Genomic DNA, 144,179 nt, shown 5'->3' with positions numbered 1-144,179 from the left:
TATTTTATTGTGAGCTCCTCCAGTGTTGGAAATCTGTAGAGAAAGTGCGTAAGTTCAATGATAATAACGTAACTGATATTCTTAATGAGCCACTGTTTATCAACCCACTCATCATACATCCCATACGAAATGAGCTATTTGCGCTCAGACATTTTGTTGACGCGGGAATAACCAAAGTATGTGATTTGGTATCAGAAACTAATAAAACTTGGTTGGAGGCCGCTGATATGTCGGATAAAATTAAAATCCATTCGGAGCGTATTCTCCATCTCAGTATCAAGGTCATTCACGATTCTATTCCTATGAAATGGAAAGATACTATCAACATCTACTTCAAAGGGAACGGGAAGTGTAATCAACCTCTTTCACATCATAGCTTTGAACTGCACTTTTCTGATGAACTAAATTTGCCACTATATAAGTTTGAAAAGGGCGCAATCTATAAATATCTGATACGTGTCCAGTCAATAACACAACACCCACAAAAACTTGACACTGTTTGGCGGGACATCCTTAGTCTGCCTGAAAGTGCTAAACCCAACTTCAAGGATTGCTATGAAACACCAGTCATTAACAAATATGGGGATCTGCAGTGGCGTATTGCCCATGGTGCCTTTCCAACGGGGAGGTTTCTGTTCAAAGCTCGTTTGAACAATTCTGATAAATGTCCTTTTTGTAATGAAGTTGACACACTTCAACACATTTTTTATGATTGTCCATCAAATAGCGCCTTACTCCATTATTTTAATAACATCATGTCGCGACTGCTTCAACCAGACTTTCGCATGCCTATTTGGTGGTTCACCATTTTACCACCCCATCGCCCAAAGCACTTTATGTCTCGCAAAGCACAAGGTATATTTTGTTTCTTAGCGTGCATGGCTAAGGTTGCAATTCATGTCAGCCGTCGTAATAAAAGGCAAAACAAAGGCTCGAGTGAGCCTCTGGAAATTGTTATTCAAAACATTAAGTCGAGGCTTGAAACAGAATATGAATGTTCCCGGATCGCGAACCAACTGCCTGAATTTGAGATTATGTGGACGGTAGAGGATGCACTATGTAAAATCGAGGATAACACACTTCGCATTCTACCGTAATTATGGCAGGTACGATCTATTTAAAACAGGAAGTTGCCTTGTCTTGTTGTTAAACATCGATACAAACGAACATCATTGTATTAGCAAACTTAGCACACGCACAGGAGCCAAGAGTTTTGTCCTCTTGGTGGGCTATCATTGCACACACTTACAGCAGCGCATATATAGTCCATCAGCTGGGTCTAAAAAAATGAGATTTTGTACTCATTTTGGGGGACCGGCTGGAATTGGTGTAAATGGCTTTTATAGGCCCTAAGCATGAACATTTTGTGCGATAGCCTTGTCCAAGTGGTAGCTTTGAGTTGTTGCCATGGAAACCAAGTCTGGCAATTAGTGTATACTACTCCATTCCTCATTCTTAAGCTTCTAAAATAAAGTTGCCACCAAAAATCATCGTGTAATATATTAAATAAAAGCTATTTGAATGTAGAATGCAGATCAGCAATCAAAATTAACATTAGTCATGTTCTTCTTTAATTATGTCAAATTTAATCATAAATATACGAGTTTTATGTATTTTTTTCGAAAAATTTGTTATGTTATGACGTCTAGAAAAAAAATAATCTCAAGTATTCTCATTACTACACGTATCAAAATTAAGGATGCACTATAGCAAATACAAATCTGCAATCAGATTTGCAATCAAGTTATATTTCATGGAATTATTGACATTTTAACAAAACATCACACGCTTTCCTTGCAGCATATGTTGTTGTTCTTAGTAATGATGTATGTATCTAGCTTCATGTTAATGTTCAAATGATTTAAACTAAAACATCTATACACCTGGGAATATTATATTATCACCAACATGAATAAATAAATAGTAGTTTCTATACTTGAGATGTTTTATGTTACTTGTTCTGTGTTTTAAATGTTTTGATTTTTCCTTGGAATTTGGCAGGGGGGGGGTGGTACCCCCTTAAGTGCGAACCGGTGTCACCGGCCTGCCTACGGGGTTCCAAGGTGTTTTTGTACTGTTACGTGATCGTCTTTTATTTTATTTTACCCGTGAACCAAAAAGCATAATATAATATAATATAATATAATATAATATAATATAATATAATCTATTCATGTCTATAATGTGTGGAAATATGGCTTTCAAACTAAACAGTATTTCAATATTGAAGCCTGCTGGTAAGGTAAATGTTTTTAACGAAACAGTTGGAACCCTATTCTGAGTCTATTCTTTATTATTACAGTTACAAGTGCAAGCTATATTTACTGTTTAACTTTACTTTATTCGTATTTAGGCCTCTGGCCCATGTACGCAAATATTAATAAATCATTACATTTCTGTCATAGGTTTGAAAATAAAGTATAAAAGATTTGAATTACATTTTCTCTTTAATTTTAAATACATGAAAACAAAATAAAGCAACACTTTCAATATCAGTCGTGTTGTCTGATGCCATTATCTTGTGAAAATCCTGCAAAGTGTTTGCTGCATGGTCCTGGAGAGACTGGGGAGAAATGTTTGCCTGAATGTGTTGAGTTTTGGGCATTTTAGAAGAAAATGTAACTCGTCTTCAATTTCAGACAAACATAGATCGCAAATTCTATACTCTCTGGCGATTCCCCTGTGTCTACCGACTTCTATAGCTAGGGGGTGATCTAAACACCTTAAACGGGCATATGCTCTACGAAGTTTTGTGTTGACTGAAAGCTTTAAGTACATTTCTCTGCCAAAGTTAAATTTAAATTGTCGATAATGATCTGTTTTCGCCGCCGTACATATATCAGAGTACCAAATTCGTTTGCCTTCATTTTGCGCACGGCTTTTGAACTGAAGTAGAAAATTGTCACTGTTTTTAACGCCTTGATTTTCCCAGACTGTGCCAAAACCTAAGTTGTCTAATAGGAGCATTATTTCAGTAGCCCAGGTGCGTTTGCCTTGATTGTGCATATTTAAAAGCATTTTATAAGCTTTATTTGGCAGACGCTCGTCCCCTAATCTGGTAACCCTAAGCCAGTATTTAATGCAGCGTGTTGAGTAATAGCAAAATAATGGAAGTCGTCCGCAATCTCCCAAAACCATACTTGAAGATGTGGTCCTTGCTAATCCTAAATATTTTTTACAATATTCTGTGTGGATACTTTCTAGGTGATCATATGTCTTGAAACCCAAAATTTCGCTGCCATATGTAATTAACGGAAAGATCATAACATCAAATAATTTGAAATATATATATCTACTGGCAGAGCTTCGATATGTTTGAAACATTTTCGGACGCAGATAATTTTTTTCTTGGCTTTTAGCGCCAATTGATTTGTTGTGACTTGCCAAGAGCACTTGCAGGACATAATTAATCCCAAATATTCATATGATCTTACGGTCTGAATAAGTTGGTTTCCAAAATACCACATTTCATGCTTAAGTGCCCACCATTTCGGTGAACCACTATTTTTGTCTTCGACAGGTTCACGGTCATTTTCCACTTAATGGTAAATTCATGCAGGACATTGATAATACGTTTTAAATTTATAACAGTATTTGCCATAAAAACAATATCGTCAGCGTACAAAAGATTAAACAGTTCAAACATGTCATTTGGCAACAACTGTATACCCCTGAGCCCTGAATCACATAAGCTTGATTCTATTTCATTTATAAACAAGCAGCCTCTCGGCTGAGATAGCTCCGCTGTTAGCAATGCACATTTCGATTAAAGAACAGAAGATATCATTAGAAAATGAACAATATGCATAGTATTAATGCAATGGGACTTGCTGTTTTAAACAAGAATTCAAAAATATCATTTTTGACCATAAATGATTGTGGTTTTTAACAAGAAGAAAATATCACTTTTTACCAAAAATGACAAAAATATTCATCAAAACTAGAGAATTGAAGATATCATCATGAAATGAACAAATTTGAGAGTGGTCCACATGTAGTACCTATATATGTAATATCAAAGCAATTGGACTTGCGGTTTCTAACAAGAAGTTGAAAATATCACTTTTTACCAAAAATGACAAAAATATTCACCAAAATTAGAAAATTAAAGATATCATTATGAATTGAACAAATTTGAGAGTGGTCCACATGTAGTACCTATATATGTAATATCAAAGCAATTGGACTTGTGGTTTTTAACAAGAAGTCGAAAGTATCACTTTTTACCAAAAATGACAAAAATATTCACCAAATTTAGAGAATTAAAGATATCATTACAAAGTGAACAAATCTGAGAGAGGTCCACATGTAGTACCTATATATGTAATATCAAAGCAGTTGGATTTGTCGTTTTTAACAAGAAGTCGAAAATATCACTTTTTACCAAAAATGACAAAAATATTCACCAAAACTAGAAAATTAAAGTTATCACTATGAAATGAACAAATTTGAGAGTGGTCCACATGTAGTACCTATATATGTAATATCAAAGCAATTGGACTTGTGGTTTTTAACAAGAAGTCGAAAGTATCACTTTTTACCAAAAATGACAAAAATATTCACCAAATTTAGAGAATTAAAGATATCATTACAAAATGAACAAATCTGAGAGAGGTCCACATGTAGTACCTATATATGTAATATCAAAGCAATTGGACTTGTGGTTTTTAACAATAAGTCGAAAGTATCACTTTTTACCAAAAATGACAAAAATATTCACCAAATTTAGAGAATTAAAGATATCGTTACAAAATGAACAAATCTGAGAGAGGTCCACATGTAGTACGTATATATGTAATATCAAAGCAATTGGACTTGCAGTTTTTAACAAGAAGTTGAAAATATCATTTTTACCAAAAATGACAAAAATATTCACCAAAATTAGAGAATTGAAGATATGATCATGAAATGAACAAATCTGAGAGAGGTCTACCCAAGGTACATATACACCAAGTATCAAAGCATTCAGACTTGTAGTTTTCAAGAAGAAGTCGAAAATGTAAAACATTGACACGGACGACGGACGATGGACACCGGACGACGGACGACGGACGACGACGGACATTCACTCATATTATAAGCTCCGCTCGACAAAGTCGACAGCGGAGCTAAAGAACGAAATCAAAATGGGACTAATTAGACACCCTTGTCGGACACCCCTCTCAAGTTGAAAGTAATCCGATGTAGACCCTCCAATCCTAACACAGGATTTAACATCGCTATATATACTTTGCAAAATATTGTACATTTTCCCATTGATACCGTCTAAACTCAGCCTATACATAAGGCAATTTCTTTCAACGGAGTCAAAGGCTTTTTGAAAGTCGACATATAAGCAATACAACTTCCCACCTCTTCGTGATAGGTACCTTTGAATAATTGCTGATAGAGTGAACACGTGATCAATAGTGCTGTACCCTTCCCTGAAACCCGCCTGTACCTCGGGAATTTTGTTATATTCATTTGCCCAAGTTTTTAGACGTTGATTTAGAATACCAGTGAATATTTTACTAAATACATTTAGGAGGATGATTGCTCTGTAATTGTTTGGGTCACGAGTGTTGTTCTTTTTGTAAACTGGAACTATAACACCTCTGGACCACCCCTGTGGAAAATGCCCAGTGTTAAATATACTATTGAAGAGAGTATGGATTAGAGGGACGGTTAAGTCACATGAATTTTTCAAAAATTCTGGAATAATCATATCAGGGCCAGCGGATTTGTTTTTCTTAAGATTATAAACAGCATTTAAGATTTCACTTTGTGAAATTGGAGCATTCAGTAATAAATTTGGATTATCATTATCATGTGGTTGCAAATCATCGTTGGTATCGCTAAACTTTGTTTTGTACAGATTTTTAAAGTAGTTTGCCCATTCACCAATCTCCAACTGATTTGGAGTGAAGGCGTGACGTTTTTGTTTTTTCATAACAGTCCAGAGACATTTTTCATCAGAATTTTTTCTCAATTCGTCTTGAATATAAATGTCGTAATTATTTTTCTTAAATTTGATGAGATTCTCATAATCTCGTTTTGTATCCTTGTACAATGCCAAATCATGATTTGTACCACTTTCTCGAAAGCGCCGAAGGCTAATCAATTTGCATCAATTTGCATAAACCAGGGTTTATTGCTGCGTTTTTGGTTGTGTATTTGATTTATTGTAGTAGAGTGGAGCATATCCTCCCCGGCCGAATTCAAAATTTCAGTAAAACTCAGTACAATTTTATTAATGTTGTCAATGCGAATTTCTTGGTTGGTTAGATTTCTTATGTCATCAGCTCTACACCAAATTTTTGCACGGAAAGTTTGGAACATATCGTCACTCCAAATATACTTATTAATAATTATCTTTTTATTATTAAATGCTTCCTTGCTTTTTAATGGTGCTGCATTTACCTCTACGGTGTAACACAATGTAAAATGGTCAGATTCTACCCGAACGGGGATTTCCAAATTATTCACCATTTCAAATAGATCTAGCGAGACAATGACATAATCAACCACACTTCTACCGTCGTTTGCAACACATGTAAAATCACCAACAGGCACATCTGTTCTGCCATTAATAGTGACTAGAGATAACACTTTACACATTGATAATAGTGACTAGAGATAACACTTTACACATTGATAATAGTGACTAGAGATAACACTTTACACATTGACTATAGTGACTAGAGATAACACTTTACACATTGATAATAGTGCCAAGCCAAAATTGTTAATTTTAGTGTCACGAGAAACACGTGGTATATCAAAATTTCATTCAGTATATGCTATATCGAGGCCAACGCCATGGCGTGTGTCATCGTATTGCAGTTAATCTGGGTCAGATGCAGTTCTAGCATTCAAGTCTCCGCTAATTATAATGTTTACTCTTACACTATAAAGGAGGGCTCTCTAGAAAACACAAATAACGCATTATCTACTGTAATGAAAGTTGGCACCACCCATTGGGTATGTGTACAGTCTTAATCATTGATTAGTCAAAGTGTAATGTCTCATTAACATTGTCGGTTTACTAAATATATACATATGATGCTTGCAAGTTATGTGCATTATCTGTAGCTAATACATATAAATACAATGGGTTTGTAGTAGTATTTAAACAACACGTGATCAAAAGTTGTATAAATACTTACTTTAGTGATGCTGCCAGCTATCTTCAATAAAACGCCATATTGTGCTTGTCTCTTTTCATCTAGTAAAAAATCGAATGCATAATATTATTAAATAAATACATTGCAACCTACTCCTCTGAACATCACACACTAAAAACCTTTGCCCTCATATACTTCACATTCAAGACAAACCAAATCAACTGGTTTCATTTGAAACAGACTCGCAAACTCATTTTCTCCACCACAGTTGTGTCGATATAAGGCACTTGAAACTCGGCTCGCGCCTTAAGAAAATAGTCCGGTGCATAAAAAGTGATTACGCTACCTGAGGTGCCTGTTACTCGGTGTTTCTATGGACTCAATAAATGTAGTGTAACATCAACTACGTAATATACAACTTTATGGCATGTTTCTTGAACACATATTTGATTTAAACAGTTTGAATGCATATACACACCAATACAGCCTACTTACGTTGACATCTGTCACCTTGATAGTCATTGGTACAGTCACAATTACAGTTAGATGCAACAAAGTTGCCGCCATTTTCACAACTCAGCTCTTCTTCACAGTCCTCTTCATCAATACCACTCGTTACTCTTTGATGACTGCTTCCGCCATTTGCAGAAGTTGTTTCTCTCTGAGGCGATGTCGTGGTAGCTAGAATGATATTAGGTGATTAATTCAAATATACAAAAAACAGATAACTCGTATATTGACACACACAAACAGTGTTCAGTAATGAGTTGGTATTACAAATATTTGATGTCAAATTTAATGCTGTACCGATCTAAGAAATTCTACATATTTGAAATGCACAAGATCAACTATTTTTGATTTTCACTTACCACATACAAAGTCGTCTGCTGGGGGAACTAAACCGACAAAAGAACAATAGTTTACCATTTAATAACTGAATACTGATCATATTATACATTCCATTACATGTAGTACAAATGCATTTACCTTGCCGTGTGTTCGGTATTATTTACTCAGTTAGAGCCCCACATGAGTGGCCAGAATGTATTACTTGCATGGATAATTTCGCAATAGCAGACATAATTCTAAATCATATGTACTCCCCGCACATAAGAGGACAGTTTTCATTGACCAATTTCACACATAAGAATACAGCCTTTTTTGGCTGCCTGGACAATTCAACAAAAGCTGAGAGAAAGTTTAACTTACCACAATCACCGCACATAAAAGGACAGTCTTCATTTACTTCCTGTACAATTCCACAATAGTTAGGTGGATATGTACTACCACATAGGTCTGAGTAATCTTCACATCGCACTGTGGAATTTATAAATAATATGTCCTATACTTTAGTTATTATTATTGTAGAGATGCAGTTTATTTGGCTTGCTTTTTAATTGAGTAATTAGACAATGAAGATGGTATTATATATCCAACATGTCATATATTTTCTGAAAGCTTATTATAAAAACTTTGTAAAACTTGTTTTTATTTTAAATATCCAGAATGCGTTTTTGATTTTGGGTCAAAAATATGCTTTTTTGGACAAAAGTGGTTTTAAAAAAATTAGCTTAAAAACTTCAAGTCCGTTTGTGGGTAAAATTACATCACTGGATACCTTGGTATACTACTAATTCAAATGCGTCCACTCATCTCTCTAATGGCTTTCAAAGTCGCACAGCATGACCTCAAAGTTCACTCTTTTCTATTTTTGCATAATTTATATATCCAAGTTAATTGCGGACTTGTTATTTTTGTTCCACTCGCCGTAATAAACTGTCCGGACGCATTTTGAAGAGGGAACACCTTGTCAATAATGTGTGACAATTTCGAGGCAAATGGCCAAAGCGTCTATCAGCTATTTTAATTTAAAACACAAGAATTCACCAAAAATAGAAGACGAGAAAAAGGCTAATTTGCATATTTGCGCGTTAAACCGGGAATTACTGTTTTGTTATACTTTGTCATACTTTCTAGACTATTGAAATTGAAAGTTAACGTATAGACATAGACATTTTATGTAAAATCGTTGGACCAGAACAACTGCTCTTGAATTTATAAATCAGAAACACGTCATTCATACCAGTGTTTTGATGGGGTCGGTAAAAACACGTGGCAATGCCCAGTAAATATGACGTAATCTCATGAATTATTAAACAGGGGGCGGTCCTAGGAAGGTGACCTTTTATCACGATCAAAACATCATGGCTTCTCTTCGATGTATTTTCAATAAAAAATCTACGAGTATTTCAGTTGTTACCGTAATGTATCAAGTTACCTCTTCTGTGATTTATTTTTCATTGAAATTATTTGGTTATTTTCTATTAATTTTAGCGTACCTCTGCAATTTATTTTAGCATTGTCAGTTGTTTGCTTCATTGAATTAAACGGAGTTCGTCCGGTTGCAAACAAAGCTGTCTCGCACCACCGAGCAAAACTTGCGAATGATCGAAGTACAGGTACCCATTGGACAAAAGATACACAAAAGTTTGTATCTCCCCGACCCAGTGCAATATATCCGGTTAGAATCAAAGCTCACGTGTCCCTTATTTGAGGGACCAGATTCTGCCGTAAATTCGGGATGAGATTTAGAAAAAAAAAGGGACTTTTAAGGTGTATTTTGGCGTCATTTTCGGACATTTCAATCATTTCTGATGCCTAAAATAGAGTCTAAGTTTTACCGTAGTCATTGACGCCTATTCAAGAGTATGATGTTTATTGTGACTAGCGTGAATGGGTAAGCTTCGTTTCGACAATGAGCAGTTATCACTGTAAACAATGTTAAATTATTCTTCACATGCTCAGTTTATTTTTTGAGAACAATTATTTAAAAATAAAATCTCTCAGTCAATCAGAAACTCGGATTCATGCCTTCAGGGAAAGCCATGTTTGGACGCTCACATCGATTTTGTTTTTCGTTCGGTGGGCTGATGCCTTCAGTGTAGCTTTTGCCTCTTCCGACATAGAAATCATCTGAATCTTCTTTCTACCTCTCTTTCTTTTCACACCACGCATAATGTATTGATAAAAATTAAGAAAAAACGCTGAGGAAATATAATGTTTGGTTTGCTAGCGAGCGAGAACTGATTTGAGAATAATTGCACATGCGCGTGAATTGAATGAACTATGACCCGTACAATTTCGATTTGCATATTGTCAATCAAAGGTCCTGTTATTTGGTTACTCATGCAAATTAGGCAATTGGACATAAACATTGCCACGTGTGAGTGTTTTTTTATTTTTAACCAGAAAATAAACAGCAATTTTAACGGTGTTCCAATAAGAATTCATTGGTCAAATTTTCACAGAATGTTCTTTAGATAAAAATCTATAAAAAAAACGAAAAAAACTATTTTTGATTGAAATTCACAAATAAACTGCATCTCTACCTTAAATGCGATTGTACATGTTTTTATATGAAGAATGGAGAGCAATATCTGAAGATGTATAATAACAATATTCAAATTTGTATTTGTGTTAGGCACTGTAATGTTTTCATAACCAACACAGTTTCAAATATTCTTATTCGACTTTTCCTGAAGCACTAGATTCAGATACCCCAAAAACTGGAATCCTATCTGGTGGGCTTGAAACATGTTTGTTATTTTTTAAACTGCACATTCGTTCTGTCCATGCAATCAACGGTAATCGTAATACAATTTAACATAGTCACGTGTTCCATAGTATCCAAAGGTGAACCATGAATGTGATACACACTTACTAGAGCAGTCAGCACCAGTGAATCCCGTATGACAACTACACGTACAATCTATGCTGTTGAAAGTTCCACAGTTCTGACAGTTCCCGTCTAATATACAGTCTTGAAGAAAGTAATATAATTTAATAGACTTATACTTTATATGTACGACTCGGATTTGTGCTGCTGCTTTAAATGTTATAAATGTACTATAAACGATGTATGTGTGTGTTATACGAGATTACACAATGCAGACAACAATAAACACTGTACCATCCACTGGCAGATATTATCAAGTGCCATATGTGGTTCGTTCCAATCAATCACACTCAGTGTCGCATACGACTTGTTTACCACTTCCCTGTCACTGAGAATGTTCTAGAACCGTACTGTGTCTGGGTATAATATTCTAGATTTTGTTTAGAAACTGGTTGAATAGGTAATAGAACACTGTATGAGGCAATAGAAGGTAATGGAACATTCTAGAAATTTGTAGTAAGTTCCAGACTCATTATGTATGCTGATGTAATGGTCTATTTATAGATAGTGTGGGTATATATAGGGGAGTTGTTCAGCACTGAGTTCAGATCGGAGATCTCGTTGAATTGTATTGGAGTTTATGTATCTAGTTATTGGAGTAGTGGAGTTTTACCGCGTTATTGTACTTGATGTTTGCAGAGTATAATAATACCAGTACCAGTTGAAACCTCATCTGTTGGCTCCGTGTTCGTGTTTTATCATCGCCGCCAGGGAAGTCTTTCTGTTACTGTTGCCATGTTGGTATTTGAACCATCACACCTGTACTACACCAATTAAGGTAATATTACGTTGCATGTGACACTCAGTTAGACTATATATTAATTAATAATTAAACTAGTTAATTCTATATTGCTCCATTGCTACTCACCACATGCCTCGTTGTGTTCTGAACACGGTCCTGTAAAAAAATACAATCAGTCACACAATTTCGTTATTACGGGATACTATAATGACAATTATATTACAATAAGCAACAACACTGTAACCCCCCCCCCCCCAACCTCCTAAATCGCATTATAGCTACACATGGCGAAAACAATCTAGGAAACATCATGGTTTGCTAGAAATGACGCTGGGCCACAACATGGAAATGTTATTGTAAAGAATGAGTACTCACTGCATTTGTTTTCATAGCATTCTCCACTTCCGGTTTCACACAGTGTACATGGGCTGCCGGTTGCATATGGTCTCTCGCCTATGAGGTTACCTCTGTATGAGTAAGTTAAAAACAATGTCAGCTGGAAAATGTATACATTAAACTTAATCATTGACTTTGGTTACTGTTTAACTACTCGTTTAACTGCTGTGTTACAGCTATGTCACCACCATGTTCTTGCACTATTATACACAGTTTTTAGATATAGCCTAATGATTTTTGTGTGCTAACACAAGAAGCAAACATGCTAATCAGGGGGGGGGGCAAGGGTTATTTTCGTTCAACGTAATTGCAATATTTTTTTGTTCGTACAACGTAAATAGAAAAAATAAATTCCGTAATTCTGTAATCACAGGCTAGACGTACAACGTAATCAATCAAATATTTTTTTCGTACACTGTAAAAATGTGTAATTTTTCTCGTACGTACAAAAATTCACATCCAAATAAAAAAATCGTAAAGAATAATCCAGGGAAACTACATTTTAGAAACTGTAAAACGACTAGATGACACAATTCACTACAAAATTGAATGTCAAGACGTAAAAGGCCCTCTAACCGAATGAAGAGCATTACGAAGGTAATATGCGCATGCGTCTCTTCACACGGCGCAGCAATGGTGGAGAATTTGAGTCGGAGAGCTCTTCGGACCATTCAATGTTCCATTTGTTAACACTGTAAACTGTAAAAACGTCTTTTTTTTCTTCGTAAATTGTGAAAAGCCCTTTTTATTTCCCGTAAAACCGTACCAGCTACCCCCCTTGCCTCCCCTCTAATCACGATACTACATCCCAGGTGAACCCCGGAGACAATTATGCTACCCACTGTACCACTGTGGCGAATAATTTATAACAGCCGAGAATGTGCAAACTTCATGAGTAATATTACACTTACCCTGGTCCATAGTTACAGGTGAGAATGAATGAGTCAGTAAAGTGACTCTGGTTCACAGCCGGACAATGCGTCAAACCACACCCAACGGCATACGAAGAGGCCCACACCACCTAGTAGTATGGATGGGTTGAAATATTAGCCAAAAAATATATGTAATACACTCTCATTTCGAGGCAGCATTTATTGATAATCGATTAAACATAGATGTTCGTAAGAACATCAAAATGTATGTTGTGATATGAAAGTTTTGGTCACATGATCAGTATGATGTATGCCAGGTACCACACGTGATGCAGAACATATTCTATTTGAGTCACAAGACATTGCTGCATGTACCATTAAACCTACTTTGACTATGTCCTTGTTATTGTTTGTCAGTCACTTGTTTTTCTTTAACTACATATTTGTGTATTGTTCATGTATGTACCTGAGTGTAATGGCCACACACTGACGAACACGTGTTCTCATCATAATTGTAGTAATCAACTTCGTTGTACCAGTCAGTAACTGCTGTGGCGAGGTCAAATGTCGCATCACTAGCGTAGGGTCCCGCCATCCATAGATTCTGACCAACCCAACTGAAACCCGATATATCATCGTGGTTGCCATGGAACCAGTTACAGGTATCTGACCAATCCTGTGCCATGGTTGCCAAGTTGTCATCCCAATCCTGAAAAAAATAAATGAATGGGAGATCAAAACCACTTGCAGATTTTCATATGTATCCATATGTGTCTCATAACCATCATTTATCATCATCGTTTGCATTCTGTGACACTAGCACTCAGAACAGTTGCCTAGCACATATAGTGATATGCTTTGCACTACTGCAGCATTATGGGATGCTACTGCAACTTCATTACTTCAGAAATGTTGACTAAAAATACAGCAAATATACAACAATTACAAACCATAAACATAAAAATCGCGATAAGTTGTGTGCGGACGTTGACAAATAACAATACAAAATACAAAATAACGTGACATACCCTCGATCATCATTGACATTGCCTTCATTGAATGCGGCAAAACTTAGTCAGTTTGGTCTTGCCTTAATTTAATGTGGCCGACCAACAGTCAGCCGGGTCTTGTCGTTATTGAATGTGGTCAAGTAATAGTCAGCCTCGACATGCATTGACTGCATGTGACCGACTGACTGTCTTGATTGTATGTGACACAATAACAGTCAGCCTGCTTTAGCTGTGATTGAATGTTGCCAACTAACATTCAGCATGGTGTTGTCTAGTCTTATCGTGATTAAATGTGGCTAGCTAACAATCAGCCTGGTCATGCCTTGATTGAATGTGGCCAACGAACATTCAGTCTGGCCTTACTGAGATTGAATGTGATAAATTTACAGTCAGGTTGGCCTTGCCATGATTGAATGTGGCCAACTAACATTGAGCCTTGTCTTACTGTGACTTAATTCAGCCTGGTCTTCCATTGATTCAGCCTGGTTGCGCTTTGATTGAATATGGCCAACTGATAGTCAGTCTGGTCTTGCATTGATTGAATGTGGCCAACAATTACGTAATAGTGACTGATTGTAGGCAACTAACAGTTATCCTAGTCTTGTCCAACAAACATTCAGCATGGTTGTTTCTACATTGAATGTGGCCACTTACCAGTCAGTCTTGTCTTACCGTGATTAAATGTGGCCAGCTAACATTAATCTTGCCTTGTCAATATTGAACGTGGCTAACTATCAATCATCCTGATCTGCATTGATTGATGTGAACTTATAGCTTGGCCTTGTCTTGACTAAATGTGACCAACTGACAGTCAGTCTGATCTTAAATTATTGTATGTGGCAAACTAACAGTCAGCCTGGCCTTGTCTTGTATTCAGACAACACCAACGACCCACAACGACGGCATCCAGTGAATGATTCCTATGGAAAGCCGTACGGGACCCTGCTGCGTCGATATAAATTGCATGGTAAAACATATAGCTTCAAAATTATGCTGCTTCTTCAACAAAAGTGCGATTTCCGATGTCTACGTTTACTAATTGTAGTAGTAGCAATCAGTGCAAAACTTATTCACTATCGTCGCTAATTAATTAGCAGTTGTCGCAAAGCGAGTTGTAGTAGTCGCGATTTAACGGGTGATGATTTGTAGAAGTCACTAACCCACTACAGCGTATTTGTCGCTGACGCGGTTCCTTAATTTCTAGATGACGACATTTCATTTTCCAAGTTGACGAAGCAAACAGTTCCCCCAAGTAGACGACGCAACTTGCACTTTTCAAGTTGTCGACGCAAAACGAGTCCCCCAAGTAGACTTTGCATTTTTCATTCCAAGTTGACGCAGACACACTTTTTTCTAGTAGACGACGACGCATATAGCATTCTTACCGGCAACTCGAGTCAACCCAACAAATTTTCAAGTGCGTTGAGTGAATGTGGTCATCTAACAGTGAGCCTGCCTAACTCCGCGAATAATATCAAAATGCCATGTTAACAAATCGGTATTCATCATGCTGTTTGATCAAAAAAACAAAAAGATCGCTTGGATACTTAATGAATGATTCACCAAAGTTGCATTTTTTAAATTACTCGTTCGGAGTGCTCAAAAATTTCAGAAAAAATTACAGTCTCTCAACTCCTTTCTGTAAATTACAAAGCGACCATATGAATCGTTCGTATCTAATAGTAGTGGCAGTATTAAATAAAGCGATTGATTTACTTGTGTTGACTTAGTAACTTCGGTATAATAAGACATCAAACAAACAAGAACTTGTTTACTACTGTTAAGTAACGATAGGTGGAAAACAAAAAATAAAAACATGTTTCACATAATTATTGATTGTATGCTCAGTGCATTGTGAACTTGAATGTCTAAAAACAATTGTGATATGATATGATATGAATTTTATTCAGTACAATGGCCTCAGGCCTATGGTACAATAAATCAAAAATAGAAAAATACATAGTGGGATTCCTTTAAATAATTGTTGAATCAACTAGTCACAACTGGTTAAGTAGATTGACTCTGTGTTTAGAAGTGTAGAATACAAATTTCGCAATTTTAAGTACAGAAAGGTTGTCAAACTGCATTAAACGAGGACATTTTTCGTAAGTCTGATTTGACAGATAAAATATAGGTAAATATTTTTTTTCTATGATTTACATAACGTGGACATACAAGGCAAAAATGGTATTCATCCTCAACCAACCCTAAATTACATAATTTACAGATTCTCATATTCCTCGGTATGTTTAATTTACGATCAGATTCAACCCGAAGGTTGTGGATGATGTTCTAAGCTGACATAGCGCAGGACGTAACTTGTTGTCTTTTATTAAATGCCAATATTTTTCACATCCAAAATGGATCTTAAAATTATCTATTCCCGGGTATTTATACTATAAATTTCATGTCAACAACATGAATGCTATTGTTGTTTGGTTTACAATATTGTGCTAAACAAATAACACGTATTCGCGTTCCGTGGACGTGGCTGCGGGGTGGCAAGATACAGCGTTCGATTGATAAAGTTGCGAGGTGTCGCTAGGCAACGTTCGATTGACGTAGTTGCGAGGGGGGTAGACAGTAGCTACCTTGAGTAAATATTGTTTTTGAGATTACATGTCTGAGAACAATAACAATAAGAAAACTGACTACTACGTTCTACATACGTTTCACTGGTGGTTGCCATTGATAACTTTATGACCAACTTGCATAATTCGTCCCATAACTTTGGTCTCATAACTTACAATAAAGCGATTGAATTGAGCTTATTAATAAATTCACAGTGGTTAGTATATTAATATTTATGATGTGTTTATGGCCTCGGTGATGAAGGCGCTAAAAATTTGAAATATAGTTAGTGAAAAGCAAAGGGTATGCAAGAAAAAGGACAGTTCGTCATGGTCGGTACATTTCAACGACTTCACATTTGCTAGACTTATATAACAACCTGCCTACAACGGTTACTATAATAACTATATGTATGTGTTAAGATCATTTATTTTAGTATGTGGATAAGTAAATGGTAAATGTATTTTTTCTAGATTTAATGACTAGAACAATAATGACCGGATAGCTATAAAAAAGGTATCAGAGTGGGACAAAAAGTTTAACCAATTGGTTTAAAACTGTATGCGGTTAATCAAATTGGAAATCGAATGCGGTGCATTTGTCTACACTTTCGCGCTAAATTTAATAATATTTCATTGGCAATATATATGCACGTCTTGTCTGTGTACTAGTATAGCATGGGGAAACTCTTGCTTGAGCTACTCTACGCAAATACAATACAATCATAATTAAAGTTACGTGTTTTGTCCGGCACGTTACGCGATTTAAATTCAATAATAATTTGCAAGGTAATATATATATATAGATATGTATTGATAGGCTAGATTCTCCTGAATCTTCTCTAACGAGTGTTATCTTAAAATATGTCCCAAGAAATATAATATTGGTTTATATTTAGTGTGTATATTCATTATATTTCTTGTGTGCAAGTAAATGTCGTTAACTTGGTGTTAATTTACGTTGTTCAGAAAGGGTGCAACTGAAACCTTGTTTTCAAGGTTGGTTACCCAACTTTCACCGAAGTATCCCTCCCGAGTCAGGGGCGTTTACTTATAAAGATCAACGCTGTTTTCTTATTAAATGTAATGAACATTTTACCAAAAATTTGACATTAGCTCCTGGCGGATCCAAAGTACCTCGCAGACTATTATGTGCGTCGAGGAGTGTGCTCATTTGCGAAGAGTCCAGTGATGTCGCACGTTTTTGACGTGGAAAATGGACACCGCCGAAATCTTCCACTCTGAACGATAAGTTCGATTTTGTCGTTCTTATCGGTTGGCTGCAGATTACATGGGTTCCCGCCAGTAGTACAAACAGTAGAAGAACCATCCCCATATTATAGCTTAGTAGCTGATGTATATGACAGTATGAGAGGCAATACCCGGCCTTTAAAACTTTTATTTTCACTTACTTAGGCGAGGACGAATCCAATCCGTTCAGTGGTACATCATTGCCTTTCAGAAAAAAACACCGATTCTAATACTGATTAACAGCCTTTGGATTAACGATTTATGGTTTTAAACAAATTAAAGTTTATAGATAATATAATTTATGCTTAAATATAAAATATGCTAACCCCCATGATCACAACATCCCCACATAGAATGGTATGGCCCAAATACGTCAAACAAAAGTGGTGGTTCTTTTCGGATCCACTTTGTATATCTTTTTTCGGCTTTGTAAACTACCGTTCCAATCTCTATATGCGGGGATTATGGTGTGATTAATGTTCCCATTCAATAGAATGATAAAATAATAAAAAAAGAAAGAATCCTTCAACTATATTTTCTGGCCCACGACACGGCATAGTACATTGCATTGTATGCAAGCGAACCGAGTACAATACAATGAGTGCAACACGTTTTGTCTCATTTCAAATGTAATAGAATAATCGTTATGTGTTTGCTGACTTTTCTCAAAGTACTTCGTGGATATACTTGTTTGTTATGGCCAGAATTTCCACTATTTTATTAATTTTCTATATAACATGATAATAACGCCCATCGATCGAATTGTCGCGCATTGCAGCTCTTAACTCGCACCTACCTGCCTGAAATGCTCAGGCTGTCTTTCCAGGGGACTGTCGCTAATTGTGTTCGCCTAATTAGGGGAGGGGGCTGTCGAAATCGTGAAAAAATTATACACTGTTACGATTGGGCAAAGACCTATATGTATTCAAGCTGACAGCGCTGTCTGTTAAGTTGTTTTCATTTGCAAACCGACGTCCAATTACTGCCATATATGGTTACGATCCCCTCTCTAATAGTGGTTGTTGATTTCTACAGTTACTCGTACGGTGTTTTCATAGTAACATTGTTTCGTGGGCATTATATTATATAGAGATGTATTCAAACGACACATATACAGACTGCGTTAGGAGACTTTGTTGTCACGATTGACACTGGTTAAGAAGGATTAAAATGATCTAATTAATGAGTAGACATGTTTTTATTCTATGCGTGGTGTACGTCAATCGTGATGATCGCATCTCTGAATGAATTGCCACAACTGTATTTTTCAAAAAAGAAGGCCAATCAGTATTACAATAAGCGCCAATAATTGTCTTCTATATAAAACATTTCACATACGTTTTGTAACTATTGTTGGGCGTCTAGACTTGTAATGTTGTTTTCAATATGATCCCGGCATGCATCATTGTATTCAGCAAACAGGTGACATGTTTGACCGATCATCGACATTTCGTTGATAGGTACTTTACAGGCATGATTTACTGGGCATGAGTTTGTATGCTTGTTGGGATGTAAACAAAATAACAATCGTGAAAATATTTAACCAAATAGTTGATTATGCTAGCTGGTCAGACTGTGTCGGGGGCATCTATTCTAACCCAAACTTGTTTGACATCCCTTCCCCGGTTACGTTAAGTGGTGGTTGTCGGGGCCACCGTGTATTATTTTTACAAGGTTTACGAAATAAATATCTTTATGACAGTGAATTGTGATTAATTTATTGTGGCAGGGGTGCTGTCAAACAACTTGTGCAACCATTGGTCGAGATTTTGATTGACATCAAGGCGTGGCCTATGATGTTGTTGTGATCGGTCCGACGAATAGTTTGAAACTCATTTCGTTAGCGCAAAACCAGACGAGACAAATAACGTCAACAATACATGATTTATTCATAAGTACTATTAGGCAAATACAGACAAAGTCACGATATGAAATCAACGGTGGTGTATATATATCCCGTGGAATTGACTAAATTCTAATCGACGGTGGTATATATATCCCGTGGAAAAGTGTCACACGCAACGTAATATTACCGTAATTGGTATAGTACAGGTGTGATGGTTCAAATACCAAAATGGCAACAATAACAGAAAGACTTCCCTGGCGGCGATGATAAAATACGAACACGGAGCCAACAGATGAGGTTTCAACTGGTATTATTATACTCTGCAAACATCAAGTACAATAACGCGGTAAAACTCCACTACTCCGATCTGAACTCAGTGCTGAACAACTCCCCTATGGATACCCCCACTGTCTATAAATAGACCATTACATCAGCATACATAATGAGTCTGGAACTTACTACAAATGTCTAGAATGTTCCATTACCTTCTATTGCCTCCTACAGTGTTCTATTACCTATTCAACCAGTTCCTAAAAAAAATCTAGAATATTCCACCCAGACACAGTACGGTTCTAGAACGATCTCAGTGACACGGAAGTGGTAAATAAGTCGTATGCGACATGCCTCCCCTCTCAAGAATATTATAACATATAATATTACATGACTAGCAACGACGTCAATAATAAGAATACGATAACAATTTCAAATAAAACAACAATACAATATCAAATCGAACTGAATAAAACTCTGAGTACATAAATTCGAAAATCACATACAGTAGAATATAATAAAATATGAAATATAATCATAAACGAATAACATTCTACTATACTGTTCAAAAGTTCCTCAGTCCATCAATCTACTCGGGTAGTCCGCTACCACACTGTCCCGTCCAGGAATATCCTCAACACGATAATTATATCCTTGCAGAGTCATCGCCCATCTCATCACTCGGTCATTTGCAAACTTGGCTTTATCCAGGTAAGACAATGAATGGTTTATGATCCGTCTGCAAAATGAACTCCACACCGGCTAAATATAGACGAAATTTATTCACGCCCCATACAATGGCTAAACGTTCTCTTTCTACAGTTGAATATTTCTTTTCTGCATCGGATAACATCTTACTTGCATACGCAACTGGATGAAGCTTCTCACCATGATTCTGCATAAGTACTGCTCCAATCCCTACCTGAGACGCGTCCGTCCGCAACACAAATGGTTTCTGTGGGTCTGGCAACTTAAAAATTGGTTTGCCCAATAAGTATTCCCGCAAAGTGTTATATGCTTTCTCCTGGGCCTCTCCCCAGGATCTTCATTGGGCCTCTAACCGTTCGACCATATAACAGCTCAAATGGGGAAAAACCAGTTGACTCCTGTGGTGCCTCTCTATATGCGAAGAGTAAAGCACCAATATACCGATGCCATTGCCTTGGTTGTTCATGGCACAACCGCTTTAACATTTTCTTCAAAGTGCCATTAAACTTTTCCACCAGTCCATTACAAATGGGGTGATAGGGCGTAGACGTCAGTCTCTTAATGCGGAGCAATCTTGATACTTTTTGCACGCGTGAATGGCATATCAATTAAAGGCATCTTACCTAATGGGGCCTTCACAGCTGATCCCTTTGAAACAGTCTTCTGGCACACATCACACGACCTACAAAAACTGGTAACATCTTGATGTAGCCCAGGCCAATAAAAGCTAGTCACACCAAATATTGAATCATGGGCAATCTCCATAACACGAGTCCTCAACAGTTTCGGCACAACCACTTGACGTACCGTCTTGCCTCCTGGAACTGAACGATCCCAATATACGATATAGCAAGCCTCCATATACCTGGAACTCAGTTGTATGGTGCCCTCTCACTTCTGGTTCTCTCTTATTATAATACTTCTTCAACGATGTGTCTGCTTGCTGCATCTCGACTAATTTGTCTTTTATTACATGTGCTCCAGTCTTTACATCACACACTTTGAGCAGCTTCACCTTACCAGATTTCATCGCTTGCGCTCTGGTTGTTACTGCTCCACTCACATTCCACACTGGATCCGGGTCATCTGGTGGTCTTGCTCCGGGCACATTCCCAACAATTAACTCATAGATTGGGTCCTGCACACATAATGCTTCAACCGTGCCTCTCAAATATGGTGTATCAATTTCCACCATGACGACTGGAACCCTTCTTACAGTACGATCAACCATCAATATATGACCCGTCTTTTTTGTATACTGGTCATCTGGTACCAAGCTCTTCTCGACTATAATGCCATTACACCCAGTGTCTCTCAACATGGTCACATCTGTGTCACCAACCTTCCCTTGATCCACAGGCAAAGTCCTGTCCTCCACAACACCACTTCGATCCATACACGCACCATTCACAACCTTTAACTACTCCCCGATGCCAACAACAAATGGTCTTTCTCAGTCATTTTAGGCACATCACTGTTAATTTGAACAGCACAGCTAGCACTGATATTAGACTTCTCTTTAACCACTGCAGCTGCACCAGTAAGTAGTGCTGGGTTTGACACTCTTTCTTTCTTGACCCCTGTGTTGTCCACTACGGCAGAACTTAGCCACATGTCCTATGGCACCACACTGAAGGCACTGTTCACCTTTGTCATGGTTGACATCAGTAACGCGGGATGGACATTGTGCTGCTCGATGACCAACACCCTGACATACAAAACACCAGATACTACTACCCTGTCCCACATCAGTATTTCTAATGGCAGTCTTATTATCATTACGCCTCACCTGGTCCTTCGTGGATAACTGTCGACTATGTGCCACTAGGTACTGCTTTGCTATTACTGCCAACTCATCTAAATCTTTGGGTGCTCTTTCTTTAAGATAAACTGCAAGATCTCTTGTACAGGCACCAATAAACTGCTCCTTCACCATCAAGTCGGTAACACCATCATATGTTGCTGCAGTGCCTGACAACTCAACCCATTTAGCAAAATAATTCTTAAGCCGCACAATTAACTGGTCAGGACTCTCGGAACTTTCAGGTTTAATTTCACGGAATCGCTTCCTGTACTCATCCTCTGTGAAATCGTATCTTGTCAACAACGCCACCTTCACACGATCATAGTTAACTGCATCAGCGTCGGACATCCTGGAATATACTTCCAGTGCTCTACCAGTCAACATCGCACTCAATTTTGTGGCCCATCCATCTCTATGCCAACTCGCATTCGTTGCAAACTTCACAAACCACAATAAATAACTATCAAGTTCGTCCTTACCATCAACAAATGCAGGCAACTTTGGTGACTGTGCATCACTGACCACATTTCGTTGACCGCCAAAATCAGCCTGTTGGAACCCCGGCATTGCTGCTTGCAGCTCTAATCTCAACTCAAATTCTCTTTCCTTTTCTTCCGCTTCCAGTCGTAACTTTTCCTTTCTTTCCTCAATCTCCATTTTCCTTACCTCTGCTTCCCTTTCCTTTTTTCACTGTTCTGCTTCCATTCGCAATTTCTCTCTTTCACCTTCTTCCGCCCGTAACTTTTCCTTTATCTCCATTTTCCTCACCTCTGCTTCTATTTCCATGTTTGCCTTTCTCTCTCCCCTCGCAGCTTGTCTGTCAGCCTGCTGAGAACTCAGTTGCTCCAAAATAAATTTCATTTTGTCTTCTCCAGTCATTCCCAGTTCATCCGCCCATTCCATCAACTCTTGTTTCGACATATCTTTCATCTCGCTGGCCATGTTGTCTTCCATATGTCTTCACTGCTCGCAGACGAGCCCCCAGATGTCACACGCAACGTAATATTACCGTAATTGGTATAGTACAGGTGTGATGGTTCAAATACCAAAATGGCAACAGTAACAGAAAGACTTCCCTGGCGGCGATGATAAAATACGAACACGGAGCCAACAGATGAGGTTTCAACTGGTACTGGTATCATTATACTCTGCAAACATCAAGTACAATAACGCGGTAAAACTCCACTACTCCAATGACTAGATACAATTCAACGAGATCTCCGATCTGAACTGAAGTGCTGAACAACTCCCCTATATATACCCCACTGTCTATAAATAGACCATTACATCAGCATACATAATGAGTCTGGAACTTACTACAAATTTCTAGAATGTTCCATTACCTTTTATTGCCTCCTACAGTGTTCTATTACCTATTCAACCAGTTCCTAAAAAAAATCTAGAATATTCCACCCAGACACAGTACGATTCAAGAACATTCTCAGTGACACGCAAGTGGTAAATAAGTCGTATGCGACAAAAAGACTTATTGACTCAACTCTAATCGACGGTGGTAAATATATCCCGTGGAAAAGACTCATTGACTCCACTCTAATCGACGGTGGTAAATATATCCCGTGGAAAAGACTCATTGACTCCACTCTAATACATTAAACAAAATTGAACAAAGAAGAACTAATTCAATGTTGTATTTAAGTTTATTCGTCCTTATGATGTATGTGATTTTTAGTAAATTGTCAGACAATACCATAGCGATAGCCTTGTTTTGGTTACCATCTATGGAGGACTCCGGTATGGGCATGTGGTGTACGCATTGGATAGGATCTTTCATTAATTCGAGTCACTTTGGTTGTTGTATTTTTTGCTTTGCACCTCAAAAAATAAACAGAAACCTTTAGTGTGCTGGACGAATGTGCTGGCATCGCTTTTACGTACAGATCGAATGTAAGTCATGCAATCATTGTCTGATAGGAGCTCCCGCTCACGTGACATGATAACTTACTTTTTGACGCAGACAACAATATATGTGACTAAAATAATCACCGAAAAGAAAGCCAGCACTGCAACAAGAATAAGAACCTCAACCAAAAGTAAATCAAGTATTATAGCGAAGACACTACCAACGTCGTCATCCTCGTCGTCGATAACAATATCTTTTTCAATCACTGCCCCTCTCTCTACTTCTCCTATATTGATTCCTGTCATAATCTCTATCCTATATAGTCCTTCTATGGCTTCGTAAAGAACATCTTGATCTAAATAAACCCCTGTCAATAACAAAACTGAACATGTTATCCAAAGCCGTCTTCAGAAAACCAGTTTCTTTGCTTATTCTGTGATTTAAAAATCATTTGAGAGAAACTAAAGTTTCTTAATTTACGATAGGTGGTATTACAACATGTAATTTGAGAATACTCACCGCTTCCAACGTCCCGTATGAGTTGCTCTAGCAACAGCGAGTCATTCCTACCGGGTCCGGCTTGATATAGGTCGTTGTCGGGTGGAGGGCGCACTACTAGCATAACCCAGTAGAAACTATCATCTTCATTGTCCAATTCCGGGTAACCCATGGCAACATCAACATGTGTTTCATTGACGAACGTATAAAGAGTTTGACTGAAATAATGACGATTGTTATTTATTATTGCGTAAATATATGTGCATTGTGAATGACGAACAACTGTCATCTGAGACAGTGTCCCGGATGTCAATACTTACCGGTACTGTGTTTTTGAACCTACATCGGGACAGCACATATCGAAGTTGTCATTACAGAATTCATTGAGAACCACTGACACTGCGCCAATAAAATTGTCTTCGAACTCAACCCACTAGCAAGTCAAACACGAAATAATCTTAGTGACAACAATGTTTACCGTGATCAGTGCAGACAATTACAGTTGTACACGGTGTTTTAAACGATTTTTCTACAGTTAAGCTTAGAAAGATTGTCACACCTCTCGCCTATTATCCGGTATTTGGTAGTTTAATCAAATGGCGATGGTTGTCGCACAGCGTGCGTTATAATTACGTATAAACAAACGATGTATTCACATGCTTATTGTATACATCACATGAGACACATAGCAATGAAAAATGAATAAAATAAAAAATATGTTACCGGTATTAGGAGGGTAATCATAACAGTGACTCACCTGATTTATATTGCCGTATATTATCACCATTACTCCATACTGTGCATGCGCTGTCTAATCTACCAGATAAAAGAGACATGTCATCGAATATAGGATAAATATAGAGTTCAACGAAGCAACGTTTCCATTATTTCATATTTGAAGTATTTGAATTATTGTGACAAGACAAAAGATGGTCTTCTGAATTTGAATACTTACGTTGGCAGGTTTCTCCTTGGTAGTCGTCTGGGCATGCGCATTCACACGTGGCTGTTAGAAACACTCCACCATTTTGACATTGAAGTATGGCGTCACAATCGATAAGAACTAAAAATAATTGAAGGAATTAAAATCGTTTGTTTAGATGGCATCGTATCAGGAGAAAAGTCTAGCTGCGCGATTAAAATAACTTACCAATTGTTAAGACATGTTTAGGATTTATAATCACCTGTATTATTCGTTTGGGTGACTGCACTTGAAATTGGTATGTTGTATGATGCGGTAACGAGGCTTGGTGAAGCTTGATGTACGGTATTTGTGGCTTCTCGGTAACGGTTGCTTCAATCACCGCACTGGCGCCCTCGTCTGAGTTTGACAAATGAAATAACACAGTTGAGTGATTGGCGAGTATGACTGATTATTACAACATTAATTGTAATGATTACAATTGTTTTGCCAGTTAGAACAAGGGTATAAATTTTATTGAAAATAATGATTTTTAGATTGATAAAATTGTATTATGGTTACTCAATGCAGTTTCATGAAAGTCTTTGAATTTTATATTTTGCGGAGTTAATATATGAAAATCTATTGAGAAAAGTAAAACACGACCCATTCAATCGAACATTTCCTTACGTGTTTTTTTTTTTCTGAACCTCAAGATAATTACATGTCATAATGATTATGTGTACTTACTGCATAAACCGCACATAACTGGACATAGTGCTGGGGCATAGTCAGCTAAACTACACGTACTTGCGTCATACCAGCCTGGATTGGTACCACAATACTTGTGTGTATTTTCACATGCAACTGAAACGATGCGAGAAAAACAGGGCTATTAGTCTTTGTTACTTTGTTTTTTTATGAGTACCCATCTAGTATATTCAAAATAGTCAAATCACGTTTGAATACCCCATCACAATTCACGATGTGAGCCCTGGGAAAGAAACTTGAATTAAAAATTTGGCACACATACTTCAACACAAAAATAAAGATGATGTCAACACCACCACATACATTATTTAAATGTCCAGCTCTAGTGGTCAACGTCTGTCGGACGTCGTGTAAACCGCGCTGTTCGATCGAGTGAGATTTACCGCTGCAGTCCGCACCCCACCATCCATCATGGCAACTACAAGTACAGTTCTTGTTTACCGTTCCGCAGTCCGCACTCCACCATCCATCAGGGCAACTACAAGTACAGTCCTCGTTTACCGTACCGCAGTCCGCACCCCACCATCCATCAGGGCAACTACAAGTACAGTCCTCGTTTACCGTACCGCAGTCCGCACCCCACCATCCATCAGGGCAACTACAAGTACAGTCCTCATTTACCGCCACAGTCCGCACCCCACCATTCATCAGGGCAACTACAAGTACAGTCCTCGTTTACCGTTCCGCAGTCCGCACCCCACCATCCATCAGGGCAACTACAAGTACAGTCCTCGTTTACCGCTACAGTCCGCACCCCACCATCCATCAGGGCAACTACAAGTACAGTCCTCATTTACCGTACCGCAGTCCGCACCCCACCATCCATCAGGGCAACTACAAGTACAGTCCTCGTTTACCGCTGCAGTATGCACCCCACCATCCATCAGGGCAACTACAAGTACAGTCCTCGTTTACCGCTGCAGTCCGCACCCCACCATCTATCAGGGCAACTACAAGTACAGTCCTCGTTTACTGTTCCACAGTCTGCACCCCACCATCCATCAGGGCAACTACAAGTACAGTCCTCGTTTACCACTGCAGTCCACACCCCACCATCCATCAGGGCAACTACAAGTACAGTCCTCGTTTACCGTTCCGCAGTCCGCACCCCACCATCCATCAGGGCAACTACAAGTACAGTCCTCATTTACCGCTGCAGTCCACACCCCACCATCCATCATGGAAACTACAAGTACAGTCCTCGTTTACCGCTACAGTCCGCACCCCACCATCCATCAGGGCAACTACAAGTACAGTCCTCGTTTACCGTACCGCAGTCCGCACCCCACCATCCATCAGGGCAACTACAAGTACAGTCCTAGTTTACTGCTGCAGTCCGCACCCCACCATTCATCAGGGCAACTACAAGTACAGTCCTCGTTTACCGCTGCAGTCCGCACCCCACCATCTATCAGGGCAACTACAAGTACAGTCCTCGTTTACCGTTCCGCAGTCTGCACCCCACCATCCATCAGTGCAACTACAAGTACAGTCCCCGTTTACCACTGCAGTCCGCACCCCACCATCCATCAGGGCAACTACAAGCACAGTCCTCGTTTACCGTTCCGCAGTCCGCAGTCCGCACCCCACCATCCATCAGGGCAACTACAAGTACAGTCCTCATTTACCGCTGCAGTCCGCACCCCATCATCCATCAGGGCAACTACAAGTACAGTCCTCGTTTACCGCTACAGTCCGCACCCCACCATCCATCAGGGCAACTACAAGTACCGTCCTCGTTTACCATTCCGCAGTCCGCACCCCACCATCCATCAGGGCAACTACAAGTACAGTCCTCGTTTACCGCTACAGTCCGCACCCCACCATCCATCAGGGCAACTACAAGTACAGTCCTCGTTTACCGCTACAGTCCGCACCCCACCATCCATCAGGGCAACTACAAGTACAGGCCTCGTTTACTGCTGCAGTCCGCACCCCACCATCCATCAGGGCAACTACAAGTACAGTCCTCGTTTACTGCTACAGTCCGAACCCCACCATCCATCAGGGCAACTACAAGTACAGTCCTCGTTTACCGCTACAGTCCGCACCCCACCATCCATCAGGGCAACTACAAGTACAGTCCTCGTTTACCTTCCGCAGTTGAGGCAGTCGGCTTTACATTCTGAAATTAGACAATAATCATCAAAATACTACTAGTATATGCGTTATGGGATGGCGCTGTTGTATATTAGAGAGAGTAGCACGCCATATAGCATATAGACTGGCAAAGTCGGGACCTCTTTTTTGTTTTACAAAAAGAAATAATTGTTTTAAGTCCTTTTAACGTGATCGCGAAAATTAACTTGACTGCGAAAGAAAAATCGCGGTCACGCTAGTTTTTGCGATCACGCTAAAAGGCATGCTATATAGCATACTATCCACGAATTACTATTATTACGCAGAGTACAATATAATAGCACTTACCACATATTTCGCTGTGTCCAGAACAAGCCCCTAAAAAAAGGACTTATAGCAAATTACATTGTTTACATGAAATACACTACACAACACGTGACGGCCATCAATTGCAGTAAATGATACTCACTACACAAATTACTGTAACACTCTCCGATTCCTGATGCGCACTTAGTACAAGCATGTCCTGTCTGGTACGGGGACTCATCTGGGAAATTACCTCTGCAAGAAAATAACAACACGTTAAGCTTTTAGCATCGAGCAACGCACATACCTCCAATCCTTTACCTGGTCTACTCCTAAGGCATTATAAAAACGCTTTGCCTGACAACTGCCCACTGAAAGCAACCCCCCACAGGTCACGCTTCCAACCACAATTTGTAGCAAAGATTTCGAACCGAGTTAAATAAACATCCATATCCTCCCCCTCCTTATAATCAGGCGGAGATTTAATTTTAAGAGGGTAAAATCATGTTCAGCTCTCACTTGCTGCGTGTCTCGTTTCAACTCAAATTCATGTTGTTCACGCAAACGCTCAATTTCCAGTTTACTACGTTCCTTATCTCTCTGGGCTGCCCTTTCTTCCCTTAAATCTTCTTGTTTTTGCTTAAACGCAGCACGAACATACTCTTCTAAAGACCCACCTTCATACCCAAGTTCTCCCCCCTCTGCCCTTAGCTCTCTGATAAAAGCAACAGTGTGAGGAGTTTCCTCCCTGGGAGTTTCTTTCTAGGGTGGCTAGTGAATTAACAAGGCCACGTGAAGGATTATTCAAATATTAATGAACCTGATTAACCCAATAATAAGAACTTCACTACATACAAGTGAAACAGATACCCATTAATGCAAAAACATACCAAAATAAAAATTCGAGATACAATAATATCCTGGATGTGTTAAATAAATTTCAACACATCCTACTTCTGACACCAAATGTCACGAGGTTGAATGAAATTCGGCACAAACAATCCTGTCCGTGAAGGATACCACCAAATACCCGTGATTGTGGGTTCTTTTATTTTACCCATAACAAACAGGGCCACATGGGACCTCTCGATAAATAACCAGATTGGAATCGTAAGATAGTAATTGCAGGGTATAACGTCACTCTTATGTAATGAAAACACAATATTGGTAAAATTAATAGATTTAATACACTTATGCAATAGCACGGACAATAAATAAGTGTCTCCAAACAATACAATCAATAATAATAATAATAATAATAATAATAATAATAATAATAATAATAATAACAATCAATACTACAGCCTCTGGAATTCCCTATATAATGTGAGTGTGTGTATGGGTTACTGGTAACAAATGGTCTTTGTAGTCAATCCGTGGTGGTATCAAATCGATGATTCCCTTGTCTTCAGTCAGCATGATATTCAGTGGCTTGGTATGTTCTCATCACTATTAGTGGCTTCCATTATCGGCCTAGTAGAGCTCTTTGGTCAGTCTTCATGCAGCATGGCCCAAATCTCTTCACAACTTGCAGGGAGAGACCATGACCACAATCTGCTCACACCTCGGTCACCAAGGGAAGACTGCCTCTACATGTGCTCCCCATTCCACTGGGGTTTCTCCTGGAGGAGTGCAGGATTGGGGACAAAGGTTATTTCTATCCTTTTGTTCTAGTAGTCAGGTCAGTGACCTCATGTCTCCAATCTGGCAGTAATTCAGTCAAGTTAGTTTCCTATACAATTTGGCAATGATTCACAATGTCCTTCAGCCAAGTCAGTGATACTGTTCGGTAGTAATTAATTCTCACGTTTTTGCAAATACGCTGTTTTCCATAAACACGCGTCTATAAACTACAATGTTCTGCCAGGAGCATGCCGAGGTGGCATCGTGATGTCCTGACCGCAAAGTGTACGTATGCACAAAAATCTTCTTACTTGGCTGTATTAAACACACTGTCTAGAGGATAGGACATGTATAGATAAACAAAACAGAACAATTGTGATAGATTTTCTGACGAACCCTGTGACATTGTCAATGTTTAGACAGTGTTGGCCACAGTGTTAAAATCGTGGTGCTGTGCCACAAATAAAAAGCACTATGGTATACACAATTGTTTATGTTTCAAAGTGGGCATTGTCTACGTTTGGGATAGGGTATTCAGTTGGTGAGAGGATTTCAAATTTAAATAGCTCCCGGAATTTGTATTAATTAGGTTTGGAATTTGCACTATATACACATATATAATTGGTGTGTCTATCGGGAAAAAGAACATTATGTTTTTGCTATAGACAATTATTCCAGGTGTTAAATGCTTGAGTATAGGCCCAATCACATGGCTAAAATCCTGTTCGACGACGAGAAAAAAAAACCCACTATCAATCAATCCCAGACGTCATTCTGTGGATAAACAAGATACCAACATATTGTTGACATTTCCATCGATTACTGTGGCAAACACAGCGACAAGAGCGTATGCAAACATTTGCATATAAATATAATCGAACGCCTGATTAACCAATCATTGGACCGAATTTTGATCAGGCCACTGCCCTTGTGCGCACTCAGTGGCTACTATTGTCTTGGTGATATTCGTAAGTTAAATAATTGCTGGAAGTCGTGCAAATTGGTTGTCAATTTATAAAAGCTGACTGAAAAGAAGTAAATATTAGACATAATGTCGTAAATCGTAGCTGAAAAAAGTTAATGCTGATTGAAAAATTGTGAAAAATATTTTGCAAAATGGTTAAATAAAAGACATGAATTGGATGTTAATTCAAACAAAAATTCGAAAGTCGATTATAAAGTAGTATATATTAGTCGTAAAAGCTCGGTGGGACATTGCTGGAAGTAGTAGTAGGGAAATTGTAAATGATGGCAGGAATGTACCCAACATTGGTCGGAATGTAGTAAATTATTTCCACAAATAAAAATCTTATTCCATTAATTAGTAAATTTTCGTATCTTTCACAGATTTTATAACACATTTTTGACACATTATTTTACTATTAATTTTGTTGTATTTAATACCGAAATAAACGTCAATATGAATTATGATTGTTATACAAGTAATTGTCTTTTTGTTTTACCCCTCTTCCACCACTCTTTCACCGAGCCGGGCTTAACTTTAAGAATACAAAGTATAATGTCTTTAGCAGAAAACGTCGCTACTCTTATCAGTCTGTACATGGATTACATCTGTATTTATTAGTATATTAAAACTACACAGAATATGAAATAATTAGCTGTCTGAGATATGAAAATGGCATAAAATTTGTACAACTTTTAAAACAAACGTCAAATACCTGAAAACCAAATGTTTATCTAACACACCAGTAATATTAGGTACTATTTTATTTTAACAACAAATTACAGAAATTGTAATCATATCACCAAACATATCATTATTACAATAACACGTACAATCAATAATCTTGTCAAATGTTACTAAAAATGTTCAACCCTGTTACTAGTATTATTATAATATAAAATTAATAGGTTTAAAATAAATCCAAAATAAGGCTTAGTCGGCAATCATGTATTGAATAATTATATCTTCATTTTTAACATCTTCTCATACATTGGCTTGGAGTCTTCAATAAACTGCATCAGTTCATCTGATAGTACTTCAACTGACAGGTCCTTGTGTTGCTGGAGCACTGAAGGTTTCGGATTCTACTGATTTTTTCCAAGCATGGGTATAGATCGGTGAATCTATGATTTTTTTAATGACCGAATTCATGTTCCCAGGCTTCCACTTTAACATATATTGGTTAAATGGAATTCCCACTTTTCCACAGTATTCCCGAAGAACATGCTCTGGGTTGTTAATTAGATTCAGACTCAACGATGATAGGATCCTGGCGCAGTTCTTCTTTTACGTATCTAGCAAGCTGTAACAATGGTTTGGTATTTCCAATAATTTTCGTAAAGTTGACTGGATTGCTAGGCAACAACCCATCTTTGTATCATTTAGTGTAGCGCTCGTAAAGAGAGGCGATAGCCCCTTCTGGTCGTCAAATTAGAAATGTATGGATAAATCCGCGGGGTAGATAAGTCATATCTCCATTCAGTGCAACAGGGAAATCTTTACAGATGACGTTTTCGTAACCATAGTAATCATCTTCCAAGTACTTCTGGATCTCTTCTCGTGTTGATCTCTCGATATTTGGTACACCCCATTTACTCTTTTCCTTCATAACCACATATTCAAGGGGAAATGGTTCATGGAACGCTTTCACGGTTGAACAGGATGTAAGTGACATTTCAAATATTGTTGATCTTGCCCTTGGGTGAGACCAGACCATTACTCTTTTATGTGTTGCCATGGTATATCTGCAAAATACTAATAGTGTAATGAGATTGATTTAATCAATTTTACGTTAGTAAATAATGATTGTAAATAATCTTTTGAAATGCGCTGCGATATATTTGGAGGCATGTACTAAATTCTGCTATTTGTTTGTTATCTTCACTAATTCCGGCTTTTTGAAACACGGTAAATTTCTATTCTAATTGATCGAAAGTTTTAGGATTCTATATCTCGAGTACTTTCAAGTTTGAACCTAAAAGTACAAACGGTTGCATGATGTTGACGACGTTTTCTTTTTGACTCCCATGTGCGAAGCACAAAATGGGAGTCTTTGCAGTTAGTGTGTCTGTATGTGTGTGTGTATGTGTGTATGTGTGTGTGTGTGTATGTGTGTCCGACTGTTCCACTGCTATCTCAAGAACCATACATCGGTTTTTGATGAAACTCGGTGCATAGATGCTCTGGGCCAATGCGCAGATTTGATTAGGTTTTGGTAAAAATCCATGCTCGTTAATTACCTAATTTGCATGATAATTAGCTAATTTTTAGCTGTTCTATGACTGTTCCACTGATATCTAAAGAACCACTCATTGGATTTTGATGAAACTTGGTACATAGATGCTCTGAACATATGCGCAGATTTGATTAATTTTTGGTAAAAATCCGTGCATATTAATTACCTAATTTGCATGATAATTAGCTATTTTTTAGTGGTTCCATGACTGTTCCACTGATATCTAAACAACCACTCATTGGATTTTGATGAAACTTGGTACATAGATGCTCTGAACTCATGCTAGGTTTTGATTAGTTTTTGGTAATAATCCGTGGATACTAATTACCTAATTTGCATAATGATTAGTCAATTTTCGGTTTTTCCACTGATATCTCAAGTACTAATCATCACATTTCAATGAAACTTGGTACATAGATGTCATACGACACTGCACAGACCTGATAGTTTTTATGGTAATATCAGTACATATTAATTACCTAATTTGCATAATTAATTAATTTTCAGCATTTGATATAAGTAGTTAGCATTACATTTCAATGAAACTTGGTACTTACATACTCAAGGACTATGCAGAGATTGATTGTTTTCGATAAATATTTGTGCATATTAATCACCTAATTTGCATAATTAGTTAATTTTCAGCTTTTCCACGGGTATCTCAAGTACTAATCATCGCATTTCAATGAAACTTGGTACATAGATCCTTTAGGACTATGCAGAGACCTGATTAGTTTTAGGGTAAATAATTGTGCATATTAATTACCTAATTTGCATAATTAATTTTCAGCTTTTCTACTGATATCTAAAGTACTAATCATCACATTTCAATGAATCTAGAATTATGCAGACCCAATTAGTTTCCCGTAAATATTTGTGCATATTAATCACCTAATTTGCATAATTAACCAACTTTCACACTGATATCTCAGGTACTATACATCACATATCAATGAATGTACATGGATGCTGTAGGACAATAGACAGACCTGAATAATTGTGGGTTAAAATCTGTACATATTAATTACCTAATTTGCATAATTAACCAATTTTAAGCTTTCACACTGATATCTAAAGTACCGTAAAAACTCCAAAATTTCGACCGGTTTTAAATAATTAGTGTTAGATATGTGACGTGTTTTTAGAGTCAAAATTAAGGTGCATTTTCGGACGGTCGAATTTTTCAGAATAGAAATCAGCAAATGAAAAAATGGGGATGATAGACAGTGTGCTTCATTAGTTTTTAAAAAATGCAATGTCCGTCAATTGACGTAAACTTCCTCATGTTTCACGGTAAAAGCAAAGGTCGTGGCCGAGTTGTAACTCAAAATCTAAACAAAGTCATCAATCAGTGAGTATTATGACAAGCAAAACAAAACATCAAGACGCGGAGAAGAGGTCAGCACAAAACTAATAGGTCAAAAGACAAAGCTGTCTCGCACTACCTAGAAAAACTTGCGAATGTTCGAAGTACAGGTACCCATTGGACAAAAGATGCATGGAAGTTTAGCAAACTATCTCCCCGACCCAGTGCAATGTATCCGGTTAGAATCAAAGCTCACGTGTCCGTTATTTGAGGGACCAAATTCTTCCGTAAATTCGCCCTTGGATTAAAAAATAAAATGGGACTTTTAAGGTGTATTTTGGCGTCATTTTTCGGACATTTCAATCAATCCTGCCGGCTAAAATAGAGTCTAAGTTTTACCGTAGTCATTGACGTTTGTCTATTCAAGAGTACACGTGTATGATTTTTATCGTGACTAGCGTGAGCGGGTAAGCTTCCTTTCGAGAATGAGCTGTTATCACTGTGAACAATGTTAAATTATTCTTCAGATGACCAGTTTATTTTTTAAAAACAACTAATTTTTTTATTTAAAAAAATCATGCCGTTTTCGCATCAAAATCCAAGCCAAAATATCGTACTACAACATCAATCTATTTAAATAAGCTATGGTAATTTGAACACGTTGGCATCATCCAGCTTCTTGATTGGTTAATTAGCGATTTGACCTATTTGACCTAAGAGAACATGGCGGATATCCTACAGCATCAAACGTTTATACGAGACCGGAATCATTCGCTTACGATGAAACTAAGTTGACTTTTATTTGTATTTCATAACCATTCAACAAATTTATTTTGTGTACATTATTATAATCACTACTGAGTACAGTAATAATCAACAATTCAGAAACGCAGCATGCCGAGATTTTTGTGTTCGTTTTTATTTGAAACTTCGTTTATTTAGAATATATTTTCGTTACCAATAAAATAAAAATCTCTCAGTCAATCAGAAACCCGGATTCATGCCTTCGAGGAAGGTCCCGTTTGAACGCTCACATCGTTTTTTTTTTCGTTTGGGGGAAAACTAAAACTGGTCGCAATTTTCGAATAAGAATGAGTCGGCAATTTTTAGTGGAGTCGAAAATTTGGAGGTAAATAAAACAACGAAACCCGGCAAATAAATAGGCGTTCGAATTTTTAGAGGGGTCGAAATTTTGGAGTTTTCACGGTAATAATTATTCCATTTCAATGAAACTTAGTACAAAGATGCTCTAGGACAATGTACAAACCTAATTAGTTTGGGGTAAAAATCTGTTCATATTAATTCCCTAATAAGCATAATAATTCATAATTTTTTGGATTTTTGGTTCTAATCACATTTCAATTAAACTTGGAGACATAGATTTTCTGTTACATTGCGCAGACCTCATTAGTTTTACACTCAAATCTGGTCATATTAATTTTCTGATTTGCATAATTAGTTTTCAGCTAAGTAATTTCAAATTATATTTAATGTGTCTCCAATACTCTCAGCACATGGGAGTTCTTTCTAAGCTTTCTTTGATTATGAGATATAACTGAAATTCTTCAAAAATCTTTTTCTCATGAAGGTTTTGGCCAAATTACACAATATTTGGTATGAAACTTCTGCATCGAAGAAAACGTCTTTTCCATAAGGAATGTGACTTTTGAAGTCATTTTTCATTAATTACAAACAGTAACCTTTCTCAGAAATATCTCAACCACATATGACCATGTATGCAACCAGTGCAATATTAAATCCATTGGACAAAAGTTATGACTAACTTAAGCCTTTGAGTAAGATATGTGACTAAATGATCAGATGCTCATGTATAGTCATGTGACCTCATTAATATGCTTAAATGTACCATCTCTAGTACTGTTGAAGACTGACATGTAACCAGTACTACAATGACGGTATTTGACAAAATATAAGTAACACATCAGATGACTATTGCAACCAGTGCAAGTAATATGCAAGGTAATATTAAAACCATTGGACAAGAGTAATGACTACCATAACATCTAATCATATATGGGCATGTGATCTTATTAATAATAATATCTCAAACATTGTGGCAATTAGGCAATGCAACTTGTGTAATATTAAAGCATTATTAAAACTGTCATATTTCAAGCACTGTTACAGATTGGAATATGTATCCACTGCAATATTGAAGCCATTGTAAAAGAATTTTGACTAATGTAACATCTCATGAAAGTCATGTGACCACATTAATATGCATACTTGTGATGACAATGTAACCAGCGCAAAAATAAAGCCTTTGGACAAGATGTGTGTCTAACTGATCGGATGAACGTGTATGGTAATGTGACCTCATTAATATGCATTGTGCTGAAAACAGGGGCGTGTAACCAGCGTAATAAAGACGGCATTTGACAAGAAATATAACCAATACATCAGACTATTTATGTGACTTCATTAGTATGTATAACTGCAATATATCCAGAACATGCAACTAATATTATAATGAAGGCTTAGAACAACAGATGTGTTTAAGGTATCAGATGACGATATATGTCCATGTGACCTCATTAAAATGTATATCTGTAATAACAGCAAGCACTGTTCCAGGCAACCAATGTTTTAATGAAGTAAGGAAACAAGTGATATGTCTGAAATATCAGATGGCCATATAGGATCACATGACCTTATTGATAGTGATGTGTGTATTGTAGTTTTCTGTATGTTAATGTTGCAGGTGTCAATATGACAATTAACACAAGGCAAACTTTACAAAGAAAAACGGGTTCTGTATTTCACAGAACGGAAGAGGAGATGTTGCTCCTTTACTGGCTTGGTACAATTTTTGAATCTCCTTACTAACTGTGAGTAAAGCATAGAGAGGTTTGGCAATCCTAGAAAAGTCCTTTATGTACCGGCGGTAGTTTCCCAGAAGTCCGAGGAGTTTTCTGAGTTCCCCAATTGTTTTGGGTGGGTTGTCCTTCAGTAACCTTACTGCAATTGTGTCCTCAGGATCAGGTCTGTATCCAAGTTCTGATACAATTTTACCTAAGTATCGAACTTGGCGTTTGAAAAGTGTACACTTCCTTGGCTTCAGCTTGATCCCATGCTGTTGAAGTCTTTGAAGGACTTTTCTAATATGTTCAACATGTTTTTCAAACGTTTTTGAGTGTACCAAGGCATCATCTAGATAGGGTTCACATAGTTGATGACTCAGCCCTTCCAAGCATTCTTCCATGTATTTCTGGTATTCTGTTTGTGCCGTCTTTAACCCAAATGGAATTCAAATCCATTCAAACTGGCCCCACGGTGTGACAAATGCTGTGAGTGGTTGACTTTCTTCGTCCATGAATCCTTGATAATATGCTTTTCCTGAAAACCAAGAACTGCCACCTAGACGGTCAAGGATGTCTTGTATTCGTGGTATAGGTTGCCTATCTGCACGTGTCTTCTTATTTAGTTGTCGATAATCTATACAGAGTCATAGACTACCATCTCGTTTTCTGACACATACTAATGGCGAGGAATAAGACGATCGTGATTTGGTGACCCATCCTTGCTTTATCAAGTCTTCTAGATACTGTTTGACTTCCACATACAATGGCTTAGGTAGAGACCTGTATCTCTGTTGTACTGGTATGGTGTCCTCTAAATGTATGTGTAGTTTTAAATCTTGGATACATCCTATGTCATCATCACTTTCTGCGAAAGCACTGGATTCGTCTCAGCATTTGAAGTGCCAACTCTTGTTGAGATTCTGTGAGGTGACTCAAATCAACAGGTGGATCCCAGTGGTTCTGGCAATTTTCTTTAGAAGTTGTTTGTATTTGTACGGCATCAACGTTGGCATTTATGTTGTTGTTGTCAGAACAATTGAATGGGGTGAAAGATTTAATCCATTTTAGTTCGCCGATTTCTCAGAAAGATGTCATGTCTTGTGGTGTTGTGAACTGGGATTAATGCTCTATGTGTAGATCCTTTAGATAATACCGTTAGTTGCTCATCAATCTCAAGTCCTTCAGGCCATGGACGTTCTATGTTTGGTTCAAACATCACAGGGCATTTCTGTCTGATAGGTCCAGTACGGATGATACATTCAACAAGTTGAGTTCTTTCTGCGGGAATCTTCACACCATGTCTTCCTATTTTGAGTACTGCAATAGTGTCATTGTCCTCATAATTTTGTTGAATTAAACTTACAACAGCCTTTGCTTTTTCCTGCTTCATGGATTGGAATGATGTGACTATGGTGTTGACTAGGACTTGAGGAATGTAGTTTTTCTGAACTTCTAGCTGTTGTTTACAGATCTGTTCTATCACATTGTAGCCTATAATTGGAGTTTCTGGTATGTCTTTTCCAGATTCACAAGTAGAGACTAACATGGGTACTGTTAAGAATATGTTTGAGTCATCTTCTGAAATCAGTTGAAAGTTGACTTCAACCCAACCATCATAAGAATTACTGTGCCATTCATTGCATTCAAATTGAACTCCATACCAACTCCCAGAAAGTCTTCAATAGACTTAAGTGATACATTTGGAATGTTCCTTGATTTCCATCCGTGCGAGATGACACATACCTGTGAGCCTGTATCCCATAGAGCTTGGCATCGTTTCCCCTGTATCTCACACAAAACCAAACATTTCTTCCCAACTAATCTTGTCAGTTTGTCATGTTTTGTTGGAGTCATGTGAGTATACTTCAGCCGTGTATTCTTCAAACCATCACCTTGAATTTTCCTTGAGGTTTTCCCCTGCTGTTGTATCATTTTACAGTCAACCTGATGTTTTTCCTCAATAATATTTTCATGGTAGTTGTTCGAAGAATTTCGCTTGGTGGAACAGGTTAAACAGAGTTGTGCATCTCCCATTGTCGTCTTCTGGCAGTAGTTACATTGCTGGGACAGTTCACTTTCACAGGTTAATCCCGGTCCCATTGGCGTTTCCCGATTTCTTTGATGATTGTTTGCAAGCGGCTTTAAAGTGATCATGGCTACCGCAACTGAAACAATGATTACAATCCAGTTTTCCTTCATTAACACACTTCCTGCAACCAAATGATCTTTTCTTGGGGATTGTTTTCCTGTTAGATTCTGGTTCTGTGTCTGATAATGTATTTTTGAATGATGCGAATCCTGCTGCCAATGTTGCTATTTTCTCTCCTAACATTTGAATTTGTTCATTCACACCATCAAGTTGTAAATTTACATGTTTATTTTCTACAGTCATTTCAGTAGTAGCCTGTGGACATTCTATGTCATAACCTATTGCATTTACTTTAGTTGTAGTACCACGCCCAGCCAAACGTTATTTCTGCTGTCTTTCTTCTTCACGTTTCACTGCCACATTAAGTCGTCCAAGTAATCTCTCGTCCTCGATATTACCAATTAGATAGGGTTCTAGTTCTGCTCGAATTGAATCATTGACGAGACCAGTTTTGATGGCTTCACAGGCAGTTTCATTGAGAGTAGTCATTTCATATTTCACAGTGGCATCTGAAGCGTGTGATGCAAACAGCACTTTTTGACGTAAACTCAGAACTCTGAATACTCTGAATGACTTCTCTTTATAATGAGTTCTCAATAAGGATCTAAGTAGTGGTAAGTCAATCTTGGTGGTACTTTCTAAATAACCTTGAATTTCCTCTTGCGGAGAAATTTACCTGATTACGGCCTGATCAATTATTACATTCTCTGGAACACCCCGGCTTATTCCACTTTCAATCTGATGTATGAGGCTAGGAAATGACAGTTTATCCCTTTGGTTTGGTTTTCCTATTTGCCCACTGATCTTGAAATCTTTCCCATAATAAGCCACATGCTCCCCCTGCATGTGAATGCAATGTTCTACAGCTATAGGATAATCACATTGCTTAGCAACAGCAGCCTCCTGAACTTTGACCTTTGTGCAGTTCATTTGTTCATTGTTTCTTTGGGCATCTTGGCTAATCCCCTCTTGGACCCCTGGTGGACTGCCATTTCCTTCTGTTGTAACTGGTCTGAGAAACTGAGCTATCATATCAGACAATTCCAATAAAGTAGACAAACCCTGGTCTTCTAATTCCTTAGCCCAGTTTCCCATCAGGTGTTGATTAATATCCTTAATCAAAGTATATTTTGTCTTGTCAACAGTTTCTCCACTAATTTTGAGGTGGTTATAAATTAATGGCAATTGATTCATATCAATGCTGAAAAATATTGATATAAAACGTATATACAAGAATACACAAATTAAAACACTACCAGGTCGCAAGATAAAAGACATAGATAAATATATTCAAAAGACAACTAATGAGAATATCCAGAACATTGTGATCCATGTAGGAACCAATAACATTTCCGATGGATGTACAATAGAATTGTGTATGGAGGAATACAGAAAACTGATTAACAACATGAAGCAAAAATATCCAACAGCCAAAATATGCGTATCATCAATAATACACAGAAGATATGATGTTAACATAAATAAGAATATAGATGTTCTCTTAATAAGAAGTTAAAAATAATGAGTAACACTGGTGATAACTATATCTACATAGACAATGATAACATCAGTTACATAACCCACCTATATGATACTGTGCACCTGAATAAACGTGGGACAGCTGTCTTTGTGAAAAATATGAAAGATGTGATTGGACCACTAATCGGTGTCACAAGACAAATAAACCAGCCAGGATACAGTAGCCAATGGAAAGAAAAGAAGAATAACAGAAGGTATACTCCTCATTACGAGACGGATGGTCACAGACCACAAACAACTTACTAATGGATCAACAAAAACACAGGAATATAAACAGTGCTCAAAAGCGAGCATTATCTATATCATATTGGAACATACAAGGAGTTAGTCACAAGCTAGAAGACAATGACTTTATAAAGAAAATTACAAATCATGACATTATTGGACTGGGTGAAACATGGTTAACCACAGATTCATAACACTTGCTTAACATTCCAGAATATTATACTTATTCAGTATTAAGAAAAAACAAATCTAGAGGAGGCATCTCTCTATTAATAAAACAACAACTGAGAAAAGGCATCAGAATTGAGCAGACGGAATTAGAAGATATGATATGATGCAAACTGGAAAAAGAAAAAGACATGTATATCTGTTTTGTATACCACCCACCATTCAACTCTAAACATTGTAAACCAGACTTTTTTGAACGGTTAGACAACCACATTACAAACTTTTCGTCCAATGGTACTATTGCCATTCTTGGGGACTTTAATAGCAGAGTAGGTTCGTTAGCTGACTATGAGGACAATGATGACATGGATAATTTCATTCCAGGGTCAAATTTATATACGTGTAAAGAAGACATCAATCCCCGTAATAGTAAAGATGAAACTGTCAATACACAAAGTAGAACTCTTATAGAATTGTGTAAAAATAATGATATACATTTACTTAATGGTAGATTACCTGGAGATACCAGTGGAAAACTAACTTGTTACCATTACAATGGTATCAGTGCAGTTGACTATGCTATTGCATCAACTGAATTAATAGAAAATATAAAATATTTCAGAGTGCATGACTTCACATGCAACTCAGATCACTGTCAAATCTCATTCTTAATTAAACTGAACAGAAACATCAGGTTAGACTATAATATTATCAATATCAATATATATCAATAATATAAAACACCTAAATAGTCTCCCCCACGGGTTGGGTCTGGGACAGTTTATCTGTATTCAATTACCAAGACAAATTAGCATCTAAAGAAATTCAAAATAATATTAATGAATTCCAAAACAATAACTATTCTAATGACAGTACAGGAATTAATAATGCAGTTAAGGATTTTAATACTATGATAGATAATGCGGCAGGCAATATTTTTAACAGGAAAACTAATAAGTGTGCAAAAATTAAACATAAACATAATAAGAGATGGTTTGACAAAGAATGTAAGTTATTGAAAAAAGATCTTTGTATTACATCAAGAATGATTAACAAATACCCATTTGACATTAAACTTAGAGAACTATTTTACGCTAAAAAGAAAAAATATAGTAAAAACAAAAAGAAAACAAGAACAGCACTTTATTGTAAATAAGCTAACACAGTTAAACAAAACTAACCCTAAACAATTTTGGCAAATTATAAGCAAGTTAAAGAATTCAGACAGAGATCAAGAAAACCCAATTTCACCTGATAAATGGATTGAATACTATAAACAATTGAATACTAAAGATGATTTAACAGACTTTCAGAAAAACATTGTGACTAAAACAGGAATAGTTGAAAATATGCAACAATCAAACAATTGCTTGAATGCTGAAATAACTGAAAAAGAAATTAAAATAGCAATTAACAAACTTAAATCCAAAAAATCAGCTGGATATGATGGGTTATGTGCAGAACTTATAAAAAACAGTAAAAACCATCTAATTAAACTATTCCATAAATTGTATAATTTAATATTCAATACAGGCATTTATCCTAACATCTGGAATACAAGTATAATTACTCATATTTTTAGAAAGGGGGATAAGGACGAACCAGGAAATTATAGGGGGTAGCAGTTTCCAGTTGTATAGGCAAAGTGTTCTGCAATTTAGTCAATAATAGGTTATGTGATTTTTCAGAGAAGCATAATATTATAAATAACAATCAGGCTGGGTTTAGAAAAGGTTATCAGACCACTGATCACATTTTTACTCTAAAAACAATAGTTAATAAATACCTGAAACAAAATGTCAAACTATATACATGCTTTGTAGATTTCCGCAAGGCTTTCGATACTGTTTGGAGGGATGGTTTATTTTATAAATTATTAAAGAACGGAATTGATGGGAAACTTTATCATTTAATTAAAAACATGTATAACAATACTAAAACATGTATTCGCTTTGGCAAAAAAATATCCCCAATATTTAATACAAATAAGGGTGTGAGACAGGGATGTACTATAAGCCCAATGCTTTTTAAGGTAGCGGGACTATTATTTGCATACTTGTTTTCATCTTCTAATTGTGACTAAATGACTATAAATAGACCCAGGAAAGTATATATTTTTAGAATCGCCAGACTTCAAGCTTTTCACAAGTGTATTTTGCATGCCCGTATCTGCATTCTACGACACGTTACTCAACCAAAAGTGAAAAATTACTTTTTCTGTAAAAAAAATAATTACGCATTTATGCTGGCGATAAGAAGTAATTTTTTTCACTTTTCCTCGTTGTTCAATAGTCTGGTAAATTGAATGTGTCTGGTCAGTTTTTTTCAAGCAACGCGTTTTAAAAAATAGTGCGCTGAATTTCAATTACTGTTTTAGTCGCATTGCCCCCAACTCAAACCACAACTCGTTGGTAAATAATCGATGAAATAGTTTGTCTGGACACATTCAAGTTCCTCTCACTGTCACCTTAAAGCTGTGAAAATTTGGTGTTAATCCGACGATAATAAGTATACGTTATTTTTTGTTAAAGACCTTGTATTTTGAAAAACATAAACTCCTAGAAAACGTCCATGAAGTAACAGCAAAGGTTTTCAAGCTTGTTTATCGGCACAATCAATTGGTTTTCCCATCAAGGTCTGTTTTAACATGTGTAGGGACATCCAAATGTGTAAGGCTATTGAAAACCAAAAAAATAAAGGACTGGGATAGCTATAACTGGATAAATTCGGCATATGAAAACACCAAAATCAATGATTTTTTTTAGTGGCTGTGTGACCTTGTGTCTGTGAAACAAATAGGGGCGGAGACAAACCACTCAAATGTTTGGAAACACTCATTGTGTGTCAGATAGCTACTGATAACACATCCTAACATTGCTTTGTCTTGAGTTTATCTTTGAAACTTATAGGCACACAGATTAAACCTGTGTTGTTGATTTTGGAAAACACTACTGAGGCTGCCTTGCTTCCCTTCAGAAAATCTACATTTTAACCAACTTACATGACATTCTATGTTATGTTGACTTTATCACATGAAAGTTTATAGTGCATTTCATCAATTAATAAATAAATGTGAAAATCGTAATTTTCAACACAAATAATAGTCTCACTACCTTAATCTTTATGTTAATGACTTGAATGACACATTAAAAGATTCAGTAAACCAGGTAACATTAAATAATTATAAAATTAACTCTCTATTTTATGCAGATGACCTAGTATTGATTTCAACAACACAATTAGGTTTGCAAAATGCATTAAATAAACTATCTGAATACTGCAGTGTTCTCCCCAGCATTCAATTTGTGTGCGGGGCCGCCACGCTACTTTCCCTGCCCGCCACTGTGGTCCCGAGCCGCCACAGTGCTTTTTTCATTGTTCATCCTGTGAACTGTATTACGAAACATAGAAAGAAATACGTAGCTATCAGGGATCTTGCCACGCTTCCGACCAGGACTATTGTCCGACGTACCGACCGACAGGCATCCTGCCAGTCGTGGATTATAATTTGCATGTTTGGAACTGCGCATGCTCGGGCCTCTGCTTCAAAATATCCGCGTAGATGGGTTGATTCATATTGCTCGGGTGTTTCGATTTTCACAGGATTTAACCCGTTTTAGTTCGAATAAAGGTAATGCAAGTCGATCGATAGTTTCTACCGATATCATGCTTGAGTTATGTGAAGCGGATCGAAATATAATTTGGAAAATCGTGTTATTTTCGGGAAGTTTCGATGTCATGGTGTCAACGCTTTCCTACCTTGTGTTATTACCAAACGCTTCAGCGTGGTATTAAGAGTTTGTTTTCAGGGGTGGGTGATACCAAGGTGGGAAATGGATGCACATATGGGGTTAATTCCTTGAATTGCAATATAGAGGGTTCAGGCTGAAATACAATATATAGTGTTTTCATGTTTCGTCTGATATTTCTGTGGTATTCTGCTGCTGTAAGTAATGCACGATTTGTTCCGAAATTCAGTATATTGTGTGTATTCCAGGGTTATTCGTTTTTTGCTGAAAACACCCCTATTTTTTAGTGGCAGAGTTTGAATAGTCTCACTCCCACTGGGAAATCTGCATTGTTGCTTGAATGTGAGTTAATTAAACACATTTTCCAGACCGGCGAAAGAGTATGCAACAGCCAATTTTAACAGCCTGTCACGTGATTTTAGTCTGAATGTCAACATGAACAGGCTAGTCCATTTTACGCAGGAGTAATTGGGAGTAGAATATGTGAGGGATAGTATCAACAGAGATGTGTATAGTGAAAAGTAATATCTATCCTTCATTTACATCTCTGAGCATTTCTGTTTTAGTATATTGGTTTGAAAATGTTGGACTTGCATGATTTGCAATGTGTTTTTTTAATGGGACTCCCCTATTGATCGAATCCCGGGTTTGAACGAGAACGGCACACCACGTGATTCGTTTGAATACAATGCTGATGGCAAACATGCCGTGTTACTGCGGTACTCCACTGACGGGATGACTTACTGCATGCTACAACTTCGCTTGTGATGTTGCTTGTTAGCCATGGATTACATGAATCTTGATTACCAGTCAAATGTTGCTCATTTGACGTTGGTAATCTTTATTTGGAACTGAGTAACTTCCTGGTACTTCGTACTATGATAAAAATCAGTCAACATACATCAAGTTCTCACAATCGTAGTATTCCATGTGATGTACACCTAATATGCCAAAAATGTTGCTGAACGATTTGAACTGAATAAAAATAGCAGACGAAAATTTGTTTACAAAATAAAAATACTTCGGTTGCCAATGAAAACCGGTAAAAAACAAGCAATATGTTTTCGGCTGTTATCATGGAAGGGACATGAACGTGAAGCTAACGTCTGTTTATAACTAAAACCGGGCACCTGATACGAGGTTTGCAAAATAACATGGCAGTCATTAGAAGTCACTTTATTTTATTGTTAGGACGTATTCAACCGTTAAATGTATAATTTCCAATCGTTTTGCGATAGTATTTTCTAGATTGGAAGCAGCATTTACATTTTATTCAAAGTTCAAAGCTGCGTTGGGATTCCGTTGACAGTGGTAACAATGTCGGCGCCGGTGATCTCTTACCAGTGCGCAACGTAGCCAAAATAAAAGGCATGATCATTTGGGCACTGCTATTACAAGACTTTGGCTGTTGCCATGGTAGCGGTGGGTCAGGATTGTTTTTCCAATTAGTGATGGTACGACCTGCCTGTCAAGTATGAACCGTGACAAAATCAGCCAAGCCAAAAAAAAATCACAGAAGAGTTAAAAAGCCATTCCTGCTGAACAGTTACTTTAACTTCGGGGTCAACTTTCTCATTAATGAAAAAAGATATCAAAAATTCAAATAGTAACTTTTTGCCCACACTCCAGCCGAGGACAATGAGCTATGTCTGAGGTGTTGTATCACAGGGAGTTGGACAAACTTGTGTATTTTAATAAATTATTGAATAATAAAATGTTATATAACTTTTCTTTTACCCCCCTCCCCTTCCTGGTATCTATTTCAAGTATTTTTGTCAGGTTCAAATCGTTCACCAGCATTTTTGGCATGTTAGATGTACATCACATAGAATACTAGGATTGGGAGAACTTAATGTTTGTTGACCACCTGGAATCTGAGTTTTATAAATCTTGAAGGGCTCTCGGAAGATCCACCCGCTGCCTGGACCCGCAGTAAAATCTCCGATTAATATGGAGCCGCAACCATCAACATCGATATACCATGAGGTTTCTGCTGGCGACGTTGCGGCGTTACTCAGTTCCAAATAAAGATTACCAACGCCAAATTAGCAAAATTTAACCGGTAACCAAGACTCAGTCTATCCACGACAAGCAAGCAACATCACAAACGAGGTTGTAGTGTGCAGCTCACGAGTCAGCGACGACCGGTTTCAACGAAAGTCATTCCGTCAGTGGAGTACCGCAGTTGCACGGCATGTTTGCCAATGTACAGATCTGTGGAGGAACTTTTAACTTCAACATCAACCGTGTATCGTAGTCGCCCAGTTTAAGTTCTGGTTCTGTCGTGGTCCCAACTAAAGGGCGACAGTCGTCGTGTCGCGTCCTGTTCGATATGGGACTCACAGCGACGTATACAACGCGTGTAAAATACATTGTTTATTTACATGAAATTCGAACACACGCTGTGCTACGACCACCGCGCTTAAACATCCACGAGTTATTTATTCGGACAATGACTTAAATTAGACGTCTGATTATTTTATTTTCACACGTACAGCGACACGCGTTCTACACTGACAAGCGTTGCTAGGTCGCAGCACTGTCTTGGAGCATATTAATGGGCAATTGGGTTCCCCGATCTAAATTTCTATCCCGGTTTGTTGCACGTTCTTTTTTTAATATGAAATAATCAAATATGGGACATGTGTATAATAACAGAACCCCACACCCTCCCCGTGGCTTCGCTCGTGAAAGTACGGCAGCAGGATACACCGCATCACTCGTGAAAATAACTTCCATACGCAATGAAAGCCACGGGGAGGGTATCTGTCATAATACTTCATTATCACTGAAAACATTTTTCCCCTGAAATAAATTCCAGTGAATATGCCATTTCCCTCATACTATATTGAGACACAGCGCAGTGAAAAATAGATTCACATGTAATGCTTGAAAACATGTCAGCAAAAATAAATTAAGTGAAATTCTACGTGACTTCATAATAGTTGGAAATGAACACATTACACCCGACCCTACCACTCCATATACAATGTAAACTACACCCCAAAACATCCTTTCACCCACAGTTACTACCGTGTTTCACCAGTGTATTCTATTTGACGTCAGAAGAAATTGAAATAAACAAATTAATTATAATTTCAGCCTCTAGTTGACCACTGATTAAATAAACTACCTCGTCTTTATGTCAACTTGCAGTTATTCGTTGCCTACATCAGTGACTTCAAAATATATGTTTCAATCCCAGGAATTTCACTCGCTGTTAATTGCATGGGAGTGGCAGTCTTTAATGAATTTCTATTGTCATGTCAATTTCTTGCGATTACTCGGAAAATGAACCACATACCGCCTAGGTGCTGTGACCAAATCCTGGTATAAGCACCGGTTAGGCAGTCTTGAACTATGCATGTGAAGCCAGCTGTGGGGTATATCCAATCCTATCGATCTTTCATTGTTTGGTAACTATTTGCTGCAAATGCAACAAAAATCAATATAAAAATATTACCCACACAGCATTCTACAGGTTACTTGTTTATTATATTGGTTAATGATATACCAAATGTGATAATGGCTGATTCAGAGTATCCATTGTGTGAAGAACCATTTGTTCGTTCCATGTTGATGACATCTTATCAAAAACAAACTCAGGATCACAGAATTCTTTTTGGCAGAATTAAGTATCAATATTAAAAACCAAAATTATGATTTTGAATAAAAAAAAACACAGATAAGTATTGGACAGGCAACTAAAAATTACATCCTAATTACTATATTTAAGAATTACTGTCAATACAAATTAAATTCAAATCTTGCATTAAATCTCTAAGCCCCAAAACGCTGCTATTCAATACATTAACAGTTTAATATTTATTCCAATACCTAATACCCTATATTATTTATTTGACACCATGGTGTAAGCCATTTTTATATGGTATACAGCATTAACAAACTAGAAGAGCAAGGAACTATAACATTAATTCTAAATGACAAACTGGAATATGGAAAACTGCTAAAATATTTTAGGTGTTCGCAAGGAAAGCACAAATATCACATCACGAGGTGAATTAGATCATTACCCAATACTCAATAACGTATTCTCATACTGAACAAAAATACAACATGGCAAAGTAAAAATACTAACCATGAAAAGGACATTCATAACATTTATTGAAAAGTGGCCGGAAACACTCGAATTCAACAACTTAAATTGTGCTATATTGTCGTCTATTTGATATAAATGGTAACGTCTGTGTGTAAATGCACAATTGGATGCAAACACTCATAACCGCTCTTTTTTTCAAAGAACAGATGAACGTTGAATGAAGACGTTTTACGATATAGAATAATGGGATTTAATAGTTTTTAATGGCTATCAACATCAGTGCAAGGTAATTATTAAAACTCATGAGACAGACATGATACAAAGTGGACAGTTTATTTGTGTGATTCCTTCCTTTATTCTGCCTATGACATTCATAATGCATTTCTAGCACGAAAATCATAATCAGCCATCTTGAATCAGATTCTGAAACCAATGCATGTGCAAATGTTACGTGTTACATGCAAAGTTTGAAACTGAACAGTCCAACCATGTTGGCAATATGACTCAATTCTTTAAAAACAAAATGGCCGTCAGTCAGCCATTTTGAATGAAATTTAGGGTAAGATGACATGCATCAAGAGCGCATTATGTTTAATGAACAAACTAAGTTTGAATAAAATCTATACATGTACTGCCTAGAGCTAGTTCCCGAATGACAGAAATGAATTTTTAGCTCTAATTTAGCTGACATTCGGCCATCTTGAATTGGACCATGAAACAAATAAAATGCATGTGTATATGTCTGATATGGTTAATGAGTGTGAAATTTGAATGAAATTAAGTACAGGGACGGATGGACAAACAAACACACTAATGTGAAATTGTAAGTCCCAGTTTTCTGACTACGTCTGAACGAGGACTATTAATGTTACCCATTATCTTTGTTTATGTTGGGAATTGTTGAGATTCTGAAACTGTGCAATACATGTATTAGTTCACCAATATTATATATTTTTCATAAACGTACTTTTCATGTACCTAAGAAATTTTAATTCATAAAGATAAATATTTGTAATATTCAAAATGGTTGTTTATTATCACAATGTTAGACTGTGTTCTTGACCAATAACCAAACACAGTTCTTGCTTTCAAAACATCCTTAACGACTTGTTGTAAGACTTTTAGGTTTATAACAACTTTTCTGATTTTGCAGGGAATTTTACTGTCTTCCTATTTTAAGAAATTTCTTTTTTTTTAACAACTACTTGTTCTTGACTATCCAAATGAAATTCCTGTCTTTGTGAACAACTTTCCCGCCATTGAAAGCTATTTTCCAGAATTTGAAGACAGTTTTACCACCTTTCAGTCAGCCTGACTTTGCTGGTGAATTTCTGTTTTTGAAAATTACTTTTCAAATGTTCATACAACTTTTCCCACTTTGTAGACGCTTTCATTTAAAAAACAAACTATTATTGGTCTTTCGAAATGACCTCACGGTGTTCAGGAACTTTAAACTTCCATTTTCTTTTTTGAGAAACCTTTTTTCGGCTTTTTAAACCAACCTTTTTGACTTCGCGATAGGCTTTCCCATCTATTTGGGGCTTTTTAGACATTATTGATGTTTTCAACCATACTGGATGAAAAGGCCCACTGGAAAACAATTACCTACCTGTAATAATCTGTGTATACATCTGTGTAAACTTGATCAAACTGATGTAAGAATGCTCATTCCATATAGGGTGAGAGTGGAAACTCTCCATTCCATATATGGTGAGAGTGGAGACTCACTATTCCATATATGGTGAGAGTGTAAACTCTCCATTCTGTGTTTGGTGAAAGTGGGTTCTTCACATTCTATATAGGGTGAACAATTGGAACACTACATTCTATATATGGTGAAAGTGCAGACTTCATTTCATATATGGTGAAAGTTTGAATTCACCATTCCATATATGGTGAAAGTTGGGACTCACCATTCCATATATGGTGAGAGTGGAAACTCTCCATTCCATATATGGTGAGGGTGGGGACTCACCTCACAATGTGAAAGGATTTTTTTTTAAACACAAACATTAGGAGAATAAAAAACTTAGTTATTATCAATGTTGTTATTTATTTCCTTAATTTTGTCATACACAAGTCATTTTTAAAAAAAACATCAGTGTGGCAAATTACTCAGACTGTTGACAAGTTAATAAAACTTTGAAATTATGGTTAAGTATAGTAACATTAAGCTATTAAAACATTGTTGGTGCTACAAAAATAAAATTGATAATAAATTGTTTCAAACTCAAAATATTGAAATAAAAAAATATTAGGTCAAACCAATAGGGAAGCTAGGTTGTTTTTAACAATTTGGGTGCACAATCCTACATACTGATTGGCTTACTGATGTCACATGTCAAATTTATTTATGAGAATCTTCCCTAAGCCAGTTAAAGCAACTATAAAAGAAGTTGTTAAATAATACTGAAAATAAAAAAAAATAGTGTTTGATAATAATATTAACATTTTAAACAATTTCTTTACAATTCAATTATTTACATTGATTACAATTTTTACAATAAAATTTAAAAAAAAATAAAATATAAGAGAAGTCACATTTGAATGTTAGAGTAGGAAAAATAATTTGTAGTATTTTGATGTGACCCCAATATCAAAGCAACCAACATATAAAGACAAATTAAACAAATAAATGGCAAGTATTTTATTTCAGACATTGTACAAAAACTTCATAAAAATACAAGAAATTTATAAAAATGAAACATCATCCTTTGTCTTTTGAGAAGACACCTGAGGATTGAACAAATGAATGGTAATAACTTACAATGGAGTCAGTGATTGGTCAGTGCAAGGATGCATGCAGCCAACTAGCCAATCAGATTGATACACAAGAAAATGTTTAAACTTGTAAGAGAATGCTTCATTGGCCAGTGAAGCAGTGGTGAATACAACTTGATTTGATAAAAAAAATACATAAAGCTGATCCAGATAAAACACAAGTTACTGACAAGTACAATATTGAGCAGTATAGCAAACATTATTTTGGTGAAAAACGTTACAGAAAGTATAATTTAAAGTGACAATTTGAATACACAGGAATTGAATGTCACAATAAAATGGTGGTAATAAAGTTTAAAATAAGAGACAGACGCTAGAAACGATGAATGTGATATATACAATGTAGTAGTTGGTAATTAGTGAAAACAATCAATTCTGAATAATTTACAAAGGTATACGATTACCAACTGCCACTATGTATATGAGCTTGTTTTTACATTACTCATAAAGAATCCTTGAATGAGTCAGGTGACTCCAATCGCATTAACAACCCACTACCATTTAGCAATTATGAGTTTGTAGATGTATTTGCTAAGCAACCTTCACCCACATAACCAAGAAGGAGAAAAACTCCACACATCTATAACTTTTTGATGTTTCAGGAATTGCATAACCAGATAAATTGACAGATGAATCATTATAAGTTACCAACTTGATGGTTAAAGTGTGGTGGTCGTCACGCTGCATCCTGTTTGATATGGGATAATATAGGATAAAATATGTAAAATATAGTTTGTTTTTTTATGAAATTCCAACATGCGCTGCGAGATGACCAGCGTATTTTAACTGACTGACGAGATTTACAACTGAGTGCAGGCAAGCCATGCAATAATCTACACTGTCAGTGACTGTGTAGAAACAATTTTATAAATCACAAGGTTATGGTGAACCATGTATAGATTGGGTTAACTCAATTTGCATTGATAATTCTCGTACTTTTTCTGACCAATATTCACTGCTTTGTTGAAGCTGTATGGAGAGCTCACCGACACGTTTAATCCAATAAGATTTATCTAGAACATTTGGATCGGTGACTCCTGCATCCTCAAAGGCCTTACTTGTTAGAGAAATATTCCCCTGAAACAAAGTAACATACATGTAAGATGTTATGGAACATTAGGCAAAGCCAGCAACAACCGTCTAAACAGTTGAAATATGAACATAATCAATATTTTATTACTGAGAGAGCAAAGCGTTAATGCTTATGCAAATGATTTGCATAATATAAATGAATATACTTATGATATGCCCAACATTACTAACAATGCATATCATTTGCATATCAATACTGATAACACATTATCTGCATATCATCACTGATAACACATACTATTTGCATATCATTACTGATCATGCATATCATTAACATATCATTACTGATCATGCATATCATTTGCATATCATTACTGATAACATACCATTACCAGATTGCATGCTAAAATTATTAAGAGCATACTAACCTACCTTGGATTTCAACACTCCTCTTTCCAAAGCTGAGGCATAGGCCGAGTCTGATAGCCCAAGTGACTCTATTTGCAGAGAAAGATCATTGTCCTTTTGTGGTGAATCTCTTTGGTGGTATCGTGATTCCAACTGTTAATAAATAACAACAAAAGAGTTCATGATAATGGAATCAATCTGACACATAACATCTCTGTAAATCACATTAACACACATTATTGATGTCAGCTTGTCATCACACTCACCCACCCTGCACTTACCTTGGTACATGTATAAACTGTAAATGCTAAACATCAGTCATTTTCTGAGTTCTAGTTTCTACATTCTCAAAATACACTGCTGTTTACCCTTTAACTGCGTTTTTAATTTCATAGCTATATTCCTATAATACACTGCTGTTTACCCCTTACATGGACTTTAATTTCATAGCTATATTCCTATAATACACTGCTGTTTACCCTATTACATGGGCTCTAATTTCATAGCTATATTCCCATAATACACTGCTGTTTACACCTTACATAGGCTTTAATTTCATAGCTATATTCCTATAATACACTGCTGTTTACCTCTTACATAGGCTTTAATTTCATAGCTATATTCCTATAATACACTGCTGTTTACCTCTTACATAGGCTTTAATTTCATAGCTATATTCCTATAATACACTGCTGTTTACCCCTTACATGGGCTTTAATTTCATAGCTATATTCCTATAATACACTGCTGTTTACCTCTTACATAGGCTTTAATTTCATAGCTATATTCCTATAATACACTGCTGTTTACCTTATACATAGGCTTTAATTTCATAGCTATAATCCTGTAATACACTGCTGTTTACCCCTTACATAGGCTTTAATTTCATAGCTATATTCCTGTAATACACTGCTGTTTACCCCTTACATGGACTTTAATTTCATAGCTATATTCCTATAATACACTGCTGTTTACCCCTTACATAGGCTTTAATTTCATAGCTATATTCCTATAATACACTGCTGTTTACTCCTTACATGGACTTTAATTTCATAGCTATATTCCTATATTACACTGCTGTTTACCCATTACATAGGCTTTAATTTCATAGCTACATTCCTATAATACACTGCTGTTTACCCCTTACATGGGCTTTAATTTCATAGCTATATTCCCATAATACACTGCTGTTTACCCCTTACATAGGCTTTAATTTCATAGCTATATTCCTATAATACACTGCTGTTTACCCCTTACATAGGCTTTAAGGTAGAGATGCAGGTTGGGAGACTATATTTCTAATTGCCTCTAATTACTGTAATTACATGAGTAAAATATACTTTTTACCAATCAAGTTATATATCATTTGAAAGAGTTTTATTTAAACTTTTGAGTTTTATGGTTTACAATAATGTACAATGATACCATATTAAGTGGTGTTGATTTTGGGTTAAAATCATGCATTTTAGGTGAAAGTGCACTTAAAACTATTTAACTTTTGAATGCATACCCTGATTTTAATTTAAGAACACTTATTTAAAACTTATGTTTACTAGGAACATAATGGCTTATTTATTAGTGCTTCCATTGAACAGTTTTTACACAGTGCTCTTTGAAACATTCACATTTTATAAATCGTCCACAGTTAACAGAGCCGCTAATTGGCAGCTCTATTGTTTCTGTTCCAGTAAAGACAGTGAAACCATACGAAGCCATTTACTTAGGATAGACCTGAATAATGACCCCTGAAAATTTCATCGAAAACAAATGAACCGTCTAGAAGTTAAATAGTTTTAAAGTTGAAATTTGGAGTAAAAAATGAAACTGAGATAATCGCCATTTTGTAAAAAAAAGTTTTAAAACGAATCATTTGCTTCATATGTGTAACAGAAACTCCTAGAAATACACCATACACCGTAATTTGCCGATGTTAAATCGTCAGGTAAAAAAATAAAATAAAAACATTTACAATTCGAGGGAAACTGACAAAAAATCGTCCGCGAAGTCTCAACCCTTTCAACCTAGCGTGAAAACTGTCACGGCGTCGTGTTATCAATTCCACTGAGGGAGGGACACAATGGATTACGTAAAGCCGATGAGATATTCATACAGTTATATAAACATAGCGATCGCCATTGAGTGAGTTGAGTTTAAATTTACCTTCCCTCAAACCTTTAAAAAATACTTTGTATGACGCATTTTTCGGTAATTTCCAGGGTATTTTTTTTATTTTTAATTAACCGAGCATTTTATGTTTGTGTATTTTGGCACTGAAAATGTAGTTATCGATGACAGCAACAGCAGTGTTGTTTGTCAATTGCATCACAATTCTATCAGCATGATAATCATTACATCGAAACGAAAAATGTTTACTTCAGTTTTAAAATGCCGTTGGAGTAAAAATGTGTACTTATGTGGAAACATTTTTTAGTTTCGCCCACAATGCAAAAAAGCTTGAAATCTACACCAAGAAAACAAGAAAAATTGTGGCCTTGTTTTGCGCGAAAATTAAATCGCCCTATCGACGCTACCTCCTACATGAAAATAAATGAAAAACCAATTTATCTAAGGGTGAAAAGTTTACTTATCAGTTACAAGTGTATGTTTTGTTTCATTCCGCTTGCATGCTGGAAGCGTCTACGTCTTGTCTGTTTTTTGTAGTTTGCTAGTTGATCGCGCTTGAGGTAAGTAAACAGAGAGCCAGGACAGGAAGTCGCACACCGGCTGCTCCGTAACTGGGGCCAGCAATCATTTTCATATAACATCAACAGTGACTTGTCAATCAAAGAGCAACGCAAACAAACTTTCGGGACTTTTAATCACATACGCGTGCCTAGGTTTCCTATGTTTTAAAATTGATTTTTGAGTATGTTCCAACAATGACAATGCTCTGAAATTTTAACACTATCTAGCCAAGACTGTCTGGGTGAGAAAAAAAAAAAAAAAAAAAATTCACGAAAAATGCCCACGAACCTGCATCTCTACCTTAATTTCATAGCTCTACAGTTTACCCTATTACATGGGCTTTAATTTCATAGCTATATTCCTATAATACACTGCTGTTTACCCTATTACATGGGCTTTAATTTCATAGCTATATTCCTATAATACACTGCTGTTTACCCTATTACATGGGCTTTAATTTCATAGCTATATTCCCATAATACACTGCTGTTTACCCCTTACATAGGCTTTAATTTCATAGCTATATTCCTATAATACACTGCTGTTTACCTCTTACATAGGCTTTAATTTTAAAGCTATATTCCTATAATACACTGCTGTTTACCCCTTACATGGGCTTTAATTTCATAGCTATATTCCTATAATACACTGCTGTTTACCCCTTACATAGGCTTTAATTTCATAGCTATATTCCTATAATACACTGCTGTTTACCTCTTACATAGGCTTTAATTTCATAGCTATATTCCTATAATACACTGCTGTTTACCTCTTACATAGGCTTTAATTTCATAGCTATATTCCTATAATACACTGCTGTTTACCCCTTACATAGGCTTTAATTTCATAGCTATATTCCTATAATACACTGCTGTTTACCTCTTACATAGGCTTTAATTTCATAGCTATATTCCCATAATACACTGCTGTTTACCCCTTACATGGGCTTTAATTTCATAGCTATATTCCTATAATACACTGCTGTTTACCTCTTACATAGGCTTTAATTTCATAGCTATATTCCTATAATACACTGCTGTTTACCCCTTACATAGGCTTTAATTTCATAGCTATATTCCTATAATACACTGCTGTTTACCTCTTACATAGGCTTTATTTTCATGGCTATATTCCCATAATACACTGCTGTTTACCCCTTACATGGGCTTTATTTTCATAGCTATATTCCTATAATACACTGCTGTTTACCTCTTACATAGGCTTTAATTTCATAGCTATATTCCCATAATACGCTGCTGTTTACCCTATACATGGGCTTTAATTTCATAGCTATATTCCCATAATACACTGCTGTTTACCCCTTACATAGGCTTTAATTTCATAGCTATATTCCCATAATACACTGCTGTTTACCCCTTACATAGGCTTTAATTTCATAGCTATATTCCTATAATACACTGCTGTTTACCCCTTACATAGGCTTTAATTTCATAGCTATATTCCTATAATACACTGCTGTTTACCCTATTACATGGGCTTTAATTTCATAGCTATATTCCTGTAATACACTGCTGTTTACCCCTTACATAGGCTTTAATTTCATAGCTATATTCCTGTAATACACTGCTGTTTACCTCTTACATAGGCTTTAATTTCATAGCTATATTCCCATAATACGCTGCTGTTTACCCTATACATGGGCTTTAATTTCATAGCTATATTCCCATAATACACTGCTGTTTACCCCTTACATAGGCTTTAATTTCATAGCTATATTCCTACAATACACTGCTGTTTACCCCTTACATAGGCTATAATTTCATAGCTATATTCCTATAATACACTGCTGTTTACCCCTTACATAGGCTTTAATTTCATAGCTATATTCCTATAATACACTGCTGTTTACCTCTTACATAGGCTTTAATTTCATAGCTATATTCCCATAATACGCTGCTGTTTACCCTATACATGGGCTTTAATTTCATAGCTATATTCCTATAATACACTGCTGTTTACCCCTTACATAGGCTTTAATTTCATAGCTATATTCCTATAATACACTGCTGTTTACCCCTTACATAGGCTATAATTTCATAGCTATATTCCCATAATACGCTGCTGTTTACCCCTTACATTGGCTTTAATTTCATAGCTATATTCCTATAATACACTGCTGTTTACCCCTTACATTGGCTTTAATTTCATAGCTATATTCCTATAATACACTGCTGTTTACCCTATACATGGGCTTTAATTTCATAGCTATATTCCTATAATACACTGCTGTTTACCCCTTACATAGGCTTTAATTTCATAGCTATATTCCTATAATACACTGCTGTTTACCCCTTACATTGGCTTTAATTTCATAGCTATATTCCTATAATACACTGCTGTTTACCCCTTACATAGGCTTTAATTTCATAGCTATATTCCTATAATACACTGCTGTTTACCCCTTACATAGGCTTTAATTTCATAGCTATATTCCCATAATACGCTGCTGTTTACCCCTTACATTGGCTTTAATTTCATAGCTATATTCCTATAATACACTGCTGTTTACCCCTTACATAGGCTTTAATTTCATAGCTATATTCCTATAATACACTGCTGTTTACCCCTTACATAGGCTTTAATTTCATAGCTATATTCCCATAATACGCTGCTGTTTACCCCTTACATTGGCTTTAATTTCATAGCTATATTCCTATAATACACTGCTGTTTACCCCTTACATAGGCTTTAATTTCATAGCTATATTCCCATAATACACTGCTGTTTACCCCTTACATAGGCTTTAATTTCATAGCTATATTCCCATAATACGCTGCTGTTTACCCCTTACATTGGCTTTAATTTCATAGCTATATTCCCATAATACACTGCTGTTTACCCCTTACATAGGCTATAATTTCATAGCTATATTCCTATAATACACTGCTGTTTACCCCTTACATAGGCTTTAATTTCATAGCTATATTCCTATAATACACTGCTGTTTACCCCTTACATAGGCTATAATTTCATAGCTATATTCCTATAATACACTGCTGTTTACCCCTTACATAGGCTTTAATTTCATAGCTATATTCCTATAATACACTGCTGTTTACCCCTTACATAGGCTTTAATTTCATAGCTATATTCCTATAATACACTGCTGTTTACCCCTTACATAGGCTTTAATTTCATAGCTATATTCCCATAATACGCTGCTGTTTACCCCTTACATGGGCTTTAATTTCATAGCTATATTCCTATAATACACTGCTGTTTACCCCTTACATAGGCTTTAATTTCATAACTATATTCCTATAATACACTGCTGTTTACCCCTTACATGGGCTTTAATTTCATAGCTATATTCCTGTAATACACTGCTGTTTACCCTATTACATGGGCTTTAATTTCATAGCTATATTCCTATAATACACTGCTGTTTACCCTATTACATGGGCTTTAATTTCATAGCTATATTTCTATAATACACTGCTGTTTACCCCTTACATAGGCTTTAATTTCATAGCTATATTCCTATAATACACTGCTGTTTACCTCTTACATAGGCTTTAATTTCATAGCTATATTCCCATAATACGCTGCTGTTTACCCCTTACATGGGCTTTAATTTCATAGCTATATTCCTATAATACACTGCTGTTTATCCCTTACATAGGCTTTAATTTCATAGCTATATTCCCATAATACACTGCTGTTTACCCCTTACATAGGCTTTAATTTCATAGCTATATTCCTATAATACACTGCTGTTTACCCCTTACATAGGCTTTAATTTCATAGCTATATTCCTATAATACACTGCTGTTTACCTCTTACATAGGCTTTAATTTCATAGCTATATTCCCATAATACGCTGCTGTTTACCCTATACATGGGCTTTAATTTCATAGCTATATTCCTATAATACACTGCTGTTTACCCCTTACATAGGCTTTAATTTCATAGCTATATTCCTATAATACACTGCTGTTTACCCCTTACATAGGCTATAATTTCATAGCTATATTCCCATAATACGCTGCTGTTTACCCCTTACATTGGCTTTAATTTCATAGCTATATTCCTATAATACACTGCTGTTTACCCCTTACATTGGCTTTAATTTCATAGCTATATTCCTATAATACACTGCTGTTTACCCTATACATGGGCTTTAATTTCATAGCTATATTCCTATAATACACTGCTGTTTACCCCTTACATAGGCTTTAATTTCATAGCTATATTCCTATAATACACTGCTGTTTACCCCTTACATTGGCTTTAATTTCATAGCTATATTCCTATAATACACTGCTGTTTACCCCTTACATAGGCTTTAATTTCATAGCTATATTCCTATAATACACTGCTGTTTACCCCTTACATAGGCTTTAATTTCATAGCTATATTCCCATAATACGCTGCTGTTTACCCCTTACATTGGCTTTAATTTCATAGCTATATTCCTATAATACACTGCTGTTTACCCCTTACATAGGCTTTAATTTCATAGCTATATTCCTATAATACACTGCTGTTTACCCCTTACATAGGCTTTAATTTCATAGCTATATTCCCATAATACGCTGCTGTTTACCCCTTACATTGGCTTTAATTTCATAGCTATATTCCTATAATACACTGCTGTTTACCCCTTACATAGGCTTTAATTTCATAGCTATATTCCCATAATACACTGCTGTTTACCCCTTACATAGGCTTTAATTTCATAGCTATATTCCCATAATACGCTGCTGTTTACCCCTTACATTGGCTTTAATTTCATAGCTATATTCCCATAATACACTGCTGTTTACCCCTTACATAGGCTATAATTTCATAGCTATATTCCTATAATACACTGCTGTTTACCCCTTACATAGGCTTTAATTTCATAGCTATATTCCTATAATACACTGCTGTTTACCCCTTACATAGGCTATAATTTCATAGCTATATTCCTATAATACACTGCTGTTTACCCCTTACATAGGCTTTAATTTCATAGCTATATTCCTATAATACACTGCTGTTTACCCCTTACATAGGCTTTAATTTCATAGCTATATTCCTATAATACACTGCTGTTTACCCCTTACATAGGCTTTAATTTCATAGCTATATTCCCATAATACGCTGCTGTTTACCCCTTACATGGGCTTTAATTTCATAGCTATATTCCTATAATACACTGCTGTTTACCCCTTACATAGGCTTTAATTTCATAACTATATTCCTATAATACACTGCTGTTTACCCCTTACATGGGCTTTAATTTCATAGCTATATTCCTGTAATACACTGCTGTTTACCCTATTACATGGGCTTTAATTTCATAGCTATATTCCTATAATACACTGCTGTTTACCCTATTACATGGGCTTTAATTTCATAGCTATATTTCTATAATACACTGCTGTTTACCCCTTACATAGGCTTTAATTTCATAGCTATATTCCTATAATACACTGCTGTTTACCTCTTACATAGGCTTTAATTTCATAGCTATATTCCCATAATACGCTGCTGTTTACCCCTTACATGGGCTTTAATTTCATAGCTATATTCCTATAATACACTGCTGTTTATCCCTTACATAGGCTTTAATTTCATAGCTATATTCCCATAATACACTGCTGTTTACCCCTTACATAGGCTTTAATTTCATAGCTATATTCCTATAATACACTGCTGTTTACCCCTTACATAGGCTTTAATTTCATAGCTATATTCCTATAATACACTGCTGTTTACCTCTTACATAGGCTTTAATTTCATAGCTATATTCCTATAATACACTGCTGTTTACCCCTTACATAGGCTTTAATTTCATAGCTATATTCCCATAATACACTGCTGTTTACCGCTTACATGGGCTTTAATTTTAAAGCTATATTCCTATAATACACTGCTGTTTACCTCTTACATAGGCTTTAATTTCATAGCTATATTCCCATAATACACTGCTGTTTACCCTATTACATAGGCTTTAATTTCATAGCTATATTCCTATAATACACTGCTGTTTACCTCTTACATAGGCTTTAATTTCATAGCTATATTCATATAATACACTGCTGTTTACCCCTTACATGGGCTTTAATTTCATAGCTATATTCCCATAATACGCTGCTGTTTACCCCTTACATGGGCTTTAATTTCATAGCTATATTCCTATAATACACTGCTGTTTATCCCTTACATAGGCTTTAATTTCATAGCTATATTCCCATAATACACTGCTGTTTACCCCTTACATAGGCTTTAATTTCATAGCTATATTCCTATAATACACTGCTGTTTACCCCTTACATAGGCTTTAATTTCATAGCTATATTCCTATAATACACTGCTGTTTACCCTATACATGGGCTTTAATTTCATAGCTATATTCCTATAATACACTGCTGTTTACCTCTTACATAGGCTTTAATTTCATAGCTATATTCCTATAATACACTGCTGTTTACCCTACACATGGGCTTTAATTTCATAGCTATATTCCTATAATACACTGCTGTTTACCCCTTACATAGGCTTTAATTTCATAGCTATATTCCCATAATACGCTGCTGTTTACCCCTTACATGGGCTTTAATTTCATAGCTATATTCCTATAATACACTGCTGTTTATCCCTTACATACCGGTAGGCTTTAATTTCATAGCTATATTCCCATAATACACTGCTGTTTACCCCTTACATAGGCTTTAATTTCATAGCTATATTCCTATAATACACTGCTGTTTACCCCTTACATAGGCTTTAATTTCATAGCTATATTCCTATAATACACTGCTGTTTACCTCTTACATAGGCTTTAATTTCATAGCTATATTCCTATAATACACTGCTGTTTACCCCTTACATAGGCTTTAATTTCATAGCTATATTCCCATAATACACTGCTGTTTACCTCTTACATAGGCTTTAATTTCATAGCTATATTCCTATAATACACTGCTGTTTACCCTATACATGGGCTTTAATTTCATAGCTATATTCCTATAATACACTGCTGTTTACCCCTTACATGGGCTTTAATTTCATAGCTATATTCCCATAATACACTGCTGTTTACCTCTTACATAGGCTTTAATTTCATAGCTATATTCCTATAATACACTGCTGTTTACCCCTTACATAGGCTTTAATTTCATAGCTATATTCCCATAATACACTGCTGTTTACCTCTTACATAGGCTTTAATTTCATAGCTATATTCCTATAATACACTGCTGTTTACCCCTTACATAGGCTTTAATTTCATAGCTATATTCCTATAATACACTGCTGTTTACCCCTTACATAGGCTTTAATTTCATAGCTATATTCCTATAATACACTGCTGTTTACCTCTTACATAGGCTTTAATTTCATAGCTATATTCCTATAATACACTGCTGTTTACCCTATACATGGGCTTTAATTTCATAGCTATATTCCTATAATACACTGCTGTTTACCTCTTACATAGGCTTTAATTTCATAGCTATATTCCTATAATACACTGCTGTTTACCCTATACATGGGCTTTAATTTCATAGCTATATTCCCATAATACACTGCTGTTTACCTCTTACATAGGCTTTAATTTCATAGCTATATTCCTATAATACACTGCTGTTTACCCCTTACATAGGCTTTAATTTCCTAGCTATATTCCTATAATACACTGCTGTTTACCCTATACATGGGCTTTAATTTCATAGCTATATTCCTATAATACACTGCTGTTTACCTCTTACATAGGCTTTAATTTCATAGCTATATTCCTATAATACACTGCTGTTTACCCTACACATGGGCTTTAATTTCATAGCTATATTCCTATAATACACTGCTGTTTACCTCTTACATAGGCTTTAATTTCATAGCTATATTCCTATAATACACTGCTGTTTACCCTATACATGGGCTTTAATTTCATAGCTATATTCCTATAATACACTGCTGTTTACCTCTTACATAGGCTTTAATTTCATAGCTATATTCCTATAATACACTGCTGTTTACCCTATACATGGGCTTTAATTTCATAGCTATATTCCCATAATACACTGCTGTTTACCTCTTACATAGGCTTTAATTTCATAGCTATATTCCTATAATACACTGCTGTTTACCCCTTACATAGGCTTTAATTTCATAGCTATATTCCTATAATACACTGCTGTTTACCCTATACATGGGCTTTAATTTCATAGCTATATTCCTACAATACACTGCTGTTTACCTCTTACATAGGCTTTAATTTCATAGCTATATTCCTATAATACACTGCTGTTTACCTCTTACATAGGCTTTAATTTCATAGCTATATTCCTATAATACACTGCTGTTTACCCTATACCAGTGTAGGAAATTCCTGCCTGTCCGCACGCCCGAGACGGCTAACTTTCGTATCGGACTGGTTGAATTTCAAACTTCCCTGTCCGGTGGTCAGGTAACATGTTACCACATTCTTCCGCCGAAATTAAAATAAAAACAAGCTACCATTCTTTATATGTGCTCTAAACATTTTAAACAGAAACGTGATCAGCCAAAACTATGAAAATATTGCATTGCCGTCTCACATCGCGACTTGCCGACACGCATTCTCAACCCACAACACGGAATCCATTGACTTATTAACATAATAATAGGTACGTGACCTCGGGTCAGGTCCTATCTCCCATGGTGCAGTGAGACTTCCGGTGACCCCTGACCAGTTCTATCGTTGCGTAGTTTGTTTACAAAGTTTTCATTTCGCGTACAACATATATCGTTTTTTGGAGATAGACCCTCCAACAAAGAAACAGAAGTCGAGCATCGATAGAATTGCGGCAAATAAGGAGTATGACCAGTCAAAACGTACTCGCAAAATAGTTCCAAGCTGGAAGACGGTGTTCAAAGAATGGCTGGTCACCGATGACACCGGTAATCATACGGTGTATTGCCGTATCTGCCGGGCTATTTACGGGCCGTTATCAAACCGCAAAATACTAGTACCAGACAAACTCCGTAAGTACGGAAAGGGATGTACCAACTTAAAACATGATGCCCTTACATGCCATGAAATGTCAATTGGTCATAAACGAGCCAAATCGATATTCGAAGCAAAGAATGCTCCACCACCAAAGCAACTTCCTGCTGATAGAATCATCGAAATGTTGAATGGTAAAAGTGTTGACAGGTTAGACAATCTATTCCGAGGCTGTAACAGATGGTAATGCTCATTTGGTAGCTGGATTAAATTCTGACTAGGGTTCAGATTTTTCTGATCTAGCCGAGAGCAACAGTGACACAGACATCTGATATATCATGTTCTGAATATGCATGTTCTCTACAGCTACTTTGTTATTAAAATAAACCGTGCATAGTATATTGTATACAACTTGTGTTTATTTGTGTGTGTGTGCGCGAAAATAATTGAAAAAAAATGTGCGGGACTGGTAACATTTTAGCAGGGCTTGTAACTTTTGAAAGTTACCAGCCCTGATGTCTGGTATGTAATCTGGACAAATTTCCTACACTGCCTATACATGGGCTTTAATTTCATAGCTATATTCCTATAATACACTGCTGTTTACCTCTTACATAGGCTTTAATTTCATAGCTATATTCCTATAATACACTGCTGTTTACCTCTTACACAGGCTTTAATTTCATAGCTATATTCCTATAATACACTGCTGTTTACCCCTTACATAGGCTTTAATTTCATAGCTATATTCCTATAATACACTGCTGTTTACCCTATACATGGGCTTTAATTTCATAGCTATATTCCTATAATACACTGCTGTTTACCTCTTACATAGGCTTTAATTTCATAGCTATATTCCTATAATACACTGCTGTTTACCCTATACATGGGCTTTAATTTCATAGCTATATTCCTATAATACACTGCTGTTTACCTCTTACATAGGCTTTAATTTCATAGCTATATTCCTATAATACACTGCTGTTTACCCTATACATGGGCTTTAATTTCATAGCTATATTCCTATAATACACTGCTGTTTACCTCTTACATAGGCTTTAATTTCATAGCTATATTCCTATAATACACTGCTGTTTACCTCTTACATAGGCTTTAATTTCATAGCTATATTCCTATAATACACTGCTGTTTACCCTATACATGGGCTTTAATTTCATAGCTATATTCCTATAATACACTGCTGTTTACCTCTTACATAGGCTTTAATTTCATAGCTATATTCCTATAATACACTGCTGTTTACCCTATACATGGGCTTTAATTTCATAGCTATATTCCTATAATACACTGCTGTTTACCCCTTACATGGGCTTTAATTTCATAGCTATATTCCCATAATACACTGCTGTTTACCCCTTACATGGGCTTTAATTTTATAGCTATATTCCCATAATACACTGCTGTTTACCTCTTACATAGGCTTTAATTTCATAACTATATTCCTATAATACACTGCTGTTTACCCTATTACATAGGCTTTAATTTCATAGCTATATTCCTGTAATACACTGCTGTTTACCCCTTACATGGGCTTTAATTTTATAGCTATATTCCTATAATACACTGCTGTTTACCTCTTACATAGGCTTTAATTTCATAGCTATATTCCTATAATACACTGCTGTTTACCTCTTACATGGACTTTAATTTCATAGCTATATTCCTATAATACACTGCTGTTTACCTCTTACATAGGCTTTAATTTCATAGCTATATTCCTATAATACACTGCTGTTTACCTCTTACATGGACTTTAATTTCATAGCTATATTCCTATAATACACTGCTGTTTACCCCTTACATAGGCTTTAATTTCATAGCTATATTCCTATAATACACTGCTGTTTACCCCTTACATAGGCTTTAATTTTATAGCTATATTCCTATAATACACTGCTGTTTACCCCTTACATAGGCTTTAATTTCATAGCTATATTCCTATAATACACTGCTGTTTACCCCTTACATAGGCTTTAATTTCATAGCTATATTCATATAATACACTGCTGTTTACCTCTTACATGGGCTTTAATTTCATAGCTATATTCCCATAATACACTGACAGCAACTATGAGTTTAAAAATTATTTCTCAGTACTTATTCACTGTTAAAATGCTGTACCATTACTTTCACCATCCTACTACAGCCAGATCTGAAGGCCTTTGCCGCATTCTGGCCATGCTGTGTGGCGCGTATCGCGTGGACGGGTTTCACGTTCTCTGCACGTAATAAGCTCGGTTATTAAGCATCCTTTTTTGGGGATGCCCGGTGGCCGAGGGGAAGACGTGTAGTGGCGTGAAGCTAGGCGATTAGGTGCCGTACGCGAGCGCCGGTTCGAGTCACGCATGCAGTACGTATTTACTATAATTAGACATAGTCTTTACCTTGCCGTTTATTCGGTGTTATTTGCTTACTTTACTTCCTATGTCGACAGCAACTATGAGTTTAAAAATTATTTCTCAGTACTTATTCACTGTTAAAATGCTGTACCATTACTTTCACCATCCTACTACAGCCAGATCTGAAGGCCTTTGCCGCATTCTGGCCATGCTGTGTGGCGCGTATCGCGTGGACGGGTTTCACGTTCTCTGCACGTAATAAGCTCGGTTATTAAGCATCCTTTTTTGGGGATGCCCGGTGGCCGAGGGGAAGACGTGTAGTGGCGTGAAGCTAGGCGATTAGGTGCCGTACGCGAGCGCCGGTTCGAGTCACGCACGCAGTACGTATTTACTATAATTAGACATAGTCTTTACCTTGCCGTTTATTCGGTGTTATTTGCTTACTTTACTTCCTATGTCGACAGCAACTATGAGTTTAAAAATTATTTCTCAGTACTTATTCACTGTTAAAATGCTGTACCATTACTTTCACCATCCTACTACAGCCAGATCTGAAGGCCTTTGCCGCATTCTGGCCATGCTGTGTGGCGCGTATCGCGTGGACGGGTTTCACGTTCTCTGCACGTAATAAGCTCGGTTATTAAGCATCCTTTTTTGGGGATGCCCGGTGGCCGAGGGGAAGACGTGTAGTGGCGTGAAGCTAGGAGATTAGGTACCGTACGCGAGCGCCGGTTCGAGTCACGCACGCAGTACGTATTTACTATAATTAGACATAGTCTTTACCTTGCCGTTTATTCGGTGTTATTTGCTTACTTTACTTCCTATGTCAACAGCAACTATGAGTTTAAAAATTATTTCTCAGTACTTATTCACTGTTAAAATGCTGTACCATTACTTTCACCATCCTACTACAGCCAGATCTGAAGGCCTTTGCCGCATTCTGGCCATGCTGTGTGGCGCGTATCGCGTGGACGGGTTTCACGTTCTCTGCACGTAATAAGCTCGGTTATTAAGCATCCTTTTTTGGGGATGCCCGGTGGCCGAGGGGAAGACGTGTAGTGGCGTGAAGCTAGGTGATTAGGTGCCGTACGCGAGCGCCGGTTCGAGTCACGCACGCAGTACGTATTTACTATAATTAGACATAGTCTTTACCTTGCCGTTTATTCGGTGTTATTTGCTTACTTTACTTCCTATGTCGACAGCAACTATGAGTTTAAAAATTATTTCTCAGTACTTATTCACTGTTAAAATGCTGTACCATTACTTTCACCATCCTACTACAGCCAGATCTGAAGGCCTTTGCCGCATTCTGGCCATGCTGTGTGGCGCGTATCGCGTGGACGGGTTTCACGTTCTCTGCACGTAATAAGCTCGGTTATTAAGCATCCTTTTTTGGGGATGCCCGGTGGCCGAGGGGAAGACGTGTAGTGGCGTGAAGCTAGGCGATTAGGTGCCGTACGCGAGCGCCGGTTCGAGTCACGCACGCAGTACGTATTTACTATAATTAGACATAGTCTTTACCTTGCCGTTTATTCGGTGTTATTTGCTTACTTTACTTCCTATGTCGACAGCAACTATGAGTTTAAAAATTATTTCTCAGTACTTATTCACTGTTAAAATGCTGTACCATTACTTTCACCATCCTACTACAGCCAGATCTGAAGGCCTTTGCCGCATTCTGGCCATGCTGTGTGGCGCGTATCGCGTGGACGGGTTTCACGTTCTCTGCACGTAATAAGCTCGGTTATTAAGCATCCTTTTTTGGGGATGCCCGGTGGCCGAGGGGAAGACGTGTAGTGGCGTGAAGCTAGGCGATTAGGTGCCGTACGCGAGCGCCGGTTCGAGTCACGCACGCAGTACGTATTTACTATAATTAGACATAGTCTTTACCTTGCCGTTTATTCGGTGTTATTTGCTTCCTATAATACACTGCTGTTTACCCCTTACATAGGCTTTAATTTCATAGCTATATTCCTATAATACACTGCTGTTTACCCCTTACATAGGCTTTAATTTCATAGCTATATTCCTATAATACACTGCTGTTTACCTCTTACATAGGCTTTAATTTCATAGCTATATTCCTATAATACACTGCTGTTTACCTCTTACATAGGCTTTAATTTCATAGCTATATTCCTATAATACACTGCTGTTTACCCTATTACATAGGCTTTAATTTCATAGCTATATTCCCATAATACACTGCTGTTTACCCCTTACATAGGCTTTAATTTCATAGCTATATTCCTATAATACACTGCTGTTTACCTCTTACATAGGCTTTAATTTCATAGCTATATTCCCATAATACACTGCTGTTTACCTCTTACATAGGCTTTAATTTCATAGCTATATTCCCATAATACACTGCTGTTTACCTCTTACATAGGCTTTAATTTCATAGCTATATTCCTATAATACACTGCTGTTTACCCCTTACATTGGCTTTAATTTCATAGCTATATTCCTATAATACACTGCTGTTTACCCCTTACATTGGCTTTAATTTCATAGCTATATTCCTATAATACACTGCTGTTTACCCCTTACATTGGCTTTAATTTCATAGTTATATTCCTATAATACACTGCTGTTTACCCTATACATGGGCTTTAATTTCATAGCTATATTCCTATAATACACTGCTGTTTACCTCTTACATAGGCTTTAATTTCATAGCTATATTCCTATAATACACTGCTGTTTACCTCTTACATAGGCTTTAATTTCATAGCTATATTCCTATAATACACTGCTGTTTACCTCTTACATAGGCTTTAATTTCATAGCTATATTCCTATAATACACTGCTGTTTACCCCTTACATTGGCTTTAATTTCATAGCTATATTCCTATAATACACTGCTGTTTACCTCTTACATAGGCTTTAATTTCATAGCTATATTCCTATAATACACTGCTGTTTACCCTATACATGGGCTTTAATTTCATAGCTATATTCCTATAATACACTGCTGTTTACCTCTTACATAGGCTTTAATTTCATAGCTATATTCCTATAATACACTGCTGTTTACCTCTTACATAGGCTTTAATTTCATAGCTATATTCCTATAATACACTGCTGTTTACCCTATACATGGGCTTTAATTTCATAGCTATATTCCTATAATACACTGCTGTTTACCTCTTACATAGGCTTTAATTTCATAGCTATATTCCTATAATACACTGCTGTTTACCCTATACATGGGCTTTAATTTCATAGCTATATTCCTATAATACACTGCTGTTTACCCCTTACATGGGCTTTAATTTCATAGCTATATTCCCATAATACACTGCTGTTTACCCCTTACATGGGCTTTAATTTTATAGCTATATTCCCATAATACACTGCTGTTTACCTCTTACATAGGCTTTAATTTCATAACTATATTCCTATAATACACTGCTGTTTACCCTATTACATAGGCTTTAATTTCATAGCTATATTCCTGTAATACACTGCTGTTTACCCCTTACATGGGCTTTAATTTTATAGCTATATTCCTATAATACACTGCTGTTTACCTCTTACATAGGCTTTAATTTCATAGCTATATTCCTATAATACACTGCTGTTTACCTCTTACATGGACTTTAATTTCATAGCTATATTCCTATAATACACTGCTGTTTACCTCTTACATAGGCTTTAATTTCATAGCTATATTCCTATAATACACTGCTGTTTACCTCTTACATGGACTTTAATTTCATAGCTATATTCCTATAATACACTGCTGTTTACCCCTTACATAGGCTTTAATTTCATAGCTATATTCCTATAATACACTGCTGTTTACCCCTTACATAGGCTTTAATTTTATAGCTATATTCCTATAATACACTGCTGTTTACCCCTTACATAGGCTTTAATTTCATAGCTATATTCCTATAATACACTGCTGTTTACCCCTTACATAGGCTTTAATTTCATAGCTATATTCATATAATACACTGCTGTTTACCTCTTACATGGGCTTTAATTTCATAGCTATATTCCCATAATACACTGACAGCAACTATGAGTTTAAAAATTATTTCTCAGTACTTATTCACTGTTAAAATGCTGTACCATTACTTTCACCATCCTACTACAGCCAGATCTGAAGGCCTTTGCCGCATTCTGGCCATGCTGTGTGGCGCGTATCGCGTGGACGGGTTTCACGTTCTCTGCACGTAATAAGCTCGGTTATTAAGCATCCTTTTTTGGGGATGCCCGGTGGCCGAGGGGAAGACGTGTAATGGCGTGAAGCTAGGCGATTAGGTGCCGTACGCGAGCGCCGGTTCGAGTCACGCATGCAGTACGTATTTACTATAATTAGACATAGTCTTTACCTTGCCGTTTATTCGGTGTTATTTGCTTACTTTACTTCCTATGTCGACAGCAACTATGAGTTTAAAAATTATTTCTCAGTACTTATTCACTGTTAAAATGCTGTACCATTACTTTCACCATCCTACTACAGCCAGATCTGAAGGCCTTTGCCGCATTCTGGCCATGCTGTGTGGCGCGTATCGCGTGGACGGGTTTCACGTTCTCTGCACGTAATAAGCTCGGTTATTAAGCATCCTTTTTTGGGGATGCCCGGTGGCCGAGGGGAAGACGTGTAGTGGCGTGAAGCTAGGCGATTAGGTGCCGTACGCGAGCGCCGGTTCGAGTCACGCACGCAGTACGTATTTACTATAATTAGACATAGTCTTTACCTTGCCGTTTATTCGGTGTTATTTGCTTACTTTACTTCCTATGTCGACAGCAACTATGAGTTTAAAAATTATTTCTCAGTACTTATTCACTGTTAAAATGCTGTACCATTACTTTCACCATCCTACTACAGCCAGATCTGAAGGCCTTTGCCGCATTCTGGCCATGCTGTGTGGCGCGTATCGCGTGGACGGGTTTCACGTTCTCTGCACGTAATAAGCTCGGTTATTAAGCATCCTTTTTTGGGGATGCCCGGTGGCCGAGGGGAAGACGTGTAGTGGCGTGAAGCTAGGCGATTAGGTGCCGTACGCGAGCGCCGGTTCGAGTCACGCACACAGTACGTATTTACTATAATTAGACATAGTCTTTACCTTGCCGTTTATTCGGTGTTATTTGCTTACTTTACTTCCTATGTCAACAGCAACTATGAGTTTAAAAATTATTTCTCAGTACTTATTCACTGTTAAAATGCTGTACCATTACTTTCACCATCCTACTACAGCCAGATCTGAAGGCCTTTGCCGCATTCTGGCCATGCTGTGTGGCGCGTATCGCGTGGACGGGTTTCACGTTCTCTGCACGTAATAAGCTCGGTTATTAAGCATCCTTTTTTGGGGATGCCCGGTGGCCGAGGGGAAGACGTGTAGTGGCGTGAAGCTAGGCGATTAGGTGCCGTACGCGAGCGCCGGTTCGAGTCACGCACGCAGTACGTATTTACTATAATTAGACATAGTCTTTACCTTGCCGTTTATTCGGTGTTATTTGCTTACTTTACTTCCTATGTCGACAGCAACTATGAGTTTAAAAATTATTTCTCAGTACTTATTCACTGTTAAAATGCTGTACCATTACTTTCACCATCCTACTACAGCCAGATCTGAAGGCCTTTGCCGCATTCTGGCCATGCTGTGTGGCGCGTATCGCGTGGACGGGTTTCACGTTCTCTGCACGTAATAAGCTCGGTTATTAAGCATCCTTTTTTGGGGATGCCCGGTGGCCGAGGGGAAGACGTGTAGTGGCGTGAAGCTAGGCGATTAGGTGCCGTACGCGAGCGCCGGTTCGAGTCACGCACGCAGTACGTATTTACTATAATTAGACATAGTCTTTACCTTGCCGTTTATTCGGTGTTATTTGCTTCCTATAATACACTGCTGTTTACCCCTTACATAGGCTTTAATTTCATAGCTATATTCCTATAATACACTGCTGTTTACCCCTTACATAGGCTTTAATTTCATAGCTATATTCCTATAATACACTGCTGTTTACCTCTTACATAGGCTTTAATTTCATAGCTATATTCCTATAATACACTGCTGTTTACCTCTTACATAGGCTTTAATTTCATAGCTATATTCCTATAATACACTGCTGTTTACCCTATTACATAGGCTTTAATTTCATAGCTATATTCCCATAATACACTGCTGTTTACCCCTTACATAGGCTTTAATTTCATAGCTATATTCCTATAATACACTGCTGTTTACCTCTTACATAGGCTTTAATTTCATAGCTATATTCCCATAATACACTGCTGTTTACCTCTTACATAGGCTTTAATTTCATAGCTATATTCCCATAATACACTGCTGTTTACCTCTTACATAGGCTTTAATTTCATAGCTATATTCCTATAATACACTGCTGTTTACCCCTTACATTGGCTTTAATTTCATAGCTATATTCCTATAATACACTGCTGTTTACCCCTTACATTGGCTTTAATTTCATAGCTATATTCCTATAATACACTGCTGTTTACCCCTTACATTGGCTTTAATTTCATAGTTATATTCCTATAATACACTGCTGTTTACCCTATACATGGGCTTTAATTTCATAGCTATATTCCTATAATACACTGCTGTTTACCTCTTACATAGGCTTTAATTTCATAGCTATATTCCTATAATACACTGCTGTTTACCTCTTACATAGGCTTTAATTTCATAGCTATATTCCTATAATACACTGCTGTTTACCTCTTACATAGGCTTTAATTTCATAGCTATATTCCTATAATACACTGCTGTTTACCCCTTACATTGGCTTTAATTTCATAGCTATATTCCTATAATACACTGCTGTTTACCCCTTACATAGGCTTTAATTTCATAGCTATATTCCCATAATACACTACTGTTTACCCCTTACATAGGCTTTAATTTCATAGCTACATTCCTATAATACACTGCTGTTTACCCCTTACATAGGCTTTAATTTCATAGCTATATTCCTATAATACACTGCTGTTTATTTCTTACATAGGCTTTAATTTCATAGCTATATTCCTATAATACACTGCTGTTTACCCTATTACATGGGCTTTAATTTCATAGCTATATTCCCATAATACACTGCTGTTTACCCTATTACATGGGCTTTAATTTCATAGCTATATTCCTATAATACACTGCTGTTTACCCCTTACATAGGCTTTAATTTCATAGCTATATTCCTATAATACACTGCTGTTTATTTCTTACATAGGCTTTAATTTCATAGCTATATTCCTATAATACACTGCTGTTTACCCTATTACATGGGCTTTAATTTCATAGCTATATTCCCATAATACACTGCTGTTTACCCTATACATGGGCTTTAATTTTATAGCTATATTCCTATAATACACTGCTGTTTACCCCTTACATGGGCTTTAATTTCATAGCTATATTCATATAATACACTGCTGTTTACCTCTTACATGGGCTTTAATTTCATAGCTATATTCCCATAATACACTGCTGTTTACCCCTTACATAGGCTTTAATTTCATAGCTATATTCCTATAATACACTGCTGTTTACCCCTTACATGGGCTTTAATTTCATAGCTATATTCCCATAATACACTGCTGTTTACCCCTTACCTGAGCTTTAATTCCCATAATGGCCTGTTCTTTACTTTCCAACTGCAACTGCAGACTTTGTCTAGCGGCTTTTTCCCTTTCAATGTCCTGTCTGAGTCTTAGATTTTCTCGATTCAGTATACTTAATTGTTCATTGAGTTGCTGGATAGAGTCTACATTGGCTTTCAGTCTACTATGGAGGTCTTCAATTGTGGCCACTTTATCTGCTACTTCTACATCCTGGTCTTGTCTGTACACAAACACAAACATGTATAATTACAACTGACACACAAGAAGGCAATGAGTTGATATAGACAAATAATTAACAAACTAAGAAATCATATGACGCAAAATGAAGAAAAAGAAATACACAATGTTTAGGGTCACAAATGACACAATCAATAAAACGTTTTGACCCAAAACATTGTATATTTCCCTCTTCTCATTCTGTGCCTTTTAATTACTTGGTTTCGTCATTATAGGTAGCTGTATTTGAGATTGTTGTACTCATAGCATAGTTTCAATATTCTGCCTTGGTCTGTCTAGACTGATTTTATTCAAACTGGATTTGAAAAAAAAAAATTAATGATATATGTAGATATACTAGTACCAATTTATTTTGGGTTTTGTTGTCATTTACCAACTAACAACCCTTTTTATCCCAACAAACAATAATTCAAAATGTTATCAATTATTTCCCATGCATGTCAACCACTTGTTTTTCATGAGACTCGTAAACAAGACAACTTAGGAATCACAAATTAAATTTAAATTTGAACAGGTACAGGACAAGAATCAGAGACAAGTGTTCAAGTGTCATGAAACTATAATAAGAGGTCTGGGAAGAATTTAAGCTTGAAGCTTGCAATGTCATAACTTACTCATGTTCTTCCAGTCGGGATCTCAGCTGATGTAGTAACATCTGTTGTTGAGCTGAATGATTTTGTAAAGCCTTGAATCGTTCTGATTCTATTCTATATTGGTCATGATCACATCTCAGCTGATGGCTATTATGCTGCAGCATTTCATTTTTTTCTAAGAGATGTCTGAATGAGAAAACAGAGATGGAAAAGAGTGTGTTAGGATTTATTATACAGCTACAGATCTGTACCTCCTTCAAAATAAAACCAGAAATATAAATTAAAAGTAAAAAATCTCCAGCCAGACACTGTGCTTTCATGGTTAAAACATCTGTGTAAAACACATTCAAGTGGTGTTGGCTGTGCATGTGACAATAATCTATCGATATTTGAGTGTGTTTTATCATGATTGAGGTACACATCAATAAAACTTGTGCCACTGTATTTGATTCTTTACCCTGCATTCATACTGGATCATCTAAGGCATTTACAATTCATCATTGTTATCATCACATATTGATTTGTGTGGATATCACTTGTACTTCTGGTATGTATTTTTTTTAAAAGCAACTTGAAACCATCATTGAGTTAAACTTACTCTTTCTCTGCTGTTAAGGCTCGGATAGCCTGGGCCTGTTCTCTGATTTTAGCACCAAGCTTCTCATTTGCTTGCCTGAAAAAAACAACAGAAAACAATCAGAATATGCCTAGTGATAATCAATAATGACATTTATATGCTATCCAAATAAAAACTAGGATATTAATTGACATAGATTATAAGATTATATACACAATGTACAGCACAGTACAGTCCTAACTTAACTTTCAGCCGGGATATCAGCTAACTTGGCTTTTTCAAAAATACTTGTAATTTCTAAAGCAATTTTTCATTGCCATCAATAACTTTAACTTATTCTTTGTAGTATTTACCAATCTCACTAATCGCACTGTGCAAAATTTAGATATGAGGCACTTTAGAAAACAAGCTAAGCTCAATTTAAGCCAGCTTAAAGATAGCTAATCCACATGAATATGTAAAATTTGAGTTATTCTTTCAATGGAAAATTCTTTGGATTTAAAATTACCCAATAAATGTGCTCAAAATATCCAAACAATGAATATAAATACCATTAAAATAAATTATTGCCAGATAGAAATCCCAAACTAAAGACAGCCCTCAATGGTACATCATTCACTTACTTTTGTTCTTGCACCCAAGTGTTGACATTGGCTACAACAAGTTCACTTTCTTTGTGTAGCCTATCACCATTAGATCTGGCTTCGGTCAATGACATTTTCAATCTTTCCGATTCTTCGTATACTTGCTGGTGTTTCTGTCTGGTCTCCATCAGCTCACATTTTAACCTATCATTCTGAGAAAAAAAAATGATTTTATACAGGTTTATGTTGCAATGCACTTGCAGTTTATCTCCACTGCATCACAGGCTGACATAAAAAGATTTTATCCCCTGCAAACAGCAACTCAGATAGGAGAGTATTACTGTAAAATATTTTATTTTAGCTGGAATTAATTTTTGCTGAAATGCCATTTTGGCTGTTTTTGAATTTACCAGGTAAAACAAAAGAAAACAAGCCCTTTCACTTGATTTTTGAAATAAAATAAAGTACTTTAAAATAATGCCTTTGAATACATACATTCAAGGGTGATTTGGATTGACATAACATTCTTTGAAGCAGAAAACAAACCCATATTAAATATATATGCTAAATAAAAAACAAGCAACCTGTCGGCAGAGATAGCTTTGCTGTTAGCAATGCACATTTCAATTAAAGAACTGAAGATATCATTAGAAAATGAACAAATCTGAGAGAGGTCCACATGTAGTACCTATATATATAATATCAAAGCAATCTGACTTTCAACAAGTAGTCAAAAGTATTACTTTTTACTAAAAATATTCATCAATATTAGAGAAGTGAAGTCTGCCCAAGGTACATATACACCAAGTATCAAAGCAATAAGGTTTGTAATTTTCAAGAAGTCAAAAAAGTGAAAAGTTGACTTGGATGACGATGGACAATCACTCATATGATAAGCTCCGCTCGACAAAGTCAACAGCAGAGCTAAAAAAAATGCATGTGGTGCAGGTTCAAACTGACTGGTGTGATGCAGAGATACAAAACCATTTTTTTGGATACAACATGTTAATTTTTTTTTTTTGTGCGAAAAAAACAGCCCACTGTGATAAATTTATCTTTTGTCAAAGCATTGTAGATTTACTCACCTCATCAATTTTATTTCTGAATTTTTCATGAATAGACGAAAGTTCAACTTTCATAACAACAACTTGTTCTTCTCTGATGGCAATCTCTTGTAAACTTTGTCTGTGTTTATCCTGTGTCTGTTGGACTTTAGTGTTCAGTTCTTGTAGCTTGTCTTCATAGTTCTGTAACTCTTCTTCACTTTGTCTGTTCAACTCCTGTACTTTTTGCAATTCAGATCTCAGTTTTCTCATCTTTTCTTCATAAATGGCGATCTACAACAAGAGAATGCAATCAATCAATTAATTAATGAATCAATAATATTGATAATCTACCGGTAATTAGCCTGATCAGCAACAAGACTGAACCCTAGAAAGCATTTAATATTAAAATATTGTTGAATGTATTGTTTTATACATACAGATAAAACAGTTAAAATTACAGAAACAAGTTGAATACGCTCAATTCAAACTTGGACAAGATAACCCACTTTGCAAAAACGTGGTCAAGAAAATTGAAACACAAATTTCAAAAGAATTATGAAGAGAATTCAAAACTTTTACTTGCTCACCTCTTGTGACAAGGTTTGTTTTTTCTGCTCAGATTTTGCAAGTTCCGTCCTGAATGTGGTAACCATAGATGTTTTATTTGTCAGCTGATCCATGGCTTCCTTATGTTTACCCTGGGCATCACCCAATCCCCTTATCAGATCCTGCATATTATGTTTCATGTTGATAAACTGTAATACAAACATTATGAAATTACACTAGAAATGGTAGAATTATGAAATTACACTAGAAATGGTAGAATTATGAGATTACACTAGAAATGGTAGAATTATGAGATTACACTAGAAATGATAGAATTATGAAATTACACTAGAAATGGTAGAATTATGAAATTACACTAGAAATGGTAGAATTATGAAATTACACTAGAAATGGTAGAATTATGAAATTACACTAGAAATGGTAGAATTATGAAATTACACTAGAAATGGTAGAATTATGAGATTACACTAGAAATGGTAGAATTATGAGATTACACTAGAAATGGTAGAATTATGAGATTACACTAGAAATGGTAGAATTATGAGATTACACTAGAAATGGTAGAATTATGAGATTACACTAGAAATGGTAGAATTATGAGATTACACTAGAAATGGTAGAATTATGAGATTACACTAGAAATGGTAGAATTATGAAATTACACTAGAAATGGTAGAATTATGAAATTACACTAGAAATGGTAGAATTATGAAATTACACTAGAAATGGTAGAATTATGAGATTACACTAGAAATGGTAGAATTATGAGATTACACTAGAAATGGTAGAATTATGAGATTACACTAGAAATGGTAGAATTATGAGATTACACTAGAAATGGTAGAATTATGAGATTACACTAGAAATGGTAGAATTATGAAATTACACTAGAAATGATAGAATTATGAAATTACACTAGAAATGGTAGAATTATGAAATTACACTAGAAATGGTAGAATTATGAAATTACACTAGAAATGGTAGAATTATGAAATTACACTAGAAATGGTAGAATTATGAGATTACACTAGAAATGGTAGAATTATGAGATTACACTAGAAATGGTAGAATTATGAGATTACACTAGAAATGGTAGAATTATGAGATTACACTAGAAATGGTAGAATTATGAGATTACACTAGAAATGGTAGAATTATGAGATTACACTAGAAATGGTAGAATTATGAGATTACACTAGAAATGGTAGAATTATGAGATTACACTAGAAATGGTAGAATTATGAGATTACACTAGAAATGGTAGAATTATGAGATTACACTAGAAATGGTAGAATTATGAGATTACACTAGAAATGGTAGAATTATGAGATTACACTAGAAATGGTAGAATTATGAAATTACACTAGAAATGGTAGAATTATGAGATTACACTAGAAATGGTAGAATTATGAGATTACACTAGAAATGGTAGAATTATGAGATTACACTAGAAATGGTAGAATTATGAGATTACACTAGAAATGGTAGAATTATGAGATTACACTAGAAATGGTAGAATTATGAGATTACACTAGAAATGGTAGAATTATGAGATTACACTAGAAATGGTAGAATTATGAAATTACACTAGAAATGGTAGAATTATGAAATTACACTAGAAATGGTAGAATTATGAAATTACACTAGAAATGGTAGAATTATGAGATTACACTAGAAATGGTAGAATTATGAGATTACACTAGAAATGGTAGAATTATGAGATTACACTAGAAATGGTAGAATTATGAGATTACACTAGAAATGGTAGAATTATGAGATTACACTAGAAATGGTAGAATTATGAAATTACACTAGAAATGGTAGAATTATGAGATTACACTAGAAATGGTAGAATTATGAGATTACACTAGAAATGGTAGAATTATGAAATTACACTAGAAATGGTAGAATTATGAAATTACACTAGAAATGGTAGAATTATGAGATTACACTAGAAATGGTAGAATTATGAAATTACACTAGAAATGGTAGAATTATGAGATTACACTAGAAATGGTAGAATTATGAGATTACACTAGAAATGGTAGAATTATGAAATTACACTAGAAATGGTAGAATTATGAGATTACACTAGAAATGGTAGAATTATGAGATTACACTAGAAATGGTAGAATTATGAAATTACACTAGAAATGGTAGAATTATGAAATTACACTAGAAATGGTAGAATTATGAAATTACACTAGAAATGGTAGAATTATGAGATTACACTAGAAATGGTAGAATTATGAAATTACACTAGAAATGGTAGAATTATGAGATTACACTAGAAATGGTAGAATTATGAAATTACACTAGAAATGGTAGAATTATGAGATTACACTAGAAATGGTAGAATTATGAAATTACACTAGAAATGGTAGAATTATGAGATTACACTAGAAATGGTAGAATTATGAAATTACACTAGAAATGGTAGAATTATGAGATTACACTAGAAATGGTAGAATTATGAGATTACACTAGAAATGGTAGAATTATGAGATTACACTAGAAATGGTAGAATTATGAAATTACACTAGAAATGGTAGAATTATGAAATTACACTAGAAATGGTAGAATTATGAGATTACACTAGAAATGGTAGAATTATGAAATTACACTAGAAATGGTAGAATTATGAAAATACACTAGAAATGGTAGAATTATGAGATTACACTAGAAATGGTAGAATTATGAAATTACACTAGAAATGGTAGAATTATGAGATTACACTAGAAATGGTAGAATTATGAAATTACACTAGAAATGGTAGAATTATGAGATTACACTAGAAATGGTAGAATTATGAGATTACACTAGAAATGGTAGAATTATGAAATTACACTAGAAATGGTAGAATTATGAAATTACACTAGAAATGGTAGAATTATGAGATTACACTAGAAATGGTAGAATTATGAAATTACACTAGAAATGGTAGAATTATGAGATTACACTAGAAATGGTAGAATTATGAAATTACACTAGAAATGGTAGAATTATGAGATTACACTAGAAATGGTAGAATTATGAAATTACACTAGAAATGGTAGAATTATGAGATTACACTAGAAATGGTAAGAATTATGAAATTACACTAGAAATGATAGAATTATGAGATTACACTAGAAATGGTAGAATTATGAAATTACACTAGAAATGGTAGAATTATGAAATTACACTAGAAATGGTAGAATTATGAGATTACACTAGAAATGGTAGAATTATGAAATTACACTAGAAATGGTAGAATTATGAAATTACACTAGAAAGGGTAGAATTATGAGATTACACTAGAAATGGTAGAATTATGAAATTACACTAGAAATGGTAGAATTATGAGATTACACTAGAAATGGTAGAATTATGAAATTACACTAGAAATGGTAGAATTATGAGATTACACTAGAAATGGTAGAATTATGAGATTACACTAGAAATGGTAGAATTATGAAATTACACTAGAAATGGTAGAATTATGAAATTACACTAGAAATGGTAGAATTATGAGATTACACTAGAAATGGTAGAATTATGAGATTACACTAGAAATGGTAGAATTATGAGATTACACTAGAAATGGTAGAATTATGAGATTACACTAGAAATGGTAGAATTATGAGATTACACTAGAAATGGTAGAATTATGAAATTACACTAGAAATGGTAGAATTATGAAATTACACTAGAAATGGTAGAATTATGAAATTACACTAGAAATGGTAGAATTATGAAATTACACTAGAAATGGTAGAATTATGAGATTACACTAGAAATGGTAGAATTATGAAATTACACTAGAAATGGTAGAATTATGAGATTACACTAGAAATGGTAGAATTATGAAATTACACTAGAAATGGTAGAATTATGAGATTACACTAGAAATGGTAGAATTATGAGATTACACTAGAAATGGTAGAATTATGAAATTACACTAGAAATGGTAGAATTATGAGATTACACTAGAAATGGTAGAATTATGAGATTACACTAGAAATGGTAGAATTATGAAATTACACTAGAAATGGTAGAATTATGAGATTACACTAGAAATGGTAGAATTATGAAATTACACTAGAAATGGTAGAACTATGAGATTACACTAGAAATGGTAGAATTATGAGATTAATACATGTCATGCTATTATGTTTGTTGCATGTACATGACATCTGTCTTTTCGTTTTATTATTCACCACTGCATCTCATCTCAAAAATAGCATTTTTCTAATTTAGACAGCACTATGCATCACTATGCTTTGTTATTAGTAAATGAAAATTCAATTTTTTTAAGAATTACTAAATATCTCAAGATGAATTACCTCGGTAGTAATCAAAGAAAGCTTAGAAAGAACTCCTGTGTGCTGAGAGTATTGAAGACACATTAAAAATTAATTTAAAATTACTTGTACCTGAGATATTGATGGAAAAACGGAAAACTAATTATGTAAATCAGATAACTGATATGAACAGATTTGAGTGTAAAACTAATAAGGCCTGCGTAATGTAATATCTATGTACCAAGTTTCATTGAAATGTGATTAGAACAAAAAAACTATGAATTATTATTAGAGAATTAATATGAACAAATTTCAACCCAAAATTAATCAGGCCTGTCTATTGTTCTAGAGCATTTATGTACCAAATTTTATTCAAATGTGATGATCAGTAATTGAGATATCAGTGTTAATTAATTATTTTAATTAGGTGATTAATAAGCTTAAATATTTACCAAAAACTAATTGGGTCTCTGCATAGTCCTAGGTTCATTGAAATGTGATGATGAGTACTCTTTAAAAGTTTCATTAAAATCCAATTAGTGGTTCTTTATATATTAACATTCATAGAAAAAAATTAACTAATTATTGAATTAGGTAATTAATATTCACAATTATTTACCCTAAAACTAATCAGGTCTCTGCATAGTCCTAGAGGATCTACGTAGTAAGTCTCATTGAAATATGATGATCAGTACTTAAGTTATCAGGCGAAAAGCTGAAAATTAACTAATTATGCTAATAAGGTGATTAATATGCACAAGTATTCACCTGAAAACTAATCAGGTCTCTGCACAGTTCTTAAGTAACTATGTACCAAGTTTCATTGAAATGTGATGATTACTACTTGAAATATCAAAAGTTGAAAATTAATTAATTATGCAAATTAGGTAATTAATATGTACTGATATTACCCTAAAAACTATCAGGTCTGTACAATGTCCATGATATCTATGTACCAAGTTTAATTGAAATGTGATGATTAGTTTGATTGATTCATCATTATGCAAATTAGGTAATTAATATTGCACAGATTTTCACCCAAAACTAATCAAATCTGCGCATTAGTTAAGAGCATCTATGTGCCAAGTTTCATCAAAATCCAATGAGTGGTTCTTTAGATATCAGTGGAACAGTCATCGAACAGCTAAAAATCAGCTGATTATCATGCAAATTAGGTAATTAATATGTGTGGATTTTTACAAAAAAACCTAATCAAATCTGCGCATTGACCCAGAGCATCTATGCACCAAGTTTCATCAAAAATCAATGTATGGTTCTTGAGATATCAGTGGAACAGACACAGAGACACACAGACAGACACAATAACTGCAAAGACTCCCTTTTTTGCACACGGGAGTCAAAAATTACATTAAAATGTATACTGGAAATCTATGACATTTCTTGTTTTCTGTTCTTAATCATCACAATTACTACTGTAGTACTCAAATAAATGCAGAAAGCACCCCGAAAATCGCACCAATGGTGTGTGCACCCCAACAATCACACCAATGGTGTGTGCACATAAAGTGTTCCCACAGTTAGCATGAACCATAGCGATCTCATTTTCACTGACACATTAACTAATGGCAGGCTACAGAACATTGACCATGCTGCAAATTTTAAATGAATAAAATGACTTACCTCGTTATGCTCTGATCTATATTGATCTTGACATTGTTCAAAATCATTTTGTAACTGAGCCAGAGTTTCTTCATACCGACTCACTTCCTGTGCATGGTGCTTGCTCTGTTTGTCAGCCATGTCCAGGTTCATCTTAGCAACTTGCAACTGTCCGTTCTTCTCAGCAAGTTCTTCCTTAGTAGCTCTTAGCTTGTCTTGCAGGGCTTCAGCTTCACAGTGTAATTTGTTCAGTGAACTCTCTTTCTCATTCAGCTGAAATGAAAAACACATATTAGGTTTAGTACTTTTCTGCTCTGATTAGGTTTGCTCCTGCTATGTGTAGTACAGCATACTAACTTGTTAGGCATTCATTTAACAAGATGAAGAGGAAATAGTACCAACAAATGGTATCAACAAGATAAAACGAGTTAATCTGTGATTCAGACATTCTCTAAAAGTTACTGAGCATGTTGGTATGACAACCTGTACATCATCTCTACCCCATTGCCAATTTTCCTCTTATGTTATTTTGACAAGCAAATGACTTGTAAATTCACAAGAACTGAAAAACTTCATTCATTTTTCTAACATGAACAAGCATGTTGTTTGCAACTCACCTTATTAGTCTCATTTTTCAATTGTTTCTTATATCCATCCATTTGTTCATTCAAATCATCGAGCATTTTTTTATGGTGCTGCATTTGTTTATTCGCGTCTTGCTGTCTCATCTTCTCTTCTCTCAACTCCTCTTGTAACTCTCGCAGGATTCTGTCTTGTTGTGTTACCTAGGAGACAAGAGAAAAGTGTGTATATATGTCTTTATTATATATCTGTCACCGTAAAGCCATAAGTTACAGCGTATGATAATTAGGAAATGCGAAATCCAAATATGGAATAATTACGGGCGCAAGCATCTTCTAATAATAAAAACAAACATGGCTGCCATCAGGATTTGACCGGACTCAACACAAAGTAGTTTGTGGATTCTGTTCTAAACTTTTTGGAATTCAACATTCCCATGATGTTTCCTTGGAAGGAGATGTATAATAATAGGGTTATTTCGAGTATACCTCAAATTATGCACTCAGACAGTATGCCGTCACATCGACCTCCGCTGCATGTCAGTCGATACTCTCGCTGTACTGTCTTCATGCATACTTTGAGGTATCCTCGTAATAACATCATATTATCATTCTCATTCAATATCTTCACTAGAACCCACACTTGTATCAGAAGCTATGGATTGAACAAACGCTCATACTAGACCAATACAAAAGCTGTAGCTACATTTGCATAATGCATAATAGTATACAAATCGATGCAATTATAATGACCAGGTAATTGAGAGGCAACTAATGACCAACAAGCTGTGTACATACCTGTTCCTGGAGAAGTGACACCTGATCCTTAGCTGTGACATATTCCATCTCCATTTGATGTGCCAACTGTTGATGGTGAATTCCTTCTTTTATAATTCTCTCATTGTCTTCTCGGGATATGTTTAACTCTCGTCTTAGTCTATCATTCATTATCTTCTCTTCTTCCATCTCTTCTTCATTTTGTTTGTGTCGTTCTCCAAGAGTCTTCAGCTCAGCTTGCAGTCTACGGTTCAACTGTTCATGCTTCACTACCTCAGTGACTCTGTTACTAAGTTGTTCTTGAGTTGTCTGTAAACTGCTCTCCATCAGCATCAGCTTCTCTTCATAGTGAGCAAGCTGAAAACACAATTACACATTTTCTTATATAACAATAAACCTTAGATTCAAATGGCTGCCTAGATCTTGTTGAGAGCGAGGGAACCACAAGACTTGTTTTTGCCCCTCAAACAGTGTGCCATTCTCCTCTACCATCAAGTGGACTGTTCCAAATATCTTAGATATCTAAGTACTACTTGCATTAAATTAAAAATTAAAGATGCAATATGGGCATGCACATTTTCGTTGTTTGGTACTTTACATAGTTAAATAAATATATTGGACTATGATTTGTTACTATGGTAACTGAAAAGGTTATTCTTGTAGCACACATCTGAGTTCTGAATATTTGATGAATAATGAAATTAACACATATACATGGACTTGTTGTTTTGATACGTACAACAAAAATCACTGCACATGCGTATTAACGGCTTCAATTTTTCATCAAAAGAATCCTATTGTGTGTCTTGTAAATGCAACGATTTTAGTTTATGATAAATAGTATGGAATATGGAACAACAATACTAGTATTAAAAGATGAATTTTTATGTCCATATTGCATCTTTTCCAGTATTTTGAAATTTAGTCATAAACTGTTAACAGGTCGCTTACTATACAGCTCACATTGGTCTTTTCTTGTAGTACAATCATTTAAAAGATAAATAATTTTTTTTTGCAAAAAAAAGTGTTTAGTTTATATCAAATTTATTCAACCAAATACCTTACAACAAGTTAGGTCCCCCAACAAGTACAATATGTCTTACTTTTGACTCAGTTAAGTGGCCTCTTTTATAAAATATGTATTTTTGATGGAATTCTGGGATAAGCTTACCTCCTGTGCACAATCCCTGTATTGTTGTCTTGCTTCATTCAAGTCATGTTTCAGTTGTTTTATTTCTCCATGCAAATGTGCATTTTCATTACCAGCTTGTCGCTCTAATGCTTGTAGATGCTGAATTTGAATCTGGAGTTCACGGATTGCAGACTCCAATCGTTCAATCTGTAGGACAATAACACATCACTTTGTACCAGGCATTTGTACATAATATACATCTTCTATATACATTGTAATCATACAGACTTTTTTATGAATCCAATAAACCCAACAGAGTCATTATAAAAACAGATTGCTACTTCAAATTCACACTAATTACATGTTATTTCATCCAGCGACAAATAGGAGAAACTTACCTCATCTACTTTGCCTTTGTTATCTTCCCTAGCGATGGCCAAGTCAGTCTCACTTTTACTCAGCGTGTCATTTCTTCTATGCAAATCAGCTTCAAGATGTTTATTTCTGTTCTGTGAACTGCTCAGATCACCTTCCAATCGCTTTACATGCTCTTCAAGTTTGAATACCTACAACAACACAATATAAAGACATGTATGTGAGAAAGTAAGCACAAGATGATGAGAACTATAAATATCCAAACTCTGAAATGAACTGATTGACAATTGGTCAATTTATTACAAGTGCATGCATATATAATGTAAATCAAAACCAACAATTATGTAAGATATTAAATATGAATTTATCACCTGAAATTACTTGTTCATAAAGTTGGTTGATACAAGTAATGTCATTGGCTAATATTATCCATGAACCAAAAGTGAGTTGATAATGTAGCCAATGACACGATGTGTATCAACCAGCTGTTTGAATAAGTAATATCAGTAATAATCTTTATATCACATAACCAACTCCAAGTGTCAAAAAGACAGAGAAATTGTGATTTTAAACTAAACTTATGAATCATATGCTAATTAATCATTAATAATGCAAATTAGGTGTGTCAGGGAACACACACAATTGCAGTTACGGTCACTGATAGTTTTTTGAAATCAGCAAAATTATTTTCAACATAAACTTTCAGTCGTCATTAACAAGCCAACGACCTGATAGGTCAAATCGCTAATTAACCAATCACAATGCTGGATTATGCCAACGTGTTCAAAGTACCATAGCTTATTTAAATATCTTAATGTTATTGAACGCAGCACGGATGAGATTTGCCGATGTTGTACAATCTTTTGGATTTGATTTTGATGGGAAAATGGCATGATTTTTTTTCAAAATATAGAACGTGTTAAAAGTACTTTGCGTTCCACTTTCTTTGAAAATGCCACCCATGCTAATGAGCATAATCATCAAGATGAAGCCTTACAACTCCAAGATGGTAATAACGTTACACAGTAAAAAGGCAGTCAACACCAACGTGCATGTTACACAATTTCACTTTTCTAGCCAGCGAAAATGAATTGTACAGTGTTTTTCTCACCTCTGTTTTATGCTTTTGATGTTGTGATGCCAGGTTGAGCTGCAATTGTTTCAATGTCTGTTCCAATCTCTGCACTTCCTTTGAGGCACTATTTCTCTGTTCTTTGATATTTTTTAAATCATCGTTCAGCTCGGACACCCTAGAGTGTAGATCGTTTGCTTCCTGTTCTTTTTGGTCTCTTTCATTTTGTAGATCTTTAAAGTCATTCTCTAGTTGCTTTATGAACTCATCACGGTCATTCACCTAGAAATTCAACAACAGATATTATGCTAAACAAACCATCAAATGGATGCATATACAGGGTAGATGTGACAGTAAAATTGAATGCCATATATGCTTTAACCATTAACAATTATTCTTTCCTAATAAAATATGCCGCAACATTTTGCACATTCTTATGTATTTTTCCACAATTTTTTCTACTAAATTTAGAAAAATAAATGATAAAAAAAAAAAAAAAAATGGGAAAATGACAAATGATTTAAACACAGTATGACAAAATATTGTAATCTCTGACCTCATCTACAGTATGCTGATGGTTGTCTTGATAAGAAATAAAATCAGCTTGTAAGTGTCTTCCTCTTTCTTCATGATGGATGGCCTGCAATTGAACAGTGTTGTGAGAAAGACACCAATCTTGGAATTACAGCAGTCTACTAGCTACAGGTCTCTCATTCATTTGTGATGACTTATTTACGCTAACAATAAATACTTGCAGCGTTGAGCCATATTATGCAGTTGTCACCAAACAGGCCCCCCGAAGTTGCCAGATTACTTGCCATCATTTGGATTTTCAGTCACTGTTATTGTAGGCTCAAATGTTGATAGCAATAAAGGTCTAATCTAATACAGGCTATTTGTAAACAATTGGGATAAGAAATTATGCAATGTTGTGACGCTTGCATTATTTGAAATGCTCTACATTGAATAAAAACTATAATAAAACTGGAATTTAACCTTCCAATGAATACAAGATTGCTAGCAGTAGCCAATGATAAATCAGTCTACATACCTCTTGTTGTTTTTCAAGTAATTTTCCTTTAAGATTGTCAATTACTTCTTCACAATGCGAGACTTTTTCTCTTGTAATCTGGAGATCTTCTTGAGTTTTATGAAAATCTTGAGTGAGTGAGTCAATAATCTCTTCACATCTCTGTATTTGACTCTGTCTTTCTTGTACTTGTTGGTCTAGAGTTGATATATCAGATTTGAACTGGTCTATATTCTCATCACGATCTTTAATCTGAAAACATAATACAATATCAAACATCGATGGGGTCCATTTATAACAATTTAAAACCTTAGTTATTCAAATAAAAAATACTGTAAAATATTTACCAAAACCCTACAATATTTACTAAAGTACAGTCTCATGATGAATAGTATACAAATCACGAAAATTGCACAACAAAACGACAAAACTAATTTAATTCATTAATATTAATGAGCAGATAATATTCATGGTAATATTATATTATTATTATTATTTATTTAAACACCAAATGTAATAGCAGGTATAACCCTTACCTTAGAGTTGCTTTCAGATAATCTTTCTTCTAAATTTGCAATAGTAGTGGAAGAACTAGATTCCAGTTTTCCAATCTGTGACACACTTTGACTATACCGATCTCTCAAGTTTTCAATATTTCTCTCCATGTCTTCAATCTGATACTTGGCTTGCTGTAACTCATTCTCTAACAACATGACTTTTTGTCTGGTCTCAGCTAACCCTTTGTCTTGATGGTCAATAATCTCATTTTTACGAGAAATCTGATGAGGAAAATGAGATAATATTGAGAGAAAAGTAGCTACAATTTGCATGCAAGTGAATAATGTTTGATATTTCACTTGGTGTTAATAGCATACAAAGCAGTCTTCTGTGACTAATATTTTGCAAATTTATAAGTATTATTATCGCATTGTTTTGATAATTTTTGGACAAAAGGACAAGTTTCTCACTGATACAGATCTTTTGTAAAATATGGAAAAATTTGTACAAAATTATTTTGTCTATGAATAATGGTAAAAAAGTAGACTTTAATGTATAGCATATAGGACATCTATGATGTAATCACTTGTGATATGAAAACAAATGATGTATAGCGTATAGGACATCTATGATGTAATCACTTGTGATATGAAAACAAATGATGTATAGCGTATAGGACATCTATGATTTAATCACTTGTGATATGAAAACAAATGATGTATAGCGTATAGGACATCTGTGATGTAATCACTTGTGATATGAAAACAAATGATGTATAGTGTATAGGACATCTATGAGGTAATCACTTGTGATATGAAAACAAATGATGTATAGCATATAGGGCATCTATGATGTAATCACTTGTGATATGAAAACAAATGATGTATAGTGTATAGGACATCTATGATGTAATCACTTGTGATATGAAAACATGATGTATAGCGTAAAGGACATCTATGATGTAATCACTTGTGATATGAAAACATGATGTATAGCGTATAGGACATCTATGATGTAATCACTTGTGATATGAAAACAAATGATGTATAGCGTATAGGACATCTATGATGTAATTACTTGTGATATGAAAACAAATGATGTATAGCGTATAGGACATCTATGATGTAATCACTTGTGATATGAAAACAAATGATGTATAGCGTATATGACATCTATGATGTAATCACTTGTGATATGAAAACAAATGATGTATAGCATATAGGACATCTATGATGTAATCACTTGTGATATGAAAACAAATGATGTATAGCGTATAGGACATCTATGATGTAATCACTTGTGATATGAAAACAAATGATGTATTTTGCTTTAAAATTGCATCTTAAATATACCATAGGTGCGAATAAATGTAACCAAAAATCAGAGTGTTTTAGAAGTATAACAATTCTATTTCTACAAACAACTTTGACAAGTTATGTGAAAAACATGATTCCCATAAAGCAAATATAACATTTTTAAATTTTCCATACCTCATTCATTGACTGCTTATTCGTATCTTGTTCTTTCTGTAAGTCAGCTGTTAACTGGTTGATATTGTCTTTAAACTGACTGTTCATAATATCAGAGTCGGTTAACCGAATGTTAGAATCGCTCACTTCTTCCTTGAGTTGGCGAATTTCCTCATTCTGGAGTTTAATCTCTTGTTGATACGTAGTACGTGTTGTTTGTACATCAGTCTTAAGATCTTCAATGCACCTTAAATGGCTTGATATCTATGAATCAAAACAACAACCAATCAATATGACCATCTGTTTTTATAAATAGTTTAAACAGTCCTGAATGGATAATTGATTACCCGGTAATGAATAAAATTCACCTCTACAGGGTGAACAATGCCCGCTGGGATTAGATACTATAGAATCAACAGCACCCTAAGGCATCATAGAACAGAGGCTGCAAAGAGCTGATAGAAGAAGATAGAACCTGATTAACTCTGTGAAGATCAGGGTCTACTTTGTCACAAAATAAAGAAACTGTTTTTATCTTTGCCAGATAGCACTGCATTTAAATGACAAGTGTTAACAATAGTGCATTTGTCACATAAACCAAACCACAAAGTAACACAGCTTAATGACAATGTAATACTCATAATGCTGGTATTAACTCTGGTATTAGCCTGAGTGATCCAGCCACCCAGTGTCAACCCAGCCTTGGCAATCCATAAGTGCCAACCAACCAATGTCAACCCAGTCTTGGTGCTCCAAGTACCAACCAAAATCAAACAAAGTTCCCCCAAAAGCAATTTGCATTGTCACAAATCAATGATTCCAGGCAGTTAAACACTGAGGGGAAACCTACCTCCTGATTTGATATCTGTTGCTCTCTTTCTAGCTGTTGTATTGTTTGGTCATCTGTGGCAATCTTAGAAATAAACATAAATCAAACAGTTATTGCAATGAACATGTTATGTTAAACACATCTTGTAATGAATAGTGTACAAGTTGGAAACCAAAAAAAAAAACCATAAAATAATAAAAATATATTAAAAAAAACAATCTGACCAAAAAGAGCAGTTAAGTCCAGAAGCTAGTATAAATCAAACTGTACACCTTACATCCCATAAAGTCACCAATATCACAAAATAAAATCAAGACAAACCTTCCTTTCCCTAATTTCCAGTAACTCTTTCAGATTTTTCATCTCTGATTGCAAATTTTTCAGTCGACTTTGAAGTCGTTTGACTTCATCATCCTGGATTGCAAGCTGGTTAGGGCAGAATACAATAACATATAAATAAATTGATTGGGATAATGTTTGAGATAAAACAGTGATTTGCATGCAAGTTTACAAGCTGATATTTCTCTTTATAAAAGCCAGGCAGCAAAACATGGACATCAATTATAAATGCAAAAAAAATACAGCAAATATAAAAATAAATAAGTAGTAACAAAAATATAAATATGATGATGTAATTGTGTGTTTTATGGTGCAAACATAAAATAGATTATAAATAATATTTGCATACATGTACAAATACATGCTCAAAGTATGGTTCATGTCACCCTCACATCTTTTTTGCTACCATTTCTGCACCACAATTAAAGTCATTTCATAGACCATTTTGATAAGTCTAGCACCCTCACAGTTTCCAATAGGAGAGGCCTTTCAGGTGAACTCAAAAAGAGGCTCCTGGGGGAAGATCCGTTATAGTTGCATGCACAACATACTGCTTATATTTTTATTTCACTACAGAGTTTGATTATGATGTCAGTTTAGAAAGGTACTTCTAATAATAAAAACAGCAATTTCCCAATCAAAACTACTCTAATAAACTGACATGATAATTGAATCAATCAAGAGAAATCAATGAATAGATTATAACAGGAATTGGAGTCAAAAGATTGAATATTTGTGACACATTGTTCTCACCTCTTCAATACTACCATTGTACTTCTGCTGTGCAGTGTCCAGTTCTGTCTGCAGTTTCAATATTTGCTGATCTCGATTACCGACCTCTTTTTGACATGTTCTGTGTTTTTCCTGAGTTATTGTCAATTCTAATTCTAACTGCTGAACTTGCTCAGCCAGTTTGAGGAGTTCCTCTGTATCTTTCTGTGTCTGTATATTCAGTCGCGAGTTGTCTTCTCGAAACCTCTCGATTTGTTCTTCTTGTCTGAGAACCTATCAGTGTAAATTACCATATGTAAAATAAGACATGCATGAAAACTATTAAACTTGTATCTCTTGGATGACGCCGAACAACCTAATGAATTACAATTAAACTCTGTTTTTGGGGTTATTAATGGTAACAATCCACTTCAATGTCTACCCACATAGTAAATGAAGAAATAAAACTATAAATAATTTGTTTTTGGTGAACGATGTTTTAATTTTAAATTTCTATTACACTTACATGTAAATTGTTACTAAGAAGATCTTGTTATGATAGCTAAAATACAATTATTTGTGAAAGTGGAAATTATAGGCAATCTCAACTACTTCAGATTAAAGAATAAGAATATTGTGCAGGTGTTTGTAAAGAATTCAGATTCTTACAATGTTCTTGTTTTCACAAGCTACACACTAGATGCATTCTATTGTCATTCTTTCTCCATGGTAGTCACTGTCATTTGTCCTGTCACTTACCTCATCATAACAGGCTGTGTACTGTGACTGTGACTCAGAAAGGTCTTCTTTTAATGCCCTGATGATACCTGCTTTTTCTGACAGCTGTGCAGACCAAACATATAAAAAATTCACATGTCAAAAGAAATGGGAGGGGAAACCACAAACAGGGTTCAGACACGCCACAATATGTTAACAGGGCAGTTCTAGATTGACCTTGGCATGTTAATGATTGTTCGACTCTAATGCAAAAGATCAGTGTCTTGGACAAAAAAATAGAAAACTGAATTGAAATGGAAGGAATGTGTGTAGAAAAGACACATTCTAAAAAACAGACACGCCCACAATTGCAGACCAATGGCAGATAAAAACAAGCCTATCCACAACATACATGTATATTCCATATAAAGTAAGGAATAGTAGAAAACTATGAAAGATCATTCAGGTAGCCTTATGGTGTATGTCACATACAGAGACAAATCTAAACACCAGCAACATTTGGTCATCACAGCAACAATGAGGGACAAACTAATATTTCATGATTGAAACAAATAATCTAAATTAACAGAAATACATACAAAAGCAATTTGACAATTTTGCAAAAATGACAAAAATAGGAAATTTGCGAGATTATGAAGAAAGTGCAACAATGTTAAAGAGCTGGGATAGAAAAAGCTGATAGCAGAAAAATAAATAAATAAACAACAACAACACTAAATTAAGTATAACTTGTTTTATTGACTAAAGAGGACATAATACTGATAGCAAAAAAATAACAGAAATGTACATACAGAAATATATCCCACAACAAAACAATAAGTAACTAATAGGAACTCTCTTCAAATAATAAATTGATTCTTCACAGTTCAAGTCTACACATTTTCTGGATAACTTTGTATACAAACAGTATTATATTAGTTAGATCACATGATGTATGGTAACTTCCTGTAGTAAGCATGTCATACTCAAATGCTACCAATCCACCTTGGTGTGTCTTCTCAGTGATGAGAAATAACTTTTAATTCCATCTTTCACATTTGTGTTCTCGTTAATTCCAGCAACATATCTAAATGTACACCCATCAAAACACACACTGATAATTCAACCATTCAAAAATTATACTGAAATTTTTAACAAAATACAATAATTTTTTATTTTCCAGCATGCTTTGCTTATATATTACAAATTATAATTAGACCCTAAATAAGACAACGACTGTACAAACCACAGCTGAGGTGTCTCTCATTGTACATTTCTAATTGTGAAGTAAGAATTGTGAGATGATAGCAGTGTTGACACACTATAATAGTAACCACACATTTCAAATAAGGTGAACATTTCTTTTCCTGATCATGATAAATAAAGGGCAGTCATTTACTTTTAAATTATACCCAGTTTAATCTCAAAAACCTTGCGACAAAATTTCTACATGCAAAAATAAACACCCTTAAATTCAGTTTAAATATATTGCACATTTTTTCAAATATATTTCATAATAATAATGTAAATATTACAATATAATGTTAATGATATACAAATATATGTCAATATTTGTTTTTAAAAAAGTGATATGTTACTCATACTGATCTCCTATCATTTTGAGCACACCAGTTGCCAAGACAACTTTACATCTCAAACCCACCATATCAACAAGCTATTTCGTTTTGAATTTCAAATTTATAAAAAGATGAAAGATACAGACAAGAAGTCCAAAGGAAATGCAGCAATAAATAAAGTGAATAAAAAGAAATAGAATTAGTAAACGACAGAGCAAACAGAAAAAGCAACCAAACATGCAGATGTAGAGGGCGCTATTATCCAATAAGTAACTGTAGAGGGAGCTGTCATCCAACATGCAACTGTCGGGGGCGCTGTTATTCAACATGCATGGCCAAAACACAGAAGGATCAATCAAAACACCACAGGACATGTACATGATAAACCCATTGAAACACAACAACCACCTCAAATGAACAAAACCAATATAACATGCAGAGTATGGAGCAACCTTTATATTCAGTGAGACTGGTAGACATGCCAAGGGAACAATGGGTAGAAACCGATCCAAGGAAGATAATAAACTGACAAGGGATACACAAAATCACTAAAACACCATGATAATACCAAAATGGATTTCAATTTCCGTGATCTGGAATGTATTCATGAACACATCTTAAATCATGGGAATTGTTGAGTTTAGTTTTAAAACAGACATGACATCATAGATGACATCATAGTACAATCCTTGCTATAAATCACTGAAGTTAGAATGCAATGGCGATAATTTAGTTATTCTACTATTAACAGAAACTAAAAAACTCACTTCCTCTTGGCTTCGTTGACGGACTTCTTCCAAATCGACCTGTGTTCGGGTCAAAGAATCCTCTAATCTCCGGAGCATGTCAGTCTGCTTCTGAACCTACAAAAACAATAACTCATATAAAAACCTGAAATCTTGCAAATACAAATCAACTCTCCTTGTAATATAACATCAAAAAAAATATTGCCAAACTGATTAGACTGGTTAACAAATCAAATTACCTCACTTGTCTTCTCATGGTGCTTTGTTTTCAATTTACTTGTTTCTGTACTTAGTTTATGGATCATATCATCCCTCTGTTGAAGCTGGAATGAAAATCAAAGAAAGCTTAGAAAGAACTCCCATGTGCTGAGAGTATTGGAGACACATTAAATATAATTTGAAATTGCTTCGCTGAAAACTAATTATGCAAATCAGAAAATTAACATGAACAGATTTGATTGTAAAACTAATGAAGTCTGCGCAATGTAACAAAAACTCTATGTACCAAGTTTAATTGAAATGTGATTAGAACCAAAAAATTATGAATTATTATGCTAATTAGGGAAATAATATGAACAGAGTTTTACCCCAAACTAATTAGGGTTGTACATTGTCCTAGAGCATCTTTGTACTAAGTTTCATTAAAATGGAAATTAATACTTTAGATATCAGTGTGAAAGCTTAAAATTGGTTAATTATGCAAATTGGGTAATTAATATGTACAGATTTTAACCCACAATTATCCAGGTCTGTCTATTGTCCTACAACATCCATGTATAAACATCCATTGCTATGTAATGATTAGTACCTGAGATATCAGTGTGAAAGTTGGAAATTGGTTAATTATGCAAATTAGGTGATTAATATGCACAAATATTTACCAAAAACTAATTGGGTCTCTGCATAATTCTAGATTCATTGAAATGTGATGATTAGTACTTTAGATATCAGTAGAAAAAGCTGAAAATTAATTATGCAAATTAGGTAATTAATATGCACAATTATTTACCCTGAAACTAATCAGGTCTCTGCATAGTCCTAAAGGATCTAACCGAAAATTGACTAATCATTATGCAAATTAGTTAATTAGTATCCACGGATTATTACCAAAAATTAATCAAAACCTAGCATTAGTTCAGAGCATCTAACACTAACACACTAACCGCAAAGACTCCCATTTTGTGCTTCGCACATGGGAGTCAAAAAGTATATGTCGTCAATTACTGCTCAACACACATGTTGACAATTACTGCTCAACACACATGTTGTCAATTACTGTTCAACACACGTTGTCAATTACTGCTCAACACACATGTTGTCAATTACTGCTCAACACACATGTTGTCAATTACTGCTCAACACACATGTCGTCAATTACTGCTCAACACACATGTTGTCAATTACTGCTCAACACACATGTCGTCAATTACTGCTCAACACATGTCAATTACTGCTCAACACACGTCAATTACTGCTCAACACATGTTGTCAATTACTGCTCAACACACATGTTGTCAATTACTGCTCAACACACATGTCAATTACTACTCAACACACTTCATCAATTACTGCTCAACACACATGTTGTCAATTACTGCTCAACACACATGTAGTCAATTACTGCTCAACACACATGTCGTCAATTACTGCTCAACACACATGTTGTCAATTACTGCTCAACACACATGTTGTCAATTACTGCTCAACACACATGTTGTCAATTACTGCTCAACACACATGTCGTCAATTACTGCTCAACACACATGTCGTCAATTACTGCTCAACACACATGTCGTCAATTACTGCTCAACACAGATGTTAATCTCATTGCATCACATCATACCGGTACTTCCAGTTGTCCACATATACTAGTTTGTGCACAGTTTCAACAATTCATAGTACCAGTATGTTGAAAGAGAAATTTTGGCACACTGTCAACCTCGGCTTGATGACTAAGCGTTGCTCGAATGTTGGGGTGAATACTTATATAATTTCACAGTTTAGACAAATTTTTGAATCTCCAGCAAACAACACTAACTCCTGCTGGCACATTCAAATGTGCAAATTTATCAAACTGTTTTTTTGTTTTTGTTTTTTTTTGTTTTTTTATATTAAAGTGTGATGTAATAAATACAATGCACAGATTTTAATTAATCGTATATTAAAGTGTGATGTAATAAATACAATGCACAGATTTTAATTAATCAAACTGTTGAAGTACTCCAAATGTAGCAATCATGCAACCATGAGATACCTAAAACATTCAATATTGAACACAGATATTCTCCATATTGCCCCCTTCCATCAATTACCTTTGTTAGAACATCTTTGTGTTGCTGATGTAAGGCTTCAACGTCAGACTGAAGCTGACCTACCATCTCTTCTTTCAATCTCAACTGCAAAACAAATATAATTTGGAATGGTAAAAGACCTTGCCCATATATTTAAATGAAATAAAATATAAAAGTTCATGAACGTTTATTAAGCAATGTGTTATGACAGTAAGCACATGTAAGAACATTTATAATTGGAAATTTGTAGTTATTGTACCCTGTGCGTAAGATGTGCGTAAGATTTGCATAATATTCAACTCATGAATAACCATGATCTAACTAGAAACATCATTCAATCTAAATGTCAGAATTGTTTATATTATGTACAGTTATGTGTAAGTAAAGAAATAAATAATCCCTTGTACGGTAGTCATGGCAACACATTTTGTCTGAATTTCAAGATTGACTGACAAAGTGAGAATAAGGTACTGGTAGAAATGATTTGTGATGGCTGAATAAAAAGTAAGTACACTGTGACATACACTAAGTACTGTCTGTAAACGTTGACACAAGCAGACAAATGAGCGCAATCTTGCCACATACCGAATGCAATTGACTCTCTTCTTTACTCTGTGCAGAGCTCAGTTCACTTGTCAAATCAGAAATTGTATCCTCGCACCTTTCAAGCTGAAATGTTGAAAAGTACAATTGATTATCACCAGCAAGAGAGACACATGTATAATCACAGTAGACAGGTATTACATGTTGTATCCAGGGGCAACCACTGAGATATCAATGCCAAAATAATAGACAAACCTCTTCTCGAGCACAAGAATGTAACTGTTTAGAATCTTCCAGTTGCCTTTCCAGAGATTTCCTTGCCTCTTCTTTAGCTTCCAGTTCCATCTTATATGTCTTACATTGATGTTTTAACTGATCAACTGTCATTCCTTCCTGCGCTAGCTTCTCCTCAGTTTTAGCAAGTTGCTCTTGCAGGTTTATTACATCCATTTTGTATCTATGGATGTTGTCTTCACGCCTCGAAATCTGCCAAAGTGATACACAATTTTCATTTTGATATTTTTAAAATGTTAATTATAATCACCCACACATACTTTTAATTATATACTAAATTACATAGATAGTTGTATATCAAATTGTATGTAAATACAGATATTATAAAGCACATTAGGAATTACAGTATCTATAGTTACCTCAGATGATAATATATCTTGTTCACTTTGTGAGGTAACTTGTAATGATTGCATCCTGGTTTCCAGTCTAGTGTTGTCCTCCACAGATTCTCGATACTGTTGTTTGGTAGCTTTCAAGTCAAGTTCCAGTTGCTGTATGGTCAGCTCACGTCTTTGCAGCTAAAAAGTTTAAAGAAAAAAGTTACTGTTGTTGGTTTGTACATTTTTTAATTAATGGAAACCTGTCAGTGTGGATTCTGCAAACTGTCATTTATATACTGTGACAATAATACAATCTTAACTGTACATGAATCATTGGTTGTAAAATAGATGTGGTGGTGGTGACACTGAGCCAAGCAGCTGATGTATTGTGAACAGAAACATCATTTTTACAGCACTGTACTGTTGTAAGCCTTTTCAATTCTGAGTAACTTGAAAAAAAACGTTATTATGATTGATAGGTGATTTGCAAGTAAATCCATTTATCAAGTAAATCTTAATACAATAAAAATGTAATGCATTACCATTTGAATTTTGTTTAGCTGCGCATTAAATACAACTAACCTATGAAGCATGTAATATTCAATGTTCCAAGTTCACGCAGCCACATAGTTACCATGAGTGATAGTCATGCTATAAATTCAAAAGAAAGGGACCATACAACAAGAAACAACTCCAGACACTGGTGTGTATCTCAGAATAATCTTAATAGTAAATGCTTTATGTCTAATATAAATTTTGTAATATTCGATATAGTTCATCTTCGATGGTCGAACAGAGAATCTCGCTTGTGATTCAGTGACTTGATGCTGAAAATCAAATCCTAACCAAATCCACTTGGCTGCTCGGTGATGTTCAGGTATTGGCAAATATCTTGTAAATACCATAGTTGTTGTATTTTACAACAGTTCATAATTACTTGACAATACAATTTTGAAATGTAACAGTTATTATTAAATCTTCAAACAAAAGAGAGAGATAAACTTACATCATCATTAGTTCGCCTATTGTCCTCCTGTACATTCATCAGTTCTAGCTCTAGTTTCTGTATCGCCCTTTCTCTGCGAGATATCTCATCTTGCAATTCATGGTGTTGTTTTTGCATTCTTTGAATTGTTTCATCTCGAGCTGTAATCTGTACAAACAACATGTCATCCATGTAAATCATAAATTATAAAGTCAGAGATAAAGTTAATGTACATCTGGTATTTTGCTTATGAAACTTGTATGGTGCATTCAAATATCTACATGGATACAAATGTACAATAAAAATAATGTAACTCATATTGACTGCAATCGCACATACAACATTTGACCGTCTTCACCAACTAAGATTTATTAATTCAAACATCCCCTCACTATTATACATTGGCAGAATTCCTACTCTAAACTATATTCCCTATTGATGAAATCAAACACAATGATATGTTTTCCACACATAATCGTTTTTTGTTTTGCTTTTCCATGTGTACTATGATTTACGCTATCTTGTGATGACAAAGTATATAATTTTGCAATTGATTTGAGTTGACAATGAATGATGTTTCCAGCTTCTTTGCACCACAAATCCTATTATTCAATTTAACAGTTTTTTCTGACATGATCATGTATGAAATCTGCTTCAGTAAAAACATGCAAATAGCTGATGACAATTGACCAACATTCAGTGAATTCGCTTTAGCTATACTATTATAAAATAAGCAATAAGATATAATATTATATACCGGTAATTTCATAAAACTTTTTTTCATTTTAAAGTTACAATACAACAGTTAAATTTAACACAACCAGACATATTGTGACCCTTGACGCAAGATATAATGTTACTTTAACGACAATGCAATACAATAGCGTACATACACCATAACTTGCAGGTACATGTATACAAGGGTATATGGAGTCCACCTACACACTGTAAACATGCACAATAGATTAATTTGAAAATTTTATGACTCTGGAAAAATAGGAAATATGGTATCATCAAGATAATGGTTACAACAATTATATATATCTACATAGTCACATTCATCAACTCAAGAAAACTCAACACAAATGAACAGATTGAAAACAATTCAACATGTCAATCTTATAAAGTGCAAATTTTTTTCCCGCTTAAATTTAGGAAAATCTTTCAACATTTTCTGTAATTTTCACCGAATTCAATCTTAATTTTCAACCAAAGAAACAAAATGCGACATTGCTTCTACTGATAGTTTTTGATAAAAAATATTTCATGTGGAAAAGTGTAGACTATAAATAAAACTATTTTTTGGATGGTGTCTGAAAGGTTAATGCTAAATTGGTAATGTCCTCAATATAGTATTAGATGGCAACTATGAAGTCCTTATCTGTTTTCAGTGTAAATTTATTTTCTATTATGTTACTGAAGTTTCACTAATGTGCAGCAATGAATGTCTGGTCGTTAACTGCACAGTTCTGAGTTCTCAACTCAGTGAATAACAACTAACCAATGTAAAAAAAAAAAAAAAAAAAAATACATCAGTAATAATAACAAAATCCAACAAAAATGTTTAACTTACCTGGCAGTAGTGCTTATTTTTACTCATTTTTTCTCGTTATTTTGCCAGACAATTTTCAATCAAAAGTTGTAACAGTTACATTGGTACGTTGAACAAAATCGGACCACTTAGGTAGGTCAGGAAAATTATAACAATTCATGACCCCACAGGTCAAAAGAAATTAACACATACAAGTCCAATGTGCACGGAGTACTACATTTTATACAAAATACTCATTTCAGGACTAATCACAAAAGAAGTTTCTATCATTTTAATAGCATATCTTGAAATATATGTAAACTTGAGGGGTTGTTTTTACTTCAGGATGGGGGGTACCTATAAAGTCACTTGCAGTCATGCAGCAAAATGAAGTACCAGTACTGGTATCAGCTCATTTGCATATTAACAATGGTTTAAGTGGTGTGGTTTTCACTGCTCTTGTTACATTGTAAGAATGAAAACTGGTAAAGTAAACACAATCCCTTAAACTGAATTGAGTTAGAATTGAATGAATAGTGGTATTTGGGTACAAGGTGGTTGGTTGTAATTGTACCATGCAAAACATTTTCTTGTATACTTAGCACAAGAAGATTTTGAAATATAGAAGTAATGTGTTATAATCAGTTAGATGGTAGCATGGTCAGTTGAAATCTGGCCAGTGTTACAGAGATGGTTCAGTTGGTCTTATTTTTGTGATGTGCACAAGTCTGTATTGTGAGTGTGTAAGTGTAAGTGGTTTACATTACAAAGTGTAACCAATGATTTCTATACGTTCTGGTACATGAGTTGTTTTAATTTTCCCATATTCTGCAAATTATCACAAATTGTGACTTACCTGTTGGTGATTTTGCTGTAACTGTTCTCCTAACTGTGATATTTCTGATTGCAGCTTCTTGATTTTTTTTTCTTGTTCTGATGATTCAGATTTCAATACAGCAATATCCTGACTGGCATTCAATTTATCATGTTGTGAGCGGCTTTGAAGCTCTCCAAACTACAACACAAATATTGAAACTGAATTTGAACAGCAAGATGCAAAACCAGAACATAGCGAACCTATCTCAGCCTTACAAATAAAGCATAGCATACATTATCTCACAATTGCTATAGATGTGTAAAATCAGTAACACAACAAACATATACAGTACTTATTCAACTGAACAGACTTTGTCATCCAAATTATTCTGTACTTTTTTTTTATATTCTTCAATATTTCTAAAAATGAACCCTAATTTTGGAACCAACAGACAAAATTTGAGTCAATTTTCAGCCTTTTTGGGAAAGGGCAGTCTACAAACAAAACTATTTTGTGAATCTGTTATGAAAAAACAAAACTAGTACTGAAAAGGTTGAAAAAAGAGATAGTTTAATGTAATTGCTTTACCATAGTTTCTACACTGCACACACTCTATAGTGGATGGATATTTGTACATTACTCCATGTTGCTTTTAGATGATTATTTTAAATTTTTAAACTCCAAATCTAGAAAGCATTTTGAGTTAGTTCTCTACTGTTGTTGTTGAATTATAAAATGCCAGTCAGTGACTTGCTTCCACTTGACCAAAGCTGATTCAAGATCACTAAACCGTTGAATTTGATGGTTCTAACCTGATTCATCTGTTCTTGATATTTGAGTTTAAATGATGCCAGTTCTTCATTCACAGCTTGCATTTTGTTTTGGCTGTCTTCAAACTGTAAAGAAAAACAAAAGCAGAGAATCAGAGCCACATATTGCCACTAGTGGGCGCTATTTACAATACACATCACAATAACACAATAACCATACATACACACAGGTATACAGGTACATTTCCTGATGCAAAAACTACACAATGTGTTACATAAAACCCACTATATCATCCCAGGGACAAATCAAACAACAAAGTCATTAAATATATTTAAACAAGGCTTGTTGGCAAGAATAGCATATTTCTAGTATTCCGAGTCCAGTGCCAAATAGTTTATATTATACTGGCAACTATGACAGCTTGGCATGGTAAGTACTGATAACTATGACAGCTTGGCATGGTAAGTACTGATAACTATAACAGCTTGGCACATGGTAAGTACTGATAACTATGACAGCTTGGCACATGGTAAGTACTGACAGCTATGACAGCTTGGCATGGTAAGTACTGATAGCTATGACAGCTTGGCATGGTAAGTACTGACAACTATGACAGCTTGGCATGGTAAGTACTGACAGCTATGACAGCATGGCATGGTAAGTACTGGCAGCTATGACAGCTTGGCTTGGCATGGTAAGCACTGGCAGCTATGGCAGCTTGGCATGGTAAGCACTGGCAGCTATGACAGCTTGGCATGGTAAGTACTGGCAGCTATGACAGCTTGGCATGGTAAGTACTGGCAGCTATGACAGCTTGGCATGGTAAGTACTGATAGCTATGACAGCTTGGCATGGTAAGTACTGGCAACTATGACAGCTTGGCATGGTAAGTACTGACAGCTATGACAGCTTGGCATGGTAAGTACTGACAGCTATGACAGCTTGGCACATGGTAAGTACTGACAGCTATGACAGCTTGGCATGGTAAGTACTGACAGCTTGGCATGGTAAGTACTGACAGCTATGACAGCTTGGCATGGTAAGTACTGGCAACTGACAGCTTGGCATGGTAAGTACTGATAGCTATGACAGCTTGGCATGGTAAGTACTGATAGCTATGACAGCTTGGCATGGTAAGTACTGATAGCTATGACAGCTTGGCATGGTAAGTACTGATAGCTATGACAGCTTGGCATGGTAAGCACTGACAGCTATGACAGCTTGGCATGGTAAGTACTGACAGCTATGGCAGCTTGGCATGGTATGCACTGACAACTATGACAGCTTGGCATGGTATGCACTGACAACTATGACAGCTTGGCATGGTAAGTACTGGCAACTATGACAGCTTGGCATGGTAAGTACTGACAGCTATAACAGCTTGGCATGGTAAGCACTGACAACTATGGCAGCTTGGCTTGGTAAGCACTGACAACTATGACAGCTTGGCATGGTAAGCACTGACAACTATGACAGCTTGGCATGGTAAGCACTGGCAACTATGGCAGCTTGGCTTGGTAAGCACTGACAGCTATGACAGCTTTGCATGGTAAGTACTGGCAACTATGACAACTTGGCATGGTAAGCACTGACAGCTATGACAGCTTGGCATGGTAAGCACTGACAGCTATGACAGCTTGGCATGGTAAGCACTGACAGCTATGACAGCTTGGCATGGTAAGCACTGACAGCCATGGCAGCTTGGCATGGTAAGCACTGACAGCCATGGCAGCTTGGCATGGTAAGCACTGACAACTATGGCAGCTTGGCTTGGTAAGCACTGACAACTATGACAGCTTGGCATGGTAAGCACTGACAACTATGACAGCTAGGCTTGGTAAGCACTGACAACTAAGACAGCTTGGCATGGTAAGTACTGTCAACTATGACAGCTTGGCATGGTAAGCACTGACAACTAAGACAGCTTGGCATGGTAAGTACTGTCAACTATGGCAGCTTGGCATGGTAAGTACTGTCAACCATGGCAGCTTGGCATGGTAAGTACTGACAACCATGGCAGCTTGGCATGGTAAGTACTGACAACTATGACAACTTGGCATGGTAAGTACTGACAGCTATGACAGCTTGGCATGGTAAACACTGACAACTATGACAGCTTGGCATGGTAAGCACTGACAACTAAGACAGCTTGGCATGGTAAGTACTGTCAACTATGACAGCTTGGCATGGTAAGCACTGACAACTAAGACAGCTTGGCATGGTAAGTACTGTCAACTATGGCAGCTTGGCATGGTAAGTACTGACAACTATGACAACTTGGCATGGTAAGTACTGACAGCTATGACAGCTTGGCTTGGTAAACACTGACAACTATGACAGCTTGGCATGGTAAGTACTGACAGCTATGACAGCTTGGCATGGTAAGTACTGATAGCTATGACAGCTTGGCATGGTAAGTACTGTCAACTATGGCAGCTTGGCATGGTAAGTACTGACAACTATGACAACTTGGCATGGTAAGCACTGACAACTATGACAACTTGGCTTGGTAAGCACTGACAACTAAGACAGCTTGGCATGGTAAGTACTGTCAACTATGACAGCTTGGCATGGTAAGCACTGACAACTAAGACAGCTTGGCATGGTAAGTACTGTCAACTATGGCAGCTTGGCATGGTAAGTACTGTCAACTATGGCAGCTTGGCATGGTAAGTACTGACAATTATGACAACTTGGCATGGTAAGTACTGATAACTATGACAGCTTGATTCCCAGTATATTACTTTTCACCAAAAATGACAGAAGTCCTCATCTAAATAAGAGAATTGAAGATATCATCACAAAATGAACAAGTCTAAGAAAAGTATACCCAAGCGACATAAACACTGAGTATCAAAGCAATCAGACTTGCAGTTTTCAAGAAGAAGTTGAAAAGTAAAAATGTTTAGACAATCACTCATACTCATAGTTCTGCTCGACAAATTCGTTAGGGAAGCTAAAATTGTAGTATACTATTTAAAATCATTAGGATTACCTATTTTAATCAACCATCACCTACCTGGGCTGATATCCCCTTTGCATCACCTCTAAGTTGTTGTATAACTTCACCTCTATGTATTACTTGAGCCATGGATTCACGGTGTTTCTCCTCCAAGTCTGCCATCTCAGCCCGTAGTTTTACCACCATATCATGCCTTTCTGCCACCTGAACAATAGATCAATTGTCAGTGAACAAATACAATTTAGGACATTTCTTATTTATGAAATACATCCCATTTTATAAGAAATTACACTGCATTCAACATGGGAAGATGAGGTTATTTCAACATTCTGGCTGTACTATTTAACGACAGAGACAGTGGTAGTTCAACTCACCTCTTGTGCCAGTGCATCTCTTGTGTCTTTGGAAGCTGCCTGCAGCTTGTTAAGACTATCCGTCAGTTTCTCAACTTGAATCGATGAATCATTGTACTTTGTGCGAAGAGCCTGCAGTTCATTTTGCAACTGAGCATTACTGCGTTCCGATACTGACAACTGCTCTCGGTTACTGGTATATTGTTTGCGTAGGTTTTCCAGTTCTTGTTCGAGTTGCTTTGATGTAGACTCTAGTTTCTGTGCCTACGTAGAAATCATAATGTGTTATCATGATGACCTTAATACTTGCAATACTAAGGTCATTTGCAATTAATATAGACATGTAAAAGTAAACAAGTGACAAGAGCTACGTTCTCACATGTCTAAAAAACGCCGGTGTTGACACTGTTTTTTTGTTGTGTAAATATTAGCTAATCTACTGAATTGTCTGCTCGCGTTCTCACTTAGTAAAAAACACAGATGTTTTGTGCCCACAGCAAATCATATCACAGAAAGGTCAATAAACAAATGGAAGGTCAATCGACAAAATGGCGTCCCCTCTGGTAAATGCATTTGCTTTGTTTCTGTTTTTCCGTGTATTTTTTTACGCTCGAGAAGAAGGCAAAGCCGATCTGGTCCACCCCTTTTAGGACGGTGTCAAAAACGCCGGCGCCACAACGGCGTATTCTGTTAACACACACCTTTTAACAACGTTTTCAACAACGGCGTATTTCGTCCACCACTTACGACTCAAATTTTGTTTGTCAACAAAAATATATTATTGCATCAGATCACCGTCCCATTGGTTCAACAAACACATTAAGCATTTCACTTTTTTTTTTTTTTAAATGTACATAATTTCTAAGTCTAACATACATAAGATTTTGAGAAATTTAACTACTACAAAGTGTTCTATTTTATATGGGAACTCAGATGTACAAATTTTTAGTCAAATATTGTTCACAAAATGTAATGTACTTTAATCTCAAACCTGAAAAATATTTGTTAGTCAGTTTTCAGTAAATCAGTTACCGGTATCGTTGCAATTTGTCACGCATTGATATTATAACATATTTTGAGTGTTACAAATGTTGACAAGTAAAGTGACTTAGTTATACACAAAAGGAGGCAATAATGAAGGAGGGTTTATAAAAACAAGAATGCAATTATAGGAACTTACCTCTTCTTGACTTCCCTTTTGTTTGTCTGATATCATTTGCATTTTTCTGTCCTGTTTCTCCAGCTGTAGAGAGGAAGACGATTGATACATGACTGACTGATATATCACAAATAAAAACTCTCAATGCCAATGGTTATGTAATACTATGACATTCTTGTTTACTGGTATGCCTCAATTATAGATGACCTTTCACCTTGAAATGACTGAATATTATTTACTAGCAATATATTCATAATATTTACATATTTGGCTAGTTTGAGGTTAAGCGCATAATAATAAACAAACAAAGCAAAATATTTAATATATTAATTCAGCTATAATTTCCAGTGTTGTTATTGGGGTAGGGGGGTGCAATGTATTGTTTATTTGTATTGTATTATTCCAGTGTTGTTATTGGGGTGGGGGTGCAATGTATTGTTTATTTGTATTGTATTATTCCAGTGTTGTTATTGGGGTGGGGGTGCAATGTATTGTTTATTTGTATTGTATTATTCCAGTGTTGTTATTGGGGTGGGGGGTGCAATGTATTGTTTATTTGTATTGTATTATTCCAGTGTTGTTATTGGGGTGGGGGTGCAATGTATTGTTTATTTGTATTGTATTATTCCAGTGTTGTTATTGGGGTGGGGGTGCAATGTATTGTTTATTTGTATTGTATTATTCCAGTGTTGTTATTGGGGGGGGGGGGGGTGCAATGTATTGTATTATTCCCAGAGGAGTAACAGCTGTAACAAAGTATTTTTCATGTGCATAGCAAACCAGGTTCCTTTCGGAGAAAATGGTGCAGCCCAAAAATGTTTTGCTCTAACTTTTGTCTGATAACAACCTTTGTGGCAGGAAATATGACAAAACATTGGACAGAAGAACTGCATATACCCGTAATTAGAAAATTAGTGTTGATTAATGAAGAAGTTCATTGGCACCATTACCATGCTTCAATTTTCATTTTCATTGTATTATGGATAATATATATACTTCTCATATATTATTCATATGCAAATTAATCACCATATTTGGGAATAAAGTTGGGGAGAAAACTAATTAACTTACCTCATTAATACTAGCATCGTATTTCTCTTGAGTTACAAGTATTTCATTTCTCAGTTTCTGTATTGTATCGTCTCTCCTAGCGAGTTCAGAACGAAGCACTTCATGGTGGTCTTGAGTAGATATCTGGCTTTCTCTGATCCGTGCTTGAAGATTACCGATCTAAAAACCAAATAATTATATCAGTGTGTGCTGAACAGTACATGGTATATTATTTAACAAGAGGAAATGACATTTTTTTTTATTTATTTATTCATTCAATATTTTTATACAGGCTATAACTTACAACTTGGCTATAAATAACTCCAGTGAGGCCCTGTAACATACAACTCACATACAGCAGAAATTATACAAAATAGTACGGATATATACAATAAAATAAGAAGCAATCGATATAGTCAAATTTTTAGGTACATAGGCACTATATTTCTTTAAGTTGCATATATTTAGAATTTCACAATTACAAAAATCTCCACAGTTTACCACCCTGATATTTAGAACCCCTTTTATTTATAGACAAATTTTACGATTATATGTCATTGTCTTACCTCATCAACGGTTTTCCGTCTTTGTTCCTGGGACTGCTTGAGTTCAGATTCTAAAGTTTTGATTCTTCTTTCAAAATGAGTAACCTGGGAAACGTAATAAACAGTAAATCAAATCCTTTGTACTGGTATTATATTGATGGTAAGACTTAATTTCATCGCGCTGTGAGTGAGTATTGAGAACAACAAATATTTCAGACAAAACTTAATGAGGTTCTAGCCGAATTGAAGATTACATTTAATTTTTGCTAATATTATGGATTTACAGCATCAGGATACTGAAACTGATAAAAATACACGAATCTAAAATATGAAAAATCTTCATTTTTGCACTTTCTATACTGAGATTACTTCTTCATATCTCTTAATTTTGCTCAGTGATATGCGATGAAAAAGTCACAAATTATTATTGATATATATTGATCCTAATATTGTTGAAAAATTTCAAAAAATAGATATATAATTTAGTTTTTCATTAAATGCAATGGAAAGTTCTCTCCCATAATGCATTGCATATATGTACATAACATGCTTGGCGGTTTAAAATTTGAATTTTGCTCAAACTAATTCAAGAGTAAATAACTTTATGTCAATCATACAATCAACACACACACACCTACAACATTATAAAATACTTATATGCGAGAACAAATATATAAACTTTCAGAGAACATACATACATATCGTGCAGTGGATACATTAAATGACATGTGCAGAAAACTTACATCACATGACACCTGTCTGTGTTGATCCTTTGCGTTGGACAAATCAGCTTTTAGCTGTCTTATTTGGTCTTCTCTTTTAGCAATCTACACACCAATGGGAGCAACAATTCACATGCAGTGAGTTGGGGGGGGGTACAAAGTGAGTTTAGAGTGAAATAGAAACAAGGGACATGAAAATTGGGGAACATGCAATGAAGATGAAAATATATCATGCAATTAACAAAACATTAACACAAATGTTATCATGATTTTAAATATCATCCAATATTACCATTAAATCTCTAATATAAGCAATAACATGTATTACAATTTTGCATCAAATTTCAAAGTATTCAGTCTGGGTGTGGTTTGTAAATAATACATACAATGAATGCATATTGTAGATATCTGTACTATTTTTACTACAAACCAAACTTTTATATGTTACATATGAATAAATACAGTCAACAAATTGCAATACTGTACAATGTCTCCAAATTAGAAGATGACATATTTCACATAGCAGGATGACGATGGGATAGCAAAATATAGAAATAGAAGTTGACAGAAAGATCATTTTTGTGAATGCTGTTGTTTTGAGCTAATAATTAAATAAAACAATAGCTTATATTAGGACTTTAGAGGTATTTATTTACAGAATTTCATTGTACAAGTTACATGTACACATGTTAGCATTGTAACATATTCTATATATGAATGCGCTGAGCTAGTATGGTGGTTCGTGTCAACTTACCTCCAGTGAACCATCATTTTGTTTTTCTTTAAACAGCTGAATGGTTTGAAGAAGATTACCACTCTAACAAAAAATAAAATGAATTATGAATAAACAGTTGTATCACTAAAATACAGCTCAATAAAGTTGTAAGTGACGAGGAAATAAAACAAGCGGAATACATTACCTCTGTATCTTTCATAGCTATTGTATTGTGAAGATCTGTAATATTAGACTGTAGACTTTGAATTGTGCGGTCTTTATCAGCAAGCTATGAAAAAACACAATTAGTTTTTGGTGCAATCTGACAATATGTAATATATCTACCGGTACTGCATGTATGTATTGGGGTCTAAAAACTAACTCTGCGACGCGATTGTGCGACTCGCCGAATGTCGATTATTGCACTCTGCGACAGGATCACAGTGTCACTCTGCGAAGAGCACGATTCCTATTGGTTGGTGGGTCGAACAGCGCGAATCCCAATGGTCGATGTTCACTGCATGACTTATAAAAAAATAAGTTTTAAATGGGAAAAATGATACAGTAAAAAACAAAAGTGTGTAAACACTATGTACCGGCGACATGCTGTTCGGTGATCGGCAAGCACATAGAAGACAAATTGTGGGACCAAACAAATAACACATGGTTTACGGTGATTGCACACATCACACCGCTGGCTAGAAAAATTAAATAGTGTAACGTGCACATTGTTTTTGACTGCCTATTTACGGTGTAACGTTATCGCCATCTTGGAGTTGTAAGGCTTCGTCCTGACGACTATGCTCATTAGCATAGGCGGCAGCTTCAAAGCGAGTGGAACGCGAAGTACTTTTCGCGCGTTCTGCAACGAATGTTGTACGTCAGCTTTGACTTTGTTGAGTGCATCAGGGAAAATAATTTGCATGCAGTGAAAAAAAATCATTCACGATGTGCAACGTTTTGCCATGACCACTTGTTTGCAATCATCTGCCTTCGTTTAGACCATAAACAGACGCCAAACTTGTGGTCTACGATCGATTAGCTGGTATTTTAACCAGAAATGAAATACTTTGTAACAGTTGTGAAAAGTAAACAAAAACGGCGTTGGTTTGTGGTATGAATGGAATTATTTTTGTATCATAATTTTCGAAGTATTACTGCAAATTATGGTTTATTTTTTTTAAATGAACGCCATATTTCGGTGGTCAATATTGATCTTAATATAGCGGGAGGGGAATTTTTTTTTTTATCTTGATTTTTCAATAATTGAAAATTTGTACCTTGATTCATCATCCCAGCTTTTTGAAATTTCCAGCTCAAGCGCTAATACTACTACAGTTTCGTTAATATTTGCATAATGTTTCTAACATGTATATGTATATGTATACATTGTACTACCGGTAATACTCTGTTGTTGACAATTCTGATAGAACGGGTGACAAGCTTCCTGTCGCAAACAATGCATATTTATCTAACGTCCATTGTCAGCATTATTATCAGTCAAGACTTTGTCTGAGAAATCGTTTTATTTTCTAAGTCTATATTTTATTTTAATAACACCATCTTACTAACGCAATGACGATGTAAAAAAAAGCAAAGACGCCAATGACAAGATGAGGCAAAGAAAAATCTGCAACTAAGGGTCATATTTACTAATTTAAACTTGCCTACAGCCTGTCGTGATTCCGATATAAAATTACAGGACTTTCGCGTTCACCCCTCGTTTACGCAATTTATATTTATTTTTCAAGAAATTTATTTTTCATCTAGGTCATATTATGACCAACCTCGCGAGTGGTTCGAAAGGGACGACTAGGCTGAAATATTCGCATCAACATGAAAGACTTTCAACTACTTAACCGATGACGACACCGATACGTGAGACCGTTGAGGGTCGGTGATCAGACGAAGAAGTGAGTACAGGAAATCTGTTGCTCGTCGACATCGGCAAATAAACAAAACCATCGTTCCGTTTATGCAGAGAGCGTGACACTGCTGTTTTAGTTTTCTATCTTCAGCAGTAGTTTTAATCCATTCACATAGCTTTACGTTTCCTCTTAATATTCTTAATAAAACGATATTGATTGCCTAGAAACAGTTTTACCCGCTACACGCTTTATTTGGGAATTTAAAGCGATGAATATAGTCATAACAAATTATTCTTGCTAATGAAAAAAAATAACGTAACATCGTGTGAAACGTACTTCGTGCTCTACTCGCTTTAAAGCTGCCGCCTATGCTAATGAGCATTGTTGCGGACGAAGCCTTACAACTTCAAGATGGCGTTAATGTTACCAGCTCCCTGATGTTACACCGTAATAAGGCAGCCAACACCAACGTGCATGTGTTTTGTAACCCCTTTTATCCCCTCCGGAGGATGTTATATATGTCAATAAATCAATGTTAAATACTTGCTGATTACCGAACCCTGCGGCATGTCGGCGGTAAATACTTGTTTACCGTAGTTCGCGAGCAGTCGGCGAAATAACCATTTAAAACTAAACATTTCCATAAGGCATGCTGTGTACCCTTACATCGATCGACCATTGAGATTCACGCTTTTCGACCAACCAACCAATGGGAATCATGCTCTTCGCAGAGTGACACTGCGATCCTGTCGCAGAGTGCAATAATCGACATTCGGCAAGTCGCACAATCGCGTCGCAGAGTTAGTTTTTAGACCCCCATACATACCTCGGTACTGATAAAAACAATAGATGGTAATTCCAACACTGGTATTGGAGAGTGCATACTGGCCAAAAACACTATATTCCTATCAAATTTTGATTTGGAACAGTCTTTGTGTATAGTTTTCTCCGTAATAAACTCATATACAGTAAAGGATTTAATTTCCATAACTTCATAAGTTTATGATATTTTTGAAGATCATGAAAATCATTGCAATTTTCACTGCTACAAAATTTCATGTTTTTCATTAAAAACATTTGTCTCTCGTAAAAGTAAAGAAGAGTAATCTCACCTCATGTAAAGCATCTTTATGAGTTTGTTCTTCTTGTCTAAGATCAGTTTTTAATTTCATAATAATGATGTCTTTATCAGTAGCAGCCCCAATCTGTCTCTGTTCTCTGTCATGTATCTGAGACAATGTATTCTTCATCGATTCTATCATGACATCTTTTCGTTCCATCTACAAAAAAACAGAATTCAAACTGATCCATATATCAACACCATGCACGACATAATGATGAATAGTTGCTTGTAACACTGTACACTGTTCTCAGGATTTTATGGCATTCATTAAGAAGAAATTTTGCAAAAGTCAATGACACTATGTCATAGAACCCAAAACAAAATTTTCACTGCTAAAATTTTTTTTATTGCGAAATCAAAATGGTTTACAATAAGTCAAATGTATGTTCTATTTTACTAATAGACTATGATTACAATTTCATAGCATTAGCAGTGGTGACTAACACTGTGATAAAGATACAAGAAAAGTTTCACTACAGACCTGGCACTTTTAACATAGTAACATGAGAGTTTAAAGAAGCTATGAATTGGAAATCAACATGGAAGAAAAGTAAAGATACCGGTAGATAGAATATAGACTGGTGAAGCCTTTCTGAGTCTTGATTTGGATGAGTGATACAGTAGGTGAGTAGAGTAATCACTCTCCTTAGAAAGTAAGGTATGCAATACTGAATGCACCCCAGACTTGTATCAAATATCACTGGTAGATTGGTTTTCCTGTGGTTGAGACTGCCACTGCTTGGTACATGCTTTGTAGTGATACATGTACATGGACACCATTTTAAATCCAAATCTGCCACAATCTCACTCAATCTCACCTCTTCCATAGATGTTTTCTGTGTATCTCCCAGTGCTTTCAAGTCAACTTGCAGTTTACTGATCATATTATCACGGTGTGATAACTGCTGTTTCAACTCATGAATATGTTTCTGCTTTCTCTCATCAGCACTCGGAAAATCTGATGTGCATGATCCAAGAACATCATGTGAGGAGATCGTTCTGAAGTCATAGTCACCAAACTGAAAAGAAAGTCAGTATGTTGTCAGCATCTATTTTGAAATAAGTTCAACATGAATACTGTTGACATTGGACTGTAGTGATGATATTTTAAGCCCTGTTTCGTGTTCACACTAGTACTGACTGATATCCATCTGTAATGCTTATTTTTAAGCATATTCACATTAGCAAAAAGTGTTTCACTTGTTTTTTCTCAAAAGTCTGTGTAACTTACACCGACGTAAAGAGAAATAAAAATTTAGGTAAGCACGCTATCTTTTAGCTCTGTAATCTGTGTTTCAATCTATTGGCTTTATTAAGAATAAACATTTAAAGCAGATAAAATTACAAGAAGTAAAACAAATTTGTACCATAACAGTGACGCATTCAATAACTGCAAACTGTTAAACTCACCTCCCATTTCCCACTAGCCCTAGCCTGACCTATGACCCCAATTAGTGAATGGACATCATGATGTAAATCATTATTCTCAGCTCTCAGCCCTTCAGATTCTTCTTTTATTCTCTCAAATCGATGTTGAAGATCCTAAAACACATCCCATTATTGAAATTATGCACATACTATGGATCACATAATACAAGTTTTTAATCAACATTATATTCTGTGGCTTTCATATGCACAGAAACACACAAGTATGGAAACACACAACATTGTATCGCTTGTATACTTGGGAAAGTTTGTTATATGAGTAAAGACAACGGTTATCCAAATATCTCTGAAACAGGTGTGGAAATTATAGGCTATACTAGGGAGTGATGTTTTGAATGCATCCAATGCATTTATTCAATATAGCATGGTTTTTAATCATTATATATGGATGATTATTTATGTATTGAATAATTGTAAACAAATTTCATTACATGGAGAAGTAATGAATATTTATGTAGTAAATATATGTGAATAATATCAATGCTTGGTTTTAATGTAATGTCAATGCCATGTGCCACAAAGAGCGCCCTCAAACTTTGACCATCAGCATTCATGACAATATACTAGTACTAGACAAGAACAGTAGCGACTTACATCAACATGCTGTTCTAATTTATCTTTCTCTATTGCCATTGATTTCATGTTATGCTCTAAATTACGTGCTTTCGTCATGTAATCCTGTAAAAATAACAGAAATATGCAAATATTACTTGATTTTTTCTTTGGAACATGTTTTATTATTATTATCAGATAAACCTGAATAAAGTGCTGTTTGTGTCATACACCAATGTTTTCCACCAGACAAAATGTTGATAGCCTTGATAACTCTAGTGTAGAGAGCACTTTATGATAAATTTCCTCCATATGTAGGTACTGATTTCACTTGGGTATTTCACATCTTTTATAGTTTGGGTAGGAAATTTGATCTGTTATTTCTATTCTCTCCTCCCTCAGGGAAAACACTAAAAGAAGAATCCATTCGATTTCAGACCCCCCCCCCCACCCCCCACCCCCCCACCCCCCCACACACACAGAAGTAAAATTTGAATAAACAATGACAAAGGCTTTTCCGCCAGTAAATAGAGGGGAGATTTGCGGGATTTTGGTAGCTTTGATGTTCATACAGGCCAGTATAGCAATGTTTTTTAAGGCAACCATCTGCCTACCTGTCACTTTAGCCATCCCCCTGTCTACCTGTTATGTTAGCCAACCACCTGTCTACTTGTCATTTTAGCCATCCCTCTGTCTACCTGTCATTTTAGCCATCCCTCTGTCTACCTGTCATTTTAGCCATCCCCCTGTATACCTGTCATTTTAGCCAGCCCCTGTCTACCTGTCATTTTAGCCATCCCCCTGTATACCTGTCATTTTAGCCAGCCCCTGTCTACTTGTCATTTTAGCCATCCCCCTGTCTACCTGTCATTTTAGCCATCCCCTGTCTACTTGTCATTTTAGCCATCCCCCTGTCTACCTGTCATTTTAGCCAGCCCCTGTATACCTGTCATTTTAGCCATCCCCTGTATACCTGTCATGTTAGCCAGCCCCTGTATACTTGTCATTTTAGCCATCCCCCTGTCTACCTGTCATTTTAGCCTTCCCTCTGTCTACCTGTCATTTTAGCCATCCCCCTGTATACCTGTCATTTTAGCCAGCCCCTGTCTACTTGTCATTTTAGCCATCCCCCTGTCTACCTGTCATTTTAGCCAACCACCTGTATATCTGTCATTTTAGCCATCCCTCTGTCTACCTGTCATTTTAGCCATCCCCCTGTCTACCTGTCATTTTAGCCAACCACCTGTCTACTTGTCATTTGTGCCATCCCCTTATATACCTGTCATTTTAGCCAGCCCCTGTCTACTTGTCATTTTAGCCATCCCCCTGTCTACCTGTCATTTTAGCCAGCCCCCTGTCTACCTGTCATGTTAGCCAGCCCCTGTATACCTGTCATTTTAGCCAGCCCCCTGTCTACCTGTTATTTTAGCCAGCCCCAGTCTACCTGTCATTTTAGCCAGCCCCTGTATACCTGTCATTTTAGCCAGCCCCCTGTCTACCTGTCATTTTAGCCAGCCACAGTCTACCTGTCATTTTAGCCAGCCCCTGTATACCTGTCATTTTAGCCAGCCCCTGTCTACCTGTCATTTTAGCCAGCCCCATGTCTACCTGTCATTTTAGCCATCCCCCTGTCTACCTGTCATTTTAGCCAGCCCCCTGTGTACTTGTCATTTTAGCCAGCCCCCTGTCTACATGTCATGTTAGCCAGCCCCTGTATACTTGTCATTTTAGCCATCCCCCTGTCTACCTGTCATTTTAGCCAGCCCCTGTATACCTGTCATTTTAGCCAGCCCCCTGTCTACCTGTCATTTTAGCCATCCCCCTGTCTACCTGTCATTTTAGCAAGCCCCATGTGAACTTGTCATTTTAGCCAGCCCCCTGTCTACCTGTCATGTTAGCCAGCCCCTGTCTACTTGTCATTTTAGCCATCCCCCTGTCTACCTGTCATTTTAGCCAGCCCCTGTATACCTGTCATTTTAGCCACCCCCCTGTCGACCTGTCATTTTAGCCATCCCCTGAATACCTGTCATTTTAGCCATCCCCATGTATACCTGTCATGTTAGCCAGCCCCTGTATACCTGTCATTTTAGCCATCCCCCTGTCTACCTGTCATTTTAGCCAGCCCCTGTCTACTTGTCATTTTAGCCATCCCCCTGTCTACCTGTCATTTTAGCCAACCACCTGTATACCTGTCATTTTAGCCATCCCTCTGTCTACCTGTCATTTTAGCCATCCCCTGTCTACCTGTCATTTTAGCCAACCACCTGTCTACTTGTCATTTGTGCCATCCCCTTATATACCTGTCATTTTAGCCAGCCACTGTCTACTTGTCATTTTAGCCATCCCCCTGTCTACCTGTCATTTTAGCCAGCCCCCTGTCTACCTGTCATGTTAGCCAGCCCCTGTATACCTGTCATTTTAGCCAGCCCCCTGTCTACCTGTTATTTTAGCCAGCCCCAGTCTACCTGTCATTTTAGCCAGCCCCTGTATACCTGTCATTTTAGCCAGCCCCCTGTCTACCTGTCATTTTAGCCAGCCACAGTCTACCTGTCATTTTAGCCAGCCCCTGTATACCTGTCATTTTAGCCAGCCCCTGTCTACCTGTCATTTTAGCCAGCCCCATGTCTACCTGTCATTTTAGCCATCCCCCTGTCTACCTGTCATTTTAGCCAGCCCCCTGTGTACTTGTCATTTTAGCCAGCCCCCTGTCTACATGTCATGTTAGCCAGCCCCTGTATACTTGTCATTTTAGCCATCCCCCTGTCTACCTGTCATTTTAGCCAGCCCCTGTATACCTGTCATTTTAGCCAGCCCCCTGTCTACCTGTCATTTTAGCCATCCCCCTGTCTACCTGTCATTTTAGCAAGCCCCATGTGAACTTGTCATTTTAGCCAGCCCCCTGTCTACCTGTCATGTTAGCCAGCCCCTGTCTTCTTGTCATTTTAGCCATCCCCCTGTCTACCTGTCATTTTAGCCAGCCCCTGTATACCTGTCATTTTAGCCACCCCCTGTCGACCTGTCATTTTAGCCATCCCCTGAATACCTGTCATTTTAGCCATCCCCATGTATACCTGTCATGTTAGCCAGCCCCTGTATACCTGTCATTTTAGCCATCCCCCTGTCTACCTGTCATTTTAGCCAACCCCTGTATACCTGTCAATTTAGCCAGCCTCTGTCTACCTGTCATTTTAGCCAACCACCTGTATACCTGTCATTTTAGCCATCCCCTGTATACCTGTCATTTTAGCCAGCCCCTGTATACCTATCATTTTAGCCATCCACCTGTATACCTGTCATTTTAGCCAGCCCCTGTCTACCTGTCATTTTAGCCATCCCCTGTATACCTGTCATGTTAGCCAGCCCCTGTATACTTGTCATTTTAGCCATCCCCCTGTCTACCTGTCATTTTAGCCAGCCCCTGTATACCTGTCATTTTAGCCAGCCCCTGTCTACCTGTCATTTTAGCCAACCACCTGTCTACCTGTCATTTTAGCCATCCCCCTGTATACCTGTCATTTTAGCCATCCCCTGTATACCTGTCATTTTAGCCAGCCCCTGTATACCTGTCATTTTAGCCATCCCCCTGTATACCTGTCATTTTAGCCATCCCCTGTATACCTGTCATTTTAGCCAGCCCCTGTATACCTGTCATTTTAGCCAGCCCCTGTATACCTGTCATTTTAGCCATCCCCCTGTCTAACTGTCAGTTTAGCCATCCCCTGTATACCTGTCATGTTAGCCAGCCCCTGTATACCTGTCATTTTAGCCAGCCCCCTGTATACCTGTCATTTTAGCCATCCCCTGTATACCTGTCATGTTAGTCAGCCCCTGTATATCTGTCATTTTAGCCAGCCCCTGTATACCTGTCATGTTAGCCATCCCCCTGTATACCTGTCAATTTAGCCAGCCTCTGTCTACCTGTCATTTTAGCCAACCACCTGTCTACCTGTCATTTTAGCCTTCCCCCTGTATACCTGTCATTTTAGCCATCCCCTGTATACCTGTCATTTTAGCCAGCCCCTGTATACCTATCATTTTAGCCATCCACCTGTATACCTGTCATTTTAGCCAGCCCCTGTCTACCTGTCATTTTAGCCATCCCCTGTATACCTGTCATGTTAGCCAGCCCCTGTATACTTGTCATTTTAGCCATCCCCCTGTCTACCTGTCATTTTAGCCAGCCCCTGTATACCTGTCATTTTAGCCAGCCCCTGTCTACCTGTCATTTTAGCCAACCACCTGTCTACCTGTCATTTTAGCCATCCCCCTGTATACCTGTCATTTTAGCCATCCCCTGTATACCTGTCATTTTAGCCAGCCCCTGTATACCTGTCATTTTAGCCATCCCCATGTATACCTGTCATTTTAGCCATCCCCTGTATACCTGTCATTTTAGCCAGCCCCTGTATACCTGTCATTTTAGCCAGCCCCTGTATACCTGTCATTTTAGCCATCCCCCTGTCTAACTGTCAGTTTAGCCATCCCCTGTATACCTGTCATGTTAGTCAGCCCCTGTATATCTGTCATTTTAGCTATTCCCCTATCTACTTGTCATTTTAGCCAGCCCCCTGTCTACTTGTCATTTTAGCTATTCCCCTGTCTACCTGTCATGATAGCCAGCCCCTGTCTACTTGTCATTTTAGCCATCCCCCTGTATACCTGTCATTTTAGCCATCCCCTGTCTACCTGTCATTTTAGCCATCCCCCTGTCTACCTGTCATTTTAGCCATCCCCCTGTATACCTGTCATTTTAGCCAGCCCGTCTACTTGTCATTTTAGCCATCCCCCCTGTCTACCTGTTATGTTAGCCAACCACCTGTCTACCTGTCATTTTAGCCACCCCTCTGTCTACCTGTCATTTTAGCCATCCCCCTGTATACCTGTTATGTTAGCCAACCACCTGTCTACCTGTCATTTTAGCCATCCCTCTGTCTATCTGTCATTTTAGCCATCCCCCTGTATACCTGTCATTTTAGCCAGCCCCTGTCTACTTGTCATTTTAGCCATCCCCCTGTCTACCTGTCATTTTAGCCAACCACCTGTCTACCTATCATTTTAGCCTTCCCTCTGTCTACCTGTCATTTTAGCCATCCCCCTGTCTACCTGTCATTTTAGCCAACCACCTGTCTACTTGTCATTTGTGCCATCCCCTTATAAACCTGTCATTTTAGCCATCCCCCTGTCTACCTGTCATTTTAGCCAGCCCCTTATATACCTGTCATTTTAGCCAGCCCCTGTCTACTTGTCATTTTAGCCATCCCCCTGTCTACCTGTCATTTTAGCCAGCCCCTGTCTACTTGTCATTTTAGCCATCCCCCTGTCTACCTGTCATTTTAGCCAGCCCCTGTCTACTTGTCATTTTAGCCATCCCCCTGTATACCTGTCATTTTAGCCATCCCCCTGTCTACCTGTCATTTTAGCCAGCCCCTGTCTACATGTCATGTTAGCCAGCCCCTGTATACCTGTCATTTTAGCCATCCCCTTATATACCTGTCATTTTAGCCAGCCCCTGTCTACTTGTCATTTTAGCCAGCCCCTGTCTACCTGTCATGTTAGCCAGCCCCTGTATACCTGTCATTTTAGCCATCCCCCTGTCTACCTGTCATTTTAGCCAGCCCCTGTATACCTGTCATTTTAGCCATCCCCCTGTCTACCTGTCATTTTAGCCAGCCTCTGTATACCTGTCATGTTAGCCAGCCCTGTATACCTGTCATTTTAGCCATCCCCCTGTCTACCTGTCATTTTAGCCAGCCCCTGTATACCTGTCATTTTAGCCATCCCCCTGTATACCTGTCAATTTAGCCAGCCCCTGTCTACCTGTCATTTTAGCCAACCACCTGTCTACCTGTCATTTTAGCCTTCCCCCTGTATACCTGTCATTTTAGCCAGCCCCTGTATACCTGTCATTTTAGCCATCCCCCTGTATACCTGTCAATTTAGCCAGCCCGTCTACCTGTCATTTTAGCCAACCACCTGTCTACCTGTCATTTTAGCCTTCCCCCTGTATACCTGTCATTTTAGCCATCCCCTGTATACCAGTCATTTTAGCCAGCCCCTGTATACCTGTCATTTTAGCCATCCCCCTGTATACCTGTCATTTTAGCCAGCCCCTGTCTACCTGTCATTTTAGCCATCCCCTGTATACCTGTCATGTTAGCCAGCCCCTGTATACCTGTCATTTTAGCCATCCCCCTGTCTACCTGTCATTTTAGCCAACCACTTGTCTACCTGTCATTTTAGCCAGCCCCTGTCTACCTGTCATTTTAGCCAACCACCTGTCTACCTGTCATTTTAGCCATCCCCCTGTATACCTGTCATTTTAGCCATCCCCTGTATACCTGTCATTTTAGCCAGCCCCTGTATACCTGTCATTTTAGCCATCCCCCTGTATACCTGTCATTTTAGCCATCCCCCTGTCTACCTGTCATTTTAGCCATCCCCTGTATACCTGTCATGTTAGCCAGCCCCTGTATACCTGTCATTTTAGCCAGCCCCCTGTATACCTGTCATTTTAGCCAGCCCCTGTATACCTGTCATGTTAGCCAGCCCCTGTATATCTGTCATTTTAGCCAGCCCCTGTATACCTGTCATGTTAGCCATCCCCCTGTCTACCTGTCATGATAGCCAGCCCCTGTATACCTGTCATTTTAGCCAGCCCCTGTATACCTGTCATGTTAGCCAGCCCTGTATACCTGTCATTTTAGCCATCCCCTGTCTACCTGTCATTTTAGCCATCCCCCTGTCTACTTGTCATTTTAGCCATCCCCCTGTCTACTTGTAATTTTAGCCAGCCCCCTGTCTACCTGTCATTTTAGCTATTCCCCTGTCTACCTGTCATGATAGCCAGCCCCTGTATACCTGTCATTTTAGCCAGCCCCTGTATACCTGTCATGTTAGCCAGCCCTGTATACCTGTCATTTTAGCCATCCCCTGTCTACCTGTCATTTTAGCCATCCCCCTGTCTACCTGTCATTTTAGCCATCCCCCTGTATCCCTGTCATTTTAGCCAGCCCCTGTCTACTTGTCATTTTAGCCATCCCCCTGTCTACCTGTCATTTTAGCCAGCCCCTGTCTACTTGTCATTTTAGCCATCCCCCTGCATACCTGTCATGTTAGCCATCCCCCTGTCTACCTGTCATGATAGCCAGCCCCTGTCTACTTGTCATTTTAGCCATCCCCCTGTATACCTGTCATGTTAGCCATCCCCCTGTCTACCTGTCATGATAGCCAGCCCCTGTCTACTTGTCATTTTAGCCATCCCCCTGTCTACCTGTCATGATAGCCAGCCCCTGTCTACCTGTCATTTTAGCCAGCCCCTGTCTACTTGTCATTTTAGCCATCCCCCTGTATACCTGTCATTTTAGCCATCCCCCTGTCTACCTGTCATTTTAGCCAGCCCCTGTCTACCTGTCATGTTAGCCAGCCCCTGTATACCTGTCATTTTAGCCATCCCCTTATATACCTGTCATTTTAGCCAGCCCCTGTCTACTTGTTATTTTAGCCAGCCCCTGTCTACCTGTCATGTTAGCCAGCCCCTGTATACCTGTCATTTTAGCCATCCCCCTGTCTACCTGTCATTTTAGCCAGCCCCTGTATACCTGTCATTTTAGCCAGCCCCTGTATACCTGTCATGTTAGCCAGCCCTGTATACCTGTCATTTTAGCCATCCCCTTATATACCTGTCATTTTAGCCAGCCCCTGTCCACCTGTCATGTTAGCCAGCCCCTGTATACCTGTCATTTTAGCCATCCCCCTGTCTACTTGTCATTTTAGCCAGCCCCTGTCTACCTGTCATGTTAGCCAGCCCCTGTATACCTGTCATTTTAGCCATCCCCCTGTCTACCTGTCATTTTAGCCATCCCCCTGTCTACCTGTCATTTTAGCCAGCCCCTGTCTACCTGTCATGTTAGCCAGCCCCTGTATACCTGTCATTTTAGCCATCCCCCTGTCTACCTGTCATTTTAGCCAGCCCCTGTATACCTGTCATGTTAGCCAGCCCCTGTATCCCTGTCATTTTAGCAATCCCCTTATATACCTGTCATTTTAGCCATCCCCCTGTCTACCTGTGATTTTAGCCAGCCCCTGTCTGCCTGTCATGTTAGCCAGCCCCTGTATGCCTGTTATGTTAGCCAGCCCCTGTATACCTGTCATTTTAGCCAGCCCCTGTCTACCTGACTTTTTAGCCAGCCCCTGTCTACCTATCAAATTTCATTTGACAGGCAAAATTTTTACAAATCTGTCCAATTTTTATTGAAAATTACCAGTAAATAACCATAAATAATCAACAAGCCTATGGATACAGACAAGCAACTGCTATTTTTCATTTTGACTAAGTTTTTAGACAGGGCACTTTCTATTTTCAGATCAGACTATAACACTGCAATGAATTTGTACCTAATTCCACGAGAGGTAGAACCACATTACATCCACATATTTTATTGTGTGTACAAAAATCTGCCAATTGTTCACAAAACAGTTACAACTTAAAATATGCACACTGAGTCATCATCAAAATACATCCACTCATATTTTTATTTTAGTGTATTGCTGTTGTCAGTCCATGAATACATCACATGCATGTGAATAGTGACAATTTATTATCAGTACAGTGTGAGTGTAAACACCAGCTGACACAGCATTCAGCATTCAAAGAATTTTAATATCAAAAATATACATGTATAATTAAATATCTATTTTTATCTCTATTTTGAAATCAAACAATCAAATATTCAAATTGAATAATTAATAGCAAAACGTGACACAACCAAGAGTGGAGGTCATTACAAGCAAATAAAATTGACATTTGTCAAAAAACATGTAGTTTAATTACAGGTATTTTTCATACGTTGCCGACTGACATTCATTTTGTTTCAGCAGGTGATGTGTCGTTGCGGCTTTTTATTTTGTTTGGTTAGTGTTTAACCCTTTGACTGCCCTTTTTTCCGTCCAAAATTCAGTGCAGATTCTTTTCACATTTTATAAAATTGGCACTAAATTTCATCATTATGTTGGTCCATACAGACAGTTTCTGTTATTGCTTATAGGTTTCGACCAAAAGGTTTGTCAATTTTTATCAACTTTTCACATCAGGGGAGAAGCAGATTCTACACAATTTTATTAATAACTGGTTGCACAGTACTAAATAAATTACAGTATCTGAAAGTTGTTTTTTGTTTGTTCAGTTTATTATCTAAATATTCCAGATTCACAGTAGCAGCATGAACCCACTAAATACTGGAAATTGAAAACGGAAGACAAATTGTTATCTAGCGGACAATACATGCGTACATCAGGGATATAGTTTGTCCCTGACAACAGTACACAACAGTCACTAAGGTCACATACAATGCAACTGCACACCTTTATATTTCAAATTTGGTACCATGTTTACATCTCTTAACCTTATTGGTGGACTGCAAGTCACATGATCAGCTGACATTGTCTATACGTGCATCTCCCATGGCAACTAAATTCACACCTGAGCATTCACTATAAGTGGTCAATTGTTGTCTGTTTATTCATTGATAACAGGGTGATCCTGTCAGTACTTGTCAGAGCTGACAGTCATATTGTTCCATCTTAAGCGCCTGTCTCTAGCACTTCCAGTTTGGGATTTGATTTTTAAATAGTCATAAGAATACTAAAAGAACTGTTTTCTTATATTTGCTAAGACATATAGTGAATTTTACATGGACACAAATAACATCTACAACATCCTATACACACACACACACACACACACACACACACACACATACATACACATACCAACACTCAAATCTGACAATGAAGTATTACCTTTGCCCTCTTGGGTCAATTTAACAGTTTGTGTCCAAGGGTCCTCTAAAGCTAGTAAAACATACTCATACATACGTGATATCTTCATGTAAACTCATGTAATATGAAAATTACATTTGTTACTTTTAAACACTATTGTACATAAGCAGCATTCTACACCAATGACTATTGATAGTAAATTTTGGTAAAACACATAATCCAATTCAATCCAATTCTATTATAAAAACAAAGACACAGAAATATCAAACTATTATAAAAGCTGTCACATACAGATGATATATCCATGCAATAACCATACAAAACACAAATTTTATTTTATTTTATTTGTAGTGCATGCACTTATGTAAATTATATTGTAATGATTTAGTATACATGCTACAGCCAATGCAATTAGTGGCTTATATGTGCTTTTATTAGAGATTCACTTTTAATAGAGCTTATACAAATCAAAGTGTCCTAAAATGCACACAGGCAGTATTCAGGCACCACACTCAGGTATTGCCAAAATTATTGTGGTTACTACACAGCAAATATTAAATAAACAATCAGTCTATTGTAACAAATATTGAAACAATCTGTTGAATGAATAATTCCATCTACTGCACATTATTTTAATTTCAACTACATATTCAAGAGTATTTCATTAGAAGTTCTACATATCAGCAATAACTGTGTAATACACATGTATGTTAGACATTATTGAAAGAATACACATTTACAAGCAAAGTACTGGTAGATGACAGTTGATTATGGATTGCGGAGATTGCTGGAAAATCTTGCACCTACATGCACTAATTTGGCAATATGCCTGGTCATAAATCACAGGCTAAAACATAAACTATCTTGAATGAGGTTTTTCCAACTTAACACTGCACAGTAGCTAATGATTTAACAGACACTCATGGACATATCAATCATAAAACACAGTTGTAAAGTTTTAATGTTTTACTTTAAAATAAATAAAACTAAGGAGGTTTGAGTCATTAATGTTTAAGACTAGTACATGTACCTATAGTCACTGTACACAAGAGATAGTGAGAGAGTAGTGATCGTACCACCATTCATTCATTCATTCATTCATAGACAATAACAATGTCATTGTATTCCAACAACAATAACCTGCATACCACTTTCTTTCACATTGTGATACATTCTTTTTTATTTCCTATTGTTAACGAACTCTGGCGGTAAATCCAAACACGTACACTGCCTTACTATAGTGTACTATCTGTTACCTGAAATCAACACATTAAATAAACAGACAAACTGATTTCAGTAAAATTAGATTACCAGTAGTTGTATTAACCTTTTCAACACTAGTTTCCTCTTTAATCAAATTCACAAAATAGTAATGTTTATAGTCTGCACTTTCGTTCAGAAGATTTAGACAAAACAGCCAAATTTTTCGAGTAAAAATTTACTCAAATTTTGTCTGTTGACACCAAAATTAAAGTTCATTTCCAGAAATAAAGTATTTTACAATAATATGATTGGAAGGATTGTCTAAATAGTGGACAGAGGAAACTAGAATAAATTCAATTTGATCTTAAAGTAAAATAAATCAACTGTTAAATAAAAGAGTGGCTTTGCATAGCCATCCAGAATAAATCTTCTATACATGTATGTAATGCCTCATTTGAGTTGCCATATTTGGTGTGTACCGTATAAATGGTCTCATCACGGCCACAAATGGGACACTTGATAGAAATAATTTGGAATGCTGCCAGAATTTGTCTTAACCTTTGCACCACCAGTTCCCTTTTTTCATCACAAAATAGTCATGTTTATAAGTCTGCACTTTCCTTCAGAAGATTGGGACAAAAACTGCCCAATTTTTTGAGTAAACAATGAAAATTGACTCAAATTTTGCCTGTTGGCTCCAAAATTAGGACTCATTTCCTAAATAAATGAAGAATATAAGAAAGTACAGAAAAATTTGGTTGAGAAAATCGGGTTGTGAAAAGGTTAAAGCATGCATTTCGTAGTTACCTTATATATAAATCACTACGCCAATGTTTTTGTGTGCCAAAGTATTCACTATACACAATATTTCCGTTTGCTCAAATATTATTAAGAATTTGACATTGTAATAAATGATTAATTATGTAACACAGCAATGTACAGCACCACAGCTGTTTGTGTACACAATGTTTGTCACACGTTTTATACACCACATATGTACTACACTGGACGCAAGGTTCTATGATGACATGACTGCAGCTCATCAACACAACACTGTACAAAATATTTGTGTAAATATATAATTTATATTGTTGTGTATAGCTATATATAAATCTATTGTGTATGTATATATACTACCATAAAAAACTTTTGCATACTCTAGCACCTAAATTAAGCAGATTTATTTATAATTTTAAACAATCACAAAATTGTGGTGTTTTTAGTTCTCCACCATACTTATCCGGGTAAGAGCCCATGCCTGGACAAACGCCCACCCCCCACTTTTGACACAATAAAGAAGTTGAGGTCATATTCGGGCACACGCCCGGGGGTCTTTTTCTATATACACAAAACAAAAAAACTATTTTCCATTCGTTGACTGTGGTTGTATTAACAGTTGACTTTCTTGAAGTCTGTCGTGATACTTATAAAAATTGTTAATTGCGTAAAACAAGGGGTGAACGCAAAATAGCTGTGACAGCTTTCTGCCTTCAGGACAGCGCGTTCACCGTTGATTTTTTTCAGAATCATAACAGTCAGCAAGTCTATAAAAATAAATATTAAAGCAGAAACGGTAGTTCTCTTTTTGAAATATGTCATGGCCCTAAAAAGGGCCGGCCGTTTGGTTTGTGCTTCCTTAGAAACGATTCAAGCAAATCGTATAAAGAGAGCCGCTAAGCAAGTGTTGCACTCGTTCGGCTTTAGCGTCGACGACAATGAAAACAATGTTGCAATATTGTAGCAACCCGTACCTGGGAGAATGGTTGAAATCACGTTATTTTGGCTTTATAAATATATTGTAGCAGCTTGCGAATTCATAACTGGGGGCCAGCAATTTTGCAATGTCACGCCGAAGACTGCCAACTTTTTTACCATCTTTTATCACCGCTATTGCATTTCTGTCATGAAAACTATTCTTCTGTCGTTGGATAAAAAAAACTTCCTATTTCAAGTCCACCGCGATATCCATATAGTGAGACATTCCAACGGCTGAAACTTGCTGAATGATAACTTTCACCGTGATTAATAAGCGTCAAGTCTGATAAGACAGCAATGTCACGATTTCACCTGCATGATGAAATACTAGTAGTGATGTCATTCTTAGCCAATCAGTAAAGCAGATGCATAAAGGTCAAAGATGATTGCTAGACTGTAAACAAAAGCATTGCAGCAGAGCGACCCCATTTTTCTTTGTCTCTTTATTATGATTAGACATGAATAAAAAGTGCCAAGCTGACAGACTGCGAAATCCGTGGATTAAAAGTGCTAAGTCCAAATTGTGTGGGACGATATCGACGAACTTCAGGAATAGGTTGTAGGGATTTTGTTTGACGGCTACAGTGACGCCGACTTGGACATTTGAGGGTTTTGAGTTTGACAAAGATGGCAATGAACGTACAAATAAAGATCTGAGAAGTTTTTTCAAACAGCTATGAATTTTTATAATTTTTACTGTGTAAATTTGTAAATTATTATTGATCTTGTATGACGGTTGATTTTACGCAGTTCAACCCCTGACATTTTAATTCATTTTGAATTCACGCATATTGGGCGTGTTTGTCGGCGGGAAAATCCTAATTCAAATGATTTCTCACTGTCGATTTTTATTATTTCTGGTTTATTTGTCACATTATAAGCAGTACATTATTTTTGTTTTACTTCTAGTGTTGCATATTGTTCATTTATTTTCGTTGCATGTTTTCATTTGCCCACTGTCCCTGTGATAGAGGGACTGTGATTTGCCGTTCTATTCCCTGTCGCAGTTTGATCTGCGTGTTGTCGATTTTTACAAATTTTCGTTTTTTTTGCCGGGGATCTCCTGGCAAACGCCCACCCCTTCTTTTTGGCAATTTTCCATGTTCAGGACCCTGGGCTTATACCCGGATAAATACGGTAAATATTTGTCTAACTTCCTTGACTAATGACTCTATGCAACAGTCGACTGTACAACTTAGCGGGGCTTGTGCACTAAAAATGTCCTAGAATGTCAAGACTATGTTTTGCGAAAAAATAGGCCAGAATCTGATTCCAGGGCATTTTACTAAGTGTGATCTCTTAAATTGTGAGACTTTACCAAAGAATGTTTAAGAATTGAAACCCTCACCGCTTTATGCCATGATCTGCCGTGACAGTGTAAAATTAAGTCAGGCTTGTGCCCCACTACTTCCCCAGGGCTAGGATTTGAATATGCCCCTGATGTGGGGAATGGTGAGGTTTGTTCTGGATATATTTGCACTGTTCCCCTCATATCCAAGCCCTGGAGGGGTCAGGGTTTTCATTGATGAAAAAAAACCTGTTGAACTAAGAGTACAAACAAAGACAAGTCATTGAAAATGACACAGTCCCCGTTAAGTTCTCTTTGTGCTCGTCATATTAAAGCGGAGGGGTTGTCGCGAGCGTGTCCTTGAAACTTGAGTGCCAAGTGGCGTATACAACAGATTGTTTATTTACATCAAAACACGTGTTTCGTGTCATAGTAATATAGCCAAAATAAAAACAGCCGTTATTCAGCCATCTTTGATCTGATTATGAAACACACTGATATGTATGATGTATGTGCCAAATACGAATGAAAATGGTACATAAATTGTGGAAATATAGTAGTAAGGCCAAAAAGTCAGATGGCTGTCAATCGGCCATCCTTGACCAGATTTTGAAACAAATTGTCATGGATATGCATCCTAACATGTATAAAGTACATGTATGTGCCAAATTTGAATGAAAACTGACAGAGCACGTCCAAGATACCGCATAAAAAAACAAAAACAAGATGCCTGCCAGTCGACCATCTTTGATCCATCATGGACATGTATCCTAACATGTATAATCTATGTACCAAGTTTGAATGACAACTGACAAAGCATGTCCAAAATACGACATTTTCAAAAAACAAGATGGCTGCCAGTCAGCCATCTTTGATCCAATTGTGAAATAAATCATCATGGACATGTATCCTAACATGTATAATATATGTACCAAGTTTGAATGAAAACTGACAAAGCATGTCCAAAATACAACATTTTCAAAAAACAAGATGGCTGCCAGTTGGCCATTTTGAATCGAATCGCTAAACCACTGCATGTGCATATGTCCCACATAAGGTACTAGGCACATGCAAGGAATGAACGGAATCGGTCCACAGGATTCTGAAATATGACGTTGGATAGACTGACGCACGGACAGACGGACACACGAACGGTTGGACGGACAGACTCAGGAACTCACGGACGGTCGGGGACATGTATCCTAACATGTATGATCTATGTACTAAATTTGAATGAAAACTGACAAAGCATGTCCAAAATACGACATTTTCAAAAAACAAGATGGCTGCCAGTCGGCCATCTTTGATCCAATTGTGAAATAAATCATCATGGACATGTATCCTAACATGTATAATCTATGTACCAAGTTTGAATGAAAACTGACAAAGCATGTCCAAAATACAACATTTTCAAAAAACAAGATGGCTGCCAGTCGGCCATTTTGAATCGAATCGCTAAACCACTGCATGTGCATATGTCCCACATAAAGTACTAGGCACATGCAAAGAATGAACGGAATCGGTCCAAGGAACTCTGAGATATGACTTTGGACGGACGCATGGCCGCACGGACGGACGGAGACCGAATTATAAGTCCCCGTTTTCGGACTTCGTCCGAACGGGGACTAAAAAACTGTCAAGTGTAATTTGATTCTGTTCGCAATGATAAAAAACTTATTCAATAGGGATTTAAAAAGCGAGTATCATTGCTGCGTTACATCCAGAATATTGACCTTTTATATTGGGACTCAAAAATTACTGAGAGTACTACTAATTTCCGTAATAATATATCAGTATCACTTCATTTATTTATTTTCATTGAAATAATGACCACAATGAATACGTTTATTTTTTTGTGTTAATTTACTTTTCAATAAAGTGTATCTATCATGTCAGTGCGTTTTTCTGTGTTGTTTACAAAGTGTGTGTGGAGAAAAAAGACGTTGTTTGGCGGCCATTTTGAATTTATAATAAAGTCATTAGCGACATCTTGAATTAGCGAATCAGTTCTCTTGGTAAATTCACTAAAAAGACATGCTCGCGAAAAAGACATGTTACAGTATATTTGTTTTACTGAGTTTTACCCTATGTTTTAAACCAATACAAAATTCCAAGACTTCCAAGAGTTTCTACATGATGATAACCATAAGATTTCATTTCAGTTGGATATCAGGGTGGCTTTTAAGTTCAAAGGGCAATGACCATCACATATTGCATGTTTTTAGCTCTTAACACAGTGCCATACCCTTTAAGCATTAGCCACTTACACTATGGGTAAAGACTCTACACTATTTAGGTCTTACCTTTACTGTGGAGTTAGTTTTCTGTAGTTTATTTTCTAACAAGGCAACTCTCTCGTTTGCCTCTTTCTCCAGTTCTTCAACTGTCTGTACCAAAACCTCATTTTGTTCACTCAAATCGTTGACATAGGATTGAAGTATTCTCATTTTCATCTGTTGATGGGAAAAAATATCCATAAAATTTAATAAATTACCGTAATCAGTGGAAATAAAATCAAGAGAAAATACACATAAAGACGTTGTGTACCATAGTAGACATGTCAGTGTATGTGTACACATAAAGACGTTGTGTACCATAGTAGACATGGCAGTGTATATGTGTACACATAAAGACATTGTGTACCATAGTAGACATGGCAGTGTATATGTGTACACATAAAGACATTGTGTACCATAGTAGACATGGCAGTGTATATGTGTACACATAAAGACATTGTGTACCATAGTAGACATGGCAGTGTATATGTGTACACATAAAGACATTGTGTACCATAGTAGACATGGCAGTGTATATGTGTACACATAAAGACATTGTGTACTATAGTAGACATGACAGTGTATATGTGTACACATAAAGACATTGTGTACCATAGTAGACATGGCAGTGTATATGTGTACACATAAAGATACTGTGAACCATAGTAGACATGGCAGTGTATATGTGTACACATAAAGATACTGTGTACCATAGTAGAAATGGCAGTGTATATGTGTACACATAAAGATACTGTGTACCATAGTAGACATGGCAGTGTATATGTGTACACATAAAGACATTGTGTACCATAGTAGACATGGCAGTGTATATGTGTACACATAAAGACATTGTGTACCATAGTAGACATGGCAGTGTATATGTGTACACATAAAGATACTGTGAACCATAGTAGACATGGCAGTGTATATGTGTACACATAAAGACATTGTGTACCATAGTAGACATGGCAGTGTATGTGTACACATAAAGACATTGTGTACCATAGTAGACATGGCAGTGTATATGTGTACACATAAAGACGTTGTGTACCATAGTAGACGTGGCAGTGTATATGTGTACACATAAAGACATTGTGTACCATTATTAGCTAAGTTAGACATGGCAGTGTATATGTGTACACATAAAGACACTGTGTACCATAGTAGACATGGCAGTGTATATGTGTACACATAAAGACACTGTGTACCATAGTAGACATGGCAGTGTATATGTGTACACATAAAGACATTGTGTACCATAGTAGACATGGCAGTGTATATGTGTACACATAAAGACACTGTGTACCATAGTAGACATGGCAGTGTATATGTGTACACATAAAGATACTGTGAACCATAGTAGACATGGCAGTGTATATGTGTACACATAAAGACATTGTGTACCATAGTAGACATGGCAGTGTATATGTGTTCACATAAAGACATTGTGTACCATAGTAGACATGGCAGTGTATATGTGTACACATAAAGATACTGTGAACCATAGTAGACATGGCAGTGTATATGTGTACACATAAAGACATTGTGTACCATAGTAGACATGGCAGTGTATATGTGTACACATAAAGACATTGTGTACCATAGTAGACATGGCAGTGTATATGTGTACACATAAAGACGTTGTGTACCATAGTAGACGTGGCAGTGTATATGTGTACACATAAAGACATTGTGTACCATTATTAGCTAAGTTAGACATGGCAGTGTATATGTGTACACATAAAGACACTGTGTACCATAGTAGACATGGCAGTGTATATGTGTACACATAAAGACACTGTGTACCATAGTAGACATGGCAGTGTATATGTGTACACATAAAGACACTGTGTACCATAGTAGACATGGCAGTGTATATGTGTACACATAAAGACATTGTGTACCATAGTAGACATGGCAGTGTATATGTGTACACATAAAGACATTGTGTACCATAGTAGACATGGCAATGCATATTGCATATATGCAAAACTGTCCCATCGTGGAAAACTGAATACAAGTGGATGATTACCAATGATACTGTCAAAGAGAAGACAAGAGTATTGTAAAGTATTTCTGACATGAATGAAAGTTACTGCAGTGACACTGATTGAATTAAATGTAGTGAAACGATTGAAAATATTGAAAACATAAACAAGGCTGCTAAATTTTTAGCAGAGGAAAAACCATTTTGACAAATTTTAAACACTGCCATAGTACCCCCATTTGACATTGGTTTTGGTGGGGAAATGGCATGTTTTTTTCAAATCAAGAAATTAGTAGTTTTTGAAAGATTAACTGAGTATTGAAATGAATGTAACGATGATAACAGCTCATTGTAGAAACAAAGTTTACAAATTCACACTAGTCGCAATAAACATTGTACTGGAATAGACATCAGTGACTACGAAAAAAATAAATTATAGCGGATTATGCCGTAAATTCAATCAACAATCACCCTTGTCGGTTTCACGGCTGGTGGGCATTTATTTGGGGTTCAAATTTTCAAAAAATTATCATCAAATATTTTTAGCGGGCTTATATTTTCATTGAAAAATCCACCTACGCCGATTTTCAATGCCGGCAGTTGGACCACCCAAAACGAAACTATTACAGAAGCTAATCTAAAATTGTATACATTTTTTTCTAGCTGGATTAAAAAGTAGACCGCGCATCTTTCTCCAAAAAAATCACATTAACAAATTTTGTGTGCCAAATACAATTATTTTGTTTCATTTTATTAGTAACGAACGTATATTCTAAAAAAAGTTTCAAATAACATCGAACACAACTGCATTGCTTAGAAGCAAAAGATCACGGTCAGTGGTGGTAGTGTAATTCGGTCATGCTGTGTTTACACAAAAGTTGAACATTACCTAGTAATGATTATAATAACGTACAAAAAATAAATTCGTTGAATTGTTATGAAATGCAAATAAATTTATTTCATCGTATGCGAATAATTCCGATCGCATTTTCAACGCTCGATGCTGTAGGTCTCATGCGACTAATCAACCAATGGCTCTGTATTTGGATGTTCTAACTTGGTGTTTTTCCAGTGATTTCTCTCGGTGCAATCCAAATACAGTAGGTGTGTCTTGTTTATCTGAGATTTGTAAGAGTTTGAGCTGGCCAACATGTTATTTTTTTTCATGTGGTTGATTACTGGCATGTTGATTTCCCATTTTTGAGCCATGTTTTCAACTTTGTTCATCATTTTCATATAGCAATCTCGTCATATGTTAACATAGTCGTCTACGGAAATTCAATTAGTGGTATGAGCCGTGTAGAAATAAATATCCGCCATGTTTTGACCTGAAATGGTGTTCTTTAACCTGACAGGTAAAATCGATGATTAGCCAATGAAAACGATGGATGATGCCAATATGTTATCGTTATTGAACGCAGCACAGAAGAAATTTGCCGATGTTGTTGCTGTACGATCTTTTGGCTTGGATTTTGATGGCAAAGCGGCATGATTTGTTTTTAAATAAAAAAAATTAGTTGTTTTCAAAAGATAAACTGAGCAATTGAAGAATAATTTAACATTGTTTACAGCAAGGACATCTCATTGTCGAAACGAAGCTAACCCATTCACACTAGTCGCAATAAACTTCTCTTGTATAGGCGTAAATGACTACGGCGAAACTTTTAGGCATCAGAAAAGATTAAAATACCGGTAACACCTTAAAAAACTGCCGAAAAATCGCCCTGGGCGGTTTCTTGGTCCCATTTTATTTTTTTTTAAACGGGAACTGATGTTTAGCGGCCCTGGGCGAATTTACGGCAGAATCCGGTACTATATTTAGGCACTGGGAAAGAATGAAATGTTAGAAAAATAACGCCTAAATGAAGGTGTTTTTATATTCAAAATAATTATATTTTAATGATTCAGTATATACTGTAAAATCCATATTAGAAGTACCAGTAGCATTCCTAATACCGATAGAAATCGCTCCCATTCTTTTTGAACAATTGAGAACTAAAAATTAACACTAAAAAGCCATACACTGCAATTATTAGAAAATAATAATGAAAAATTGAAGTCTACTGACATAATGTAACTGACATTTAAAAAAAAATACAGTTGGTGGATAAATTTTATTTATTTTATATATTTTTTTTTCATTATTCAATGTACAGGGATGCATCTATTGCTATGTTCACACGGCAGCATTCTATCGGAGCCGAACTACTGCTCCTACTGATTAACAGGAGATTATCTCCAATGCGTTCATACGGTCGGAAGCCGAACGAGAGCCGAGATCTGTCAGAGTTCGATTCAGTTCGATCAGAGCCAAACAGTGTCCTCGAATAATGAGTATGAAAAAACTGTACTGAAATCGATTTTAGTGTCGTGTTTGTCTTGTTTCTTTACATGGCACGATGCTGATGGGCTAGGAAAAAAAAAGTCGCGAGTCTGAGCATGGAGGTGGAAAAGACAATGCACTAATGTTATTATTTAGGTACATGTACTAGTACCTCGAATAAACAGAAAACACGGCAGCTAAAATGTGTTACAACCTATTATTTATTGTCATGCAAAATTACCATTTTGTAATTATTCAACTGTAAGTGATATCTACTACAATGTAGTATTATGAAGAATCACAGTCCCTCTATCCTTTCTATATATCATAGAGGGACTGCGGAAGAATCTAAACATACTAGATCGCTTCTACAATTTTTTCTTTGGTGTCTTTAAAAAGTTTTCGTTCAGTCGTTCTTTCAAGTTTTTCTTGCATAATGTCGTACGCCATTTTCCCGTTTTCCGTCGAGCTATCAATCAATCTGGCAGTAATTCTTTGCTCTGCCAAGTGTATATTAGGGCGCGTAACACTTCTTCAAGCCGGAAATTGCGTGAAATTACGAAATATGTTGTCTCCGCCATAATTGAAATGATAGGTTACTTGGAGAAGACGATTGAGGGCATGATTTCGGCTCCGATGGTTGGGCCCTGATGCGTTTACACGATCGGAGCCATGTCAGGACTCAACCCTATTCGAGTTCAACCCCGAGGGTTTAGTGGAGCCGAACTTGGCTCGAGCCGAACGCGTTCACACGGCCATTTTTGCTGGCTCGAGCCATAGGGCTCCGATAAAATGCTGTCGTGTGAATATCTGAATAATTAAGTATAAAATTAATGCAATTAATCGTTTACATGCGTTTCTATTGGAGGTGCGGTTTTAATATCTAGAGCAATTATGGAATACATTGCTATGTTCACGTTAAGGGATCTTGGCGCATGTTGAAATATTTAATCCTTTGTGTTTGCAGAGGAATTACAGCAGTTGCATTCACATTAGTCAGTACCCACTTTGGACCACCTCGGTATGTGCCAAAATCACGCCCTCATTTTTCAATCAATTATTTGACCCAAAACATGAAAAACGATACACATAAGATGATAATAATAATTCCTATATTGAAATTATATATAAACATTTTGTATTATATTTGCTGTTTTGGTATTTACTAGTCATCCTGCACATGAACAGCAATGAAGAATCAAAAAGAAATTATTTGTTTACATTGATGTAGCATTTCAAAAAAAAAAAAGGTTGCAGCAGCACATAAGTATGTGTCGTTGACAACGTTCTGCATTAATTTTATTCATTACTACAGCTTATGAAAATATCTAGCTGCACTTCCTTCCATCGTTATATCATACTTAATGTAGTATGAATCAGTATATGTTCTCCTAAATTCACCTCCGAGTGTGTGATTTTGGCTCGTGTCGAGCGTTCAGGCAGCAAGTTTCGGTCCTGAGCATCTATTGGGATAAAGATCAAGGGGGCCATTTCACAATCAAGTGTACCATTTGGATTTGTGAAGTGTTACAAGCTCCTTGTATGAAACCTTTTTTTGTTTAAGTATGGTAGTATCATACCTTGTTGACGATAAAAACTAAACAAAAATTGTGGAAATCTCTTAATATTTGGCGAAGATATTAATGAATTTAGCACCCCAAATTGGCTATTTTTGGCTGTTATGAGCAGCCACTTGCATTTTCCTTAATTTTGAGAGAAAACACACATTATGAATTTATTAAAAATTCTACATAAATGTTCTATCTAAATCCTAACTTAGTAACATGTCTTTTGATGTTTGAAGCTCACTATTAAGAGAAGTTTTGCAATTTCTGTCCTCAATGACAAAATTTGTAAAAAGCGCCACCATTTGTTACGATTTTTATACTTTTCATTCTGGCTTAGCTAAATTCGTTCAGAATTATACCATTTATGCTATAAAAACAACAAATGTATCACTAATATGTAGCCCATGCTATGGCCACAACTGGGAAGGCAGCATATCCTCACCAGGAAATTTGAAATATGAAAAGCATACATTGAAAAATAACTCCTCTACAGTCTCCAATTTTGCGTCCGTACCCCCCCCCCCCCCCATGTATTTTTTCAACTGGTGTGTACTTTTAGCCATCAAAGTCATGTATTTGTGTGTTCCACTTCTCATACTTAAATGCAGTATATGAACAACATATACCATAAAAGGATGAAAAACTATACCATAATTAATGCTCAAATGTAGTGTCCATACCCCTTGTAGTGTCCGTACCCCTTGTAGTGTCCGTACCCCTTGTAGTGTCCGTACCCCTTGTAGTGTCCATATCCCTTGTAGTGTCCAATCCATATCTCTTGTAGTGTCCAATCCATACCCCTTGTAGGGTCCGTACCCCTTGTAGTGTCCGTACCCCTTGTAGTGTCCGTACCCCTTGTAGTGTCCGTACCCCTTGTAGTGTCCATATCCCTTGTAGTGTCCAATCCATATCTCTTGTAGTGTCCAATCCATACCCCTTGTAGGGTCCGTACCCCTTGTAGTGTCCGTACCCCTTGTAGTGTCCGTATCCCTTGTAGTGTCCGTACCCCTTGTAGTGTCCGTACCCCTTGTAGTGTCCGTACCCCTTGTAGTGTCCGTACCCCTTGTAGTGTCCGTACCCCTTGTAGTGTCCGTACCCCTTGTAGTGTCCGTACCCCTTGTAGTGTCCGTACCCCTTGTAGTGTCCGTACCCCTTGTAGGGTCCGTACCCCTTGTAGGGTCCGTACCCCTTGTAGTGTCCGTACCCCTTGTAGTGTCCGTACCCCTTGTAGTGTCCGTACCCCTTGTAGTGTCCGTACCCCTTGTAGTGTCCGTACCCCTTGTAGTGTCCGTACCCCTTGTAGTGTCCGTATCCCTTGTATGGTATGTTTCTTAAAATTAATGGCAAATGAAGAAAAATGCAGTTTGTGCAAAAATATTTTAGCATGGCATGCCCAAGGTATGTAGCTATGAAAAAGTGTTATTAACTAGCTGATATGTTGAAGATGAATTTTATCCCTTTGTTGCTGCTAAATAGTACACTTGATTGTGAAATAGCCGATTGGCATGTGCCGACTCGGTCCTGATCGTTCACATACACATTTTGGTACATGTCGAGATCTCTAACGTGAACACCACTCATGTATCCATGGAAATTAGCCGCATTTCATATGCAAGTTAACTGCCATATGTAACCATCAAGAAGAAGAAAACACTGAATAAGACACATTAATATTAACCTACATACAAGTTTCAACAAATGAAATTAAAATTGGTAAAAACATAAAATTGTCACATCTTCATTATATTGAGTAAACGAGGCATCGGATAAGTCAACACATTTATTGCATTTCCTAAGGACTGACCAGATCACCCATAGTGACCAAATGGCAGAAAATTAAACAAACTCAATAGATCTTTCATGTTTGACCCCTACACAGACCATAGACCAAAATATTTATTAAACTAAATTAAACTTGAATAAGTCACTCTTAATAGAGTGCATATATACCACTCATAATCAGTGTTCAGTACGGAATATAACAATTATGATATTTATGAAATGAACCCGACACACTCAGTGTACTTATAATGATGCACAGTCTCACAACCATACCTCTGCCACAAAGCACATTTTTGGCAATTTTCCAAAAAAAAAAAAAAACCTCTTCCCAATACCTGAATGGCGTGACATTCTTGAGTTAAACTGCCTAATACCATTGAATCCTCACTCAGTACAATGCTGCAAGTCAACAGATTCCAGGTAAAAAAACACAACAAATGACAAGAAGTCTTACGTACACTAAATAAAGAAAACCACTAATACTACTTGTAACTGTGAGACTGACTGCACTCAAATTGAATATTCTAATATCAAGTTCAAATAGTCCACTAAAATTCAAAACTTTTCTGTGCCACATAAATGAATGCCTGGGGGCTTTTGTATGTACATGTACAAGAAATTAACAAGTAAAATTCACACCCTATAGCTGTACACATAGCATCATTCAGGTGAATCAAACAACTATATTGTATACTCTAAATAGCCTCAATGAATTTATAAATACAACAACTATATTCACACTTAAACCACTCGTCCAGTGTTTTGGGACATGTATATTACTAATAAGTATAGCACTCAATCACGTCCACTGCCTGTAGGTGCAACAAGGTATAAATGAAATCAACACAATATGTATCACTAATATCTGATGATACTTTAGTACCGATGTTATCTGCAACACATTGGATCACAAGTCCTTCTTACTTGAGGAGATGCCTAACAGAGTTTGGAAGATTAAAACATATTCTAAACAATCAATGACTATGCTTACAACACAGATAATATTAAAAACAATATCATATTCTGTTAATTTTTCCTATTTAATGGAATAGCCAACACATGTAAGATACATGCAAATTAGGCAAATACATGTACTTCAGTTAGAAACCCTGGAATTATGTAAGAATATCAGATAGAATTTCTAACAATGGTCAATTCTGTATTATTTTCAGGATACAACTAAATCATTAAATGCCACGTAAGTAACATGGTACTGATCTTGTTGTACAGAGAAAACTAAATAACAGTGGGATTCATGATAATTTACAATTAATGGAGGCTGTGCTATGTGACAGCTTGTAAAGATTTCAATCTCAGCCTGTAGCTGTATAGCTACTACAAATGCAATTCTGGGTCAGCAGCAATAGCACACCTATTGTGCTGTAACAATCAAGCTATTGTGTTACCTTTAAAAAAATTAGTTTTTTTTTTTCCACTCAACAGTAATCGAGCATACAACACAGAGTGAACCATGGAGATAATGTTTTCTATATGAATGGTCGAACAAGAGACTTATACACCAAGGACTCATGGTTCATTGTAAAAAAAAAAATATTCACTCTCAGATTGTTATCAGGTTTATTGTTCCCTGATTTTTCAGCAAATTACGCAATATAATACCTAGTGAATAATTAAGCCTATACAATATGCGCAGACATATATACACTGGCAATTTTCAAAGACATCTTACAAAATCAACATCAGTATCACACACTATTTTGCTATTAATTAAAAAAGAAAATTAATAGTTTGTTTAAGAATGATTAGTAATCATTTATCCTTTACAAACAATGAAAATTAAAATCAACTGGGTGGTGACTAGTGTGTACTTGAATGGCACCCATATAGATTTCAATAAATTTATCCCTGCATTAACAACTGTAAATTTTTAGTGTGATTAAATTATACTAGGGACAATATGAATGTTTCAGTCCATCACAAATAAATTGAAACTATTTTAAGACAATTTCCATCAAGTATTTATAAATAATATGGTTTCCAATTTTCAACAATTTTTTTTCAATAAACATGCATAACATGTTTAGAAATTCAACTTACAGTGCATATGTTTTAATGCTAAACTGATGTTTGCAAGGTATTCATCAATACCATAATAGTATTGATTGACTTGTAATATTGCACAATAACTTGAAGAATACATCACATTAGATAAACTTTAAAAACATGTGTTTGCACGGTGTAGTTATATAATATTTTAATATTTCAAATTATACTCAATTGATTGATTAATTTTAATATATTGTGTTAAAAAGTAAAACAAATAATAATGACAAATATGTTTTTACATCTACGGTTATGATAACAGCAATTGTACCATTCATGGTTAAAATTGTATGCTCAGTTTTTCGTTCAAAATGGCGTCAAAAAGCTGAATGGCGCGACGCTGTTTACGTTTGGAAATAAAGTTGTATATCAATATACTTGTGGGATAATTCCCCAATTGTCAAGCATTCGGGAGAAAATGTAGTATTATGCACGTTAATTGTGACGGGTACGATGGCGTCCCTCTCTGTCTCGTTGCTACGATATGGACAGACAGGTCCAGGCAGATTGCGGAAGTCCGTTTTATGCCACGACCAAATGTACGACCTTTTCGAGGTATAAAAAAACTACGTACCCGAGATGAATCGTCTGTACCATCACCATCTTCAAGTTTTTGGAGTCGATCTAGGTAAAGTCCCTTGAATTCACTGAGTAAACCCTGCATTTCACTGCCACTACGCGTGCCCATCGATCCTCCTGGTCCAACTGGCCGCGTCAAACTAGATCCTGTGCCAGCTCTTCGAGGACTGCTTGTGAAAGATCTATCCACCATTTTGGCTCAAAACAGGCCGAAAAGAGTGTCTTAATTTCTGCTAATCTCCAAAGAGAACATAAATAATATGGAAGATCAAGAACTGGTCCAGATATTATGTTACACTACAGGAATACAATCTGAACCCAACCGAGTTATGAAAGAATGGACGCGATCAACACATAAACAACGGTCATTGGCTCATTGACACTTTTTGCTGTTCCTTATAGCGGAATTCATCCCGATTCGTCCACGTTGAAAGATGCACAGTGAATATATTCAAATACAGAGTAAATCGCTTTTTCACAATATTAGTACATATTTTTCTGAACATAATTTCAATAAACATGTATACATAATACCAACTTCTGTGAACATATTTCAATAACACAACACACCACCAACGCAATATAGACATTTGATGGAACAGCCAAAAAAAGAATACGTCGATCACGTGACTCAAGGGGTGTCCCTAGAATTCATGAATCAACTCGTACAGTTGTGCTGTTATCGTTATACCGTTACGCGAGTGCATTGTAGTCGTGAAAGCAGTGCAGAGTAGCCATATAGATTGTAGAATCTCTCGTTCACACCTGTCTTGACTAGTCGTCCGTAGTCTAGATCCAATTGT

At 36.3% G+C, this 144,179-nt stretch overlaps 2 protein-coding genes across 4 annotated transcripts; both read right to left on the bottom strand.

Annotated features, from left to right (window-relative positions):
• Positions 1 to 23,947: 23,947 nt before the first annotated feature.
• On the bottom strand, positions 23,948 to 26,387 carry LOC144356543 (uncharacterized). The gene is made up of 7 exons (XM_078011250.2): positions 26,319 to 26,387; positions 25,852 to 25,988; positions 25,623 to 25,730; positions 25,425 to 25,483; positions 24,988 to 25,100; positions 24,689 to 24,885; positions 23,948 to 24,536 (listed from the first exon to the last, which is right to left on the bottom strand). Exons 4-7 carry the CDS (start codon positions 25,452 to 25,454, stop codon positions 24,268 to 24,270), a joined length of 609 nt encoding a protein of 202 aa, XP_077867376.1. The 5' UTR covers positions 25,455 to 25,483; positions 25,623 to 25,730; positions 25,852 to 25,988; positions 26,319 to 26,387; the 3' UTR covers positions 23,948 to 24,267.
• Positions 26,388 to 51,594: 25,207 nt separating this feature from the next.
• Positions 51,595 to 143,751, bottom strand: LOC100377856 (uncharacterized). 3 transcript variants are annotated; one of them, XM_085500013.1, is made up of 45 exons: positions 143,372 to 143,751; positions 133,101 to 133,250; positions 116,817 to 116,900; positions 116,187 to 116,318; positions 115,595 to 115,795; positions 114,766 to 114,933; positions 111,991 to 112,074; positions 111,825 to 111,887; positions 111,092 to 111,175; positions 110,370 to 110,453; positions 109,825 to 109,983; positions 108,775 to 108,837; positions 107,616 to 107,858; positions 107,299 to 107,445; positions 104,321 to 104,404; positions 103,548 to 103,706; positions 101,182 to 101,328; positions 100,215 to 100,373; positions 99,817 to 100,047; positions 99,604 to 99,687; positions 99,040 to 99,123; positions 96,967 to 97,050; positions 96,749 to 96,844; positions 94,447 to 94,530; positions 93,730 to 93,981; positions 92,959 to 93,063; positions 92,659 to 92,721; positions 91,830 to 92,072; positions 90,378 to 90,620; positions 89,863 to 90,093; positions 89,368 to 89,451; positions 88,851 to 89,093; positions 87,763 to 87,930; positions 87,404 to 87,571; positions 86,254 to 86,589; positions 85,492 to 85,659; positions 84,896 to 85,147; positions 78,992 to 79,159; positions 78,444 to 78,695; positions 77,398 to 77,570; positions 76,796 to 76,870; positions 76,219 to 76,383; positions 75,359 to 75,587; positions 53,807 to 53,939; positions 51,595 to 53,423 (listed from the first exon to the last, which is right to left on the bottom strand). In XM_085500013.1, exons 1-45 carry the CDS (start codon positions 143,567 to 143,569, stop codon positions 53,401 to 53,403), a joined length of 6,846 nt encoding a protein of 2,281 aa, XP_085356139.1. In that variant the 5' UTR covers positions 143,570 to 143,751; the 3' UTR covers positions 51,595 to 53,400. The 3 variants fall into 3 exon arrangements, with proteins under 3 accessions (XP_085356139.1, XP_085356137.1, XP_085356138.1); XM_085500011.1 differs by having other exon boundaries at positions 53,811 to 53,939; XM_085500012.1 differs by lacking the exon at positions 111,092 to 111,175 and having other exon boundaries at positions 53,811 to 53,939.
• Positions 143,752 to 144,179: the final 428 nt, after the last annotated feature.

The sequence above is a fragment of the Saccoglossus kowalevskii genome, chromosome 6, assembly GCF_978046115.1.
Source record: "Saccoglossus kowalevskii chromosome 6, keSacKowa6.1, whole genome shotgun sequence".
NCBI lineage: Eukaryota > Metazoa > Hemichordata > Enteropneusta > Harrimaniidae > Saccoglossus > Saccoglossus kowalevskii.
Note: the sequence above shows the minus strand (reverse complement) of the source record. Positions and strands in the feature narration are given on the sequence as shown.

What these genes read in the sequence shown, in the direction of transcription:
- LOC144356543 (XM_078011250.2), bottom strand. Translation starts at nt 25,454, where the DNA reads ATGGTGATAATATACGGCAATATAAATCAG. An exon ending in TATACGGCAATATAAATCAG is followed by an intron (nt 25,101 to 25,424) that starts GTGAGTCACTGT and finishes TTGACTTGCTAG; the next exon opens with TGGGTTGAGTTCGAAGACAA. An exon ending in CATACGGGACGTTGGAAGCG is followed by an intron (nt 24,537 to 24,688) that starts GTGAGTATTCTC and finishes TGTTATTGACAG; the next exon opens with GGGTTTATTTAGATCAAGAT.
- LOC100377856 (XM_085500011.1), bottom strand. Translation starts at nt 143,569, where the DNA reads ATGGTGGATAGATCTTTCACAAGCAGTCCTCGAAGAGCTGGCACAGGA. An exon ending in ACAGACAGGTGTCATGTGAT is followed by an intron (nt 110,454 to 111,091) that starts GTAAGTTTTCTG and finishes TACGTTTCCCAG; the next exon opens with GTTACTCATTTTGAAAGAAG. An exon ending in TGGAAATTAGGGAAAGGAAG is followed by an intron (nt 92,722 to 92,958) that starts GTTTGTCTTGAT and finishes TTTATTTCTAAG; the next exon opens with ATTGCCACAGATGACCAAAC.